The sequence below is a fragment of the Limanda limanda genome, chromosome 1 (genome assembly GCF_963576545.1).
Source record: "Limanda limanda chromosome 1, fLimLim1.1, whole genome shotgun sequence".
Lineage (NCBI taxonomy): Eukaryota > Metazoa > Chordata > Actinopteri > Pleuronectiformes > Pleuronectidae > Limanda > Limanda limanda.
Window position 1 is genome coordinate 34,444,179 of NC_083636.1, and position 144,179 is coordinate 34,588,357.

At 42.0% G+C, this 144,179-nt stretch overlaps 5 protein-coding genes across 5 annotated transcripts in view; 1 reads left to right on the top strand and 4 right to left on the bottom strand.

Moving 5' to 3' along the window:
- Positions 1–6,736: 6,736 nt before the first annotated feature.
- Positions 6,737–45,427, bottom strand: pdlim5b (PDZ and LIM domain 5b). The gene is made up of 13 exons (XM_061068780.1): positions 45,281–45,427; positions 40,213–40,318; positions 30,310–30,461; positions 21,050–21,083; positions 20,288–20,781; positions 16,302–16,456; positions 15,186–15,213; positions 11,201–11,364; positions 8,787–8,967; positions 8,508–8,688; positions 8,281–8,401; positions 8,077–8,192; positions 6,737–7,974 (listed from the first exon to the last, which is right to left on the bottom strand). Exons 2-13 carry the CDS (start codon positions 40,309–40,311, stop codon positions 7,885–7,887), a joined length of 1,815 nt encoding a protein of 604 aa, XP_060924763.1. The 5' UTR covers positions 40,312–40,318; positions 45,281–45,427; the 3' UTR covers positions 6,737–7,884.
- A 4,717-nt stretch (positions 45,428–50,144) lies between these two features.
- On the bottom strand, positions 50,145–60,855 carry opn4xa (opsin 4xa). Its single transcript, XM_061078213.1, has 10 exons — positions 60,703–60,855; positions 57,147–57,282; positions 53,356–53,489; positions 52,823–53,026; positions 52,581–52,752; positions 52,287–52,448; positions 51,841–51,948; positions 51,579–51,753; positions 51,014–51,157; positions 50,145–50,885 (listed from the first exon to the last, which is right to left on the bottom strand). Exons 2-10 carry the CDS (start codon positions 57,278–57,280, stop codon positions 50,868–50,870), a joined length of 1,251 nt encoding a protein of 416 aa, XP_060934196.1. The 5' UTR covers positions 57,281–57,282; positions 60,703–60,855; the 3' UTR covers positions 50,145–50,867.
- A 19,193-nt stretch (positions 60,856–80,048) lies between these two features.
- gdnfa (glial cell derived neurotrophic factor a) lies at positions 80,049–87,352 on the top strand. The gene is made up of 3 exons (XM_061075356.1): positions 80,049–80,692; positions 81,636–81,866; positions 84,553–87,352. Exons 2-3 carry the CDS (start codon positions 81,662–81,664, stop codon positions 85,110–85,112), a joined length of 765 nt encoding a protein of 254 aa, XP_060931339.1. The 5' UTR covers positions 80,049–80,692; positions 81,636–81,661; the 3' UTR covers positions 85,113–87,352.
- Positions 87,353–89,639: 2,287 nt separating this feature from the next.
- Positions 89,640–125,789, bottom strand: LOC133010606 (WD repeat-containing protein 70). Its single transcript, XM_061078202.1, has 18 exons — positions 125,740–125,789; positions 124,883–124,942; positions 124,683–124,766; positions 124,512–124,599; positions 124,204–124,390; positions 122,705–122,764; positions 122,120–122,253; positions 120,704–120,857; positions 117,731–117,807; positions 110,373–110,547; positions 103,120–103,219; positions 102,686–102,770; positions 102,452–102,590; positions 95,643–95,743; positions 94,507–94,586; positions 92,782–92,898; positions 90,853–91,015; positions 89,640–90,249 (listed from the first exon to the last, which is right to left on the bottom strand). The coding sequence occupies exons 1-18, from the start codon at positions 125,762–125,764 to the stop codon at positions 90,162–90,164; spliced, it is 1,917 nt and encodes a 638-aa protein (XP_060934185.1). The 5' UTR covers positions 125,765–125,789; the 3' UTR covers positions 89,640–90,161.
- A 1,640-nt stretch (positions 125,790–127,429) lies between these two features.
- cplane1 (ciliogenesis and planar polarity effector 1) overlaps positions 127,430–144,179 on the bottom strand; it is an 18,058-nt gene continuing 1,308 nt past the window's right edge. The window contains exons 6-49 of the mRNA XM_061075074.1: positions 143,971–144,127; positions 143,363–143,466; positions 143,002–143,184; positions 142,497–142,746; positions 142,176–142,376; positions 141,275–142,065; positions 140,955–141,145; positions 140,592–140,672; positions 140,338–140,502; positions 139,967–140,134; positions 139,660–139,891; positions 139,403–139,539; positions 139,099–139,316; positions 138,846–139,010; positions 138,553–138,700; positions 138,356–138,465; positions 138,112–138,261; positions 137,904–138,015; positions 136,462–136,765; positions 135,263–136,369; positions 134,802–134,950; positions 134,638–134,711; positions 134,488–134,549; positions 133,909–134,164; positions 133,590–133,817; positions 132,847–133,491; positions 132,620–132,759; positions 132,420–132,510; positions 132,251–132,314; positions 131,852–131,986; positions 131,641–131,703; positions 131,463–131,533; positions 130,817–131,063; positions 130,458–130,708; positions 130,227–130,326; positions 129,897–130,061; positions 129,465–129,507; positions 129,239–129,370; positions 128,973–129,153; positions 128,823–128,878; positions 128,573–128,740; positions 128,238–128,380; positions 127,879–128,117; positions 127,430–127,741 (exon numbers count right to left, since the gene is read on the bottom strand). Of these exons, the coding sequence (XP_060931057.1) occupies positions 127,592–127,741; positions 127,879–128,117; positions 128,238–128,380; positions 128,573–128,740; positions 128,823–128,878; positions 128,973–129,153; positions 129,239–129,370; positions 129,465–129,507; positions 129,897–130,061; positions 130,227–130,326; positions 130,458–130,708; positions 130,817–131,063; positions 131,463–131,533; positions 131,641–131,703; positions 131,852–131,986; positions 132,251–132,314; positions 132,420–132,510; positions 132,620–132,759; positions 132,847–133,491; positions 133,590–133,817; positions 133,909–134,164; positions 134,488–134,549; positions 134,638–134,711; positions 134,802–134,950; positions 135,263–136,369; positions 136,462–136,765; positions 137,904–138,015; positions 138,112–138,261; positions 138,356–138,465; positions 138,553–138,700; positions 138,846–139,010; positions 139,099–139,316; positions 139,403–139,539; positions 139,660–139,891; positions 139,967–140,134; positions 140,338–140,502; positions 140,592–140,672; positions 140,955–141,145; positions 141,275–142,065; positions 142,176–142,376; positions 142,497–142,746; positions 143,002–143,184; positions 143,363–143,466; positions 143,971–144,127 (8,827 nt within the window). The 3' untranslated portion in view covers positions 127,430–127,591. The remainder of the gene's footprint in view (positions 127,742–127,878; positions 128,118–128,237; positions 128,381–128,572; positions 128,741–128,822; positions 128,879–128,972; positions 129,154–129,238; positions 129,371–129,464; positions 129,508–129,896; positions 130,062–130,226; positions 130,327–130,457; positions 130,709–130,816; positions 131,064–131,462; positions 131,534–131,640; positions 131,704–131,851; positions 131,987–132,250; positions 132,315–132,419; positions 132,511–132,619; positions 132,760–132,846; positions 133,492–133,589; positions 133,818–133,908; positions 134,165–134,487; positions 134,550–134,637; positions 134,712–134,801; positions 134,951–135,262; positions 136,370–136,461; positions 136,766–137,903; positions 138,016–138,111; positions 138,262–138,355; positions 138,466–138,552; positions 138,701–138,845; positions 139,011–139,098; positions 139,317–139,402; positions 139,540–139,659; positions 139,892–139,966; positions 140,135–140,337; positions 140,503–140,591; positions 140,673–140,954; positions 141,146–141,274; positions 142,066–142,175; positions 142,377–142,496; positions 142,747–143,001; positions 143,185–143,362; positions 143,467–143,970; positions 144,128–144,179) is intronic.

Below are 144,179 nucleotides of genomic sequence, written 5' to 3' on the forward strand. Positions count from 1 at the left end.
TGTGGAAGGAATGCTAATGAAACGACGCAGCACGCTCACGGTTGAAATCAAGAGGCAAAAATCCACTTGAGAGATTCTTTGAGCTGCAATATTTCATGACTTCTACGTTTTTGACTGAAACAATTACCTAAAATCATAAAAACATAAGTCTGTCGAAAATGGTGGTATGAATTACATCATAAAAACGACGCTGAGAGATGAAAATCTTTTATCGTCAGACTTCCTCGAGCTCTGCTGAATCAGTCAGGTGAAATTAAGGCTTTGGAGAGTTTCTAAATTTTGCTAAGCTCTGCTCAGCTCTGCAGACGGAGGCTGCGTCTCGCCTGACGCTCCTGTCGAGAAAACGGGATTCTATTATCGTCAGTGTGGTTTATTTTACATAGCCCGTCCATGTGCTCAGCAGAAAGTCAATTAGCTTGGCACTTTGCAGGCCAATTGCTGCCGAGAGGGCATTACAATCTGGAAACGCACAAACAATCACACACACATACACACACGCGTAGGATGAGCTGTACTACTCCTGCTGCAGGATCAATCAACACTCAGTCCATCCTGATCAATACAGCTTTTAGCTTTGGATTTCACTCCCTTCACTATATTATCGGTTTCAAGCATCACGTGACACCTGCTGGAAATTACATTTTCAGAGTTTGCATTTATCAAAATATCTCAGTTCTATATTAAATAAAGTGCAAATAAATGTGTTTTGCGTCAATTAATTTTGTAAAAAGCATGTCCAAAGTTGAAAAGGGGAAAATATTCCGTCAAACAGACGCAGAGTGCTCGAGGGTTTGACTCACCATCAAGACACATGAGATCAGAAAACATCCTGTCTCCGCTCCCAGCCTCAGCTCCTGCACTTTTCTCTCTCTGGAAGGAAAAGAGGTTGAGTTATTAGGAGCTCATGTGTCTTCCATCTATAACTGAAAGGTCTGAGACTAAATTTCAAGCTCAGGTTATTCCCCCCCCTCCACAATTTGACTTTCACATGATCATGCAAAGTATAGCCCCTGTTCTTCGATCTTCGATCGTCCTGTACCTCCTTCTGCCTCTTGGTTTTCTGTAACTTCTTTTTCTCTGACAACAGGATGTTGGTTTTCTATCACATGGTTTCTGACCTTCCAGGAGAAGAACAGAGAAGTTTTCGGCGTTAAGTGATTCCCCTTCCCTGCATCTCTCCCTGATCGACGACTATTGATGAAGCAGTGGGCGTGGCTTCTATCATTTTCTCCAGGTGCTGAATGAATCGTCAAAAAACCAAGAGGAGCAAGAAGACAAGTAATGTTCCCACACCAGTTGAGACTCCCACCATTTCCTGTCTTCTGGTTTTCATCACTTCTCGTGTGGATGCGTGAGGGTGTCATATACTCTCTGAAAGAAATAGAACTGGATCAGAACCAGTAACTAATGGTAGTCGGAGGAGGAGGAGGAGGAGGAGGAGGAGGAGGAGGAGGAGGAGGAGGAGGAGGAGGAGGAGGAGGAGGAGGAGGAGGAGGAGGAGGAGGAGGAGGAGGAGGAGGAGGAGGAGGAGGAGGAGGAGGAGGCAAAGCACAGAACTTCTATTTTATCTCAAACTTTGTTAAAGTGAGGAACTCTGGGGTGAGAGCTACAAGATGATCATCTCCATCTTATCCAGAGAAGGATGAGTCTGTCTGGAACAGGAAGCATCTGTGTTGATAGTGTTGTTGTTGTTACAAAGTAAATAACTCTGTTTGGCTCCGTGTCTTCCCTTTGGCATCGGCTGGTGTGTGGGAGGACCGGCAGCCGCTGTCAGCACAACCGCTGGGACTGGCAGATGGAAAAGCCATACCTGTGGAAAGCCTTGACATGAGATGCACCTCCAGCACTGTGTGAGTGTGTGTGTGTGTGTATGTGTGTGTGTGTGTGTGTGTGGAAGAAAAATAACTAAAAGGACACCATGAAAACATAGAAGGTCCTGGCAGCTGGAAAAGACATCAAGCGATATCCGTCTGTGGCTGAATCTCTGACAGTTTGTCTCTTGATTCACTTCAGTTCCACCGTTTTCTCTGTCTGGGCGTCACCGTGTCACGTTACACTATTAAACTTTTTGAAGCACGAGAGCGAGGTGAAAAAACTTCAAGTGTTACTTCTCCTCCATCTTCAAACAGAAGCCTCCTGCAGCCACTACTGCAAACAGCACTCTTAATATGCGGCCACATATCTCCGCTCTGATTGGCTGAACTGGCTTCCTGCAATTATGAGGGAGGAAACTGAGGTGAGGGGGTCACAGCTTGCAAAGTTTCGCCCTGTGGACGAACACAGACTCAGACTAGCATCTTTGAGGGTTTGCAGGATTTGTCTGCAGCCGTTAAACCCACATATTTCCATATCCATTCACCAGGTCATGAATAAATGCACAGACCTAAACTTTAAACGACCAATATGGATGTTTGGGGTTGATGCAGATACCGATAAACAGATATATAGCCTAATAATTATTCAGATTATAATATCATACTATTAATCTTACAGTTAAACCAAACACTTACTTTATAAAAATCAATACAAATAAAATATAAAGTACATTAAGTACAAATACAACCAAATTTAACGAGCTAGAATTAAATACTTTTTTTCTGCATAGGTTTTCATTCCAACACATATCGGCAAACACCGATACCTATGTTCGGAAAGGCTTGTATTGGCTAATTTTATTGGCCAATCCATAAATTGGTCAGGCTCTACATTATGCTACAACCAGATCTCTGTGAGAACTCCTGCTCAGAGTCCTGCCATCAGACTGGGCCGTGCAAAACGATCACTGGTAGACTTTACATAAGTGCCATCAGTGCCAGAGAGTCCTTCAAGCGGAAACACTTGAAGCTTGAGTCTGCGGTAGACCACAAAGCACCACAGTGCCATGTCGTCCTCATCGCGTGAGCCGAGCGACGGGCCTTCCTCCTCCTGCCAGGAGCCCGGCCAAGGCAAGGACTGGGCGGTGGGCGGCGTGTTTAATACGACTGAGAAAATGCTCCCTCAGCTCTGCCTCAATGAGCCTCTCTGTGCTGCGCAGAGTTATAGACGGGTTGTGTTGGCTCCTTCAAAGATAACACCACAGACCTACGTGAGGTGTGCGGTGCACGGCGAGCGCGGCCGCTGGGATGCTGATGCAAACATCGGGACGCCGGTGATGTCACGGACGTCAGCTCCAGTTCACAGGTTCACACCCGCTGATCAGCTGCAGAGCACAGAGAGGTTCTGTGTCGGGCACTCAACAGTCAAATATTACCATTGACTCAACGCCACTGTACACTGACAGGCGGTGGTGTCACTGCCAGACATTAACACACACGTTTAAAAGGGTAGAAAAATGATACGCCCCATTACATTTTGCTCCTGAGCTGTTTATAACTCACTCTACACTTACTGACGAGTGAGCACAGCAGCCATATAAAGCATCTGGGGGTTTAAAGTTCAATCATGACCTGCGGAACATAATAAACACTACAGGCTCCATTTAGTAGCTTTTACACATACGACAACTTCTTCATTAACCAGTGGCGGATATAGGATTTTGTCTAAATCAGGGGCCATAAAGGGGCCACACTTTACACAGATGCACAATTCCTGGTTCCATAAGGTGGAAATAAGCCTTTTACTGTTAGCGCTAAAACTTTGAGCACACATCATTGAGTAGATTATGAAAAATCTCCAAATCTATACAGTAAAAATGTTTGATATTCAGTATGTGGGTAGTCAGAGAGGTCCTGAACACAGGCATATCAGTCTCTTTCTGACCTTATTGAGTAAAGTGTTTTTACAGTACTTTGAAGTATCCTGAAATGATCTATTTTCTACAGTGAAAATCCTGAAATGATGTATTCCACAGTGAAAAAGTTAGACTTCAATTTGAAAAAATAAACACTACAGGCTCCATTTAGTTGCTTTTACACATACGACAACTTCTTCATTTACCAGTGGAGGATATAGGATTTTGTCTAAATCAGGGGCCATAAAGGGGCCACACTTTACACAGATGCACAATTCCTGGTTCCATAAGGTGGAAATAAGCCTTTTACTGTCAGCGCTAAAACTTTGAGCACACATCATTGAGTAGATTATGAAATTGTTCCTTGTTCAACCACATTGTGTACAAAAAATAATAAAGTAAAATAAAATAAAAACTTGTCATATTTAGGGCCAGGTCACTTATTCGTGAAAGTATCGAGGAGAACCTGTGCTTCCTGTGGTGTAGCCAATCGCATCGTGGCTTAACATGGAGTAAAACCTTAGTGAAGTTTGACCTGCCAAATTTAAATTAATTTCATGTGTGGACAAGATCTTATTGTTAGTATTAGTATAAGCATGTTAAAGGGAAAGGGGCACTTCAGGGGCCAATCAGGTTTCAGCAGGGGCCTACCCCCCCCTCTGGCCCTCCACCTGGAACTGCCCCTGGAGTTATGGTTTCTCATGGAGTAGACGATTTAATTTTAAAGTTAACATAAATAAGAAGAAGTGAAAATTGAAAGATCAACAACTCAATCAAAACTGGATTAAATGCGTCTTATTAAGATTATGTCATCTATTCGAATGATCCGAATAAATAGCAAATAAGGGGCGTTTGTGACTGTTTCATCACCCCAATCAAAATGGTTTATCCTCAAAAATAGCATAAATATAATAAATAATAAATAAACCATCCCTGAATCAGCAGCACATGTTGAATTCCCCTGCACAGACCTTCAGTACTTTAACTGCTGCTCATCTGTCCACAGCTCAATAAAGTCTTTCAAATAAAACGTCTATAAACTCAACTGTATCCATCTGAGCTGTAGATCAGACATAAGGATGCACAGAGGCGAGCATGGCACCAGATACTGATCATCTTCATCATCTTCATCCTCTTCATCATCATCACCATCATCATCATCACAGACTCCTGCAGTAACTTAACAGCCAGCTCCTCGGAGTCTGAATCCCGTCGATCAGTCGCACGGACATCACACAGATCACCACAACGCGCACGGAGCCTAGTCTCTGTCCCGGTGAAACTAAAGTCAACTCACCGTCTCCTCCTCGCGTTAAACCCTCATGGTCCCGGTTCGTCTCCGCTGCAGCGCATCACCTGAGCTCCTCCGTTTCCATGTGTCTCTCTCTCTCTCTGTCGTGTGACTTTTCCAACTGAACCACGGGGATTGTGTTTCTGTCCCCCCCCCCCACGGCTGGTTAAACCTGCGCACAGCTCCCACCTGCGACGTCTTGGAGAAGTGCACATCAACGTGGAGGATACGTGTGGTCATAATTTATTATTAATAATAATAATAATAATAATAATAATAATAATAATAATAATAATATTAAAGACCAGATAGACAATTAGAAGAGCTCAAATCTAAAAAAAAATTGTTTTGATCAAAATTTATATTCAAATTTATATTATAATGAGGCCATGATTGAACTTAAAATATAAAAAATGAAATTGAATAAGCAAATCAATAAGCAAAAAGAAAATGAAAATGAAGAATCTCCAAATCTATACAGTAAAAATGTTTGATATTCAGTATGTAGGTAGTCAGAGAGGTCCTGAACACAGGAGTATAAGTCTCTCTCTGAACTTATTGAGCAAAGTGTTTTTACAGTACTTTGAAGTATCCTGAAATTATCTATTTTCTACAGTGACAAAACTGAGATTATCTATTCCACAGTGAAAATGTTGGACTTTATTTTGAAAAATCTCCAAATCTATACAGTAAAAATTTTGATATTCAGTATGTAGGTAGTCAGAGAGATCCTGAACACAGGCATATCAGTCTCTCTCTGAACTTATTGAGCAAAGTGTTTTTACAGTACTTTGAAGTATCCTGAAATTATCTATTTTCTACAGTGAAAATCCTGAAATGATATATTCCACAGTGAAAATGTTGGACTTCTCCAAATCAATACAGTAAAAATGTTTGACATTCAGTATGTAGGTAGTCAGAGACATTCTGAACACAGGCATATCAGTCTCAGTCGCCATATTGCGACGCCCATTGAAAATTCCTCCAGAATACGTAAATTTTCACCACTTTCTAATTTTCTTCAAATTTTGGTAAGAATTTGAACATGTTAAAGTTCTTAAAAAAACAATTAATTTGCCTCAATAATAATAATAATCCTTACAATTTCAATAGGGCCTCACCTGTCAGTGCCTGTCAGTGCTCGGGCCCTAATAAAGCCACGATGAAAACTCTGACCTTTTAAATGGAAAAGTTGAAAATGTATAAACATATATATATATATATATATATATATATTGCTTTGCATTTATAATTTAACATTTGAAAGTAGTATGAATCATCAATACTACTACAATTACACCCACATAATAATCTCCTAACATTCCTGTTATTTCTGAATTATGTGAGTGTATATATAACCGGAGTTTAGATTGTTATCAGACCAGGATGAAGTGTGTGCCTGCCTGATGGGTGTGTGTATGTGTTTGTGTGTGTTTGTCTGTGTTTTTGTGTGTTTTCTCTCGTGTCCCTATGGAGACGTTTCCCTATTCCTGCAGGTGATGTGTGTGAGGCATCTCCTGCTGGTGCTTGTCTACCTGCCTGTAACACACCTCTGGATAAATTATTTTCACAGCTGCATGTTTATAATGAACATAGATGCCGAGCTGTGTCACATCTTTTTATGCATTGATAGACATGCACACGAGCAAGAAGAGTTCCTCTGTTTCAGAACGGGATGGAATAATGTTGAAGATCAGCGACACATAGTCAAGAGCTTTGTTGGTGATGTCCACTTTGGACCACTTTTATTTAAAGCAAAATTAAGAAGAGAAGTGCTTATTTATGCACAGTGTCCAGAGAGAAAATATCCATTACAAAAACAAACAGTTTTTTTTTAACTACACATAGAAACTGTGTAAGACAAAATGAAAGCTGACAGCAGCTATATATTAAAATAGTTTTGTGTTAATTGACTGAATTCTAACACGAAAAACATAATCAGTGAGAGTGAATACAACATGACAAGGTCCTGATGAGTAAAATGTGGTGAACACGCGGCCAAAGTGGAGGGTTCATGTCCTCAAAGTAAAAAAACAACAACATTCAATAAGACATTAGCTCAGATCAATACTGAATTTAAATTAATTGCAATGTAATGTGAGGAGGAACATTTTCATGTGGCTATTCACTACAAGCCAATTCACTAACCTTGTTGATCCTGACTTAGAAAATTTACATAAACAACTTGATTGGTCTTTTAATTACATAATACTAATTTGTGTTTCCATTTACTGGGAATTATTAAAATATATATTCATTTAAAACAGTAAAAAAATAATTGTAGCCCAATAGAATTTACCATTTTTCATTCCAATGGCTTCTTTTCTCTTTTTGTTGCCACAACACATTGACAATAAATATATGTTTTCCCTTAAATAATCCTAATTTCTAAATCTTGCATGTGGAAAGACACGTCAAATGCTTTTCAAATATGTGACCCCTGAGGGGCTCAGTAGATCATTGCAGAAAAATACATGTATTCTATTCTGTGTTATTACAAAAAAAGAAAATGACATCAAGAGCTTAAAAACGCACCACCCATACAAATAAAAAAAGTCCAGCTCAAACACATGTGATAAGAATCTACTTGATAAAGAGCTGGTGTTCGGGGCAAACAGTGTTTTCAAATATACACCTGCAATATCATCCCATAAAGTTGGATGAAATGAAGAAAACGATATCAATACCAGAGCAAAAAAAAACACCTTACACTGGGATCTTGGACCCAGTGAAATTCTTACAGAATAAAAACAGATGAATCAGTTTTATTTCTGAAAATATTTAAGATCTGGCTGGAATATAAATTGCTGTATAAACTGGGGCCACTGGCCTGTCCTGTCCCGCTCAGGTCCACAGAGGCAGGTCAGAGGTTGACAGTGTGGGCGTGCTTCTTGCACAGGGGCTTGTCCTTTTTGGAGAAGAACGCCTGACCTTCCAGATTAGCGGAGCACACCTGTGGAAAGAGCAAAAAAGATATGAAGAGCAATACTACAGAAAATACTCTTCCAAATGTACTTCTTCCTTTCTCCTTTCTGGAGTCAGCTCCTCGGCCTACCGTGCACACAAAGCAGGTGTCGTGCCAGGTGAATCCGACAGCTTCCAGGAACTTGTCTCCTGCCTCGATGGGAAAATCGCAGCCGTGGCAGTTGGTCCCAAACAGGTTATAGAAGTCTGAGTAAATATTGCATTGACAACCCGTTAGTCATGATGCACGCGGTTTGTTTTTCACACAGATCTTGCACGGACTCTCCTGCTGTACCTCTTTCGCAGTAGGGCTGTCCGTCCTCCATGTGAAACGTGTTGCCCCTGATCGGCTGCTGGCAGGCAGTGCAGACGAAACAGGACACGTGCCAGGTCTGTTTCAGGGCATTCATGACCTCCTGCAGAGAGAACATCAAACAAACAATAAGGAAACAGTTTGTTAAGGTTAATACGCCCTATTCCAAATGTGATCAACGTTTCTTAATATATATATATATGCCTAACCCCCAAAATCTTCTGGGTGCAGTGAGAGCAGGTGGGGGCGAAGAACTGCTCATAGCAGTGCACGCAGTACACGTGGTCCTTCTCCTCCACGAAGCCTCGGTCCACCAGCGAGGAGTGGCAGTGAGCACAGTTGAATTCCTCGGGGTGCCACGACATGCCCATGGCCACGAGGAACGGGCCCCTGGGGAGAATGATGAAGGGGATTCCAGGGGAAATTATTCAAAGAACAACTGGAATAGATGATGAATTCCAGAGTTTTCACCGTTTCATCCTCGTTACCTGATGACTTTGTTGCACTTGTTGCACATGGGGGTGCGTGTGCCGGCCGGGATGTGCTCGGCCCGCTGCACCAGAGGGTTGAGGTCCTCCGGATGCGGCTGTGGGGTGGGGCGGTCCGGACCCTTGGGAGCCTGAGCGGTCACTTTGCCAAACGATGGAGCGGCTCCACCCTTTGGAAAACCTGAACCAGCAGGGAAAGATAAAGGGTCAATATTCAAATGGGAAAAAATACGTGGCCCAGCAATGAGGCATATAACCAAATCATCTTTCCTGAATCTGAATAAGAGTAAATTATCAAGAAAACCAAAAGTAAACTTCTCAAATAATAGTTTTGTTGGCTTAACTGTTTGACATTTTAGTTACACTGTAGGTGTAGGTACCTTATTAGCTGTGATGCTAGGTTATTCAGGACGGTGTAGTTAAGGCGTCAACGGTACAGACTGTTGCTGTAGACCCAAGGAGTGTACATTTAATAAGCTGTTTATATATATTGTGTATTTGTTTGTACTCTTTTTATTCTCCCAAGATAAGTGAGTATACATAAAGGATATTGTCAGTAGAGCGTATAGATATTTCCGCCAATCCCCAAATGTGTTGTTTCATCAAGATCAAGGAAATATTCCAAATGGAAATTGGTGAAAATGTCAGGAAAATCCTGGATCTGTCCCTTTGTCCAGAACAAAGACAAACTTAAAGGGTTCTTTAATTCTTTAATTCTGCATGAAACAAACAAACCAGTTTACAGAGGTGATACTTCTTCACACACTAGTTTTCTTCTGCAGGGAATATATTGTAGGTCCATGTTTGAGGTGTGTTTGTGCGAATGGGAATAATTTGATGATCTCTAACCTTCATTCCTGAAGCATGACACATGGACAGAGCCACCCCACCCCTGCACAGAAACAGGGGCTGATTTCTCCCACTGGGGGGGGGGGACAACATATTCCCATTGACAGAGACACCCACAAAAACAAAAAAGAATCCCCCTCCTCTCATCTCATAACATGTGGAGAAGAGGCACAGTATTTCCTTCTCTCTCTTTCTCTCAGTGTGAAGAAACCTCCTGGATGGAGGTCAGTGCTGGTCCCTCACAGAGGGACTATGGGGGATCGGGGGACAGACACACTATTGAAGGAAAGCCCCATTATTAAAGACTTGGGAGGTCAAAGGACAAGTGCTCCCAAAATGTCCTTGTAGCAGCGAGCAAACAGACGGAATAAACAGAGAGGGGCCGGGGACGGGTTTACTGAGAAGACGAAAGAGGCTGGGCTGTGGAGAGATGTGGCCTCCAGATGGAGAGAAAGAAAAAAGGAGATTCTCTGATATATTTTAGTGGCTGGATGATTATTGGCTAAAAGAATATTTCTATTTTGTTTTAATATTTAAGAAAAAAAGAGCTGCTCTTGATATAAATAACCTTTACAGCCACAAACTGACCTCATCAATGATCATCCTTAAAAATCTACCTCATATAAATGAACACCTTTGTATCAGGATTTTGTATCCAACCTTCTAATCACTTAATAAGACTTACTTGGACGTAATATTGATGCAGAGAATTTGAATAAATCTAAGTCAGAAAACAGGAGTGTGAGTCTCAATGTCTCAATCTCCGTTCTGTCGCTCTATATATTCAGAAACAGTGATGGACAGTAATTCAAAGAAGTCACTGTGATCACTACACACATATACAGTATATAGACACATGTACTGTTATTGTATCATCTTTAAAATATCCACATCCCTTCCTGTATCTGTGAGTAGAGGTCATGTAGCACACAGCAGGTACAGCTGTGCTCCACATGGTGACTGTGAGACACGCGCTTGTTTACCTGAACCTCAAGTGTGTGTTAATCTAATACACAACAAGGCCCACAGAGAAACCCACTGTGGCTTCTCCTGCTCTCGCCCCTGTTCCACTTTAAAAAAAACAGTCGCTCTTTAAAAAGGGCCTCTGGGGAAACCTGTTAGGGGAACAAAGTGTATCTGTTCATGTATAAGTGAATAGCTGTTTCCCAGGAGCTGCTAATAATGACCCCCCCCCCCCCCCCCCCCCTGCCTGATGTCTTTCAGCAAATATTTATCCCGACCACCTCGGAGTCTCATGGCAAGGATTGAAGCAGAAGCCTTCACACCAAATGAATGAATAATACTCAATTTCACAATTTATTTAGCGAGGGCAATCTGGGGAAAAGCTAATAACTTGAGCTCATTAACGGAATACCTCGGGTTTTAATGGAGCTCATAATCTGGAATGGCTGAGTTTCAAACCTGTAATTAATATAAGAGCCGAGCAGCAGGGGCTTTAGAAGACGGAGGCTGCCTCCTATAGGCTCGAAGCAGCAACTACACCATCATTTTGCATACCGACATTGAATGTGTCAGTAAAGTAGAGTGTGTATATGTGACTCTACCTGGTGGAGCTCCAGACTGGTGCAGGGGCTTGTTCATGGCGGGGGGGCTCTTGAATGTGGACGCAGGTCCAACGTTGCCGTTCCTGGGAGCTGCTGCAGATTTGGAAAATGTTTTTGTTGCCGGCGACGTGTGCACAGCGGGAGAGGCTTGGTCGAAGAACTCACTGAGAAACAGACATACACACTTTTGTATAAATCACAGCAACACACACACAAACTCATTGATGCATATGACTTTCACTCTGGTTTTGGAGGAAGCGTCATGGTCAAAGCTTCCTCCTCCCATCCTCCATTTTAAGATTAAGATTAATACCATCTTAGTACCATCAGAGCCTGGAGATCCATTCGCTCTATAGAAGGCCGGGCTCAGTTATCGTCTCCTCTCACTCCCATTCTTGACAACCCGGACTTCCTGCCAGGCTGTAGGGATCAGGGCTTTAAAGTGTGGAGCACCCAAGGGCTGAAGAAAATAGGTGATCTATTTAAAGGCCAGATTTTACTATCCTTCCAGCAGTTGCAACAACAATTTGGTTTATTCAACCGGGGTGACTTCTACAGATATTTACAAATAAGAGATTTCATAGTTAAAGACACCACCTTAACGACTAATAACACCACTTTGTGTGTGGAGAAGGCCCTGTCTCTGCAGATTAGTAAGAAATGTATCACTGTTTTTTACAGAGCTCTGAACTTCAATTCTCCTCTTACCTCACAGACCACCAAGCAAGCGTGGGAGAAAGATTTAGGCGTTGCTATAGATGATGCTGACTGGCAGGAAGTTTGGTCTCAGGCCATGAACATTTCTGGATGTAACCGTACCAAATCCATACAGTTCAGAATTGTACATCGCACGCATATAACACCTGTTGTCAAGAACAAAATGGATGCTAATATCTCACCGCTCTGCTGGAAATGCAACTCTGAGACTGGTAATTATGTCCACTGCTTCTGGTCATGTGGGAAATTACAAAGCTACTGGTCTAGTATAGTGAAACTAACGTTTGCTGCTAGAAAGAACATTTTACTCTTTTGGAACAAGAATTTTGTTCCCACAAAAAAGTCATGGCACAATATTGTTATGGACTTCATTCCTAGTGAATACATCACGTGCATGCTTCACTCCAAAACAGATGCCTTCTATAAGGTCTGGGACCCTTACTTGCAGCATATCGGGTCCACACTGTCATCTTCCTTGCTTCGTGGATTTCCCAGCTCAGCCTAGCCTGTCCTCGTAACTAACTTTGTCTTAAGGGGTAACGTTTATTTTGTGGCCTCACTATGTCGGTATGCTCTGTATTGACTCCTATCTGACTCTGCCTTGTCTTGATGGAAATTGTGCCCATTGTCATTAATTCTTATTTTCTTAATTAATATCTCAATTATTTTCTATTTTACTGTATCCACATGCCCACATTCTGTTGTTTCCCTTTATTTATTTATTTATTTTTGTCGTGCCTGAGCAGTTCTGTTTGTTTTGTGTTGTCTAAAAAATGTGTAATAAAAATATATTAAAAAAAAAAAAAAAAAGATTAAGATTAAGATTAATATACATTTATTTGTCCCAAACACATGCACAGACATGCACAAGCACACTCATGCAAGGAGGGAAATTTAACCTCTGCTTTTAACCCATCTGGTGCAGGACACACAGAGCAGTGAGCAGCCATGTACGGCGCCCGGGGAGCAGATGTTGGGGGAGTAAGGTGCCTTTCTCAGGGGCACTAGACAGGGTAGGGAGAATCCTCTTGGATTTTTGGACAGATCAATCCAGGTTCGTCTTTTTGTTGTTTCTCCGTGGAGTCGAACCAGAGACGAACCAGAGACCTTTTCTGCCCATAGTCCAAGTTTCTGCCACTAGTCTTTGGGAAGAATTGCATCAAATTGAGTCTCGAGGAAACTGCAGCTCAGTGTGACCTGCTCATTACAGTGGTCTGAACTCTCAGTGACACATGCAAACAATCAAGACAACTATGGAGGCACTTTACAATCTGGCTCTGCAATGCTGCCCACTGTCCAGAGGGACTTTCATCTACCCGCACAAGGGAACGATTACAGTCGCTGCCTCCTGAGTATCCTCTGTACATCCCGCCAACCCTTCATTTGATCGTTTAGCAGCAGGAGATAACAAGGATCATCTCAGTAAGGGGTTTATTTTTCTTTCATTCTCCTGAAACAGCAGAGGCTGGGACACTCTGAGGCAGCACTGCCATCTTTTTTCCCATGGCAGTATAAAAGTTTAAGAGGCACAGTATATTTTAAGGGGAGAATGAGAGGAGCTAGTGTTTCTGTTCACCACTCCTTATAAAACTTAAGTGCTTCACTTCAAGCTGAACGACCTCCTGTGGGCAGCAAGTGTCCGGACGGCAGGGGGCGGAAAGCTGGTGTATTGTCGTTTCATTATTTGATCGTCAATTGGGAATTAATTTTCCAGTTGTTTCCTAAAATAAAACTTTATGTCTGTAAAACATCACAGTGGAGCACAAAGTTGCCTTTTTTTGTCCAGTCAACAAATTGCAACCCAACACTATTCGTATTACTCTGACTGTATGATTACAATGATACTGTTTGAACTGTTTAACTGTTTATCTCCTTCTATTCTTACAGAACTGATTCATTCACATCATTGGCCTCCGTCTACTGGAGATAAGCAGGTTGATTTGTAAAAGCCGGGAAAGAGGAAAAGAATGAATGAAAGAGGAAAACAGCAGCAGTAACGAAATAAGATTTATTGAAGAAAAGTCATCAAAGGTTAATAAATTAAGCTACTTCTCTTGGCATAGAAAACAGATACAGACATGCACTGAGAAACAAAGCATAAGATGACAGACGGAAGAAAGAGGAAAGTGGATGCTCAGAAATAAACATTATGCAAACTAAAACATAACAATATGATGTAATGTTGCAATCTAAACACACATGTATAAACACATGAATGCTTTTAACGTATATCATGAAATATCATTACATATATACTATAAGAGAATATGTACCTCAAAAAACATTTTTCAACAGGTTTGTTTGCTAGTTGTTCACTTTTTTCAGATTTTGCTCAAACTTTAATGAACAATGTGTTGGCGCAATATGCAAAATGCACGTTTAATAACGGTCAAAGTGAAATTAATAAAACACTAAACAAAACAAAGCACACTTTCTTCTTCTAAATATTTAGCGCTCGTGCTGAAATGTCATGATGCCGATCTCTCAGCTTGTTGTACTGGCGTCCTACAACTTCTGGGTCCAACTTGTTTACTCTGATTTCACATAAGACAAGATAAGAAGAGAAGAGAAGAAGGAAAGAAAGAAGCAAAAAAGAAAGCACTGGAATAAAAGAAGGAAAATAGCAAGTTGCAGAAAACACACAGTTGGAAATAAATAAAGAAAAGAGACATTGCTTTTGCAGATGGTTGTTGAATTACGAACCGAGGGAGATATATTATATCTACTCTCTCTCTTTAAGGACAGCTCCCTGAATAAAACCCCACTAACAGAATGAAAACAGGAATCTCCTTCTGGCAGCGCAGCTTTTACCCACAACCCCACTTAATTACCCACAGTTTCCAGAGAGTGACACACTGATTGGTTGGAGATCTTGTATTGGAGGACAGGCCGTGTTTACCGCAGAGAAAATCAACTTGAAGACTGAGAGGAGCGGAAGTCATTACAGCGTCTGATGAGTCTACGGTCAGACGCTCTTACTCAGTGTGGTCGCTTCACATTTAGCCTCAAATGAAGTGTGATGTGTGGGATCATGAGATGAGGAAATCGGGGTTAAGTCTGAATTGCAGACTAATAGACGTGCTTACACGGGGACTCTGAAGGCCAAATCTGAATTTGAAACCCCCCCATAACCTGAAAATGATTTTAATTGCAACAACGCCAGATAGCTGAAGCAGATACATTAAATAGAGAAAAGTACTCACAGACAGACAGAGAGGGAACGAACATTCAGAAACACACAATGAATTTAAGAAGACAAACCACTTACTTCTTTCCATTGTTCTCCGGAACTTCCTCTGCAACAATAAAGCAAAAAGAAAGAACAATTCAAATAAATGCAAAATGTGTTAAAAAATGGTGAGTAGGAAAACAAGCAGAGAATCTGGTTTGCAGTTTTTTCTCGGCTCCAATTTAACTAACGTCATTTGTTCACACCATGTGAGTTAAAATCCATGTCCAGTCTGTCTCCTCTGACAGTGTGACCTCACTTCCCTGCTCTATATGTAAATAATCATGTACCGCATTTCTGTTTGCAAAGTCCAAATTGTGTTGTTTCTACCTGGTCTGAGTTCTCAAATCAGATGTTTGTTTAAATGGTAAATATTTATATAGCATAGTCTTGATGACCACTCAAAGTACTTTACAGTACAGTTTAGCATTCACACACACACACACACACACACACACATTCATACAGCATGTGCACTCAAAAAAATGATGTCAATGTATGTAGTGAAATTCCTAAAAAAAACTAAACTCTGACCGGACGTTGTGTGGTCGTATCTCCAACTACTCACAGCTGCAGAAACACCAGCCCCACTGAATATACTGTGCATCAAAAGCATCATGCATATTCAACAAGGGTCTGGCACCGTGATGAAGAAGAGGAGAGGTTCAAATCTCTCGTCTTACTTCATTCTAATAAGCGAGTTTCTGTAAATGTCACTTTGCATCAGCGGCACGGCCCCACACCCCCACACATGCACAGAATGGACGGCAGCCCGAGGCCACAGTTGTCTCGTGTAACCGTCAAGGTCACTTACAGTCTAAAGCGTAAGAAATTCATAAAATCAAATGGTGATGAAAGATTTATTGTGTTATTTAAAGGAAGTATAAAATCACTGAGATCTACACAGCGTTTTCATTATAAAACACTAGGATTATAAAACAGGGAAGTAGTCAAAGTCAGTTATGAACAAAGAAAATTACAGATTACGCTAAGACATTAAATAAATATGTTAAGTGCTCCAGACAAAAGTGATTTAAAAGACCTACAATGATCTGAGAGCTGCACCAACATGAGCCTAATGATACTCAACACTTGAACATATACAGTATATTTGTATTATTTATATGTATGTGGCGCCTGGAGTTGGGTACACACCGTTTTCCGTGCCGGTGAGCTGGGCCAGCATACGGAAGGAGCGGGACTGGGAGGTGCCCGATCGGGGGTGCCAGTCCTCCGTGTCCTCAATCAGACGCTTCTTGCTGGAATCGCTCGCCGGGGACACGGGAATCTCAGCCACTACAACAGGTTTCCTGCAGGAACAGATCAACCGAGACGTCATTATGTTGCAGACACAGAAAGCACATGTGTTTCAAAGTATACAAAAGAGATAGTAGGTAAATTAACAGTTAAAACAATGATCAACTCTACCAAAAAGGTTATGTTTATGTCTGCGACTAATTTCCATGAAGTTTTGTGAAGGGGTGGGACACAAGTTTAAATTTTACGTATCAGGACCCAGTTTTTTACTTTTTTTAAACTTTTTTTAGCATTACGAGATTCCTTCAATTTTTTAACATTTTCTCTAAATTTCACTGAGAAAAATTCAAGGATCCCAATTTTGTTGAACTCTGAAATATTTATGGGACTGATATTCAAGAGTGTTTTTAATTTGGTACAAATCCAACTAAAAAATACGGATCTATTGAATTTAAATGTGGTTTAATAGGGGGACTGAGTGCGTTTCTAGTTACATTATTTAATATTAAATATTAATAACAGAAAATCCATACCACAGGATAACAAAGGTCATGTTTATACACACAAAAACCTTAAATTCACAGCAACCAAACCACGCAGCACACATACTACACATATACTATAAACTAAGTCGTGCAGCTTGTAGATACACGTTTGACTCTGCGACCTGACATCTGTTTTGTCTCACAATTACCTCCTCGGTGCAGGTGGAGGCGGAGTTCTACAGGTGAGAAGGCAGAGAGCAGAAACGTGCAAAGGCAGAAAGAAACGTAAAGTCACATTAGTGGAAGTAAAATCTGCTACGCACTGTCTATGCAGGAAACACTTCTGACCTATACTTACTTAAGGCTTCTCTGAGGCTCGCTATTAGAGAGGAAACCACAGAGAGAAAGTCAGCGAGGTGGTAAAACGAGTGGATATTTGTTAACGAGATTAGATTATTGATAGTGATGCGGTGAAATCTCATCCCCTGCACAGTGATACCAGCCAGTGCTGGAGACCACAGCCAGACAGTGACCCCCTCTCGCCACAAGGTGGAGTGAGTGTGCTTTGAAAGTGGGAGAAGTTCCCCCTCTCCTCCAAGTAAGTCTCTCCACGGTTCTCGAGAATTCAATAATATTTATGTCGGGTGTTTATGTGCACGGTTTAGTTCAAGTGCTGCTGAATCAATTACACGTCAAAAAGCTTAAGTATTTCAGTTCTTTTTTTCCCAGTGTGTGTTAACCTGTGTGCACGGGTGAGGTGAGAGATGATGGAACACAGCACAAGTCCAGTTTATTCTTAGCCGAAGCTGAATGTACTTGGCAGTGATTTAAATGCCTCGGGGAAACAGACAGACGCCGGCAGCAGATAGAGGCGCACAGAGCCGGGGGGACTTCAGCCGAGGGCGCTGAAAGGTCCGACGGCCCCGGGTCTGACTACATTAGCAAACGCACAAGCTCGATGCCGCCAAGACAAATGAATGGACAACAAGAGCTGACCCCCCCACCCCCCATGTGTTTGGATCTTGAGATAAGCACGTGCTGTGAGCGTATGGGGAGCGTGCATGTGAGGTTGGCGAGGAGGTTACAGGTCAAAGGGGAGCGAGCACGCCTCCTCGGTGTAATCATAAAGCAAGAGCGACGCTCAAGGCTGTAATCACATTCCACACGGTTACAGAGCCGGTATATTATCAGCCGCAGCACTAACTTGATGTCTGTGTCGTCTTCCTCCTGTTGGCAGAGGAGAGGTCAACGGAAAAGAGAGGAAGCAGAGAGAGAGCGTGAAAACAACAGATGGAGAGAAAAGAAAGAGGAGAAGAGCACAGTGGCAGCACATGAAAGGCCCTTCTGAGAGAATGAGCAGGTAGGGGAAAATAAGAAACACAAGAAAGTGAACAAAGAAAGCATGCAGGTCAGGACACAAACACACAAACACACACACACACACACACACACACACACACACACACATGCAGGGACAAGCACACTCCATCCCTAAAAATGACAGTGTGAGGTTTCGTGTGACAGAAAGATGACATGAAACAATCCAAATTAAATGGTCTGTATTCATATAGCACTTTTCCAGTCTTGATGACCACTTAATATTTTACAGTATAGTTTTGTCATTGACCCACACAATCAAACTGTGCATCTCTATCACACGTCATTAACACACTGTCGGCACATGCAGAAATTGGGAGACTGGGATCGAACTGCCGACCTTCAGGTTAGTGGACGACCCGCTCCCACCTCCTGAGCCACAGCCACCCACAAATTAAAGAGCTGATATTCTTTTATTACAGTAAATTGTTTTTGCTCTGTTACTCACTTTTTGGGGGTTAAGGTTAGGTACATTTTCTGGCCAAACAGAGAATAAAATATAAATAATTCATGAATGAACAACCGTTCCCTTTGAAGGTCGGTTTCACAGATGAATTGAAGTGTGAAGAAACACGTTCCGCTCACTTAGAGCCAAAGAAAACACGTATCTGACCTATTTTTTCAGGTGAGACAGATTAAAAAAAAAAAGTTAAACCTATATCCAGTCTTGTGTGACCGACTCAGTGAGGCAGAAAAATCCTGCTGACGGAACTCAGCGGCTCAGAGCTGAGAGGAATCTAATTAGAAACAAGTGTCACAGCAGCGCGGCCTGTTGGGCAGACGGCGAGCTGCAAACCGGCCCCACTGTCAGTTAATGATCGGCAGTAGCACCGGTTCGCATGTTGTCTCGACTCTGGTCCTCTTCCAGTTGCCCTGCTGGAAAATCTAAACAAGATGTGCGGCGCGCTTTGGATTTTCTCCCGCGTGCAGCTGTGCGAAGACTTAAGGTGACGGACGGTTTCGGTCGGAGCTCTCGGAATGAGACGCATATTTTGAGGTAAAACAGGACACGGCGTAATATAAGAGAAGCAGAATGGAGTATTTCATTTTCTGTAATACATGTACATTCCATCAGATAGCAAAACTGTCAACTAATCCGTGGCCTCGGTGGATCCTGATTCCTTCGGGACCTGCTCACTAAAGCACACTGTGTGGTTCTAAATCACTCCTTTCATTTTTGCACCGTCACCAACACAAATAGAGAGAATCCTGTACATATGCTGTAGAGGCCTCAGAAAGTATTCAGACCCCTTCACTCTTGGACGTGCTTGGGTTGGAGATTGAATATAAAAAGGATAAAACTGCATTTTTTGTCCGTAAATCTAAACTCAATACCCCACAATGACAAAGTCGAACCGTTTTGAACCTTCCCTGAGGCCTGGTGGCTGCAGTGTTGCTTCTTAGAAGCAATGACATACAGACAGGAATTAAGGGAAAGATGAATTCAGAGGCCCCTTAAAGACATTGTGCTCCAGAGTTCACGTAATCTGAGACTGGGAGAACTGTTGACCTGTCAGCACAACTATGACCCGAAGCGCACAGCCACGTAAATGCTGGAGCCGCATCAGGACAAGTCTCTGATTGTCCTCGAGTCTCCCGGCCAAAGCTCCGACTTAAAACCCATAAAACATCTGTGGACGGACCTGATGGCAGCTCGGAGACGTTTCCCATCCAGGAGGATTTGCCAGGAGGAATGGGATGAAATCGCCAAACCCATCTGCACAAAGCTCACTGACGCTTAACCGAGAAGATTTGAGGATAAAACTGCTGTAAAAGGGGCTTCGACAAAGTGCTGAATTCACACGGGTCTGTATGTGTTTGTAAATCCGAGATTTCAGTTTTTGAACGTTTAATACATCTGGAAAAAGTTATTTCCTTTGCCATTGTGGGTTCTTGAATGTTAGAATTAAGGTGAAGTGGTCTAAATGTTTTGTTTATTTAAGGCTTCAGTTTACCCTCCATGTTAAGAGGGGGAGAAAATGAAGGAAAAACATAGAACTGCATCTGATGGCTGGTACCTACCCGTTGAAGTGCTCTGACAGACCCTGGCTCTCCAAAAGACCTCGTCTCTGGCCCATAGCCACCTCACAGGCGTTGGCGTTAGAGTAGAGGCTGATCGGCGTGTTATAGACGGAGGGCTGCGGCACAGTGGGATTGGAGGAGGGGGCTGTCACTCTGGCAGGGGATGAGGAGTTAGACGAGGAGGAGGAAGAGGCGCTCGGGGAGGTGAGGGTGGAGCGAACCCCTGGAGCTGAGGTCGGAGCAGGGTGGCTGGACTTGAGTGGAAAGGGAGGCTGCGGTGGCTGCGGTGGCTGGGAAGGGGCGGCAGGCGTGAAAGCGGACGACTCGGAGGGAATGGTGGCTACTTTGGAGGCGACCGGGGAAGAGGTGCCCCCCCCGAAGGGCCGAGCCGTCTTGTTGTAGGCGGGGCTTGCCTGAAACGATGGCTTGGTGTACGTGGAACTCGGAGCAGGGTGAGTGATCGGGACAGGCTTAATGATTTCCTGAGGTTCATCCTGGATAGAGGGTGAAAACACACAACATGCACACACGGCAAATCCACAATGAACTCATGCATATAAACACACGCATTCCCAAAGTGCACTGCACAGCATGGACATCAACAGTGTCATGCCTGTGCCAAACAAGAGGTGCTATGCGATGTGTTTCAACCAATTTGTGCCCTGACATCATCTCAGAGGGGCAAAGTAATATGGAATATAATAACAGAATTCAGATACATTTTAGTAAATATAAAAGTTTGTAGTGAATGTTTGACTGTACCTTAGGCGCGCCATTTTTCGGGACACTGGAGGCTCTGTGAAGACAAAAAGATGATAATAAAATCACTGTGCTCAAAAACGATTAATCAATAAAGTTTAATTTCTGCAAAACACATGACTGAACAGCTCTTTGGATCCAACTCCAGATTTGGGTTAGTACATGGACTCAAATAGGGTCAAACAGATGTTGAACTAAATATTGTAATTTTATTTTTAGCTCTTGTTTTGAAAGTTTGCAGTTGCATGTGAACCTTTGAGAATTTGTGTGAGACATTCAAGTTCATGCAAGTGTGGAAAGAATCTAAAGTTGGAGAAAACATTAGTCCTGAACTTTGAAATGTGTTTTGGTCTTTCAAAAGCTCCAAAAAGTGAGGTACAATAATATAACTTTGATTTTAAAATAAAAGTGAAAAATAATACTACAACTAAATGTTATCAGTGATGTTATGTCTCTCTTAAGCAAGGTTCAGTATCTGCAAATGAACCTTTATCGTATAATGAAATGAAATAAAACAAATGACAGGATGGAAAGTAGGAAATATGTGCTCTGGAAAAAATGGATGAAGATAATTATCTGTAATTTAGAGCAAAGGTGCTCTAACATGCAAAACAACCATTATGTGTGAACCCAGTGTACTCCAGGGTGTGTCTACATGCAGACTGGTGTTGAAGTGTGGCGTCCATCTGATTTACATTTGCTGTGGAGGGAGCTCCCACAGTTTTATCACCGATGGGAGAAGAGGGTGGTCTGTTTGTCTCCTCTCCTGAGATCTTTCTCACAGACACCACCAAATACCCAATAAACTATCATCTCCTTTTTGTTTTCACTCTCCATATTCTCTTTTTCTTTTCTCTTAAACCTCCACCCTTAAAAAATCTATTCTTTCCCCATGTGTTACGTATTAATGTGTGTCATATGTGCAGTACACCATGTCTTTCATGTCCAACGAGACATTTGTTAGTCCCTGTCTCAGAACGTCTCTGTTAGTGAGGCCTTGAAACTCAAACGCAGACAGATGCCTTTTTACAACAATGTGTCCTATATTTGGTCCTGACATGCAGACACCACGTCCCCTATTTCTCATAAAAAAAACACAAAAACAGACAGTGAGTCAGCAAGGTTGGTTCCGCACCATGAGCTACGGCATTTCCGCTTTTCTTGCCTCTGCCATATTAGGAGAACGGTCAACAAACTCTCACGCATTTCCTCTCTGACTGAGCAGAGACGCAGCAGCCGGGCCTGGCACCGGGTTACGACACAGCCCCACCCTCCGGCCAGATGTGGATGTCATCTGTGCCCAGACTGGAATGCACATTTCCACTTAGCTGTTATTATAAAGTATGTTTGTTTTCCAATGTACATTATTAGTGGATTTGCTTATGGAACAAAATCCATGCCGTGCCAAGGACGATAGGAAAAAGGTCTAAAGGTCAGAGAGGCAGGACCCAGCCCATAATGAAGCTGTGTGGATCAGACTGGGACAGCTGGGTGGATTCGCTATCTGTCTAATTCCCAGTGCAAACTGAAAAAACACGGGCTGAGGTGGTCCCGCACACATCTGCTCTGCCCGGCCCCTCTCTGCTGTCCTGCTCCCGGCCGGGCTGGATCTACTTTGTTCTGCCGTTACCAAGAGACTAACCCAGTGGGAGTGTGTGGGCACACGTGTGGATCAGACCACGGCTCACATGCTCGCTGTCTTCTTGGTGGTGTGGGACCGCAATTTAAGATTTAATGCTGCGAAACACTCCCTGTTTAAATACTCAAACTAAAACAACTGTGAAATCAGTTATAGTTGGTTATTTTTCAAGCTGCTCCATGAGACAAGCAATGATACTATATAGTCACACTTGTGAATAGAACTTGTGATGTCTTTAAGGAAAAGTTACCTGGACATACCGAAAGAACATAAGAGTGGTTGTGGCTCAGAAGGTGCAGCGGGTCGTCCACTAACCAGAAGGTTGGTGGTTTGATCCCCAGTAATGTGTGATGGAAAAATCTCACTGTGCTGTATGAATATGGGCATGAATGCGTCAAATGAGGTGCTTTGGTGGTTGGTATGTTTAGGATTGCGATGTATTAATACAGTTTATATATATGTATAAAGTATAAATAATGCATTTATCTATATATTTGTAATATTTGTGTTACTACAGTATTTATATGTTCACCAGTGCTTTTCAGAGATGTCATAATTTCTCCAAAAGAACATGATATAAATAAGATATTATAAATGTAACTGTGTTAAACTCTGTAAAGCTGTGGGAATGTATTAATGTGATAGATTATGGTTTAGTCTTAAAAAAAAACATACTAAACCTGACCATAAATACAACTATCTGAATCAGAGGCAATGTTGGCCCCTGTTATGTATCAGACTGATTTTCATGGGTCATACCACCACAGTGTGTGTTGTTTGTGTATTATTAAATATGGCTCCTGCTAAAGACCTGGGTCATGGCTTTGCTCAGCCTCATGCTTCAGTTGGTTCCTCCTAATCTGATCAGGAAGCCTTGTTTCATTAGATCACCGCTGCAGATATCTTCAAGGATCACTTTGGGCTAAATTTAGACTTTATAACAAAATAAAAGCTCTTAAATATATATGAGCTACAAAAACAGTTTAGTTTAATTGGAAAAGAAAAAAAAGTTCTCGCTCTCTCTCCCACAAAAACACACACATACACACACATATATACCCACACACACACAGTTCCAGAACATGAGAATGAGGAGGTTAACCAGAGAAATAAGTGTGAGGGCACAGCGGACTGAAGCATTTCCATCCTGCCCTGTGTCTCTTTGAGGGCCAAGAGAAACAATCTGGCATTTGACTGAGTGATGGAGCAGCTAATAGATGCAGCTTTCTCACCACACACACACACACACACACACACACATTTAAATAATTTATTTGAATCCACCAATCATATGCGTACAAAAAGGATTCAAACATTTCTCAGAGGTTGAATACAGCTCAGTGACTCATGGGTACAAGAAACATCTCCTACGCCAAACAGCAAGACTACCTATAACAGCTGATACAGAGCAGAACTTTGCTAGTTGTTTAGATTGTCTCTTACTAAGTCCTGCCAGTCGTAGCCCACTGACCGAAAGTTTATGGACATGCCCCAGACTTCCAAATATCAATACTACCAGTTTACATGTATAGCCTAGGTCTCTCATTTTAGCAACAATGGGCTGGTATTTGGTCAGCTTGTCAAGGAAGGCTAAGTCCATGTAGAGGTCATAGACACAGGCTACCTCAAGGACTACTACCTCCCTTTTAACCTTGTCCAAGAGAACAACATCAGGGGTGTTAGGGATGTTACAGAACACATCATCAGAACTGTTAAACCAATCTGGCATCATACGAGAGTGTTTGTATATTGACACATTTGGAGGGAATACTCCCTTAACAGTACTAGAAATGAGGTTGACAATGCGATCATGGCGTGCAGTATAGAGTCCTTTGTAGTTATTACAGCCATTAACAATATGAGCAATGGATTCTAAATGTTGGTTGGGATTAGAATGCATTATACAGTGTGGGTGATGATTATTAGGGTACCACAATGCAAGATTGTATTTAGTTGGCAACACCTGTAGTCTGGCTTTAACAGTAAAGCAGAGGATGTCCTCTCCTACAGAGGCATTCCTGTACATTGTATGAGAGACAGAGTGATCAGCAAAGTCAAGGCATGCCAGCTTTCCCTGCATTCTCAGTCCAGTCCAGTATAGTTTTGTCTCTGCCTGATTAATGTTCAGGAGGGACTTTCTTGCTGTTGTGTTGTGGAGTGTTTGTTGTGTCCCATTGTGATAGACAGTGGCCTCCACATTGACCGCTGGGTCTGTCACAACTGCATCAGATGCGTCTGGTGCAGTGGGTGAATTACCTTTCGCACACACACACACACACACACACACACACAACCCTTACCACTTTACATTAACAGAGCGGGCGCATTTGAATAAGTGTAGCCTTTCGTTTTCCCTGCACTGTTCTCACTTCAGTTTCACAAGAAGAAAACTCCAAGCATCAGACTTTTCCTCTATTCCTGGTTCAGTTTTGTTTACTCTGATCTCAAAGCAGGACTGGGAATCATAACTGGGTACAGATATAACATGACATGATATATGAGGGAGTATAGGGCACGGTATAGAATATAATTCATACAACCTATTGTTGTCAGGCTCAAGTCAAGCTACTCCAAAACATCTGCCCTCCTAAATTTAACTTGTGTGATGAATGTTAAAACTCTGCGTGAGACCTGGCGAGCACTGTTTGTTCAGCCCGACCACATGCATCAAAACCTGAAGAAAAACCATGAAGAAGAAAGAAAACAAAGAGGGGGAAAAAGCAAAAGGAAAGCAAAACAGAAACGCCAGCGGAGGGAGTTGGTACGAGCGAGTGCGGGAAAATAATCTTGTTTTTTCTCTGTGTTTCTGTTTTTCTATGCAGCCAGGCTTTTCCGTTCAGTGGCAAAACTCACAGCTTGTGTCTGGCCTCTGTGATCCGTCCACAACCCTCCTCTTCACACGGCTCACTCCCATCACCCAGGAACGAGCATCGAGGAGGAGGGATTTCTTTTTAGGCATTTTATCGGGAAGAGTCAGAGCGACAGAAATGTGAGCGCTAACGCGAGTTAAAGCCAAGAGACGCGTAACGGGACAGTTGCTGCTGTCGGCTGCACGAACACTTCACCATCATGGTTAATCCTCATGTCTGCATGTGTGGTGCGTCTGTGTCGAGTGAGAACCCTGTGCACTTTCCCACATCACCAGCCACTTACATTGAAGAGAAGGTGTACGTTCATACCCTCATCTCCATGTGCTACTAACCCCTGCTCAAGTAAATCATAGAATACAATGTGCCCTGCAAGACCAGACAAAAGATATGCAGATTTTCCTTTAATTTTACCAAAATATGGGCATTTTATCAAGACAAGTTTAATGAATATAGTAAGTAGCGGAATGAGGGAGTTCTTCTTGAGGTCAGATTTCTGGACAGTGCATCTACGACAGAATAAACTGCAATTATATTTCTTATTTATTTATTTTTTGTATGAAACTGGTCCCCCATGCCTTCTTATGTCTCTTCCGACCACCGCACCGCAACTGGCTGAGGCAGCCAAGAGTCAGTGAGGGGGCTCGGCACCACGTCGGCCCGTCCTCTGCTTCACCCTGGTGTAATCATAGCATAAGATTTGATGGGTTGGCCATGTATGATTTGGCGCATGCAGATTTAACCCACTGCTCCCCAGCCAAAAAATTGGTTTCTGAGGTCACAGTGACTTTTGACCATTGACCAACCAATTCTAATCAATTCACTCATGAGTCCAAATCAATATTTGTACCAAATTTTCAGAAATTGAGATATTGTGTTAACAAAAATGGGACGGACAGACAACCTGAAAACAAAACGCCTCTGGCCAATGAGTGTTGCAGGTGCAGATACACAAACTCTGTAATATGTGGATGTACAAGTGTGTAACTTCTTGCTTTCTTGTTCCTCCTAGAACTGCACGTGTTTCAGGCACTCACACACAGACACACACACACACACACACAAAGAAAAACACAACAAAAACACATACACGAGTGGAAAATAATGGCAGCACAGAGGAAATGCTTGCTGTGTTGATCTGCGATATGTTTGAGGTTTTGGAACCAGGTGCAGCCAGCCACAGCCTCTGGGGAGCAGTGTTTCATTGGGCTGTGCTGCATATTTCAATGACAATAAATAAACATCAATTATCATACTTTCCTCCGGCTACTTCCCACAGCTCCCTGGTGACTGTTAGCTGCTCTGCAACTACACATGATGGCAGCACAGAAAGTGCAGACCCATAAAATCCACTGATAACTGCTGACAATGCAACCTCAAGAGTTGATAGCTTGGCCTTGTCAAAATAAAAGTCTGGATCCTCGGCACAAACAACTACACTAACATGAATAGTAAATATGTTTAACTCTGGCACTGATATTTCCCTCAACAGGCAAACAGACTCTGTTTTGACATCTTGTCCCAAAGCCGCAGTCTTGGAAACAAACACTTTTTTTTTCTCCCAGTCACAAAAACACATAACAACTCTTTGCTCATTTGGACGCATGTAGTCCGATTTGTTTTGATTTACTGTTTAATGGAACAACAGGCCGAGGAGGGAGCTCATTACCTCTGTCATGAAAACATTCTCCTCCTCTCCTAGCAACAGGGACATAACCTAAACATATTGGCACCAATAGTCGTGTGTTGGCAGGACGATGCACTGAAATGATGCACGGTATGAAACCTAAACGGTTTTCATTGGATGTTTATCTCATATTTCTTAACTTGACGAAATTGCGTGTGACGGCATGTGACTTACTTTATAACCATTTCCATTTTATTCCCACTTGTGCAACTGAACTGTAGATGGACTGCAGTGTTTACATGGCGTGTTACTGTGTGATTCCAGTTTGAATAAACAATGGACAGACTCCCAGAGGTGGAGAAAGTGCTCAAACGTTTTACATCACTTTGAGTACAAATAAACAGAGAAACGTGACCTCAAGTAAAAGTACCGCATCAACTTTTCTCTTTGAGTTTGAAGAAAGTAATAATTGCTTTAAATACACTTACAGTATAAAAGTACTTGCAGGGTGTAGCCTTTTCCCTATGGTCAACTACATCATCAACTGTCGCTGTGTATTATGTCTTAAACAAGAATAACAACGTCTATGTTGTATTACTAAAGAATGTAGCAGATACTGAAAACACGCACATTGCCAGATTAATTAATGGCTGAATCCATTTCATGTGTTTCTTCCTCAGCAGTGATGCTGCTGCAGGAATTCCCCCTCGTTATTAATTACTTTTAAGGGTATAAAAAGAATAAGTATATATAACACAACACATTGTACAAATGTAGGGAAGTCGAATATGCTGACATATGCACTGAAGTAAAAGCGAGAAGTATAGAAACTAAATCTACTTGAGTAAAGTACAGATACATGAACATTTTTCTTAAGAACATTAACAAGCTAAATATGCTTTCTAACATCCCACCACAGTGTACGTCACAGTTATAAAGTTTAAACTGTTATTTATGTGTTGCTGGATGCATTTTAACAGCAGCTGGCTTTGAAGTATAACAGTAGACGTGATGTAAACTACAATCATATATCATTCTAGTTGTTCAGTGGGCAATTTCTGCTGTAGTTTACATGTACGATGAGACCAGATTGTTTGATGTTTCTTGGTGCATCCATTAATCTCAGTAGATTACATACAGCTGTCGGACACAGGGGCTATTTTGGGCCGATATTCCCACGATTAAAAGCACAGAGGCGCTCTCCGGCTTTGATGTGGCGACAGAATGACAGGACACGCAAACCAGGCCCCGAGTTTTTCTGTCAACATGTTTTACGGCTCGGAAAGTGTGCGTGCCTCGCCTCTTGTTTGTGACACTAAAGCTGCTCTTCTTCACACTTGGCTGCAGAAGCTGGTCTGTGTTTGGTAAATAGTCGGCTCAAATTCATGTGAAGGGATCGTTCTTTGTAACTTTGTTTTTTGGATGCATGGTCTTTAAAGTGAAATAAAACGGATGATCCACGCAACAACTGCAGAGCTGGTAAACTGATCTCAAACTGTTTGCATTGCCTATGCAAACATTTGAGCCATTCGTCAGCTTGTGCTCAGTTTGATGGAGCCATATTGAAGAAGAAAAAATCCAAGATTTTGAGGACATTGTGGTAATACTTTGAGAATAAAGTCATAATTCAACAGGGAAAAAGCCATAATATCATAAAATGCATTCTTATATTATGAGGATAAAGGGAAAAAAAGCTACTTTTTTAGGAAATAAATAGTTCCTGTGCTCGAAGGAGTTATACTCCCTCTGGTTCGAAAGTCTTGATTTCCAATCTCATGACCGCTACCAAACATTTCCTCTTACGCAAACGAGGCAATTTCCTGCAAGTCTGTGTGGGTCTTTCTTCAGAAAAGACACAATTTCTTTCTCAATCTTTTCAAAGTCCTGATACTAAAGATAATGTAAATGTTTCTTAATCTGTGAAACACACACGAAAGCTGATCTTATGATATTTCCCTTCTAACATGACACTCAAATTATAACTTTTTTATCATAATATCATGACTTTATTCCAGTTAATTTATGACAACTTTTTTTTTTGTAATATTACGACTTTATTCACTAATTCCTAAACTTGTTTCCTTCAAGTTGCCCTAATATTCCAGCATAGTTTAGCAGAGTGTCATTTTTAATGAAACTTCTTGAACTAGAAATGTTGTTTGGTGCATCTGCTTACTGAAACCTCCTCTCTCTCTCTGGACAGATATAATGACAGGCTCTGCTGGATCCCGGCTCTCCTTTCTTTAAAGCATATATTAAGGGGGAAAGGGAGGATTAAGAGCTTTCATTTTGAAGCTCTCATATGGCCTTAATACACTAAAGGGCCCCAGAATACCAGGTATTCTCCTTGTTAATGACAACAGCAGAGGAGCAGCTAAAAAACCAAGGCCGAAGCCGGATCTGATGACTTCTGCAGACACTGTGCCGTACACCACACAGACAGGAGGAACTTGTGAAGATTGTTAAGAGCCTCAAAGTAATAACACAGAATTCAGGTGGTTCCTAATTTCTTCTGTGCGGGCTGTGCAGCATTAATATGTAAAACGGTACTCGTACCTTTCTAATGAGGTATTTTAGTTAATATTTTAGAAGAGGATTTCCAACCCTGGGCCCTCAGTTTATGTCACGTGACCTAATCTCCCTTAAATGTGTTGAATTAAGTCTAAATCTTGATGCCTCAGTGCAGTTTTGTCTTTAAATTAACTTTCAGGCCTGCTATGAATCCAATACCATGGTTGTCAACTCTAATTACGACTCGGATGAACTGATTCGCTGCATAAACCAACACAAAACTTAATCTGGTCTAATGTTTGCAAACTGGCTTCAGGACCTGCAGAGGCAGAGCTGTTTCAAATTAGCACAACGGGAGCTTGTCTGTTTCAAATGATGAAAGGGCAAATTGAATGCAGAACGAATTAAGCAAATATAACGATCAAGCTTCCTGTTGCTGCATAAACATGTTTGTCAGAATGTAAAGAAAACGCTTTAAAAGCACATTGCAAAAGTTCCACTCGTAGGCTGGGATACACACAGGTGGGATGGGCAAAAGGACAGAGTGTGCATTTCATTGTTGAACTATAAAGTGCATAGATTATATATCAGAAGGTGAGATCATGTGTGCATGAGTTACCTCTGGAGAGAGAGGCTGAGATTGCCTGTGCAGGCCTTGATCTTGTTCTGGGCCTCCAGGTGATTCATGCGGTCTGTGGTGATGCCGTTGATGGAGAGAATGATGTCTCCGACGCTCATGTTGGCTCGGATCGCCTTGCCGCCATCGGTCAGCTGCAATATAAAGATGCAAACAAGAAAACACGCTTAACAATGCACATATTACAGAAGAGTTACACCAACTCTGCCTCTTATGGAAGAGAGAGATTCATTCTGTCAGAAGTGAAATGTTCATTTACACCAGTTACTTGCTTTTTTTTTCTGTGTGTACATTTGAAACTTTAGGGTTTTTACATCACGTATTCTCAGAAAGAAAAATAAAGATAACATTCTGTGTAAGAACTTTAGTGTTGATTTGTTGGTTGGAATCACAGAGCAATGTGCTCTCCTTCCTGTTTCCCGTCTTATGAAACTTTAGTCAGATAAGAGAAGCTCATTATTCTCCTGACAACACGGGACAGGATTCTACATGCACCTAAAAAAAAACTGATCTGCCCATAAAAAAAATCCAGAGCATTCCCACTGGGATGACTCACCAACCAAATAACCACTGACCACAAATCCAAACCACACGATTTCCCCATGTTTAAATTATAGTCACAAGTGTGTGATGTGTCTTTCAATTACAAATATATTATTGATGCTGGTAAGTAAATATAAAAAAATGATAAACGCTGTACTTTGCAAATACAGGGGTTTATATTTGGCGTTTGTATCAGGTTCGTTTAAAACTTGGGAACGTTGACTCAGGCTGAATACCCTAAAGCTCTTCAACCATCTGTCTATCAGTGAGCAGTATAACGAAGAGTGAAGGTTAGTCAGCTCTTCTGTTGCTTTCATGCTGAGACGTGCATTTAACAAACAGGAATCAACGTAATAAAACCATGACGACGGGATGACTCTCTACCAGGTGGAGCGGTGATCGACCGGTGATTGCACAAGGCTCAGCACACCTTATCACTCACTCGCTGCCCACTTGTGTTTGCATGTACTCTGAGTTCTCTGGAGGGAAAATTGGCACTCAGAGTAAATGTCAAATAACACCTTCACCGCTGCTGTCTAAAAATCCAAATCAAATTTCTGCATGCCAAAAAAAACAACTCATCACTTTCCAATCCTCTTTGTTATTTATGTTAACCCGCCCTGATTAGACAGATAAAGGCAGAACAAGATATTCCCATTACCCACTCATGAAGAATGTGCTCAGGTTCGATAACCGCAGAGAACCTTTTCCCGGTTTTAAGCTGAGACATAAACAATGTCCCATTGTGTCGACCCTCATACTGACAAACTGGGGAAAGGAGTGGGAGGGAGGACGAGGAAAAGAATGAGGAAGTGACAAAGCGGTGGCGGCAGGGACCCACACATTTCTCCGGAGCCGTGCTTCTTTCCCTGCCTCCTTATCGAGGGGATCAGAAGAATGTAGAATGTGTGGCTGGGACGGATGTATGCATGCCAGCCTGGAGGAGCCCTGTGGTGCAGCAGCATGCTCAGTGTGACTCACAAAGAGAAAGGGGCGCTCGCCGTACGGGCACGTTAAGATTCAGCTGACTCACCCGCTCTCTGGACGTCTGACACAGACTCGCACCTGTCAGCGTTTACTGCGTCTGACCTGACTCAGTCACTGTCAGTAAAACAACTCATTAGTGTTCAGTGTGGAGGCCAATAAAGAGAGTGTGAGCACAGATCACTGGAATCCACTGGCCCCGTCTTACTCTACAGAGCCCAACCCATGTGCAGACAATATTAATGATATTTGCAAGTTAGACGTTTTTCGTACTAAAGAGTTTGCCAACGTTGAATAAAATTATGACAATGTTGTTGTCAGCCCCTAATATTTACCTCCACCACGGAAGTTATGTTTTCATCTGTGTTTGGTAGTTAGTTAGCAGGATTATGCAAAAAACCACAGGGATGATTGAAAGTTGGTGAGATGGGACATTGGCCTTGGTAGAGGTAGGCGCCTTCTGAGTTTAAGAATAAAACACAATTATAATCAAATTTATAGAAAATCAAATAAGAAAAAAAGAGAATGCAGTTTTCATCCAAACGTTATCTACAAAAGAAAAATATATCGTCACATGTGGGCAAACAAATGCAGACACTGATCTGTTTATGAAAGACACATTTTGCCGATATTTTCGACACTACAGCTCCAGAGGTCAACAAAAGGGGGAAGTGTGTGTGAGAGGGGGGGGAGGGGGGATTGTTGAATGAACATGTCCCTGGGACATGCCTCTCCATCCCTCAATGTCTCCCTCTCTGACGTCTGTGTGTGTGTGTGTGTGTGTGCGTGTGTGTGTGTGTGTGTGTGTGTGTGTGTGTGTGTGTGTGTGTGTGTGTATGTGTGTGTGTGTGTGTGTGTGTGTGTGTGTGTGTGTGTTAGAGAGAAAGAGAGAGAGTGGAAAGGACAAGCTCTCTCCTTGTAGGGATGTGAGAGAGAGGACTGTACATAGCTCTATGGCAATTCCTCAAACATGTCCTATTTCTAGAGGTGAAGAGAGAAGCGGACTCTTGTAACATTCCCAGAAAGATTTGTTTTAATGTTTGACGCTTTCGTCTGCAGCAGACAGAGATCACTTTATAAACCCCGATGTCCTTCACTCACAAGCTGCCTCACTCACAAGGAGAAAAAAACAAATAGATGTTACAGTAGGAATCCCTGGAATCCACCATCTATAAATATAAATCAAGGTCTGACGCACTCAAGATAGAGAACAGATAAGTAATGAACAGGAACCTTGGCTGTGCTACTCCAGCTCCAGCAAGAGACCAGGATGTTTTTGCAATGTGCTTTTAACGAATACTCTCAACCGCTCTCTATTATGTAATGTGTGCACTCGATCAAAGAACAAGTTCCTATTTCAAACTTTTCTAGGTTAAATTAAAAAAAGGAGGCGAAGGTTTACAACTTCGTCTAAAGAGTGAAAAAAAGGTCCCGGGAGTCATTGAATCTTTGTTAGGCAGATGAGAAAGACGTTTTCAAATGTCTTTCCAACTGCATTTACATGAATGGGATTCCAGCTTCACAATGGTGCTGCTGCTACGCTGCTGTGGTCCTCTCCACACGGCTGATTTTACTGCTGTGCAGTTACTGGTGGGTCCACGCTGCTCCTGTAAGTGTCTCTAAGATTTACCTTGAAAGCAACATATTGCACAATACTTAGTGTCCTACACTGGAGGGTATGATTACTCCTCACTGAAAAGCTCCGTGATTTATCTCTGCAGCAAATGTTTTTTATGGAAGAACTCCATTTTTGTCCGACTGTAAAAAGATGAGCACACTTATCTGGAGAAAACCTGGGAGAAGAGAGTTTATCTTTATTGAGTTAACATGATATGCAATAGTTCTGATATTCAATACTTCATTTTCATGTTTCTCTTTTTTTCACATGTTCTGTATATTTAATACAGAAAGAAGATGTAAATAAGGGTGTCTTGTAATTCCTTTTAGTTTATGTACACTGTATGAATATGTATATGTAAAAAGAGGGTGTACAGACTATAAAACCATTCAGTTCAACAGAAACTTTGAAAATGAACACTCCTATTCTTCCCTGTTTGTTTAATCAATCGTTTATTTAGATACAATCAAACAAAGTCTTTAAAGCAAATTTGATCTGGTTCATTCTCAAAACTGTTCAAATGTTTTTCTTTAAAACTTTGATTTGTTATTGATGGGAACAGGAGTTAAATATTGTGTTTAAAGAGAAAAAAGCTTTGTTAAGAAGTTGATACGGTGCAAATAAAGTCTCTGCTGTGTGGAGTGAAGCTGCGGCCAAATCTCCAAATACCATTCAAACCACTGATTTGCACCCCAGTGACGACGCCAAACATTTTAAATTTCACACAACACTCAGTATGGGCAAAACATTTACAGAACATGCTTTAAAAACCAGATACACTTGGGGAAAGGTAATATGTTTAAGATCACACATACCTTATTATTAGGATACTAATCACGTTCCCTCCTGGTAGGTTTGTAATTTCCTGTCTTTAATGTCGAAATTATGGTGAAAGGAAAAGGGCTGTGGTCATTTTTACGTTTCAGAAGTCATGTTACAGGAAGCGTCTTGTGGTGGGAGCTGCAGGCCTGTGAGACGCATGTCATGTCTGTGTAGGGAAGACGTAAGACAGAGGACCTTATATGGAAAGGGCTCGGCACTAACGCTATGTCCTCCAGGCTGCCGCGGATTGACTCACTCCAACTGTCTAATTAAAATAAGTAACCCTCCACTAAGCGCTGTACGGTTACACACCTGCTACACTTGGCACAAACTGTTTCAACAGTGAGAAGAGTGCATGTTAATGGAGAAGACAGCAGTCGGGGAGGGGGACAAAATGGCTAAGTCCCCTTTTCCTCCAAGCCAAACATCCCAATTAAGCGCACTCGAGCAGCGGTACGGTGCTGGTTGTCATGGTTTGACCCCCGTCTCTCACTACATCAATCAGGCGGCTGGAAAACACGAGATGCCAGGCGGACCTACACGGGTGCTCTCAGTCAAATCGCCATGACAACACAAACAAAACAGCACAAAGCGGCACCAAGCCCTCGATGAATAGTGAATGCGCTTCAGTCAGGTCAGAAACAAGCCCGGCTGACAAGCGCTGCTCAAGCACATCGTGGCAGAGCAACGTTTTTTACCTTAAAATAGCAACTTCAACTTCAGCCTGATTTGGAATAGAGAGAATGGTTAATTTCCACTTCTCACACTGAACACACGTTCGTGCACGATCTCCTGAGAGAAGTGTGGAACTGCCAGAATCAAACCAAACTTTAGATCACTTAAAAATAATTAGAAGTCGTTAAAAACCTGCGTTTATCTCCAACATTCAGAGCCCAAAATTAAAATATCAAGAATTCTACAGAAAGTTTGGTAAATTTGTTGCAGCAGCAGCTCTTCTGGTTAATAAGTCTAGGATAATGAGAAATATCCAGTGTACAGCTTTGTGTCAATTCAGCAAGTCAAGTCAACTCATTGATGGACTTTGTTTTTCACGCTTGGACACTGAGCCAACAGAATTAGAGACTGTGTGTGGCTGCAGAGGGCGCTGTTGCTACGTAAAATTCACCCAGTGTTGCTTTAAACGGGTATTTGGACACGATGGAGCCTAATTCATGCACCAGATTGACTTTGTAACTCAATTCCAACTCATTCCAACTCTTTTGGCTTTCTACCAACCAAAATGCCCAAGATAATTGTTAAGTTTCACCTACTCTCTGGATGGCAGCGTGTTCCGGCTGCATATGGGTATGGAAATACTTAATCACAGGTTAAATCTTAAGAATATACGTTTTTTGCGCTTTCCAGCAGCTAAGACGTTAAAAAAACCGGGGTTCATTCAAAGGTACAACAACATAACTCAAGAAGGCACTTGAACACTAATGGATACTTGGAATGGGAAATGAGTTTCACTTTCAGCGACTGTGGTAAACGTATAAATTGCCTTGCAACTTGAGAGCCGTGCAAAGCGCTTGACAGGGCTTTATATCGGGGGATGTCTGTTATCAAGAGCGAGTCACTATCACTGTTATCACTGTCCCTCTGCAGTAATTGTGGGTTGTAGTTCAAGCTGCAAACCACAAAGTCTGCACGTCTTTTTGCACGTCTTTGAATTTATACCACATGGGCTCATTCTCCTCTAAGCAGCAAACCGTCTCAAGCGGAGACAAAGAGGATTCCATCAAAAAATAATAGAGTGAGCGATCTAAATCAAAATCAAGTTATTCTTTATAACTCTGCCATATTGCATTGGGGAGATTGAAAGCAGATGCCTCGACGCAGCTCGAGACAGACACCAGAGAGCTCAGCCGGGGATCAAACACATACTGCAGATGATATTTTTCTACTAAAACACACATGTAACCTGAACACGTCTTTAGGAGCCTGCGTAAAATCACAGTTTATTAGATTATTGTCCGTGAAGATGATAAAAAAGCCAAAAGATTCAAAACGGTCTCTATTAAATGTCACTTTCCATGTTCAAATGTTTGAGAGATTTAATAGAAGAGACAGAAACAAACGTTTTGGCAGCTCCGCGGCGCAGACCACACGCTTTCGGCCTCACAGATTTCAGCCAGTCTTTCTCCACCTGATTAGATTTCTTCTGGATCTGAGCCGAACTCTCACATAGAGCTTTACAATATGCGTTATATGTTTTCTAGGTGATCCTTTAAATATTAAACCATGAAAAGGGCGTATTCTGACATTTTAAGAATGAAAGTTCTTAATCCATAGGCCATTAAATATGACTGATGGTTATGTTTGCGACAAATTTAAATTGATTATGTTGAAGTAGCTTCATCATATGAAAACATAAAAGTAGTTGCATCAAACGCATCCGGAGGGACAGAGATCTTATGCAAACAAAGAGCTAAAATTTGCTTGTAAAAATGTTCCCTCCAAGTATCACATGCCACTAAAACAGCAAACAAAAGGATACGAAGGGCAAGTAGGGGAAGTGAGGGGTCGATGGAAAAAGAAGGGAACAATTTCACTGCGCTGCCCTCGTCCCGACCCAGGGGAACCAGACAATGATGAACACAGGCATGCATAATCGGGTGAAGCTTTTCTACAGATTGTAAAACCATATAAGTAATCATAAGTAGTGCTATAATAGCGCGTCCACTCAAATCAATAGAATTTGCCAGTGGAAGTCTTTCCATGTGGAGGCTTGTCAAGAAATTCCTGAATAAAGGAGCTGGAATAACCACAGACAACAAGGATGGAAAGAGTCTGGAGGATCAGGCATCCGCACACAAAATGTACAGAACTAAGTCCTTCCTCCAGTGCACGTCCATACAACACTGGGTGGTCTCGCTTCTGACGGTTAGTTGCTTTGTTAAAAAGTTGAGTCAATAACACAGAATTAACATCACAGACACAACTTGTATATACATTCGTACAAAATACTAGTTTTTTTGATGAAAGGGTTGATGATAACCTTTCGAACACAAAACCATTTCAGAGCTCAAAGTCTCCAATTCAACGTCAGTGGACTAAATTATTCACGGAGGGAATTTCTCCATATGTACAAAATGGACTTGTGCGCAAGTGCCTGGCGCTTGCATTCGCTCGAATGACCAGCAGAGGGCGACTCCACTGGTTGCTTCAAGAAGTCTTTGTATAGGCGTCAATTAGAAATGTATCAAATTAAACATTTACCTATATAGGAGTTTATGTTCTCAATCATTAGTTTCAAGTCTTCTTCAGTACAGCATGATATTAATTTTGTAAACTATCGCCCCATTTAGAGTAAAATAGAAGTTAAAGCTTGGTATGTATTTGGATCATGGATACAGTGTGATTGACAGTTAGTATCGTCCAATGGGTGCAGGTCACAGGTAACGAGGTGCGTACATCATTCTCCCCCAAATATAGTTGCGTTTTTTGAAAATTTTTAGTCAGTATTTCAATGACACCCAACTGAATATTACACAATGAATATTTATGGCACAGGATATACACTGTCCTCCGACTCACATCTTTATTTAGTGCTTTTACAAGGGCCAAATACTCCTTAAAAGGAACAAGGAAAACAGGCTGCGGTCGTCTGGTCGTGAGGAACCGGCCTTAAATTATGTACATAATCCGAGGATCAGTTACATATGGGACCCATATGTCGAGTCATTACATCATTATTCCAGTTATCGTATCCATCTAAGCAAAACAATACGAGATCTAATGTGATACCAACAGATGGTTATTCTTTACAGAAAAGTCTATTTAACATTGTCGCTGTCTAATGAACCTGAAAATAGGCCTGTGGTCTGCTCCATTTTCTACTAATTCATCTAATGGCTGAGCTGAAGTAATGGTTAAACTGTTGACAGATGTTTCCATACATATACGTACCTTCGGCTGACTTACTCGTAATTACAGTTAGTTGATACAGATACGGTAGATGGATAAAACTGACATCTACAATATTTATATATTTATATAAAAAGTATGTGAATAAATGTATATATAACCTTTTAGCTATACCGCTACCGTCTGCATCATGTTGGCCTGATGTGACAATAGGATTCTAGTATTAATAGACAAATGGAAAAATGATCACTGGCACAATAACAGGATATCTAAGCCGTTCACTCTGAAAATTGAATAAAGGGCGAGTGGCTCTGCAGCTCCTGACCGCTGATGACTCAGCACAGGGCGGCTGGTGGACGACCTTTTATGGTCCAGAGCTAAACCGCAACCATGGGCCACAAAAAATGACTCGTCAGACCGACCACTTCACATGCACTCCAGATTTGAATAGATGCAAAGTTCCTGTCGGGTCACCTGTCTCTGTTTTGAATAATCTTTATACTATGAAAACATGACACAGCAAATACCAGATATAATTATATCGATACCATTTTTGATATTATACCAAAAATCTATATGAAAGCAGGATATATGTCCTCTTGACCCTCAAGAATTGAAGTGAAAATGCACTAAGTTGTTGGACATTTTCAATATATTCATTTTCATCTTCACCTCTGGCAGGATTTAGATTTTTTTCTATATTTATACATTTTAACTCTTGAATGTACTCCAATATCTAATCAGGTGACGAGTGTGGAGCTCCTGGGTCACGTATTGTTTTTGAGATATGATGACAGGATGTGTGCCGACAGCTACGTGCACGTTAACAACACGTGCCAGGTACATTTATTATCACAGTAGCAAGGCATAAAAATAGTCTGAGCAGCTATGCTGGCCTTTGTGTACCCTTTGGAGTAATTATGTCCTGACACAAAGTCACTTCACTTCTCGGCACATAACTTTCAAAATGTTGTAACCGATCCCGCCAGCAAATAAACACTGTAACTGACCTTGGACCCGACACTGAGATCGCAATTACATAACAGGAAGCAGTTAGAGGTGAATAACACAGCTCAGTCTGCAGCAGACAGTTATTTTCACAGCACTGGTCACACTGGTAGAAGCAAGCTGACTACTTCTAATCCTGTTTGACAAGAGGCATGTTATTATAATTGAGACACTTCAGACAGCTCCGGGTTCGAATCCACCAAAGACCAACATTAAACTCTGCTGCACTTCTTAAAATGATTGCAACAATATGAAGATAAACGCTGTAACTATAACTATGTTTATGCAGAGGACGGACCTGTCAGATAAACAGGCCTGATTGTAAACGGCTCTTCCAGGAGAACCTCCCCCCGGGCTCAGGCCTCGACAGAACCTCGTCAGCCCACTCGGAATTTATGTGGCACACAGATAGTTATTCCAGAACCTCTGTGGCTTTCTAGAGTTTCATTCTAATGGGCTGTTTAAGGACAGGTCCTGATGCTTCCAGTGCAGAACCCAGCACACCCTGTCTCCCCTGTGTCTCTCATCAGAACTAATGCCAGGGAGCAAGGCCAGGGCACTTCGCACTATCCCGCCTCCGAATGACAGCAGGCGTTAACAGCCACCGGCTTAATCCTCCAAATATATCCGGAAAGGCCGTCGGAGGAAATTCAAGGGAGGGTGGGCTCGTTCTCCTTTTTTTCTACTTAAATTGACGGATGTTGGGGTCACGGCTAAGTTATGTAACATTATTATGACAATAGTCACAGGGGGGGGGTGCGGAATAACAGGGGCCACGAACTGTTGGAGAGGGTTTCTAAATCCAGCAATGAGTGTCACACAGGAGATGAATGGGACCTGAACTTTATCACTGACCAGGCAAAGGGCAAAGTGAGCGTGAGTAGCATTCCTCAGAGGTGTCGTGAAGTAAAGGCTACGCAAGTGGTGTTTATGTGTGTGTGTGTGTGTGTGTGTGTGTGTGTGTGTGTGTGTGTGTGTGTGTGTGTGTGTGTGTGTGTGTGTGTGTGTGTGTGTGTGTGTGTGTGTGTGTGTGTGTCACTCACCCGTGAGATGGTGAGGGGCAGACAGAAGTCTTTCCCCCCTTGCAGTCTGAAGCCCCAGGGGGCGGGGCCAGCCAGGGAGACGCTGTAGCTGCTGCTCATGATTCACCTGGAGACAGAACAACACACTGTTATACTCCCTGTGCGCAAATCCATATTAAAAGAGATATGATATAACAAGAGGACGATTCTCCACAGAGAAAGAACAAATATTCAGATACGACAGAGAATACAAATGGAAGATAATAACAGGAATAAAGAAAGTGTGTATTCATGCATTAGGTTGTATACGTGCGCTGTGCAGCCCACACTGACATTTGGTAAAGATTACTGTTATCAATGTAGAGCACTGTAATCTGCTCATTCTGCTAAAACCCAAACAGCAGCATTCCACTGATGAATAGAAATTAAAGGTTGTGTATGCTGCTGCTGGTTTTTCCATCCTTTTCCTAGCGATAATAACTATCTTACATCTTAAAAAATAAGGAATGTTTTCCCTCTTTCCTTAATATATAATTTCACAATATGTCATCACAAATGTTTTGCAGATATGATGTACAGTCAATGTCTTTAGACTTTTCTTGACTTTTATCATACAGCATTCCACAAACAAGCAGTTTAAATTCAAGTGCAACTTTCTAATATGAGTTCTCTATTTAAGATGCCAGCTCTGCAGCTTTGGAGCATGTCTGTGTAAAGGAGCGAGCCTGTAACATATCGTTTACAGTGAATCCTCTCGAGAGCAGGACAGAGGGTTTAACGAGGAACTGGAAGTCAAAGAACCACCATGAAAGAGCTTCAAATCTTCACCATGAAGCAGGGTTCAACTTTTTTCATATTGGACTGTCAAAAAACCCTTTAGAGTGCGAAATGGCGTTCTTCTCCTTCTTCTTTTTCCAGCGCATTGGAAGTGATGTTTGCAAAAAAGAACGAGGGAACAGTCGGAAATATGTGACACATAAACACAGATAATCGTTTGTTTAGCTTCAATGAAACTCAGATCAGACATTCTATCATCTCAGTGTCCTCTCACTGAACCGGCTGCTGAATAACCCTCGAACAAAACAAAACCAATCTGAGATCATCAATATTTCTATAATATGAATATAAGAATATGGAGCTACTGAATGCATGACTATTGTTAATAATTAGCACAGATTTACAGATATGTAAATGAAACTATAATCACACTGTCGTTTGGACAAATAGGGGTTTAAGAAAAAATACCAGTGGTGAGGTAACTATTTTCAATTAGGCATTGGAAGGCATCGTATCTTCTTTATTCCAAAAGATTTTTCGTGTGTTCTGTGCCAGAATAATCAATCACACTCATTCCTGGGTTTTAGAAATGAATAAAACATTAATTATATCACCAGCATGCAGTAAGATCTTGCTAAAAAACCTGTTAAATTCTATGTGACAGAGTGAGGACTGATCTTTCCTAAGACAATTGTCGTTCTGCTCGGCCTGAACACTGACAAATTATTGACGAAGGCAACACCCTGGATGTCTGGAGACTTGCTGGAGCTCAGCTTCACTTCTGCCGGCTCAGAGATTCATTGTTGCCACAAATGGCATTTACAGCATACATTACGTACATCACCTCATGGGTGGATCATATCCTGATTATGGTAACGTGCATGCAAATTAAATAGACAGTTCCAGAAAATGAGACACTGAAAAGAGGATTTGAGGCCATAAAATAGTTCATGCACAGTTGATTTTCACTGGTTGAAGCCCTGCCTGTCATGCATTCCTTTTCCCCTGAAAAACTGAAGCTGCAAGCTATTTATTGGAAGCGAGACCCAAGTTAAGTGCAGTCACATGTGGAGATTTAGAGCATTATCTAATTCATTAGGTTGATGACTGGGGATATTGGTTATCCCATATTTGCAGAATACACTTTACTGTCCAATAAGAAAGAGAGGAAGAAAGAGTGTGGTGTGGTCTGCTGCTGCTTCTGTGCACAGTTTCAGCAAAACCCCCGGATCACGTGGAAATACATGATGTCCCCTTTGAGCTGCCCAATGCAAAGAGGAGGATGTTGACATGAAAACAGGACATCAAAAGACTCGCCCATGAGCATTACACGTCATGTACCGTACACTGCAATTACAAGGAAGAGGGGGAAGTACAGAGGTAAAGCTGCATGAGTCTGTCTTTGAACAGATGGAAGCATTGATAATAGTTATCAGAATTTACTCGTAAAAGCAACCGAGACCCAGAGGAGGCCAAGACTTTATGTTAGAAAAGGTGATGAAGGAAACGGGAGGTGGATAGATAAATAGCTTCTATCCCTTTGTAATGAAATTATAGGGTTTAAAGTTAATGTTTAATTTAAACGTTTTTGGCTTTGGAGAACTTTGCGAAATACATATTCTAATTGTAACTGGCAACCTGCCCAGGGTGAACTCTGCCTCTCACCCAATGTAAACTGGGATTGGATCTGGCCCCCCCACAACCCTTAAAGGACAGCGATGGATTGATGGAAAACTTCTTAAAACTAAGAAACTACACATTTCAACCCCTGCCTTGAAAATAACCATCAAAAGAGATACACTGCATATATTCATGTGTGCTGGGCAGTGCAGACTAAACATACTTTCCCAGTGAGTATTTCATGTATAATAACACCTTGTAATCTCAGAGGCATGTCATTTCGACATTGCAAGTCATGCTTCCGTCACAAATCCCCTCAGGGCCGCAGCACCACCTGCTGCAGCCCGTCCCCTGGTCAGACGTACCAGACACAAATCAAATCGGAGGCTCATGCCTGCACGCTGTCTCATCGCCGGCACGCCTGGAGGGGAACAGGCCTCTTTAAAGCCGAGCAGACATAAAAGTGTGCCGGGAGGTGGAGGAGAAGAAGTAAAAATCGCATGTGAAAGTGACAGGGAGGAGCCGAACACCTGGAAGGCAGCAGGGCATGAAGAGCTCTAGTATTCATGCTATGCACTTTCACAATCAAGCGGATATTCTCAAACACACATATGCAGAATATGCAGGTCTATAATGAGACAGAAAGCAATTGAAGAAGGCAGTCTTCCTCTTCAAGGTGACTTGGAGTTGAGCTGGGAAAGAAAAGGCCTAAACAATAAGATTTTCCATCCATTGTCCATCTAATGATTCTACTTATCCTGTGAGGGTCATGGTTGGGCCAATCCCAGCTGACGTTGGGCGAGAGGCGGGACACACTGTGGACTGTTGTTCCATGCATTGTCACTATGAAATGTAATCCCTGCATGCACTTGCATTGTCTGAGTAACATCACTGTATACAAAACTGCTATAGAAGTCTCCAGAACATATGAATACGCTCTTATATTTATTAATATTAAAGTTTTTTGAGATTTACAACAGCACAAGGCAGCTGAACTCTAACGTCACGGAAGCTGCTGATGCCACAACCACAACTTTCACACTGTTCCAGGCGACAATGGCAATTTACTCAAGTGACACAAAACACAATGGACATCAACACTGATTTTATTCAACACCCTTTGATCCAAAAGTCCCAGCTAGAGGACACTCTGCCATTGTTAAATCACCAAACCCTCAAGGAATGCACAGCGTCGAATTGCTGTGTCACAAGTACATGAGATTCCTTCCGTATTGGATTTCCCAGCTGACGTCTCAATAAAAAGGTACATGACATGTTTGGGAGAAGGCAAATAGCTGAAATTTTGGCTGACGCTGACTCAAAGTTATGCTGGACCCGCATATCAAACGCATATCTCTTCCTAATATGGAGAAAACAAACATAAGGCCCGTCTCATCTCGTGTCACTGCCTGTTTTCCAGTCCCTTATGATATCATGCAGAGACATGAGCGGACACACCTTCTCAGTGTTCCCAAACAAAGGCAAACAGTCGGGCTCTGCACGGAACATTTTATCAGCAGCACCCACATTAACCTCTTTTTCTATCTGGGCTATTTAGAGCTTAATTCTGGTCATTTGTCACTCGGGGCCTTATCTTTCCAGTTCCTGTCATAACGGCGCTTTATTCTGTCAAATGTTTCAACACTTCACACCAGAAGCCAGATTACAACACAATCCTTTCAGCACAGGACACAGGAGAACTGCTGACCAACTTATCTAGTGGCTCAGACATGCACATGTTGCTGTCGTAGATGTTATTTTAACTCGCTTAGTACGTGCAATATCTAAATAGTCTGATGCTGAATTCAAATGCAACAAGTTTACAGTGAATGTGAACTGCCAAGTGGAAATAAGCAGGATTTAATGTGACGTTGGGGTTAAAGGTTTACACAATTACTGTATAATAATAATAATCATTGTAAAAAAGCTTTCATAATTGGTAATCACTACTACGTGTTCGTCATGCTCATGTCTCAATGCTTCAGGACACAATGTGGCTGGTGACATCATCATCATCGACAGGACGTGTTGACTCACAGAGGGAGGTTGATTCTCACAGTGTGAGGTCATTAACTGCACCAATAACTAACTGTCTATGGAAATAAGATGACGACAGATATGCCAACTTAAAATCAGGTGGACTTGTTCCAGCCTGACTTTATGGGACAAGTCTGTCCCTGCTGGTTAAATGTTTGCTTTAAAGCAAGTGTCTTTATAAAAAAAACTAAACCTTTAGTAGAGTATGATGAAATTTCAACTTTCACATGTCTTACCTTTAATAATATGAATGAAATACAACGGTAACTTATTCTCATAATAATAACAGTTGAAGTCATGGGGCAGATCAATCATTCATTTTCCTGTTTGCAGAACCTGTCCCTCCCTGCACTGTTCATTCTTCTCACGGAAGCTGAGCATTGACTTGTCTTTACTCTGTGTTCCAGTGGGTGTGACATTAAACCACATGTCTGACTTTATTCTAACCCCACTCTCAGTCTGGTTGTTACTGGTTAATAGTCAAGTTAAAGTGTGGACAACTGTGGTGGTGCTGGTGCTATAATAAAGAGTTTATTAGAGGAAAGGTACACAATGAAGTTTTTATGATGAGTTCGAAGTAGAAAGTCTGTGACAGGGTCGTAAACGTGAAGCAGTGAAAGTGAGTTTCAGTCAGTGTCCAGGTGTCGGGACTCACCTCGCTCGTGTAGCCGGGTCCGGTGCTCGGGCTCTGGGTGAGGAGCGAGACTTCGGTCCGTCGCTTGTCAGTTTCCAAGAGGAGTGGAGAGAGCGGAACTGAGGCTTCCGCATATAAGCCAGCCCCACGAGGGTGTGTGTGTGTGTGTGTGTGCGTGTGTCTGTATGTGTGTGTGTGTGTGTGAGAGAGAGAGAGAGAGAGAGAGAGAGAGAGAGAGAGAGAGAGAGAGAGAGAGAGACAGACAGAGAGAGAGAGAGAGAGAGAGAGAGAGACCGAGAGAGAGAGAGAGAGTGTGTGTGCGTGTGATGGAGCGAGAGAGCGTGAACGTGAGAGAGTGGGTGTGCGCGTGTGTGATGGAGAGACAGTGTGTGTGCGTGTGTGTGTGTGTGCGCGTGTGTGTGTGCGTGTGGGACGCTTCGCGCCTTTGACTGGAGGCGACACTGCAGCAGTTGCAGGTGCAGACTTGATAAACTTGAGACAGTTCAGGTGAGTTACAGTAAAAACTGTTTTTAAAAGTACAAAGTGGAGCTGAGCTCTCCCCAAGGAGACTGATGGTAAAACCTCCTCATGACAAGTAAAACCAGAAATGACAAACCCAGTAAGACCTCCCATCTCCTCAGTGACTATGGTGTCTGGTGCTATATTGGCTCATCGTTTGTAGGTTTATTCTTCTGTTCTGTCTGTCTGTCTGTCTGTCTGTCTGTCTGTCTGTCTGTCTGTCTGTCTGTCTGTCTGTCTGTCTGTCTGTCTGTCTGTCTGTCTGTCTGTCTGTCTGTCTGTCTGTCTGTCTGTCTGTCTGTCTGTCTGTCTGTCTGTCTGTCTGTCTGTCTGTCTGTCTGTCTGTCTGTCTGTCTGTCTGTCTGGTTGTTTAGTTGTTTGGTTGTTTGGTCGGTTGTTTGGTCTGATGGTTGTTTAGATGGTTGGCTGGTCAGTCGGTTGGTTTTTTGGTTGGTTGGTTTGTTGTGTAGTCGGTTGTCTGGTCAGTCGCTTGGTTGGTGTATTGGTTGGTTGGTTGGTTGGTTGGTTGTTTGGTCGGTTGGTTGGTCGGTTGGTTGGTTGGTTGGTTGCTTGGTTGGTTGGTCTGTTGGTTGCTGGTCAGTTGGTTGGTTGGTTGGTTGGTCTGTTGGTTGCTGATCAGTTGGTTGGTTGGTTGGTTGGTTGGTTGGTTGGTTGGTTGGTTGGTTGGTTGGTTGGTTGGTTGGTTGGTTGGTTGGTTGGTTGGTTGGTCAGTTGGTTGGTTGGTCAGTTGGTTGGTTGGTTGGTTGGTTGGTTGGTTGGTTGGTTGGTCCGTTGGTTGCTGGTCAGTGGCTTAGTCTGTTTGTTGCTTGGTTGAATAACACAAAAACTACTGAATGGATTTACACGAAACTTAGAGGAAGGATGGAGCATGAGCCAATAAATAACTCATTCAATTTGGCATAGATCCAGAAATTTGAATCAAATATTTTGTTAAGTAGGGCATTTTGCTCTGTGAAAAATATCAGCGTCTTTTGGATTTGATTGTGTTTTCATAGTAGCAGAAGCTTTTTTCAGCCACTGTCTAGTAACAAATCGAAACCTGTAACTAGCACCATCTGGATAAGCTCCTAACTTTGCTAAATCCTCTCTCGTTGGTATGATTGGGTCACATAAAGTGATGTAAAACAAGAAATGGAGCGATTAGCCTGTGGTGGTGAACAGCTCTATATTAAGGACATATTTGCATGATGTTAGCAAAGAAATATTTGAACATGTGACAGGGCAGCAGCTTGCCCTGTTGCATCAATGGACCATTCTTTCCACTGCATGCATTCTAAACGCCATAGGCTGCAAGTCAGATATGTTAAATGTACCAGTCTCTTACCCTCCAGCACAGCAATTAAATAACAATGAACAAATGTGGGTAGAATGTGAAGTACAAGACACATTATTTACTCCAATGTGGTTATTTCTGCTTTGACATTGACATATATCTTAAAAGTGTTTAATTACACACAGTTTGACACATTCACAATGGTTTTCTTATTTATTATAAAGCATAGTTTTGTTTGACATTATCACTTTTGTATCATTCATTATTTCAGCTAGTATTCATTTGACGGTTACTGAGACAAGGCAGTGCCAGAGCAGCAGGTTTCAGGGTTTACTCTGATTCCTAGTGTTATGGGGTTGGTACGCTCTCTAGTGGTCAGCAAAGAAAGTGCATGCTCATCACTCTGGAGGCCTCTATAGAATGAATGGCCTCGGGGAGTTATTGTTAATCCTGTCTTCCTCTGCACGTGGGCAGATCCACAGCTCAACATGTGTCACTCATCTCGTCTTGTGTACAGAGCATCTAGCCTGAGGGCGAGGTTTTCCTGCAGCAACTCAAGGCAATAAGAATAGAGAGCAATATAAAAGTATGAGTTGCATAAACATATAGACAACAGTGCTGATAGTAAGTGAAAGTCACAGTATTTATCACATATACCTGTGCACTGCATATTTATTTGGCCAGAAAAGGCCAGAAATGTAATACATTTTAAATTTACATTTAAAATATGACTGTAATCCAGTTTCAAACAGGAATGAGAGTCAACATTGTATTTTGAGTTTAAGAAAGTGTTTTATCACAGCAAGTGAATGTGTCCTGCTACTAATATCTTATTTAATAATGACTTATAATTATCAGGCCCGAGCACTGAGAGGCACTGACAGACAGTCAGGCTTTTTGAGGGCTTTAACAAGCTCACTTTATAATTTTTTATTTAATTTTTTATTTTTTTAATGTATTTACCTCCTGCACAGAAGTGAACCGCGCAGGTTTAATTTAATTTAATTTAATTTAATCTTTTAAATTTTTAAAATTTTCTAGTGTTTTCTCAGTTTTTTCTGTTTAGCCTTTTTGTAATCTTTTCTAGTTTACTGTATTTTGCACGTTTGTTTTGTTTTGTAGGAACCTTAGCCTTAATTTAAGGACTCGTTTGTTTTGCTACTGAACTTTGTTTTGCTTCCGTAACTTGTATTATCAATTGAATAACATGTACTTTTACTAAATGGAGTTGTGGTGATGTTCTGTGCTCAGGTCCTGTTATTTTGAAGCTTTATATGATCTTAAATGAATTTGGTTAGGTGGTGACCTGATAGCTGAATGGTTAGGATGCACATACTATGGTCATATATGAGCTCTGGTTATTATTATTATTATTAGTAGTAGTAGTAGTAGTAGTAGTAGTAGTAGTAGTAGTAGTAGTAGTAGTATTAGTATTATCATTATTATCATTATTATTATTATTATTATTATTATTATTATTATTATTATTATTATTATTATTATTATTATTATTACAGTCTAAAGCTGCTTTCAGACATGCACTGAAGTCTGTAAATTTGTCAGAACGCAAATGTCTGAGTCAGGTGCTTTGGTTATTTTACTGGACTTCCAAAGCAAAATTTCTGAATATAGCAGGACCATTTCTGGAAAATTCACAGCGAGCGACTGGGTGTGTTGATAAAAAACACCACGGACACAAGACTGGAAGAATACAATTATCTCAGGATAAGAAGAAGAGGCAAACGACAATGTCAACTTGGAAAAACAACTAGGACTCGAGAGCTTGTTGCTGGTGGCGATGCAGTTGTGAAAAAGAACATTGTGCTTTTTGCAGCATAATTTATCTGGGTGTTCTGCCTCCTGCATGTTCTCCCCAGGCGACGCCCTCTCACCTAAATGTTCTTGACATTTTCCTGTAAAAGCGTCTGACCCGGACAACCTCCTCCTGCACTCTTCATTTGAGAAACTCCAGACCAGATTTTATAAACATATTCTTGAGTTCCTGTCTAAGTAAATGATGTTACTGTCTATTTCAGCTCTCATATGTGTAGTGCATCCTCTTTTCCCACTGTGTTATTCTAAATAAACACGCATTGATCTACTGCATGGAACATACGAAAAGGCCTGTCCCACTCTACAGATTACCATTAACTGTTCTGCAGCCAGATGCTATCAGATGTTCGTCCTGTGCCTCAGCGGTCAGCCGGGCTTTCGTTCAGCTACATGTGTGTCATGTCAATATATGGTTGCAAACGGAAGGGAAGCCCAGCAGCTAAATCCCCCAGTGCTGCTCCATTGAACCACTGAAGTGTGTTAGCCCTTTACGTAAGGTATGTGCCTTTAGATCCTCTTTACATAACTGGATGAGCAAAGCGCTCAGGAAATCCTGGAGTTAATGTTCAAAGACAGCTCAAAAAGGTCCTTTCTGGGTGTTTGAATCTGAATGAAGAACACGTTTAAAGGTTCTCCAGATTAACGCCCTGAACACCTGAGGCAACTGCACCATGTGATGAGCATATAGTAAAAGGGGAAGAAAATGTACATTGTAATGCAGTGAACCGCTGCTCATGGAGTTCATCACATGCATATTATTATGGGCGTTGATTATAATGGTGGCTTAGATGGACACATGCATTAAAGTGTCCCGGTTATTAATCTAATGCAGGACATCGACTGGATCCCATCCGCTCCTCATCCTCATCTGTCTTCATCTCCTTTTTCTCTGCTGTTCCAATGTGTGCAAAAAGGCTGACAACCAATTAGTAAATAAAAGGGATTTGGGTGATGAAAGCAGAATTATAGGAAAATAAATCCCCCTCTATCTGCTTCTTGACAGCACCGATTTGCAAATAGTCTCAGCAACATATTGTTTTCATTTTGCATGTTCTTGCTGAAACACAAACAGGATATACAAAAAAAAAAATTGTAAAACCAGTAAACTCTGATTACTGTAGCCTCGCTGTGTCAATTACCTTCTCTGGTGTCTACGTGACTAACTCAGATTGCTAAAATGTTCACACACATTGCTTTGCAAAATTCTTTATAAAAGAAATGTATAACAAGGTTCCCAAAGTAGATGCAGTGATGGAAAATCTTAGATTGTGTTATGCATAATTTCTGAATTGTCCTACGTCATGAGACAACATATCATTTACAATTTACACAACATGATAAATACTGTTATACTGCGTCATAAATACAATATATTGAGTTCTGTAGTCACAGGTGCACAAACAAAACATAGAACAAATGTATTTGGTTGAATTGCATGGTCAAACAGTTGCTTAAAAACATAACCACATAACGTTCTTAGACAACAAACTATCTGATTACTTTCCTGTGTTATAGTAGCCCAAAGCCACGTAGATAAATAAACTATTCAACATTTATCTTCCTGGTGTCGGGGAGAGAAACTTCGATAGATAAGCTCAACAGTCCAGAGGTTGTTAGTCTCCGTGGCACGGTGTGGTTTGAGGTTTTTCTTTTTCCTCACAACAGCGCTGAAGGGTCTTTTCTCTGAATCAGGTCTGATGATGGCCTGGGAGAGATGTACAGTAGATTAACGTCCAGAGAGTCTGACTGGAGTGGGACACGCAACTCCTTTTCATCTTCCTCCATCTGTACTTGTGTGCGTGTGTGTCTCTGTTCAAGTTATCTCTCTCTCGCTCATTGTCCTGTTCCCTCCCTTTAATCCAGCTCTCAGGGCTCTCCTCCCTTTTTCCTCCCCCGGGCCGAGAACTTGACCACGTTGAGGGACTCAGGCGATAGGTTGTGGTCAAATCCGTTCAGTGGGCCTCACTGTGGGAGTGAATGCTGGAACGGAATTCAAATAAAAGGCACATTTAGAAAAGCTTGACCGTGTTAACATCTTTAAAAACTATGATTTCAAGATGGTTGGTTTATAAAAAATCAACCGATACAATAATGAGCGCCCATCTGACCTGTTCCTGGCTTTGGGTTCCGTTTTCATTGGTCAGTTCAGCCAATGATTTGTACTCTTTGTCCTTCAGAGCTCCGATGGAATAGCTCGACTTCAAACAATGGCTCTTGTCCATAGAGTCCATCTCCACGTCACTCCAAACCTGCTACATGGGATACACATGAATATCAAGGTGAGCATATATTGTACTTTTAAAGACTGTATAGTAGCTTGTATTGCTGTTTAGTTGTGGTACTAAGACACACTAACACAATGGTCAGTTATGTGGAGTTTAGTTATTCCAAATGTAAATCTCACATTATAACTATTAAACTGCAGCCTCTGTGAAGACTTTTTGAAAATTACATTTGGCCTCTCATGTTAGTGAGAAATACTGCAACAAAGGTTAAGTTGTGCATTTATAGAGTTATAGATTTATAGAATTCCTATAACGCTAGACTTTATAAGCCAAAAGATATGAGCTCTGCCATTATGGGTTCAAAACAAACAAAGTTTCTTTAAGCCCATCGCTGATTCTGCTGCTCGGCCTGTGTTTGACTCTCCTCTTTAAAGCCCATGAAACTCACTGTGTCTGTCGTGGACACGGAGGAGACCCTGTGGAACTTGGTCTTGGACACTGAGGACTGTCTGCTGAGCATGGAGTCCCTGAAGGAGCACTCGCTCTGTGACACCGATATGCAGTCCCTCCTGGAGGCCCGGTGTAAGAAGTGTAGACAGGGAACCTTTTCTGCAAGTGTGTCTCTGTTGGGGGAAAAATTAAAATCTGAATACATTTCTATATCATTTTCACGTTCAGGTTATCAAAGAGTTGGATCACTGCTCCCCCACCTGTATTTGGCGTGGATGATGGCGTAGATAAACGGGTTGTAGATGGCTGAGGCCTTGGCTATAACAGCAGGGACAGCTTTGGAGTACGGATTGAGGACATTTCCATATCTGAAAGTTGTAAAGAGTAGAACCATTCACATCATCAATGATGATACTGGGATTGTATTGAGTAGGGGTCACCGATTTCTGGTTTGGTCGATCGATCTGCACTAAAAGGAATGTCATTACCAGCTTAGCTTAGCTCTATTAGTGATGCTATGAGGCTACATCATGCTGTATATATTCTTACAAGACTATGGAACATGAGTCACGATTAATGGCAGAAATGAATTGCAGTGTGCGTGCGAGCATCCTTTATGTTCTACGCTTGATGCCGAGCTACAGCTGATGCTTATGAAAAACATCAAGGGACCAGACAGGGCCCCTGTGGTACTGCATATATTTACCCAGCCCAGGCGGTGAGGGTGACGCATGCATAGGGCGACCAGGAAAGCACAAACACTATGATGACCACAAAGGCAATCTTGGCCAGCTTCCATTCAGTCTTGATGGACTGCTGCTGGATCAGGGTGGTCTTCCTCACCTGGGACCCCAACTTCTCCACATCTCTGTCAGGACACAGAGATGCAACAAAGGGATGTAAGTCAATATCTACATGAGCCACCAAAATAAATACCACTAAAGTAAACCAAACTTGTTTTTAATGCATACTGTATCTTCACCTAAGCTAATTCACTCACCTGCTTGCACGGCGGATGGCCAGGAACATGCACAGATAACAGTAGGATATGATTCCCAGAGGGATGAAGAATACAAAGCAGCATAACATCAAAGTGTAACTTTTATTGGCTGGAGTCGACGTCACATAGTCCCACGTGCATGAGGTCATCAGGCCCTCGGGAATGTACGAACCTTGAGAGAAATATGCGACAGTCAAATGAGTAAAAGCATAACAAGAGTGTAAGAAAGATAAGTTACTTACTCCAACCCAGAAGTGGCGCAAGGCTCCAAGCTAATGAATAGAGCCACACCAGGGTGATAAAGATGCAGGTGCGTCTCTTGGAGGTCCATCGCAGGGCCTGCAGAGGCTTGGTGATGACGATGTAGCGCTCTATGGAGATTGCCAGGAGGTTTATCATGGAGGTGATTCCAAATAAAGCTCCACAGAAGGCATACATTTTACACCCTGTGGAGGAAAATAAAGAAAGACATATTTTTATTTGAAAGGAATATTCTATTAGCATCTCAAGTCAAAATCCTAATTGAAATAATGTCTTATTCAGAATAAGGTCAGACGATTGCAGTCCATGAAGAAGTCGTCATTGTTGGCAATTTTATTTAATATGAATACACTGAATATTATATTGATATTTCCTGCATCATGAATTTTATTATTTTTATATAGCATGGTAAAAACAGATGTTCTCATATTGAATATAATAAAGATATAAAGGTAAAACAATAAAATAAAGTGAATGCCTTATTGCAGTATTATCAAAGATAAGACAAAAATACCTGTTTCACCAAAAATCCAGCCTTTGTACAGGGAGTTAATGAAGAAGATTGGCGACTGTGTGATCGCCATGAGGAAGTCACTGACGGCCAGATTCATGATGAAGAAGTTGGGCGTCGTCCGCAGATTCTTGTTGCTGAAACACATGATAATTGAGACGTCACAGATCAATTGTGCTCGCGATCTCACAGAGCAATTAGTTGTTGTTGACATTCACATTCTTACACACAGAAAGTTTGCAGAATTGATTCAATGAAGATAACAAACGACTGTTTGTGCTGCAGAGCTTCAGCCGTTCGACTTAGGATTTAGTTGCTACGGTTTCGAGTGTTTGTGTGTAATACACCAACTGCCTAATGAAAACCTACAACTTAATATATTCTTTACTTTTGCCGACATCACTGGATGTTGCCAGATGTATGTTCATTACTTGTAGCAGCTTGATTCTATAATTTGTAACAGCACATGGGAACCATATGGGCCTATACAAAAAATGTAAGTGTACTGTTTTTAATTGCTAACAGCAACCTGTAAAAATTCCTTCAGCTGATTAATACCTCATTATCCACGGTATGTTCAGTTAATAACTGTAAAGATTGTGTTTAAATGGTTTTGTGTGTCAATTAAAATCCAAAGGGAGGTTTCATAGAATTATCGTCCTGAAATTTAATTTGTAAAGTTTTTTTTTCAGAGTGTTCCCCATGCAGTCAATTCAAAATCCAATCAATAACTCTCAAATCTATTCTAATTCTGAGTACAAGTCAACTTCCTGTTTCATGAAAATCAATAGTAATGGAACTCCTTAACAGTAGCTTTCATTCATACTCTTGTTATTCCAACACTGTCTCTCTGTTAAAGTGGTTTGGATCAAACAAGAATCGCAAGATTATAAATAAACACACGTGCTGTCCTCTTCACATTAAAATAAAGGAATGCAATTACAACACAAATGGATTGATTGAAAAAAACCTTTCGGTAGCTCCACACACAGTCAGTGAAGCTGAAGCTGATAGCGGCTATATTGAAGAAAAGTCCGTCAAGCAGAAAACTTCATCACCAAATGTCAAGAATCCAATTATAAATGCCCTTTACATTGAGATGCATTATTAGGGGGACAACAGGAGATCAACATCAGGGAGGATTTCCAATTATCGAGTCGGGAGTATATTCACTTATTGACTCTGAGAGGGTGAATAGATTTGGGGAGAAAGAATTTCATTGTCCCAAATCAATTGCTGAGAAAGCAAATAAGATCCATTCTGCCCTGTAAAATCTGCTTCAGCTAAAAGCTAACAAGTAGCTAACTGTGTGGGACAACCTGAACATGTTGCTATTTACATGTTCTCACATAATCAACACAACACATACGTAACAATAATGAGTCTGGAACTACAGTGGCCCATGTTGGGCTGCAGGTGGGCACAGATGGTTGTGTTGTAACGTCCGGTGTCGGTGAGCACTTGATAACCTTTCCCGAACATGACACAGCTCAGTGCACATACAAATCATATCTAAAGCCAGTGAATCAAGTCTCTGTGGACTTTGCACAGACCTACCAGTGCGCGTGATTGTCTCCGTTTCCTAAAATGAAATCCGAGGAGGGCCTACATTCAGCTGTAGCTTGTCTAAACGCAGGCGTCGGACTTTATCGCAACCTTTCATGTCTCTCATCTGTGAAGTGTCGGCGTGATCTGTGTCAGTGAGCATTTTACCCTCTCATTTATTATCTAATACTTACTCACTGCAGCTCTAAAAGTACACCGAATATATAGGGACACAGATGTCAGACGAAAAAGTGGTCAAACTGAATTGAATAGGATTATATAATCCACTTGATTGTCGACTATTTACATGAATATTTACTTTAATCCTTACATCAGCTCCATTTTATCCCTGACAGCTGTCGGGCATCGTCTTTGCCGTTTTGTCCACCGACAGTCAAAAGGGGCAAAAAGAGTAAACACTGCACAGACAGATTAGTTGAGTGTATAGTGTGTTGACATGCAGGCGAGATGATGGTGTGACTGGAGGAGAGATCGATTTGAGATCCGTAGCTCTGTGTCACTGGAGGTGACCTTAATGCAGAAATCATGTCCGAGCCAGGATTGTATCTAACACTTGGTTCTCTGCTGCATTTAGGGGCATAGTATATACCCAGGAGTGGCCATAGTGTTTTTACTGTGTGCTGCACACACACAGGTGTGTGTGTGTTCGTGTGTGTGTGTGTGTGGGTGGGTGTGTGTGTGGGTGTGTGTTGGCTTCTGAGTCTGTCATTTCAATTATATGGTTTTCATATTATTTCAAATTTAAAAAGTATGAAGAAAGATTGTTGTTTGTCTGTTTGCAGGATTGCAGGAAACAACGGATTTCCATGAAACTTGGTGGAAGATCATTAGACATGAGCAAAGTCAGAACCCATTACATTTTAACATGCAATTACGTGCAGTTCAAGAGAAAACTCCAGATCTGGTGAAATAAAATTTGGCTTCAGATGGGGACTGTTGTGCCTCGGTGGAGGGTTCTTTGAAATTGATGAAATCTGAACTATTTAGCTGGAAGGAGCACACTCGAAATGAACGAATCAATATGCAAAAAACGAAATGTTTTTTCAGCTGAAACATTGGTATCTTCACCAGACAGGAGACCTAACCGTTGCTCCCGGCAGTGTCAAAACCTGAGTCATCACACAAGCAGCAGGCCGGCATATTAGGTATGAAAGGCTGAGATACAATAGCTAGTAGGATTCATTTTTCCCTCTGATCTACAGTTATAATGCAGTGGAGTCATGTAACGTCAGTACTGTACCCGGTGGGACGAGCGGTATTGGATTGTGGACGCTGAACTGCTTTGCTTTTTTATTTAAGCTCGTCCTCTTCATGTGGTCTTAGATAGTAGCCCAGTGTTGACTCTCTGTAGATAAGCAAGTAGCTGACGGAATAATTGAATCCAGTCATTGATTTATCCAGCACTGTTCGAAAATCGCTAAGCTGCTTGGCGGTATTGAATGGCTGCAGGCTGCTGTGAAGCCCGCTCTGCCTGCGCTTGTGACATCTGTACTTAGTAATGCAAGAGTAAACAGTTTCTCTGTTCAGGGGATGGAATCTGTGCAACCCCCAACCACTGGAGTGTGTACTGTACCGAGCTGAGAGAACAGTATACCGCTGATTTAAGTCTTATTGTTCCACTATTCTCTAAAGATACGCTCTAAGATTTAACTTTTAATCAGTGTTTCGATCTAATAAATCCATATATTCAGTTAGATTGAATTGATTCAATCCCTTCATGCCTATATACATATGAGTATTTGATATTGTAATTTGCTGTTTAATGTGTGTTGTGGAGCGATAAAGGCAAACGGCGTCTGTCTACTCGCACGCTTTGGATTTCCAGCAGAACTTGAACAGTAGAGCACTGTGCTCCCACGCTCTTAACTGTGCCCGCATGTGTGACTTCCCAGAATCTGTTCTTAAACTCAGTTCACATGCAAAAACATGATGGGCAGAGTGGCTTATGGCCCTGTCAAAAACAGGCGCATTCTTTTCTTTGTGATTACTAGATAATCGGAAGCTACAAGTAAGAACGAAAGCAATTTGGGGTTCAGTATCTTGCCCAAGGACACTAACCCCACTGGAGCCACAAATCTGTTCCACTTGTTCTTGGGGGTTAACAAACTTTTTTGTCTAAACCAGAAAAATAGGAAGGGCGAGTATTTTACCGCTGAATATTGCAGCTCTAAACTTGACAAATACAGACGTTCTTCACCATCAGCCCATCAATTAGAAAAATCACTTACCAGAAGAAGGCGTACATGACCAAGGCATTCCCGGTGACCCCTACTGTCCCGATCACCAAGACAAAGAAGGCCACGATGTAGTGAGCGTGATCCTGGACATCCACCTGCCGATAGAATCCACGATCCACATCCATTTCTGTGAAAATAGACAGACGATAGAAACCTTTATGGATCCAGAGGGAGATTTGTCAGCATCAGAGGGTGGATCTAATCTCAGGTCTGCACCCTTCAGTCACCAGTACTTCATATCTTGTGAATTCCTTTGCATCAGTTGTGATTTCCTTGTGGAGAGTTAACCTCACACTCTGTTATAGTTTTTACATTACATTAGATTTTTACATTTTCTATCAGTTTCTTTTTTAATAAATCCATTTGTTGATGCTTTTGATTGTTTCCATGCTTTGGAAATGTACCCGCTCATTGCTTGGCATTTTGAACACCCTACATATTTCCCTTTTGGAAATCTGAGGAAATCCACCTATTTCCTCTCAGCTCACAGTCACTGTTGTAAGACTCAGAATGTGTGGAGATTCCAAACAGGAAATTTTGGGGTTTTGGGGGCGGCTGTTTGGAACCGTAACAAATCGGTGGAAGCGAATATGTAGGCTTTGAGGTAAAGTCAGTGTTGTTATTTTAACCTACACCGCTGCATGTGTGCCCAGTTGGTTGGACTGGTTTCATCATCTTTTGAGCTCTAGGTGTGTATAGAAACGACTGAAAAGCTAATAACTGTACACTTCAGCACTTTCCGCTATTGAATGATACCCATTGTCATTTCTGCACAAACGGCTATGGTTTTTTTAGAGGATGAATCTTATGACTCTGATGCTCCTCTGACTTTTCAACCAGCCCCACCATGAGTTCCACAGATGTGGTTTTCAGTGAAATAGATCGACAGCTGTGGAATGACGTTTTTTTTCTCCTCTGGATCAATTTTTATAAAGTAGACGACCCATTTTCTTTTCCAGTATCGACAAAACAATGATAGTACCTGAAAAATTAATGATGACATTTTCATAAATGTAATTTGTACTTTAATTAGTTCATATGAGCAAATGTTATCATGCTGAGACTTTCAACTATATGATTGTAGATATAATAAACCACGACCAGGATATAGCCTATATACACATAGATAAATACACACAGAGGTCTGCAGTCAACAATGGGCTTTTTAAAACACAAATAAAGAATGCAGGTATAATAATTATCATTCTTTGCTTCAATGATGTCACTATTTTCTTGTTGTTATATGTTTTATCCTTAATTTCAGTTTTTTAAATATGTTTCACTCTGAGTGCATTCGACGAAATGATTTAATATCCTGTTTAAAGTACTGTCTACTAATGATTTCTTAGCTAATGAATTAGTGACGGCCACGGCTGGTTTTTCGGACTCGACCTCGTGATGCAGTCGAGTCTGTACATCTGGAGGTTCTTTTTCATTAAGTGGTCGAAAGAATGGGAGAGGAATTGATTCGAGTCTCGCTCTGTAAACAGGGTAAACGAGAATCGTGACATATTTCAGCCGTGATTGAACTGAACAAAAAAAACTGCACATGCATGTTTCTGTGTCTGTGTGATCACAACCTGTGTTGTTCTCATCGGCATTTTGCTTTTTCTTTAGTCGCATGACACTTTGAGGCGTTTTAGCCTGTTTGAGCTTTTTCGGTTCTTCAAGTCTTCTACTTTTGCACCCATGAGAACAGAGTCTATTATGTAAGGTAAGGATTTGGATTATATGGATTTATCCGAGACAAGTATTTGCTTTCCCAAAGTCTTACAACTGGAAACATCTTATTCTTTTTCCAGGAACTTTCTCAACACTGCTCCCGAGAGTCTTCCTCTTGCACACCGACATTATGGATTAAGAGCGATTTTACATTTCCGTGCGGTTTTAATGGATGACATGTGTTCCACCTCGACAGAATCCGAGGGATTATGACACTCAGCCCTTTAATACCAATCATTAACCCTTGCAAGTGGTGAAATCTTTTGACCACAGCATTAATCACAATAAGAGAGAAGAGCCTCACTCTGTATTATTGAGCCGGAGAGCTTTGAGAGTTTTTACGAGGTCATTCTTAGGAGAACCGGGGAAAAAATGACACAACAACATCGAAAAAAGGTAAACTGGAGGACAGGTATAAGATGGCTTAAGGTGCAGCGGGAAGTTTTCAATCTGCCACTGATGTTCAATGATTGCCGAGCTGTAAAGGAGTGAGGGAATACTTATGTAATAAAGAGGTTATTAAGTCCATTCATTTTTGATTATGAAAATTGCTGTATGGACTTTGCTGGTGCACGCGGCCTCTTCTCGGCAGGGGAGGTGATCGGGATTGATTGAAGAGGTTTTTCTAGTTTTGTTAATGTGATGGAATCAGGAAGGCGCATTAAGTCACAAATTATTAAACGTGTTTATCTTTTGTAAACCCGCTTCCTGTCGGCCTCTGCAGAGCGGAGTTGCAGGCGACACAATGCCGTGTCACATCAATTTCACAAGACGCCCGGAAAAAACATCTGTCGTGTATCGCATTAATAATTTGTTTGTACGAGAACAAAAAACATGTCATGAATCATGACTCTGAATACCCTGGTCTAAAATTAGGCGGAGTGATTAAACCCTGCATAATCCAGTAGAGCAGTAGTGGATCCGACTTGTAATACGTGCACGTGCAGGAGCATGTGTGGAGTCTTTTCTTCATGTCGTTTATTTGCATCATTGATAGCGCCCCATTTGTTGGCGATGGTGCAGTGTGCCAGGTCCACACTGGGAGCTCTTGCTGTGCTCAGTGAAGCCTTGTGCGTCAGAGGAACTCTCAATCACCTCCTGCTCCCCCCTCATTGGGCGTCAGAGCACTGTCTCATAAAGTCAAACAGATCAAACGCATGTCTGATGCATGGAGTTGACATGCACCCTGCACTGTCTTTTCATGAACATCTCACAACAGTGGCGTGCAGGTGTTTACGCAACGTGTTCTTGGAAAACAAGAGGATCGAAGAGGATGAGTAAGCTTTGATGGAGGAGAGCCCTGTCTGCTGTATGGGAATTATGTTAATTCATAATGTTGCAATTCAAATATTTCAGATTCAAGAAGCTGCAGATCTTTTGGACGATATTTTAACTTGATTATTATTAACTTGACAAATGCACTGGGATGCATCACACAAAGAATGGTTTGAATCAACAAGTGCGTTGTGGTTTGTGCCTGGGATTTTCTTCCTTTTTAAAGGGAAACATTGTCTTGTTTTAAATCTGGGAAGGAAAGTCCCCTGATTAAGATACAAATATGAAACTGGTACGACAAACAAGAAACTTAACTGAAACCTCATGTTTCTCCAGATTCTTAGTGTAAATCCAACAAAATACAATTACGAGAGGAAACACATTCTTGGAAACTCTGATAGTTTGCACCACACTCTCATTTTTAAAGAGATTTATGCTAAAACATGTTATTGTTTATGAATGTACAATAGCCAAAATACAGAAAGATGTTCCCATCAAGTCAAACTGACCTCTATTGTGTTGCTGTTCTATTAATAAAGTGTTACTGTACCTTATCCAGAGAGTGAAGCCCCCCTGTTCCTCTCCAGGGCTCGTCTGTGTTTGTAAAGTCTTAAGTGGTGAAGAGGCTCAGAGACACTGAGGCAGCGCAGCTTGTGAAACTGGTGAAAAATCCAACACGCCCACGGTTTCCAACAGATTGACGCTTGATTCTCTAATCCACCAAGTCGGGAGGAGACTCTCACGCACGGCCGCAGCGGTAAGCTCCTGCTATCAGTGCTGGGGAGAGTATGAGAAATCACATAAAGACAGATAGAAAGGCAAACAGCAGCAGCACATCCCACATTGACCCATCCCCCTGCTGGCCACCCATCACACACAGCTCTCATATGGCACAACGCATCGATCAAACCAGTGTGTGGTGTGTGTGTGTGCATGAGGCTGTGGTACTGCTGGATTGTATGCAGGGGAAGCTGGTTTGAATACAATAAAGATGTGTTTTAGGTAATCACTTGTAAAATGCCTTGCTTCGGAGAAACAAATTGCAGGCGGCTTCCCTTATTGAATCAAATCCTGCAAAGTAATTTTCATCCAGCATTGATTTCTGTGTATCTCATACCCATTGCCAGAGGCACAACTGCAGCCGACCAGATGGCGTTTGCAGGTTTCGCGCGAGGTGAGAGAGCGACACCCTGGTTTCTGCGTTCCACCGGGAAGTCTTGTGGTTTTTTCAAAATGCACCAAAAGCTTTTTTACATAGTATCAGACTTGTCCCTGCTCATCCGTGTGTGAGGAGAGTGTTGAGAAAAAGCACTCAGGTAAAAGCATCGCAATGTTTATCATCTCATGCACAACTGAGCAGGCAGCAGCACCTCATCTACAGGGATTAGTATTTCCCTTTATGCCCCAAACTGGACTTCTTTGTTTGGCTCATATCACCTGGCCGGGTTGTGCGGATTCAACACAGGTCAGAAAGATGCAGATGCTTATGAAACAAGGCTAGCATCCTTGCCAGATAAGCCTTTGCACTTATGGGTCACTGTACTTCCAAAGGAAACAGGCCCATCCACACACATTTGTTTCCAACCAGCTGTACTCGCTGTAATACATCTGACATATGGGATGTCAGTCGTTTGCTGCTTTTTTTTCTGCTCTAGGTCGTGCATAGTTTTTTTTTATCTTCTTCTGTTGTCTACTGGGTCATACAACAACATTGTGATTAGCACTTGATTCAGTGGACGAGCGTTCAGCATCATGGGTACAAGGCTGATCTGTGGTCTGTAGGCAGCTCAGACAAAGAGAGCTTTCACAGAGTCTGTACGTTTCATCATAAAAGAAAAACCTTGGGAAGCCTTCAAGGGAGGAATCTACAGTCGATGAACTCAATCTGATTAACGCATTATTAATTGCAACAGGGCTCATAGATCTTTGTGATCTCAGACAGGTGTCAACTTGATTCCTTGGACATGCATTGTACCCTAAAATGGTCCTGAGAGTGCATGCCTCCACCATAAAGAAAAAGTTTGCCCAAAAATCTAAATTTTTACTCGCCACTAGGCCGATGGAGGTGGTGGGTGAAGTGTTTGAGTCCACAAAACACTTCTGGAGTTTCAGGGGTAAACAGCGCCCCAGACAAATTTAATACAATTGAAGTAAATAGGGACCACTTCTTTAAACGTAAAAACAACAACAGAAGAAAAACATAAAATGCCTCCATACTGCTCCTGTGGTGTCATCCAAGTGTTTGTAAGCCCCGACATTCAAATTTGATTCGAAAAGACGTAATTTACTCTAATGATGCTGTTAGAGTCAAATGTCTGGGATTATGGACCCTTGGATGAAATCCAATGACGTTGCAGTAAATGTCACACGCTCACCGACAGCAGTCTCCATGATCCAAGAATTATTCCCTGGGAAAATTATGAAAATGATAGACAGCATTGAAAGCATTACCTCCTTGGCAGAGAAAATAAAAGGAAGTTCTGTGTTGTCTAAACATGCTGTGGTCATCGGACAGATCTGTTTGGGCATCAACCCCCCCCCCCACACACACACACACACACACACACCCACCCCCTCCCCACCACAACAATCACACACCCCCTCCCCACCACAACAATCAACTGTCCAATTACTGTCAAAAAGGTCTGTCACCTCTGCAACTCCTTGTGTGGTGTGAAGAGGACAAAATCCATTTTGCAAAACCCTCTGGAGAGTCAGTCTGGTGTTCCAGAGACGAGCCTGGTCCAGAGAGAACCACATCTTCAGAGCAGCTGTGGATCGCATCGTGCAGGAGAATCTGAAAAGCCAACAAAAAATATCATAGATCCAAATGGAAAAGAAGGAAATAAACGTGAATTTTACTTCATCCTAAACAATTTTTTTGACTTAACATGACAAAAGAAAATGTGTCATCTGAAGTGAGTAGTGAATACACACATTCCCTTCCCTCCACAACTGTCAATTGTAATAATTGTCAATATTAAATCCCAGCAATGAGAGAGGTGTCAAGGTTTAAATTAGCATCAATCCATGTACAATTTTAATTTGAAAAATATTTTTAATTTGACAAAATGTCCCATTAGAAAACATGACCAGACATTAGGCTGATGATACATAAAACTGGACCCTGGCCAAAAATGTCATGTTCATGTCAGTTGATATCAATTATCGTAATAAATCTAATTTTATTCTAAATTCAAAGGCAGATTTTTTTGATTATGAGTGAAGGTTGAGGGTTTCAACTCAGAAATGATAAAGATCAGCAAATGTATCTCCTCACTCCTCATCCCAATGCATAAGTATTATATCGATTTATATCAGCCTTTTGTTATATTGCCATTGATATTTTTAATGTATGTATAATGTATTATAATAATTGATATTGTTTTATTGCCCAGTCCCATGTTACTGCATAAAGAAGAAGACATTATGAGTAATTTTGTGGTAAATTGCTTTGTTTATCACAATAGGTGACATTGAGAAATATATCCAGATTGCATAAAATCTAAAATATATCAAATACATGTAAAGTTGCTTATCAAGCTTGCGCAATAAATTGTTTATCTCAACCAGATCCATACACAGATGGTTTGAACGTTTTTACACTAATGTAAATATCTGGCTGGTAAATGTCGTTAATTTGAAAGGCAGTGATATCTCCTGTTAAACATGACTCTTCTGAAATTGACATTCAAAACCCTTCTGTCAATGACCACAGTATTTCAAGAGTCTTACTCGATTCTAGTGCTGTGACTCAAACAGTTGGTCTTATAATTGATATTATAATATATCCCCTTTTGGGCTGATGAAGGTTGATGTATTTACAAAGAAAGAATTTCTCTTATTTTCCCGCCGGTGAAGACCTCTTTACCTCAGCTGACCCTCTCAGCCGCCTCCCAGCAGCACCGGCGTCACATTGAGATGGATTCACTCTCCTAGTGTCTCGACCGAGTGACAAACGGTAAACAAATGACTAGTCACCTTCACAGTGTGCTTCTCTTCATTTTTTAATATTCTCTATATTGATTGTTTTTTTCCCCACGTTACATAAGCGTCTCAGCAGCGGATGGTCAGAGGTTCTGTCGGATAACACAAGAGGATCACCTACTCACTTATATTAAATGCTCCTGCAGACCTGTGTGTGTGTGGATTACTCCAGAGTAAGTTACAGATAGTGGCACTCACAGGAATGAGAAATGATCAGTAAAGCTTATCTGAGTGACACATGCTGTGTCAGAGCTTATGTTAAATAAAACATTTACTTTTATACTGAAGATCATACGGCTCAAATTGCCTCACATATGTTTTAACAGTGCAGCTTCTGCTGTTTCAATCTGGCATGAGACTCATAATCATAATGTGGTAAAACCAGCTCGTTTTAACCGTTAACACGAACCAGATCTTCAATCCGACTCAATATGGTGAAGACTTGTGGTCGTCGTGGCCGGAGGACGTGTGTGGCGAGGCCGAGGTGATGACGGCTCATCAGAGGCGGCTCCAGTAATGAGTCCTGACGACTGAACGCTAAGCTCCCTCCACCTCACACGTGCACAGTACACACATTGTTCCTCATTAGTTTAAAAGTGTTTTGACACTTGCTGATGCATTTGCTCCACGTCCTCTTCCTCTTCCTGTTCTCTATCGCCAGGGTATTGTTTCGTGCACACTTGTTTATGCCAAGAATTCCACAACCCTGCTGTACTGTAATCTATACTACTACTAATAATGATATGAACTCTTTTGTATGGGCACTTGTATGAACCTCCAACCAGACTGGATCCTCCCGTTGTTCATGTTGACCATGCTGAGACTTTATTTATATTGTCAAACTGAAATACACTTTATCCTTCATAGTTTGTGTGTGTGGTCTAGGTATTGCTCATGTTGTGGGGACATAAAGCTGCGACAATTTGGGGACTTTTGAATTTGAAAGTACGTCCAAATAGCATAAGTCATTATATTTTAGAGAGAGAGAGAGAGAGAGAGAGAGAGAGAGAGAGAGAGAGAGAGAGAGAGAGAGAGAGAGAGAGAGAGAGAGAGAGAGAGAGACTATAGCATTCAGCAGACTTATTGGTTGCAAGCACTTGTCTCTGACATATGTAACCACCAGAGGGCGACATGTTAAATTCTCATCCTCTACACATACACACCCAGCAACAGAGGAACACTTCCATTTCTGATGCGTTTGCAAAAATCCCTCTGGTCCCAAATTGATAATAACAATTTAATAATCCACACATGGAACTGCTTTTCAAAAAATTTTCTACTTTCTTGTATTTTCAGTTTTGGAGTTGCAGCTGGACAGATGTTTTTGAACCTCAATACTACTTCATATAAAGTATCTAACTGATTCATATTTAAGGATGAATGGAGAACAGACGAATTACGAAAATACTTTTTGTAATCTGTCTCACCCACTGTTCATCTTTTTAATTACACCCCCACTATAATGCAGTTTTAATAATTGTTATCTACACATTGAAAACGATTATTTACAAATGGCCGCTTCACAGGATTTAATTGATGTTCATCAGTCCAGTGAATGGCTGTGTTAATTGTCAGCTTAACCTCTGTCACTTTGATTTGTAATAATAATATATGAATGGTAAACATTAATTTAATTCATAATGTGAGTGTTGGCTTGTGGCTGTGACTTCCCGACATGGAAGTTGTGGTGCAGAGTGTAATTGTGTCTGATCACTGGACACAGATCAGAGCTCACAGATATTCAGGATGTCAGGCAGATATTCGTGGCCCTGCACTGACAGATTATGCTCTCGTGTTGCAATATAGAGTTTTGTTCTATTTTAAATATTTGAATAATAAATTTAGTTAGTCTGCCTCATTGCCGGGGACAACCGGCGTTGCATTCCAATACCGTTACCCGGTGCTCTGACTCTGACCCGAACTTCCCTGCAACCTTGAACAAAGGTTATGGACCCGTTTCAAATTAAGGACATAGTTATGCACTCGCATGCCCAATAATGCGTTTTGGTTAGTGTATCCAACCACACTTATGGTTTCATTTCAGCAGCAAATAAATGTGCGTGTGAGTCCTCTGGTCCCTTCATGCTTCTCTGATTGTATATTAGAGGTTCAGGGTTCAGACATATAACAGATAAACTATCACTTCACTGATGATAAGAGTCGTTCACGTCCGGATGTCATGATCAGGAGATATGGAGTAAACAACATGGAGCTTTATCACCACCTAGTGGACTCTGAGGCGCGGCACCTCCTGCAGAGGTACTGTACTGTACTGGAGGAGCAGCTGTAGGTGGTCTGAGGTGGGCCTCTCCAGTTGTAAATAGTGTTCTGACACGTGTGTGACCACTCTGGTGTCTGCGACCCCTGACCCCTGAAAGCCTAGCTTTACCACCTGGGGGTGGACTGTTCTTGATCTCGCAGCACCTCCAGCCACCCAGCGCTCTCCCTCACTCTCCCCGTAAAGAACCTCAAGGTCCACTTTATCAGGCGCACACACACGCACGCACACACACACACACACACACACACACACACACACACACACACACACACACACGCACACGCACACGCACACGCACACGCACACACACACACACACACAAATGTATTTCCGTGTGTGTGTACGTGGTCAATTTTAGAAAAACAGCTCCATTACAAAGGTATTTGAGGTGGAGGTCTCTGGGACTGTGTGTTACACAAAGTGTCTCATCAATGCAAGTGTTACTTTTATGTACCTCTATGTTACAGAGGTTGTTTACATTATAAATACCTCAGTCAGAACGTCATGGTCATATTCCAAGTTGACAAAAATGCAGCTAGATTATATGAGAGTGTTTTATATGCTGATGTTGGTACTTTTTGATATGTTTCAGCTGTTGTGCTTTTATATTGCATTTCTTATAATGATATAATAGTAATATATTTATTCATGTAGCACTTCTCATGTTACAATGTGCTTCGCAAATAAAAACATACACGAAAACTAATAAAAAACACAGTCAGGAAAGAAGGAAAATACAAAATTTGGGACAGAAAAACTAAGCATGACCACCCATTACAATATAAAGACTACAATTAGGTAAAATAAGGGAATGAAATTTGATAAAAGTATGTTTTAAGACTTAATTTAAAGGAAGCTACTGACTCCCCTTTAGTCTTAAAGGGATGGTTGACCCAAAAATGAAAATTCCCTCATAATCTACTCACCACTAGGTCGATGGAGGAGTGAGTGAAGTGTTTGAATCCACAAAACACTTGAGTTTCAGGGGAATTTTCATTTTTGGGTGAACTATCCCTTTGAGCCAAGAATCTGGAAGAGTTAAAAAAGTGATAAGACTAATTCGAATCAATATTCCATTGAAATTGTAATAAACCACCATGGTTAGATTAACTAAACATTCCATAAAGTGTATCTGCTCAGTTATTCTGTGTTTCCTCCGTACTGCTTTATCCATTTCATTCTGAGATTTCTGCTCAGTGTAGGTGAATCCTCGTCTTCACATCAGTGTCAAAAGGACTCGTCACCGTCAAAGAGTCCGGAGCTGTTGCTCATTTTGCACATATGGGGAGTGTTATGACTAAGACACTGTTACATCACAGATCCCGACACTCTCTCATTCTCCCTTTCTCTCTCTCTCTTTCTCCCTTTCTCTCTCTTTCTTTCTCCTTCTCTCTCTCTTTCTCCCGTGTGAAAGTGCAACAAAAGTTGTCATGGGAGCTCTGAGACGTCCCGATGTCCCGCACACAAGTGGGAGATTTACTGTGCAGCTCCTCTGAATGAGACGCATGTTGACAGACACTGGGAGGTATTAGAAACCCAGGTGTGGCCTTCAGTCCTCAGGTGCGTCCTTTTCAAGATCTGCGTGTAGTTTGATATCTTTGTGGACCAGCTGCTTCGTCCTCGGCCGCCATTTGTTCCTCCTACATGGCACCGCAGACTCACCCCCCCCCCCCACTCCACCCCACCCATCCTATTCACTCTCACTGCCCCAGCGACTAATGACCCTCAACACCCACCTCAGCGATCACATGCAAACCCCCCTTTGATCAGCTTCATCCCTCACTTTAGTTAGTGTTTAAAAAAAGAGAAAATGAAAGAAAGCTACAGTGCCGACAATGGGCCCAACCCTGGCTCACTCCCACTGCCTAACTCCTTCTCTTCCTTCGCTATCCATCCTCTTTTATCCCCTTGTCCGCGTCGCAGTGCAGAACAATGCGGCGCAGGCGGAGGAGGGTGGAGGCCCATGACAGGACCGGTAACACGATGACACACCAAAGGGCCAGGTGAGCAAAATCCCCCTCCGCACTGGGACATGTGTCACAGTGCAGCCGCGTCGCAGAACCTTTATTGTGGTCTCGCGTCGCTCTCCTGTGGCCCGCTCTCCCCCCGCACCCACCCCCCCCCGCGGCTGTAACGATGAAGCTCCCATCTGCTGGTGGGTCCCCGGTCTGTGTCCCTCTGAACCTTTGTCAGACTCGCCGATCGCGTTTCACTCCTGACACCTCTGTGTTTTACATTTGCGACAGGTACCAAAGTTCCTCTGTTCTCCAGAAGAAACGCGTTGGAAATACGATCGCGACCCCTGAGCCCTCGTCCCCCCGGTGAAAACAGTATTTTGTTTTAGAGAGGAGAAAAAAGACTGTTCCAAAGGAATGCATGAGTGTGTTGATCCTCACTAAGAGTCAGATAATTGACCCCTCAGCTGACCTTTAATCTACCATAAAGGGGTTTGACGCTGAACCTTTTTGAAACTGAGCCTTTTTTGTTGCACATTTACAGATAGATTTCAAGATCAAGATTTCAAGATTTTTTTATTGTCAAATGCACAGAGATAAGATGAAGCAGTCGCTGGCAATGAAATACTTGAGTCACAGGCTCTCTTTAAGCAATGCTCAAGTAATTACAACCAAAAAAATAGAATACAAATATATATATATATAGTATAAAATAGAATATCAAAAATTTAAAATAGAAAATAAATAGATATATCTAAATATATATCTTTACAGATGAAGAGAAAAATAAAACAACAATATTGCAATTTGTGCAGTAGTGCAAATATTCAAATATGCCAGGGTGCTGGTTTGGTGGAGTTATTGCAGTTCAGAGGAGTTTAAAAGTCTTATGGCCTGGGGGATGAAACTGTCTCTGAGCCTGGTGGTGCGGTACCGTCGGCAGCAGGCAAAAATGTTTATTGCTGGGGTGAAGGGGGTCTTTAATAATCTGGTTGCTCTTCCTATAATCCGGTTGCTCTTCCTACTCGTACAGTCTGAAATATTCAACCATTATCTTTATATTCACTTGTCAGCATCTGGCTCTCCATCCATCACCTGTCTGCCCACACACACACATCCATCTCCATCTATCTGTCACATCCTGCCATTCAGCCGCAGTGTTCTCAGCTGCCGGGGCGCGTCAACGCTGCTGCCGGTGATTCCGCACACAGACTCGCCGATGCCAATTGTTGGTAACCTGAACCGACTCAGCATCCTAACCTGCAGCCGGCTCGCCTGTCACAGGTCAAAAAGACAGCTGGAGTGCTTTCAGACTCTGGGCTCAAACTGATAAAGTGTCTTGGAATGGGAGCGATGCGCGATACCAGGCCTGATTATCTTGTCCCAGTCCTGGTAAAGTTCATCTGTTGTCACGTGAGACGACTGATCGCTCGTCACCTTCCTTCCTTCCTTTAGGTTTGCCGACTAAATTTCTACACGCATCTTTAAAAATTTGTCAGTTTGCATTCTGTGCAAACGAAACTGCTTTTTTTATTTTTCGCTTTGACGCCAGACAAAAGTTTCGCCCCCGCGACAATTCAACATCTGACACCTGACCCTTGATCTGTGAACCCGCATGTGTGTCTCCAGATACTTCAGCTATCAGTCAGACTCGAAAACAGCTCGTGAAGAAGAATCTCCCTGGCCCCGGATGACTCACTTTCCTGTTTCTTGGCCTTGGAGGTAAACGCCTCGGTGATTATTGAATGAACCTGACCTCCATTCGCTGATAAAGACGATAACAAACATGATTATCCCAGCATCTCTTTTCCTAATCGTCTGCTCTTTAATCAGCAGTTCACACTCGACAGTGTAGTCGCTAATCCCTGTTAAATCACACACACACACACACACACACACACACACACACACACACACACACACACACACACACACACACACACACACACACAGACACAACACACACACAACACGTGCACACACAGGTTTACTGCTGTTTACTCTCTTTTTTAATATCCACCAGGATTAAACTGTGCTGTTACATTAGTTCACATCTGATTTAACTCTGCATCCGAGGATCCACCTATTGTGTCCAACCAGGAGCTGCTACTAATTTCTTTGACCTTGGAAGTAAATTGACTCTGCACTTCTACTTTCCCATAACCTCTACTCCCGAAGTTAACTGATTAGATTATCCTGGCATTACAGCCAATTGTCTCCATGCGAGCTCCGGGGCCTGTTTGTTATTATAAGCCACTTGTTATGTGCTCGGCATGAAACAAAGTTCAAGGTTGCCGCCGCGTTCCCTTCACCTCTCTTTTCATTACGGGAGCGAGTGTTTGTCTGCGGTGTGACGGCAACAATAAGTGCTAATGCTCCGCTGGTCTTTAGCGTGTCGAAGTGGTAATGTAATTTAATCAAACATAGGGGGGTGGGGGGGAAACGCCACATCCCGTTCAGCATAATCATGAGTCATATTTCTCAGGGCTGGAAAAGTTTGCCTCCCTTTTTTTTGATCCACATCTGTCCTTAATGGACTCAGGCCGCCGAGGCAGCACCGGGAGTTGATACATTGTATCACGGGTGGCCCCAGTTAAAACCTGAACTTCCAACCCTGGCTGGTGTGAGGCCTGCGTTCTGCTCACGGAGGTGTGTGGTAATCTGGAGTCGGCTCACGGGCGCTGGAGCGTGACTGTGACTAACTCTGTGTGTTTGTAAACTTTAAGGTACGTTACAGAATTATAACACGGTCATCCAATACTAACTGTTGTGTTAAAGCAGGCCCGAGTCAACTAGAGCCACATTGCAATGATTTCTCGAGCAGGATTCATAACCTGTGTTTAGCTTTAACTGAGTATTGTTTAACTATATCACTTCTAACCTGGATATGTGAAAGTCACATTAAATTATTTTGAGGGAATATGATTTAAAGATGTAAGAACTGTATCCACTGTTGTAATTATATCATCTTATAATATAAGTTCATCACTAGAACCCGACAGATGTGGATGTTTGGGGACAATAGTAAAAAATTCCCGATTACTGATAAATCGGTACATAAATATAAATATATTAAATTAGGCAATGATTCCTAAGATGTCATTATTAAGTAAATATGGCGATTATTATTTTATAGTTTAACCAAAAACTGTATGATAAATAACTAGAAGTATAAAAAAACACAAATGCAACCAAATACATAGAAATTGAATTCAAATATTCACTGTATTCCATGATATAAATGTTTTTTCATCGTTGCACATCCGCAAATGTAAACAGAGACACAATATATCGTTGAAAATTATATTATAAATCAGTTCTATTCCAGTAATAAGTGCTCTTTAAACCAGTTGGCTATACCTTAACCTTGTTCTATTAATGTGTAGAATCCTAAATGAGATCTCGTCCTGTGGATGAATCGGGTTTGAGTCTGTTATTCAACCGACTCCTGTCTCATATTTACAATTAGAGCCGTTTTCAAGGTGACTGCTCGATGTGATTTACATCAAAGGGACCACGTGCTCATTCTCCTGTGATCAACTGTCCAGTCTTCTGAGAGAGAGATATCATATCCTGTGGGTATTACTGACAGGGAGCATGATATGTGTGGGTGGGTGTGTGTGTGTGTGTGTTACTGTACACTTGTGTGTGTCACAGTGCCCCTCACTCACAGGTCTAATGTATGAGTGTGAATGTGTGTCAAGGCGTATTTATGCAAGCGGCTAACAGAAATACATCAAGGGGAACACACAGCTGTCTAGTGCCGTGTTCCTCAGGGTGTAAGACCTGAGATAAACCGTGAGACTCTTCCTGTTCAGTCACCTCTCATTCTGATCTATCTTGGGTGAACCTGCAGGTTTCTCCTCTGCTTCTCTCCTCAGTGATCGTGAAGCAGGGTTCTCAGGCCCCAGCGTGAGGCCACCGGATGGCTGCAGTGAAAGGAACCTGCTCTGATCTCCACACATACCAGGCTGGATTAGAACGGGGAACCGGAGCAGAAACAGGATCCGAGCCTCTCTTCTGTCACTCCCTCACCCTGCCGCTCCTTCCCACAGACATCCTCAACACTTCCTCCTCCAATTAGAGTGACCTTGTTTCATCGGAGTCGAGGAAAGCTTTGTGGGAGTCCGGACCCGGCTTCGAGCAGCGCGCTTGCAACCTGGCCGGCGTGCTCGCAGCCTCGAAGGCTAGAGGTTATCATCAAAATAGCTCAGTTCGAAATCTGTAAGCTGATACGGACACATAAAATAAAACAGACAACAAGCGACGTAACCGTGCCCCTTCCCCGGGAGGGGGGCTCTTCATCTTTGCCCAGTGGTCGTGATCAGCACTTATCCAGCCCTGTTTGTTTTGTAACACAGTAGCAGGGGGCCCCTAGCGGACACTCTTTGAATGCTAAAAAGCGTAAAGCCAGCATAGAGTCTGACATTGTGCCACCTTGGGGAGGAGCGCTGGTAACTCACATGTCTCCTCTGCGATAAGCGGCGCCACTGACAGCTGACGAAAGAGGGGCTGAAGGAAGGGATCGAGCAACTCTATCAGTCCCACCGCAGGCGCTCATGCTGCGTCTGCAGCCGCAGGCCTGTGTGTGTGTGTGTGTTTGGACATATGGCCGACCACACAATGTACAATACACACATGCATTTCTGCAGAAATTCCTTGTTTCAATTCGTCTTTTGTGGCGCGGACAGCTGAGCACAGGCTCTCCTGGAGCTTTTCAGGGTCTGGGCAGAGGCCAAGCCGTCCCAAGTGCATCTCAGGGAGTTCATGCATGTTTCCCACCTGTCCGGCCCTTCACACTCAGGGAAAAATATTCCCCCGAATCCTACATCATTATTTTTGAACAGCACCGTTGTAAATGCTCAGCACATCAATAACTTTAACAGCAGCCACGTCCAGTTGAAGGACCTTAAATTTGTCATTTCTATGGTCAGAGATCTGTAGCCTCATTGGATTCTCATTTACTCATGTGGTGATAATTCAACCTTGACTATTAATAAGTTGTCTACAGCATGAAGCTATAGCTATGTATGAACAGGCGTGCATGTAGCCTTTACAGTCTTTTAGAATCATTTTAATTTCATTTCAACGGTTCAAATCCGACCATGAAGTTGAGTTATTATGGTTACATCAGTCCACCATCCACTCTGGAAGAGAGCACTCCATAAAATGGGCATAATGTAATTATATATATTGCCATCATGGGTCTGAAAGGACATGTGGGTTTTAAATGGCTCCTTGTACACTTTTAGTATCTGTGTTTAACCTTCCTCACTTCCTCCCTTCTATTTATAAGAGTGTCATAGTCCTGCTGCACTTTGATAGTACCAAGTGATCTCATTTACACACACACACATTGCACACACTCACCCACAGGCACAGTTACATACACACACGCACACACACACACACACACAGGCTGTTATGACCACATATTCTGCACACATACAATCTATGTGCGAATGATGCCAACAAATACCCATAAAATGTTTGTGCAATGAGTGAAACAGATGGAAATAACCGCACCGGGCGCCACAATAGCCGAGCATTTTGGCAGCGAGCCACGGCTGAATTGTAGCATGTCCTAATGGATCAGCTGAAAGCTATGTGAATCCTTCAGTATCGGCCCCGAGTACCTGCTCTCTGCCTCTGCAGCTCTGTGCCAGGAGTGATCCGGGGCTCAGTGCCCGCTGACAGCCGAGCTCACTCTGGCAAACAACCGGCACTTCTGACTGAGTAAATGTACTTAATTACATCCCCACACTGTCAAATTCTAAAGTCAGGAACAAAATCAACAACAAGAAACACGCGCAAGCTCCTGCTTGGCTGGGATGGATTTTTGTCTGCCACATATACCAGAGAACTGATCTCCACCAAGGCATTTAATGAATCTGTGTAATTATGACAGGGATCATAGATATGTGTCCCCTAAATTTAATTTCATTGAATTATTGGTTAAGGACAACATACATTAATGAGCATTTCTACAAATGTGCCAGAGCTTTACATTTTCAACTGCTTCTGTGGCCAAATGTTTTTTAGAAAAACAAGACAATATAGCAAAATTATGCCAGATTTTTTTTTGTTTTTTATCAAGAACCAAATGTGAAAATTCCTTTTCTTGCAATGTTAAAGAATGTGATAAAAATTCCTTTATCCAGTTCTTTTTCCAGATCAATCCCAGAATCTAATGGTTTCTTTCTTGGCCTGTGTCCCACCCGGCCTCTTAAAGTTTTGTGGAAATCTGACAACAGACAAACAAAAACAAACTAACTAACCAAACTTGAATGGCACTCATTAGAGTGCATACCACCGCCAAAGCCCAGTCCCCTTAAATTCAATCAAGCTGCACCAAATTGCACACAGGCACAGATATCAGTTCCCTAAACATGCCTGATTATTTCCATCCATCAATTATTCTTCGAGAAATCAACAAAAATGTTGAAAAATTGCCCTGTCTCGCAACTTTAATTAGAATAAAATAAAGATCCTATTTCCACCCCTTGATCCAGATTTCTTCCAGACCCATACAACCAAGTTCAGTGGTTATCAGCCTGGTAGTTTTTGAGTAATCCTGAAAACCATCAAACAAACAAAGGTACTTTGCCGAGGTAATAAACAGAACCTGTTCAGTGTAAGTGGTTTGTTTCTTTTTGAGCAAAAGTTCAGCAAAATACTGGAAATGTATAATGTGGATCATGGTCAATATTTGCTGCTGCTTTTCAAACTAAACTGTGTGGAGGGCTAAACACTAATAAGTCACTGTCCTTTTCCCTGAGTTGTTTTGACACGAGGTGTGCTCATGACAACATCCACATTTTGTATGTATCGTGTTTAAAACGATGCCCACTCAAACATACACAGTCAAGCACACGGACACCCCCACCCGACATAGTGCACGCTGTTTTAATCTGAGCCTGTCAGCAGCGTGTCACAACAGAAACATCAGGCTGAGAGGAGACTCCCCAGCATGCTCTGCTGCTGTCAGCCATACATTATTCTATTTCTGCAACTGGACCCTTGTTGTGAAATTAGATTTTCAAAATAAACTGTCAAGCTAATGATGAAATTGTTTTAATCGTACCCCTGATTCAAGTCATGTTTGTGGGTCAGACACAAGTTTAAAAAAAGTAATCATTCAAACCACAACTGGAATGGCACTCAATACGCCGGCCAAGGGCCAAACACTCCTCTCAATGTGCACCATGATTTGTTTTCTGAGAAGTTGGTGTAAATGTATAGAAAATGTTCCATCTCACAATGTTACAGAGAGAGAAAACAAAAAAACCTCTGTCGGGTTACCCTGCCAAAATTGAATGGGTACTTTCTTGGCCCATGTCCGTTAAGTAGTTCTTGCGTAATCCTGCTGACAAACCAACCAACAAGTGGACAGGGGTGAAAACATAACCTCCTTGGCGAAGGTAGTATTGTCATATTTCAGTTGCTGTTTGTTTTCCATCGATTTGCTCACTGAGTGTTGCATCATCTTTGTGGACTTTGTGCGATGCACTCCATTAAAAAACACATTGTTAAGATGGAATGAAACATTTGAAAGCCTGGCTTTTACTGCATTTTACACGGAACAGTGACTCCGACTGAGGAGGCAGAAAACACACGAACGAAACCACGAACAGGTTGCCAACTGTTAACATATCACAGTGATCTTAAATACGATGATTTAAACACAACAAGCCATTATCGAGGGACCTAACACACACAGGGGATGACGGGATTCCCCGAAGACGTCTAGGGAGAAAAAGAGATAAGCCATGCGTGACATTTGTTTTATATTAGTCTTTTACAATTCTCTATTAAAGCAAAAGCAGCTGCAGTGATCTGGATTGTTTGTGCGAAGGTTGTTATATGTTCATATAAACTCTGTGGGGAGTCATTGTTCTTTCCCTCCGAGGGCCTGTCAGCGCTCTGCAGAGTCCTGACATCCAAAATGGAGACTCCGGCCCCGTCAGGCCGCGCAAATAATGAAAGAACGTTCTTCTCGCGCTGGTGACGAGTGTCTTCCTCACTCCCCATGTGGCGGTGATTCACTCGGCTTACTCATGTTACTCCTGCAAACAAATTAATATTTATTATAGTGGCTGAAGTATTCAGGCCCGCGGGGACCTGTGTCACCCTGAGGCCTGAGCAGCGCTCGCACATAAAGGAGCTCTCTGAGATTGTTCTATTTTCAGTGACCATTATCTCTTCACAACTCCGGCTGCATGAGACAGAGGATGGTCACAGAGGAATCCTGTGGTGACTAGATATCAATAAACAATATGGCCTCTGTCTGACATGGCTCTGAGCAGGCTGTGTCCTAGACTAGCCTGACATGTCGTGTCATATGTACTGACATAAAAATATCTCCTATGTGAAACGTCCCACAGTTAACTAGTCATCTAATACATTTTATGGTGCCAAGTAAATTGTCATAGGTAAGAAACCGCTATGGGGAACCAGGAGACGCATCTACTATTACAGAGATGTGGCTGAAAGTAATTGGGGTAATAATTATGGCTGCCTGAAGGTTAAGATTGTTTTAATTATGAAATGTTCTGCCTGATATGTTCACTGATAATTGTTTGGTCTATAAAAAGTGAGATAGTGTAATATTTCCCTGTGCTAGAGGTGATGACACAGCTCAAAGTGTTCAGTCTGTTACCGTAGGAGACGAGTAAAAGCCAATTAATTTCATGCATAATTAAAACTAAAGTTGAAATTTGTATTTTAATTAAAATGTCCCATTAAATTCCACTCACCAATAGATATTAATTCCCTAAAATTGCCTGATTGTTTTCATTAAGATCCATGAATTATTCTCTAAGAAACTGGTAAATATTCCCCCCCCCAAAAAAAACAACAACCTGGAAGTGTTAAAGAAAGTGATGAAGAAATTTCCTAGATCTGTCTTTGTGCAGAACTGCTCCAACATCTGATGGTCTCTTTCTTGTCTTACACCAATTTATTTTGAAATCCTTGCAGTACATTTGCGTAATCCTGCAGAAAAATAAACAAATTGGGGCAAAGACTGAATCTCCTGCAGAGACGATGATAACAATACCATCACTGGGATTTTTCCTTTACAAAAACAAGAGATCAGTCAAATTAACACAGCAAATGCAGCATAATTAGAATCTATCATCCACATCATGCTCTTCCTTTGAGGGTGGCGGGAGGGGGCCAAAGCCAATATTAAAATATATACGTATAAATATTTACATATAGGGTAATTTTCAAACATTTGCCATTTGAATCTGTCAATAATTGTTGTATTATCAACAGCTTTTAACATGTTTGATATGTACTTATTTCTTAATGGTTTGAAATATGAAACACTTAGATATGAAAGCACATGACTTGTACAAAATCAGAATTGTGTTCTTTACCAATTCATTTTGTGTAGGCAGATAATACGTGGGATACCTCATCTCCCAGTGAATTTAGAACAACCTTGAAAAAAAGAACAGTCTTATTAAATATAATCTTCCGTATGTCCGTTCACATTAGACTCATGCTTAGAGCCTGTTTACATAACCAGCGTTTTACTTTCCGCTAATTCTCTTGACCAGTTTATTCCTGCCCGAGCTAATGGGACACTGGAGGCTATCCCAGTATGCGCTCGTGGGGGAAACATCACAGCGAGACAGAATTAATTTTTGTGAGTAAGAGATGAAGGAGGTACAGCGAAAGAGAAAGATCATTCAAGTCATATCTTAATATCAACAGTAGAAGCTGTCGTCAATGATTTCTTCATATTATGTTTAGAGCTTTTCATGTGGAAATTATCACGGGAGGAAGAACAGATAAACATCTAAGGTGGAAACAGACTCTACATGTGAAAATGCAGAATCTGTTGCAGAGGGACAAGATTTTTTTGGGGCTGGACGTCTTCTGGTTGATGTTTCTAGTTTGACCAATCACGTATGAGCAGGCTTCAGTTAGCGAGAGGAAAAGAGGCGGACGACATTAACCAAATTTCATCGGCTGTCGGCTTAAAAACCATTCAAATGCACAAAGCTATAAATAGAGATAGAATAGAAATATAAATAGCCAAAATGTTGTCTGAACCTTAAACACCAACAAAAAGTATCTCTTTTGATTTATGTGGAGAAACGTTGGACCTGTGTGATAAAAGAAATTTGCACTCCAAGAAATTAGAGTGCAAACGGGGAACTGAGGCAGAGTCTTGTCCTGGATATTCGCGGACAACATACCCCAAAATAACAGACATTGCACCCAGAGATACATTTGTCATCAAATCTTAGCCAATGGATTCCAAGATTGTAATCATTAGAACATTTCTGGCTCACACATTGGTTATTTGGTCCAATTATACAGTGAGTATATACTCCTTTAACAGTAGGATAATGGCAGGAGGCAGTTTCAGCTTTACTCAGACGGTACTGCCAAAACACTCAAGGTCAAATGTGTGTCAGCGTGTGGAAGTAATGAAGAGACAGTGTGAGTCATGGCTAAGTTTCCATCAAGTTTCCAACAGACAGGAAACGGATTCAGGTGGTTGCATCACGACAAATGAAACATTGATGATTGTCAGTCGATCTAATGAAAACGCATGTGAGAACATGACAAAGAGGAATCCATACAATAAGGACTTGGCTCAGGACCACGCACATTCTTTGAGAATGGGGCACGGCGTTGTAGAAAATGCATGAAAGAAAAGACGTGTATTGACAAGACGTTTCGGCCCAAAAGAAAACAACGAAGGAGCCTTAATAGCAGAGGATAACAGATAAGTCAGCGTGGATTTAAAGTGTCAGTGCTGGGATTTCCATCCTTTTATCCAAGAGCCATCTAGCAGCATTTTCTCGTGTTAAATTAAAACCAGAGCTCTTTCTTGGAAAAGTTTGTTGGAAGGAGCCCCAGCTCTCTTCTGGCACCGAGGAACAAAAAAATGACTTTAATAGTTAAAGGACTGGGTGACTGGTGGAATTCAGTTGTGCGGAAGATGAAAGGTTTGTGAATCATGAGGGGTGATGGAGAGGCTTTGGCTGCTGTGTGTGTGCTGTGTGTATGAGTTTGTGTATGAGTGTGTGTGTGCAGGTGTCGCCTCAGGCTCACCTTGACAAGAACCTGCGCATTGCACGAGCTCTCGATCCAAGTTGCGCGTGAGCTTTTAATGCGTTTGTGTATTTGTAGTGGAGCGCATTGCAAACGTGGCTATTACAACAAACCCCGGTGTCCTCCGGGAGCCTCCTGGCCTGCAGGCGTCTGCACCCCTTGTGGTAAATAGCAGGTGAAGTGGCACTCTCGTATCTGAGATGTGTGCGCAGCCATCAGACGGAACCTGACACCGGTGTGCGCGGATCAGGTTGGAACCACGCATCGCCACAGAACATCTCCAAATCGCATTCCCGCATTCTGAAATCCAACCCCGAGGACATCAGGATGTGTGACATAATCCCCGAGACATCTGAAAACCTCGCTGCTCCGAAACAGGGGGGGGGCTCCAGGGGTGGTTTGGGACAGACACGCGGCGGACCCTCTTGTTATTCACTGTTTTGCTCTTGCAAAGGGGGGGTGGGGGGGTCTATAAAAGAGGGGCGGACACCAACTGGCCCACGACTATAAATCTCTCCAAACCGCCCCTGTGCGCGGTGCGTCGTCGTGCGCAGACATCTGTCCCACTTCAGTCCAGCATGAGGAGGAGGAGGACGCGTGTGGACACCCTGCGAGCTGCATAGAGACACACTACCTGACCCTGGAGGAGGAAAATGGAGAATAAACACCCGCATCTGTGCTGTGAACCCTGTCCAGACCCTGCAAACTGTCGGAGAATATGAGTTCCTAACGCACTCTTGGAGATATATCCACTGCTTTTCCAATCAGGACGCAGAGAAGAGTTTGTGTCCCTGTGGGAAAGCGGACACCTTTCTGCGCCTCGCTCATGCGCCCGGAGACGCTGATGTCTTCATTGGACTCCTCTCACTGGGAGATGGTGGATCTCTCTCGGATTTCCAACGTGGAAACGTAGCATCCAATTCATCAGCGACTGCAAGCGGAGCCAGCGGCGGCGCAGTGGCACTCGGTCGGTGGGCTGCTCTTCCAACACACAGTACCTTTGGACTCGAACGTGTGGGACGGACGCACGGTTCGGTCGGTGCGCTGCTGGACCGGAGGACGCGCGAACCCACACCTGGCGCACCGTCTCTGCTTTATTTCCCGTTTTTTTGCTATTACACGTTTCGAGGAACTTTTAAGTTTTGGATCAGCTCGGGAGACGCTCAATGAGTCGCGTTTACTGTTTGGATTCTAACGCAAACAGCCGAGCGGGTTCCAGGGCTGCATGGGCCGAATTTAAAGTAAGAGAAGCCTTCATGTTTGCACAATTTTACATTCTGCATATCCTTCGAATATCTGTGCGTAAAGTACCAAAAAAAGGCGCTTCACTTCCAGTGGTTCTCGCTGAAATAACAAACCCACACGGGAAATGCAACTTGTGCTTGTGTGTGTGTCAGTTGTTGGGACTTTTTTTGCGTTGCATGTTAAAGCCCACAGTATTTACCCATGCATGGCTGTTTAGGTTTACTGCAGACTCAACATGCCATTAGACGGAGTCACGTAAGCTTTGGGGAATCGCCATCTGGCCAACGCGCACCATTATTTAGGCTATCGGTGCCAATCTTTTTGGTGCGTGCTTTAACCAACGCATTTCGTGTGTGTGTTTGTGTGTGTGTGTGTGTGTGTGTGAGAGAGAGAGAGGCGCACCCTCCTGATATCACAGCAGCAGGAATGTATCATCTTATAATCCCCCAGTTTAATTTAAATAAATAAATAAACAATCAAGTACATATCGAGCTGCTGATTAATCATAAATCTTTGTAATTTTTCGAAAAAATGCGGCATTTTTATGCACAGTTTTACGCACAGTTTTACGCACAGTTTTAAGCATTCTCTCCATGTTCTGCTTCTACATTCGGAGGATATCTCGACTTTATAAAGCACATTAAAGTTATATTTTATTGATTCATTCTTTATAGTATAGGGTTACTCTGATATGCATGTTGACAGCAACACTACAGAACAAAGTGTGGATCAAAGTCTCTTGACATGATGGCACAGTTATTAATATAGAATGAGTCAGTGGAGCTCTGGCCACATCACTTTGATGACTTCATTACAAACAAAAGTTGGCCTGCACCCAGAGCACGCAAGAAATGTTTCTGTCCTAATGTTGAGTTCATTCTAACCAGTTTTTATCACTTTGGTTCCAATTAAACATCCCCTCTGATTTATTTTCCACAGCTTTCTTCATAGGAACTGAGTCTAAGATGAAGTTATGGGATGTTTTGGCCACGTGTTTGTTGCTCCTGAGCTCTGCTGCCACACGGCCTCTCTACCAAAACACTCAGCCCGCCAAGAGGACTTACTTCCCCAGCAGCTACAGTGAATCCACCTCTCTGTCTGTGGAGGACGAAGAGCCAGCGTTCCAGCGTGAGGACCACAACCTGCAGGAGATCTCCATGGAGAATCAATGTAAGGCTCCCCGGCGTGTTATGACAGCAATCTATTGTGGCGTGAGCTCACTGGGAGAGGCACTTGAATGGCTGGTAATTGGCTTGTGTGGAAAAACATGCACCGAATCATTCAGACGTCAGGGGAGAAGGGAAATCTCACATTTGTTTTGTCTTATTGTCCTTCACAGCCGTGTGTTGATTCTTGACACCAGGTATATTTTAAACCAGGGCAGCTCAGACTGGGACCCAGTTGCCAAGTAATCTGGCCTCTTCCTGGACTAATTACACTTGGGGAACAGTGTGTAAAGTGATATCCACCTGGGCTGAGCCACCAGTGGAGAGTCCTTCATTGATAAGGCTCTCAGGCGGGCCGGCTATCAGCAGGAAGATCTTAATTTGTGTTTTATTGCTGCTGTGGTTTACATAGAGTGGTGTCAAAACAAGCCAGCGACAATGAGTTAAAGTAGGGCCAGCTCCGAGTGTTTTCCCCTTCTCTCTGTGTTTATGCTCACCTCTGCGACTGGAGAGACCCCCCTCCTATGTTTACCCTTCTGTCAGAAAGTCAGGAGTCATGGCGTGTTTGGAAGGGAAGGCAGGTCGCAGGGACTCTCAGGGCAGTGGCTGGACAACACCGGGGGAGTTTAACACATCCAGAGAGAGAGAGAGTCCTGTGTTTATGTTCATTTGGACAGCGACGGTGGGCAGGAATTTATTTTGTTTGGATCAGCGCGACGTTGTATCATCTTCACGCAGATGTAAATGCTGCCAAGATCTAGATAAGGAATGGAACATTTAGACGAATGTTTGTCCCGCCACCTCATCTTCTGTTTGGAGCCGCGGTGACATCACTGATTTGCTGTGTAACCCAAGACCATTAACTATGCACTAATAGTGTAAACAACACCGGGACTCCAAGTGGGGACAAGGTCTTTAGTCTTTTTGCGTTTAAAGTCAGAACCTGGTTACGACTTCACACAAAACAGTTGCACAAATCGCCAAAGAACATATTAGAGATTATTCAAAAACACTAAGTATTAGTTATGCACAAGTTGCATCACCAGTTCCCACTGTCTGCGGCCACCAGTCCGGCCAGTCAGCAGGTGTACACTGTAGCCACCCTGCCTGTCAGCTGACACACAATAGGCCAGAACAGAACAGGTAAGAGAGAAGAGATAGGTGACACTTCAACAAAGGGGCCGGCGTCGACCACAACGCCACCTGCCACACATCACACCCTGCTGACACACATACGGCATGACGACGCACAACCGTACACTCACTCACACACACACACGTGCACGCACAACGCTAATGTAATTAGACTCTGGGTAATTGACTTAATCTCAGAACAATACGTCTTCATGAGCTTCATACATAGTTTATCGCTGCCAGACCTGCGGGCGTCGGAGTCGGAGCGACGTATCTCCTTAATGGAATCAACATGTAACAAAGGAGGGTCCAAGGCTTCCTGTCAGTCCTGCTCGGAGCAGATGGTGCAGAGCTGTGCCGCTGCATGTTTTCAGTTTCAGGCAGGCTCCGATCTGCTCCGTCTAAACGACTCAAAGCACGTGATTCCTTCATTCAGACTTTGAAGTCTCCGCATTCTAAATGTGCATCCATCACGGATTGAAATGACTTGAGGTACGACGTCACACTGCATCTCTCTCGGTGGTTTAATTGGCCTGTGTGTACTTTATCAATGCAAGAAGACGCTGTGTGTGAAACTGCTGAAACTCCTTTAAAAGACCTGATGAACTAGTGATTTCACATGCAGATAATCTGAAAATTGAACTGACAACACCTTCGGACCTTCACCCTCCTAATCATCCTCCCCAGAGTCGTCTCCGAGGACAGAGGAGTTAAATCAGGGCACCTGCACCTTCACCAGAACTACCCTGGACTCTTTGTGCATTCCTACGCTCGAGACTTATCTATAAATCATCGTGAACGGTTGCAGTTCTGCACATTTCGGAGTATTTATAGACATTATCTGTTTATATGTCCGTGCATGTGTTTGGACACTTTACCGACCACATGCTGGCTGACCATGAGTACGTTGAGTCAACAACAATGATCAGTATTCTTTACTGCATCTTTATAGTTCTACATGCAATGCACACATCTGCCTTCGTACTTTTTGGGAAATACTCAAATTCACTTTCTGGCAAAGAATTCTATGCAAAGATCAATAGTTGTGTCTGATGTTTCCATTCAGCATAAGAATTTGCAGCTGTGATTTTTTTCACTTTGGTTTTTGTACAGATTAAACAAATGAGATATAATCAGTTATCTTTAGAGTTGTTGGTAGGTAAAGGGGTTTTAACCTGTACTTTGAGCCAGGCTAGTCATTTACCTTTGATTCCAGTCTTTGTGCTAAGCTAAGCTAATGGGCTGTTGGCACAGATGAATGGTGTAAATCTTCTCAGCCAATTCTCTGCCATGAAGCAAATAATCAAATTTCCTAATAAAAAGCTTTTCCATTAAGATAATACTTTTATTATTTCATATATTTAAACTGATATTTAAAATTTTAATGAATGATTGAATACATGTTTGTGCCAAAAATACAGATCTGATGCCATTCTGCAATAATACAAAAGACAAAACAAAGACACTAGAGAAAAAAAATGTTTTTGTACATTATGTTTATGTCTAGCTTTAGATAAAATGTAATTAAAAAGTATTGTATCTCCTGTATCTTCCAGACGACATCGCGGGTCTCTATCCAGAGAAGTTTGACGACGTGATGGATTTTATCGAGGCCACCATCGGCCGACTCCGGAGATCGTCGGACCCCAGCGGCGGCTCCAGGGGCCGGAGGGAGCAGAGACAGAGGGGAGCGGCGAACACGGGCGGCGCCAGGGGCGAGGGCAGAGGACATGGCGACAGGAGGCGGGGTCGGGGGCGAGGGGGCAGCCGAGGTGGCAAGGGGGGCCGAGGCGAGAGGGGACGGGAGAGGATATCGGTGCAGAGCCGAGGCTGCTTGCTGAAGGAGGTCCATCTCAATGTGACGGACTTGGGGCTGGGCTACCAGACCAAGGAGGAGCTGATCTTCCGGTACTGCAGCGGCCCGTGCGTCGAGGCCGAGACCAACTACGACAAGATCCTCAACAACCTCACGCACAACAAGAAGCTGGACAAGGACACGCCCTCCCGCACCTGCTGTCGGCCGATCGCGTTCGACGACGACTTGTCTTTCCTGGACGACAACGTGGTGTATCACACGCTGAAGAAGCACTCTGCCAGGAAGTGTGCCTGTGTCTGAGGAGGCCTCACGGACAATGACAGACACTTGGCGTCAGTGAACCAAGGATCAGCTTTACAAACAGAGGGATGGAGGAGGAAGGGAATCGTCTCTTCACACTCAAGTCGTCCAGATGCCCTGAGCAGTGTGCGACTGTTCAAACACAAGCAGACATGAATCAGCTGTTCACCAGGAGGACAAAGAAGAATCAGTTCTGTTACACTAAAGACGGGAGAGGGGGAAAAAAACGAATGACTTTGTTTGGCTGGTTTTCCTGAAGAATTCATTTTACAGTGAACGTTTTCCTTCACCTCCTCCAAAGACTTGAGATTTGAGGAGTCAAATATTTGCTGATCAGCTGCAGTCAGATTTACCTCCACTGCAAAGTCTGGCTATCGACATTTACATTCACAGCCAAGTGATAAGAGAAATACCGCGCCGGGGTTCAGCAAAGACTTTTTGGTGCAACGCATTCAGATAAAATCCAGTCATATATATATAAATATATATATATACACGTGTGTGTAAGAGGTATATTTATTAAGATGGAATTAACTTATTGTTATTTATTTCAAAACCATTTTATGAATGAAATGTCATTTTTCCTATTTATTTAAACGCTTTGTTTGTCCTGGACGGTGCCAAAGTGGAGCGATTTCTCATGACAACAATCTTACACCGTAACTTCTAAACACACACATCCTAAAAAATGCTTCTAGGCTTCACTTAGATTCCAGGGTTTCTCAATTCATGAGTCCAGAAAATAGAATTAGTCTAAAATAGGTAAAGTTAAAGGAGTGTAGAAAGAAACGGAGGAGGGGACCAATAGAAGATGTAGATTGAAGTGATCTGTTGTTGTGGAGTGTTCTTAGGGACGGCAGGGTAGATTTTTTTATTTTATTTAGGGACAATTCACCTCATTTTCACCCACACGTGAAGTCGGGGGACTTCAGATGTTGCTCTCTCGTCATCCACATCGTTTTACTGTATGTTTACAAGGAGGCTGCTGTTTATTTGCAAAGTCATCCGAATGAGATAATCCAGAATAGATCTAATGTCACACCAGTCGTCTCTCTGAGGATCTGCAGGTGCCTTTCAGGAACTATCCTTTGAGTCACCGAGGACAGAAGCTGCTAGAATACCTGCCCATCAGCGTCCGTTACCCGAAACCTCCCACTGGCCTCACACCAAGTCTCAGCAAAGGCTTTGCAGCGGCTGCCGTCCCGATCGGCTTTAAAGTTCACCGGGCGGCCTGTGTTTCTGTCTCGGCTCTGACAGACAGGTCTTACTCCCTGAAAAGGGGATTTGAAAGCGATCCTCTCATTTGAGTCTTAACCAAATATCCCCGCCGGCAGAGGCATTTTTGGTGACAGCAGTTTAAGGACGATCTAGCTACTGTAAACTGATGTAAATATCTGAAGAGCAGACGTTTCCACTGGAGAATATGAAGACAATGGGTCGGCTCAGTTTCTTTCTACATAACTCGAGTCGAGTTTATGCCCAAACTCGAGCAGAAACACACATCCAGGAAAACAGGAGGCTCTTTAAAAGTATGTTGCTGTGCCCATCGAGACCCGTGGTTTTAAGTGGAACAAAGAGAGCCCTCGGGTCGGTCTTGATGTGAGCACGGATTAGGGACCAAGGTATCTGTGCCCACCCAGCAGCAAGCAAGCCAGCTTTACTGCGTAATCCCCCTGCAAACAGAACAAATCCACTGCATCAGGCTGAATTTAGGCCAAATACTACATAGAGGGAGAAAAAAAAAAACACTCCAGCTTTTATCGCAGCATACCTCATCAATTGGATCATCTTCCCCTTTAACAACTGATTTGTGCGTAAGCCTTTCCAGATGAGAATGTGCAGTTAGGAGATTTCCCAGAAGCCTCGGAGCACCTTGCCACTCCACGACGTACCGTACGTTAAAGTGTGTAAACTGTGACCAGCCGTCCTCTCATCGTCACCACTTTGTTTCCGCTCAACTGCTCCTGTGCGGTTAGTCCTTTTCGTTTTCACGCAAGGGTTAACAAGCAACAAAAGATGAAGATGCAAAGGAATCCTCAGTGTTAATATAAGAAGAAGGGATTTCCTCTGTGTTCGCTCCTTAATGTGTTTTAACACCTCTGTGGGAAAAGGAAAAGAAAGAAAACCTGTCATGTCGTCTCACTTGTTTTGTGTTACGGAACCAAAGCTCTCGGCAAACTTTATTTTTGTACAATATTCATTTTATAACTTTTTACAGAATTAAACTTGTTTCTATTAAATGACTGTGTCTCCTGGTATCGTGCCATGCACAACACTGGCTCCGGTGCCAGATGGGGCTAATTCTGCCCGGGAAGTGTTTACACGAGCATCGTGCAAAATTGGGGGTGAAGATGTGGGTTAAATGGAGGATGGTTTGAGCGATGGCCTCCACGTTTCGGCCGTCCTCTCCTGTTCTGCATTCCTGAACGCCAGCCCAGGGTCGTACAGTAAACAAAAGCGAGCGGGAAAGCGCCACTGAGCTGTAAATCAAAGCGCTGGCGAATGTTTCCACTGCCCGAGGAAGATATGTAAATGCTGATGAGAAAACGGCAGCAGAGGTGGAGACAGTGAGTCAGTGAGCAGGGACTCTAGGTGTGTATGCGATGTATAGATGAGGCTCGACAAGAGCTATAGGGGAAAGTCCATTTCTATTCTTGTCTCAAAGTACTGACAATTAGAATAATGCAGTACTTCAACATCTCTCAAAGTTTTCTCGCATCTCTCAGTACAAGTTGTTTCAATTATGAAGCCTTCCCAGATATTTTACCAAGTCAAAACAATTTGTTTTCATCCTCATTTTAACAACTTAAAGAAAAGGTGTTAAGTGCTGAAAAGCACGGAGCCCATTTGTTTTAGGAAGTGAGAAAATCCTGTGTAATTCAGTTAAACTGGGAGGTAGAGCTGGAAAACTGTGCACAAGTAAAAATACTGTTACTGAAATGAAATCTTTACTTAAGCGGAAGTAAAATGTATTCTGTACATCTTTAAAGTGGGGGGTTTAAACTTGTTATATGTTGATAATAGTGATATAAGGCTACCAGGTGGATGTACATTACTGTTACAATGCAGATAAGTAGTTCCAGGCAAGAACTGCAGCAAATGCAACCAATAAATTCAAGTCATGCACTTTGCAGCCTGTGCATATCATATATTTAAGTGAGAGTCCATGGACAGCACAGTGTGTCCACATACCTTTATGTATAAGGCAGAACACTACGTCGCTAAGCAACGCACAAGTTAATGACGCTCTCCTCTGTACAGTGAGTTGAGGTCATTAGTTGCTAACACTCGTCTGAACGTCAAGTCTCCACTACTTCCAGCTGAAGGACACAGTGTGAGGGTCTCAGCGTTTTGTCAGTCCCAGCATGCACCTGTGTGTTACGCAACATGGCAGGTGTGTGTGTGGTCGCTGCGCGGTGCATCAAATCAAGAGCGTGTCGCAGTGTTGTGTTCTCCAACGTTTAATCATAACGTCATCGTGTGGTGCTTGTTTTTACTCTAACGAAATATTATTTAAATAAAATTAAGTTTAATATTTAAGTTAGAAATATACTGAAGCGAAATTGTTTTAAAATTCTGCTAAAAGTAAAAGCACACAAAATACAGCTTTGCAACATAATCTGTAACTTGCTTCCCTGCCTTTAATAAGTCTGAGCTGCATCTTTAAAGAGTCAGTGGAGGTCAAGCTCTCCTGATGCCAACTGGGCGATCACATGGTGGAGAGGACCTTCTCCCTCATTAAGACCAGTCTCCCTCTTTCTACTTTCACTACACTCACTCCCATATTTCTTGTCCTGGTATTTCTTTGCCTCATCAAGATTTTATGGCCAGCGGACGTTTGCCAGGAGACTGAGACATCGGGTCGTCTGCTTGTAATTCCGGTCGGCCGGGGGAATGACACGGGATCATTCTTCAGTTTCTCCTATTGTGAGTCGCAACCTCCAAACACCAGCTCAATGACAGAGTGTTGAGACTCCACGTCTTAACATTTAAAAGGTACCATCAGATGTCTCAGGGAGCTTCTGTCTTCACGTCAGGAAATATTCAACCATCACATGAACAATGTGATTCATGCTGTGTTTAAAACACTGGCACGTTGTGGGCAGAGGTTTCATTCCAGAGAGATGTGTAAAGAACTCAAACGTGGGTTTCATTAGGTCTGCACGTTGCGGGCGGTGTCCTCCCTCAGTTAAGACACATATTGACACTGTACAGGTCATTCGAGGCATTTGAACAGAAAGAGAAGTTCCACATCATTATGTTTTTGTAACAATAATGCAACAAACACATAATGTATAGTTGTGGCCACACCTACTTTTAATGTTAAAAACTTAGGCACAAAGCAACTAGACTCCGTTTCAGATTTCACTCTGGATAAAATGTATCACTGTTAAACAAGAGAATAATTGTTTCTTTATATCGAGGTGGAATACAGTGTGTAGAAAAACCCAAACTATCAGATACCTGGATGAACTTCTGTGTATCACCTTCAACAAAACAGTTAACCTTAAAAAAAATACTCCAAAGTAAAACGGGCTGATTTATTTGTATTTCTTTACATTTTGCAAACGTATGTGGCAGACTGTTCTACATAGTTCATGAACAGAACCAGACCACAAAATCTGGAGCTGGTTTAAGAGGCACTAGCCAACTCTGGAGACGTGTGAGGACAATAGAAACAATAGAAAATACAGTCTGTACAATCAAAACAGACACAAAAACCCAATTTCTTCCAAAAGCTAATGAATTTAAATGAAAGGAAAATAAACCTGTTTAAGATTATATGACACTTGCCAAGTTCGGATGCCTGCACATTAATGTGCTGACGCTCAAAACAGAAGCAAACAAACACAGTTAAAATCAAATACCAGGAGGGAGGACAGGAGCTCTACTATTTAGTCATTTAACTGATGCTCATATGCACAGTTTCTGACAGTAACTCATTTTTATAGGATTGATCCTGAAACCTTGTGGCTGAGGTGCAGTAAACCAAACCACAAGCTCACCCTGTTAACTATCCGATATAAAATGAAGTGCAGTCGAAACCTCTCAGATCTTGCGTTTCTTCCACTCTGGCTCCTTCTCAGCTTCCTCATCCTCCTCCGATTCCTCTGCAAACAAAGGCTCGGGCTGGGTCCTGAAGGGATTCACAAACACAAGGGCAAAGCAGTGAAGTGAAGATTAAAGAAAACATTGATTTATTCTCTTCAGGCCAACTGAGGCTGAAGAAAGTTTGGGCTTGAGATGTGACATGAAGCAGTGGACTGGACAGTAACTCAGAGCCAGTAGAGACCTGCTTTTCACTGTGCTGCTCCTCGGAAGAATCAACTTGAGACTATTCACCTAAATGCCTGTGAAAGAACAAGTTTCTAGTGGTGTACGTCCCCTGATGTCTGCATTACTAGTATTTACCAAAAGACCGTTTCCCTGCAGCACTGTACGTGAATCTGTTTGACTTGGCTCGCAGCTTTGTTCCACACTTTCATACTGTCGCTGTCTGAGTGCGATAGGGATCTGAAGCTGCCCATTACTGAAGAGTGAAGCTGTAAAACTGTCCAGCTCTTTAAACATTCATGTGTCACACCAGTAGGAAGAAACCCAAGAACTATCACAATGCCCCGAGAAGAACTCAGAGTATTCAGCTTACACAGACTGCTAATGAGGAAACAAGAGAAGACGAGTGACTGAGACACAATGAGGTTGATGTTTGGGGTGTGAAGGTTTACAAAGTTGTTCTCACTGTGTGTACGCCGGAGCGACCCAGTACGGGTTCTCTGAAGCTTCCTTGGCGTGACGTAGGATGGCAGCTCGGGGGTCACTGTCGTCCGTTTTGTCTAGAGCGATGTTCTTCACGATGAACGACGACAGCGTTCCACCGTGAGCTGCGACTCTGCCTCCGCGACCTGTCACCACACAGGATCACCGAGTTAGACACGTATATGGAAAAGGAACACAACTTGTGAAGGTTGGATAACAGAATTTGTTGGTTTGCTCAATAATTTTTTATTTTGAAAAACTAAATTTAAAATTTCCAACTTTGGCGCCCCCTATAGTTACGACCACATTGGCAGACAGAAATTGAGGTAATGATGTAATAAAGTAAAAATTGAATTCACCCAAAGACCTGACATTTACTATAGAAGTGAGGACTGACATGGCAGCCTGCTATTGGCCGGTCGTTGCTACCAGATGACGTCATCACGTGTTAATCTACCATAATCTCTATGATTTAGCATCGGATTCATTCAACTGTGTAATCACATGGACAGATAACAATAAATGCATTAATAGTGTTTGTAAATACAGATCTGAAGCCTGCTGGTGTATTTTATTTCAGGTCATTACACACCGGTTTATATTTTTCATATAAAAGACACAAATACTTCACACCAGAATAAGATGTGCACGAAAGGTTATAAACAGTTTTGTAATTATGAGCGGTTTATCACATTTTGAGCTTTTTATGACTTTGGGTTGATTTTCTGCATTTGTTCCATTCTTGTTTCACAAAGAGCTGCAGTGAGCTCTGCTGAAGCTGGAGTGCGTCTCTGCTGCTGGCTGAACTTTACTACAGCTAATGGAGCCTCAGGGGGTAAAAAATGTCGTGCTTTCCAGAGAGGACATTATTATGGTCGTCTTAAAAAGGTCAAGGCTGGGACAGGGACACGCACACATGCACATATCAATACTGTACATTCACATACTCTAACACGCAGGGATTTCCGGCTGTACTGGGGCCGTGGGGTTGTGTGGGGATCAAGAGGCACCTCTCTCCAGTGCTTGTAAGCATTCTGCCAACCACCGAGCATTACCTTGCACTTATGCGAGTTAATTCACACCGAGGATAAACAATATAAATACAGCCTGTCATCTAAAGACCATTGGCATGCCATCAAGCGGTCAAACCCATTTTCATGACAGGGACCTGCTGAACATTTTATTTGCCCAAGGAGACAGTTTAAACAGCGTTGTTCAATCGGAGAAACAAAAACGTGCACTTTATTGCACTGTGGAACCCTGGGACTGTTGTAAGAACATAGTACTGAGGGACTAAGTGGGAAAAGAAACAGCGAAAGTGAAAAGATATGAGCCAGCTGGAAAACAATAAATCAAGGAACGCTGTCTGGCACTTTTGCCTATTGGAATGAGGCTTGATTTGAAACATGAATATGCATGGGGATGGTATTTGTGGACTTGTGTATTGGGGTAAAAATACAAACACACTGAGAACGGGTTCCAGAGAAAGTTGACAATGCATCATTATGTCCCAGCAGTTAAGAAATATGAGGCAACAGCAGGCCACAATGAATCTTAGAGGGGCCAAGTGGGAGCAGAGCTGTGAACGCTCTCCACTTCAGCTGGGTTGCATCATGCTGAACACATCAACAAGTGTGGATTTGTACATTTGCCTCCAACAGAATCATGCCTACATCTGCCAATGAACACGACTTAGAATATGTTTTAAAGAACAGTTACAGAAGCAAAGCCATACCCTTTTACTTTATTCATGTTTAAATGACAGTATTTTGTTTTCGCACATTACATGCCTTGTCGACTAGGGACATAGATACGATATCCTTTATATTTTCCTTTCCATTATATTGTTTTAAATGTTCTGCGCCAATAAAAGCAAAGTAAAAACAAACAAAAATATAACAAAATAAGTTACCTGGTCCCGACACTGGAGGCTCGGGCTTGTTGGACTTCTTGGGGTCAAGTCTGTCCTTCTCCAGCTGTTTCCGTGTACTCCGCTGTCGGGCCTCTCTGAACATGGGTAACGCATGAGCTAGAGAAGCACAAAGTAAACACGGATAATCAAGTTGCTTAGGTTACTAAACTGCAAGATCAAATAACACAGCCGCGCAAATAAGCGGGCAGGGCGTCCGAAAATATGTTCAGTGATTGCAGCCCACGTAAGCAAACCCCCGGACGATGACAGAAATGCAAAGCTGCGTGTGTTTTCAGACGGCGCCGAGACTCACCGGCCCAAACTCACCTACTACTACACCTCACGAAAGATGTGCTTGGGTTTGCACCGAAATACACACACACACACACACACCTGCTGATCTCTGGCAGTGTCTCTCCATTTGTGTACTCTTTCTGCCATAGTGCACACCAACATGTTCATTATGTCCCGCATGTTTAGATTCAGACAATTACTCTTCACACGTTTGTGGACACTATCGCAATAAAGGCCCACAGCACTTAAACCCACGAGTGTGCGAGTGAACGCGTGCATGAGTAAGTGTGAATGACTGCCCTCAAAAAGGTGTGTGAGAGTGAGTGTGTGTGCTCGGCCGTTCGCGTTTGTGTAAAGCGAGTGTGCGCTCAGCTCTTATCCTCGGGGGTTACAAAGAGACACTTTTTTTTTTTTTAAAGGTCTAGATAAAGTGATTTTCCATTCAGGAGCCCTGTCGCTGTTCAGTGTTAATTCTTCTCCTCCACGCTACATTAAGCAAAAAGGTTACTGTTAACAGATTCCCTCGCTTTTCTCAATGGGCCATCACTTTTTTCCTGTCCCCTCTAATTTTCCAGTGCCAGGGCATCAAGTGCGTCACTCACTGCTTGTGTCAGTCAAAATGTCTGCCTTCTTCACACCCTGTCGGCATGGCGATGAAATCACATGATGTGTTTGTCTGAATTGGGTCTGAGCAGCCAATCAGGGACGACGTGTTGGCAGTTGTCCGGTTCCTGTAGGTTCATGACTTCAGTGTGGGGACAAAGCACTATGAGGCACGCACAGAGGAGGTGATGGCCTCGTGTGTTGGTAATATGACAGGATGACGGATTGGGATGTAGTGTGTGTGTACGTGTGTGTGGACTAGCAGGAGATCACGCAGCAGAGGTGGGAGAGGTGGCTGCCCGTAGCGTGATCTGCCGTGTGTGCAGACCACATGGACCTCATGGCCGTTGCGTGGCACAGTCGATCCGCTCATCCACACTCCACTCCATCAGCTAATGTGCCTGTGAAAGCCCTGAACACTCTCCTCACAAAGCCCCCAGTGTGAGGTAGTGTGTTTGCATGTTTGTGTGTGAAAAAGAGAGTGAAGACACAAAGAGGTAGCGTGTTTCTCCAAACTTTAGAATATGCTCTGCTGGTCGTGTCATGGACTTGCAAGACGGCTGGCATGTGGAGAGCACTGTGGGGTAGTGGCATAAAGTGAACCTAGTTGCTGCAGGGCTTTGAGAAAGACACTTCACATTGTTTACTGATTAAAGGGCGATGTGTAAAATGCCATGCCATGCACGAAAAGACAAGACAGCAGAGAATTAGGATCAAAGTTCATTAAGTGGCAGACTGGTATTCTTGGAAGGTATTGTACGTATAAAAGTGTGTGTGTGTGTGTGTGTGTGTGTGTGTGTGTACAAGTGCAGACAACCAAGAACTTACGTGTGATGATGTAATCTTGTGTTAGGACCTCGGTGTGCTTCTCTTTCCGCTGGCTCTTCACCACACAAAGCTTCGCCCCTCTAGAAAAGAGCCAGTTGGTTACAAAAGATGCTGTTTGAAGGTGTCACATATAATACAAGACATTAGGGGTAAGCCAACTAAGCCAACTAAACAACTAAACAACTAAACTACAACTAAATATGTTCTTCAACAACCTTTTTTCCATGACAAAGACGAGACAGAAACGATACAGGATCGACATCATTACAAACTAAATATTCATAAACATGAGATCTATAAAGACATGATAAAATATTACATAAAATATAAAAAATTGTGAGGACTTGGAGTAATTTAATAGAAGTTAACACTGATAATATCAGTGCTTTAGAGGAAGAAAGAAGAAAAAAGAAAAGAGGCATTAAATTACTGGTAAGAATACAACTAACCTTGACTGGATAAATAGATTTTCAATGTAACCTGAATTCTTCCCAGAATTTGAAATTAATTCTATTAAGTATACTATTGTATACATTCAAAAGGATTAACTTCACTAAATATTATACAAACTAACAAGGATGTGTGACACAGGACTAAAACAATTTTTTTTTATAAATAATTATACTAATTTAAATTCATTAGAGGTGTAGGCATACTCAGCCTAATATTATTTGTACAATCAAGGCGCATTAACTCAATTGTTTTCAAAAAGCATGAAAAACAAGTAATAGAGTGATGCATAGTGATGCACTGAGTGACATGTAAGTGATTGGGAAGAGCAGTGAAGGATCCAGTCCTGGTATTTAGTTTGACAAACAGAAGCAGATGTTGAACTTGAGAAATATCTTGAAACATTTGGGTCAAATATTTTTTTCTCTGCCAACTTCACAACAGCATTTTGAATGCGAGTAAGTGGGGCAGTTGGGCAGATGTCCGGTCTCTGCAACACTTCCTGTGTAGATAATTCCTCTATAGAGTTCTATAGCACAGCTAAGGCTACAGAGACGTCATGCTCAGTAGAATACATTCATTGTTTGGGTGGTAAGAAGAGATTCCAAGAGACAGTTGGTGGTTTTGGTGATCAGTATAAAGAACATTACACTAAACATTCCCCTGAAGGTCTAAATAGCACATACCTGTGGCTTTTGAAAGGATCGTAGTAGACCTTGGCCAGTCCATTCGCAGTTCCCACCATTATCTGGTTCAGTTTTGGATGCCACAGGCAGCGGACGGCACTCTGGAACACACACAGAGAAAGACAGAAACGTCAAAATACAGTTACTGCACAATAACTGAAGAACGTCATGCTTTGGAATAGCAGCTCACATCAGGTAGAGAGCAACTTTCTCTACTGTGGGTCGGACTAACGAGGGTATTTCTGCTTCTCGCCAACAAAAAGGTAGCCAGCGTGTTTTATTGTCCTGTAAGTATTGTGAGTGTGTGACCTGGGTTGGCTGTGGTACAGCCGGGATCAGTCTGAGCGTACTCTGCTGCTCTAGTTGACTATATTTGGTTGTTGGGATGAGGGCTGGATCCCTCAGTCTGTGTGTGACAGATGGCCCAGTGCCAGCAGGCAAATGTGACCACATTTATCCAGAGGTGTGTGTGTGTGTGAGAGAGAGAGAGAGAGAGAGAGAGAGAGAGAGAGAGAGAGAGAGAGAGAGAGAGAGAGAGAGAGAGAGAGAGAGAGAGAGAGAGAGAGAGAGAGAGAGAGAGAGAGAGAGAGAGAGAGAGAGAGAGAGAGAGAGAGAGAGAGAGAGAGGGGCAGAGAGAGAAATACAACCACAGTTGTTGGACAGAGATAAAGTCTCTGCTCAGTCTGTGATTTAGAAGTTTATAGTAAAGAGCTTGTCCGCCTGCTGTCGCCCCGTCTTTCTTTGCACACATTACTGAAGTATCACAACCTTCTGTCACTACTCATCTTCAACAGTGTCATCATTAACACACATCTATATTCAGTCGGCTCAAAAGTCTGAGACCCTTTTTCTTCTCTCTTTCATGAGAATGAGAACATGGTCTTACTTTGGACCCCCACTGAATATGTGGTGTGTGTATATGTTGGAGAGAATTTTTTGAGGAGTGGTTGAGTGTTTTCTGCGTCTTTATGCGGAACAGAGAGAAATGTCCGGGGGGCGGGGGTCTAGGACAGGAGCGCAGGGTCGAGGGTGGGGGTAGGACGATGACTGGGACATCCAGATTCTGTGATGGTGAAAGCTGCTTATCGCCCAGCTGTTCAGCTTCCCACCATGATACCAGAGGAAGGAGTCTCAATTTCACACACACACACACACACGCACACGGATATGCATGTAGACAGACAAGTACTCATACATATACGTAAGAGAAAATCAAAGTATGGCTAGTTTGTGTTTTACAACTATGAGTGATCATATAAAGTATAAGATCCAAGAAAAGCATTACATAAATAAAATTACTTTACATAATTTTGCTCTGTATTTTCACGCCAGGATGCAGATCAATTAAATAACTTTGTCTGTGAATTACTTGAATTCAATATCAGCACAATTGGCTCCAGTAACATTACGAGTGTATTTCATCACTATAAGGCCAGCAGCAGCTCAGTAGTAGTGTGTGGCTCGTGGGACAGAACAGGGTTAATCTGCTCAGCCAGATCATGAGCCAGCTGTAATTGATAGAAAGAGCTAGAAGTGCTTAACATCCGCCTCATATGTGGAATTTATTTATAAGCAGATAGAAGATAACATATAAATGATTCAAATAAAGTACTTAATAACCACAAATTTAAATAAATTTGCACTGTGGATGTTGCACTGTATCATTGCAGCATGACCTCCAGTTGATTAAAGGAGAATGATGATGCTCTTTCTTGTGCATTTTTTTCAAAGTTCTGCAGAGTTAAAAGCCTTAGGTAAAGGGAGCTCCTCTCCTCCACAGAAAACATTCCTCCAGAAACATTTTGTCAGTTGTTTGGTGCATATTTCAGAGGAATCTGGATTTCACATGACATCATGATGCCTTACATAATGCGTGTCAAGTGGTTTGTCTGATAAGGCCCTTCACAAAGTCAGGTGAAGCAAGAGCATAGGCTGGAAGTGGTTGACCAATCAGAACAGAGCTAGCTAGCTGGTCAATTAGAGCAGATTGGAATTAGATCTTAAAGAGACAGGAGCTAAAACCAAACGTTTCAAACAGAGACTGAAAGAGGAGCTGCAGCAATTTACAGTATGAGCAAAGTGTTGTGTTTTCTGAACATTACAGAATTTAAATTTAACCTCTTAATATAATAACAAAAAATGAATAGGTATGAACCTGAATATGAGCATAATTTGTCGCCTTTAACAAATTAGTCTGAACTTTGAAACCTGCAGTTTTTCTGTCCCACAGGAAGCTCCAAAAAATGCATTAACATGTTTGTATCATGACCAATTGCAGTTTTGGGCTTGTGGATGTGCTTCAGGGTAAATGTGTAATGGGTTATGAATATGCCTGTCATGGTTGCTTTAGCAACCCGGACAGCCCCACATGCAAGTGAAGCAGAGACGACAGTAAGGAATTCTGTTACACTCTGCAGGTGCTGTCATAGCTGGAGGAATTCATCCGGTGCTCAGCAACACGGCACAGAACGGCCCCAAATCAGGCAGCAAAACCAAAATAAAAGTGACAACACAGCCAGGCAACTGCAGTCCAGTTAAGTTGAGAAAACTGCCTGTTCAGACCAAACAAATCATTCTGTCAACGGTGGAACAAGCAAACCAGCAAGAGCAGAGCAGCCTCAAACAGGCCATTTAAGTGGGGCCCACCCCCAGCTGGATCCACTGAGATATTCACATCCAAGTACAGCCCAGTCCAGTCCAATAGTAAGACTGCTTTCCAGATATTCAGAGCAGCATGTTTATACTCTGGGAAACCCTGTTTATGCTTCACGTCCACAAAATTACATCACATCGTGAAGAAGGAAACTTTAATCAGTCAGTTCTTCAGTAGCAGCCTCCTATACGCCATCGGATAAAAATACCAGAGGCTGATTGGGGATAAATAAGACAACAGCCACTCACCCAGTATGTATGCTGATTATGAAATAAAGTTATGCAGCACTAATGGGACACAACAGCTGGGTGCCTTGTTTAGTCTCTGGTGAGTGGATCCAAATGTACACTGCTTCTGACAGACTGGCACAGTTACACAGGCCAAGTGAAAGCAGTAGGGTAGGAAAATGCCACTGTTAGCACTTCAGCGACACACTGAGTGGGAACATGTCCAGGAAGTCTGTAATTACTATGAATACCTTAGTGGAACAACTGGTGTTTACCTTTTCAGAGATTCACTTGGTAAGATGTACAAGAAAAATAGTTGATCAAGCGTGATAGCAGGTGTAGAATGGGCAAATAGCAGCTATGAAGGTTGCAAAGTAGCTTTTCACCAACACAAATCACCATAACATCATATTTGATTTTAAAAATGTTTTAGTACAAAAAGTCATTCAGTTTTTGGTGTATTTAAAAATACCTTTTAATTGCATAGATTTTTTGGACTCGTGAGTAAAACAGAATAACAATACCAATCACATCAGTGATGCTGTGGGGTCTCCATTTGAAATCCAGCCGAAAAGTCAGTGCTCTGATAGTCAGCAGGGTCTCACCTGGTTCATGCCCTTTTTGATGGACTAAGATAAGGTTGAGAGTGTCTGAAGTATTTACTGAATGGGCCTAAAACAGCCTGCGCTCCCATGCACAGCCCAGCATCCAGGTCCGGGGTTATGTAGACTGTTTAGTTAGAAAATGATTGGTGGCCCTTCCTCTCACTCTACTGCCTGGTACGACACTTTATAAAGACTGCACTTAAATTCTTGGGCCATCTGAGAGGCAGGTGGTTGATGTAAACACAGTAAATAGCACATTCATCAGGTTCACTGAGTGCACGTCAACCATATCAACTCATCTGCGGCAAAAACACAAATTCTCTATCAAAATTAGTTTTGAAAATGGAGAAAGTGTATCGATAAACTCTGACATGGGTCATTTAACTCAGATTGTTAGAATAATAAAAAGTAGGATCAAAGACGGAATATCTAGGATACATTGTATGGAAAAGTAAACATCCAAAATCTTTAAAGGCATCAATCCAAAAGTCTAGGAAATGAAAATAGTCCAGTCTGCAGGATGTGGTACCACCCTTTTTTTTTTTCCATGCTTCCCTAAAACACTTTGATTTTCTATGTTCCATTAATTTTAAAATACAGAAAAATAAACAAATATTTCTATGCAATTTTATGATATTGCAGTCATTTATTACAGCTTTCAACAACTTATGAAAACTGCGACTTAGAAGATCTAGCACAGATAGTATTAAGCTCCAACATAACATAGATCTATTCCCCTTCTCTGTTCATGTGGCCACTCAACACGAAAATGTTGACGCTATAGCTTTAATGGCTATAAGGAATTTATATAAAAGTTGTTATATTCTTGCAAAAAACTGCATGGACCAAATGGCTTTAAGGGTAATTTTCATAAACTGAATTGGTTGAAGTTTAAAAGAGCAAAAGCGTAACTTAAGTACTTTAAATCATTACCATATAAATTTTAATAGGCAAGTACAATTAACACAAATAGGCTGTTGCCAAGACGACTGGCAGCTTTCACTAGTTTCTAGAATGCACTGAATTTTGTTACACTGGCTTGGAATTTGTGGAAAATCGGCTGGATTTCTCTTAAGCACAACGGCTGAGCAGACAGGAGGAGGTTTTTCCTCCTTCCAGCTACACCGAGCTGAAGCTTTCTCACAATTTATCACAATGGCAGATGGTGGAACGAGTGAAAGGCCAATGGAAAAATCCCTCCCAAATGTTTACCCTCTTCATTAAAGTGAAAGAGAAGACAAACGTCCACGGATTGATGCATGAGAGGAGGTTGGTTGTTAAGTTCTAAATAGACTCTCTGACCCAAAGTGTCTGGGGTCTCTCTTTGATGGTCCCTATAGCAATTTCCTCACCACAGTAAAAGTGAGAGCAAACGTTAACTCACTGTCGTTGAGTGACACAAGTTGAACTGAACACTTTAAATTCAAGTGTGCTTTATCTGGAAAACACAGTTTAGCTCTGGCATGTTTTTATGTGGTTTAACTTGCACAAACAAAAGATTAAGACCTTAGTGCGACACAGGGGTTGCTGTCTCAGCAAAGCACACTAAACTATTTTCAAACATTTGGCAGTGATAGATGGCAGTGATGTCGAAAATGCTACTTTCAGTCTGAGTAACAACAGAAATAGAGATATCAGTCAATTCAGTTTCAGCGTAGTGTCATTTTTCCTCAAGTGTCAGCACTGACAAGGGAATGAAGCTCCCCTAGTTAAAAATTGTGGACAAAATTAAAAGTTCACACTCGCTTGAATCTAACAGTAATCCTTTTATTAAATTTTAAACACACTAATATATGAAAGTTAGTGTAATCCAGTTGCTAATGTTTTAATCCAAGATCTCTGAAGGGGAATTCAGGTCATATTTGGATTAAAAAAAGTGACAATAACTAAAAGCAAATTTGTGTTATTTTTTAATTACATTTTCACTCGAATAAATTGGGTCGACCAAAACACAGCCCACCCTCCCCTCCTCTCGGCTAGTGCAACTGTGCAGTGGTGTGTGAACTTTGTGTGGATGCTGTGCCAAGGTTTGCAAGCTAACAGCAGCTGGCTGGCATAGCAGGAGGATACATACACACCCACACAATCCCTGCATTTGTCTCTTTCCCCTCTCTCAAACATGTTCACTCAAACGGCCCACGTGAAAGTGTCCTGCCTGAGTCAGAGAGACCAAGTAAGAAGACATTAGTCTGTCGGACCTCACTGTTATGACTACAGATACACAGAGGCTAAATCCGATGAAACCAACTTGAATACGGAGTGAGAGGAGGAGCAGGGAGCTCCTCCTCTGTCTGAGGAGAGCACCTCTGCACTTCTTTTCAGCACCTATGGCTGGTTGCCCTTACCAAATGGATTTCTGGGAAAGCAGGGATAGTTTAAATAACATATTATGCTAAAGTGGGTGGCAGCGCTGTCTGTACATGTGAAGTGAATGGAACATGCTTATTGTGCGAGTAGATAATTTAATTTCAAATATAAGTAAAAGGCCAAACACGTAAAAGCGGCAAACACCGTCCTGCCAAAGCCTCGTGGGACTTACTTTCTGTAAGGAAAGGTCACTTTATTCCACTTTCTTCAAATATGCGTGAAACCATTTAGTAAGTTTCCTTGTATACCTTCACTTCCCGTCAATAACTCTGTCACAGTCTTCTGCATTTTCCCCCAAATCGTGCCGCTGTTAATTTATCATCCTGGAATAATATTGAGAAAATTCAGATTTTTCTGTGTTGCCAGAAGTTGCCTCTTGGACATATTGATTGAAAGGAATATAAGTATAGTATGCGCCAGAGTAAAGTTTGATATTGATTTCAATTGTAGAGACAAGAAAAACTAACTTAACTTTCTGACTGACCTGATATCAATTTTATAGACATTATTATATAAATATAAATGACAAAGGCTGCTGACTGCACAGTTCTGGATATGTCTCTCCTTCTACCTCTGGTGTACACAACTCTACTTATTTACTGTATATATTTACTTCCACATGTTTAAATATCAGGTGAAGTAAATAATCCAGTGTATAGGTCTGTATTGGATCAAATAGAAGGTTTAATCAGAATAGTCGGCTGTCAAAATAAGACGTTAGACAACTGTTGTATTGTAAAGATATAATCATATAACATATCTCAAGGCGTTTGTGTTTGAGCCTAAACTAGATGCATTGAGAATAAATAACTTGCACATGTGGATTCATTATGTGTCTTTTCCATTGTGTATGACCTTTTGGTTGTTTTGCTGTATAAACAACATATCACATTAACCATCTGAAAAAGTTCTAGTAATGAGGGTATTTGTGGTTGTGGTGATCGAGGAAAGACTTACTGCGTTGGTGACTTCTATTTCATAGACTTTCTGGAAGGAGGTTCGGTCAAAGAAGACCAGCTTCCCGCTGCCCTGGTCCTTCTTCACCGACGTCCCGGTTAGAATAAGCTTGTCATCTGGGCTGAAACAGCAGTCGGTCCTAATAGACATTAACCCACACGCAACATCAGTTCATAATCCACACCCTTATAACAATAAACAGGTAGATTGTGAATAAAATGACATGAGTCTTACATTGTAAAGTTGTTGGGTAATCCAGTAGCTACATTCAGTGGCTTCCTGAAGTTGCGTATGTCCCACGTCTTCAGAGTGTCATCACCTAGAAAATATATAAACAACAGATGAATTGCGATCAGCGAGATTTTGCTTAATGAGTTTGTAACTTTATTAAAGATTAATTTCTTTAAAATCTGTGTGCCTACTTTTCCTTACTACACAGAACTGAGTTATTTCTGTTTATCTTTGTGTTAGAAACCTCTTGCCTAGATTATGCAAGAAATTCAGTTATGCATGTCTTCAGAAATGATCTGATGGCATTTGTCCTTGTTTATTTGCACAATCAGGAAGGAGATGAGCTCATTCTCTGCTTAAAATTCATCACTTTGGTGATCAGCCATTAGATAAACCATTAGACCTGAGCAGAAAGCTGCTGTGAGGCATCGTCTTACCCCCACGTGAAGCCAGAACCATGCCATCATAGGAAAAGGCGAGGCAGGAGGGGTCTGATCCTGGAGTGTGTGCTTGCTTACAGTGGAACTTTGTATGGACCTAGGGGGGAAAAAAGAGAAAATAATGGATTGAACACTGTGATTTGTAGTGATATTTGTACATCAGGGTCTGGTGTAGGTTGGTGGTTGATGGTTCAGGACTTATGTGTAACACAACTGCAGCCTCAGATCCAGGTCCTGCCTAATGTGCATGGAAGTGAAAGTCTAGTACAGGGGTCACTCCTGTTTATGTCTAATTATAGAGTTGTGCAAGTGCCAAAAATAGACATGCTTGAGCAAATACAGTTTCAAGTTTATTTATATGCTGTTGATATTCATAACAAGCAACTCTGAAGAGCATTACGGAGACATAAAAAAAATAACCTGATGAAATTGATCATTAATAACACATGAAAGTGATTAACTAGTGCAGTCCTGGCTTCTACTGCAGTTTCCATAAACACGCTGCTGTTCTTACTACACATAATTAATATTAAAAAATAGTTTACAATCTCCTGATTAATTATACTATGAAACTGCCAATGTTTTGCTTCAGTAGCAGACATTTCAGTCTGTCACTGCAGTAACTAAATGACCTTTTCGTTCCGTCTTCAAAACAACACAGTTTCCCTTCGCTTTATCTACAAGATTCTATATTTTTAAAGAGAATGTCTCTTAGTTGCATTTCTTCACCCAACAGTCCACTTATGAGAATACATTTAAATTCACTAGACCCAGATTTTTATTTAATCTGTGACAAATGTACCCTAAACATGTCTGACAATGAAAATTACAGTGCTAAATTCCTAAGTTTCTATGGTATAAAAGTTTACTGCAGTCAGGTATCCTCTGCAGAAACCAGCATTTCCATTCCTCATCCAAACAGCTGTTTTTGATACACACTGCCATAAATGTAAGAGGAGTCCTCCTGTGGCACCGATATGCGAGAGCCAAGTCTGCAGGTAATAATCCAGCTCCTGATCATCAATCATTTTCTTACACATACACAAAGAAATTGCAAAAAAAGAAGCTGTGTAAAAGTACAAGCAATTTGTGAACAATAAACAGCGGTGAAGGAGACGACAAATAAGTAAAGTGATGTTTAAGTTCATGTTACTCCAGCTAACCACAGGTTTATATAAGAATCATCATACAAGTCAAAAGCAATGATACAATTTTATATTAGTTTTTTACTCTGGATTTCAGGGATATCAGAAAATACATTCTCCAATTAATCAATGAATCTGTTAGTTGATAAAATGCCTCACATCTTTCCAGAGCCAATGAGCCTTTTAATTCTTTGATTCATCCAAATCAGTCCAAACTGGAAATCAAGTTTCTGAACAATGGCCCCTTTTACATATTGTCGTCTTTACATTTTTGCCCAATGAATTAACTTAATGATTAATCAACCGTCAAAAATGTCAGCCAATTGTTTCAGCACAATTTGAATGGCTTGTTGTCAATGTCTTCCCTTCCACATTTCCACCCCAGTGCCTCATGCAGTTTTACCTGAGCAGAGTAGAGCCAGAGATCGATCATTACTAGACGCTGGTGAAGCAAGAGTCTGAAAAGTAGGCTGGCTAACACTCAAACAAACATAACCTTGGCTTATACAGCTACACTTTCATTAATCCTCAACGGAATGCAAATAAATCACTGAAAAGGGGAATTGCAGCAACACTTGACCAAGAAAGGAGGATAAGGTATCTTAAGTGAGCACATGAGTGCAGAGAACAGATAAGATAGAGCAAAATAGAGAAACGCTGGCATAAAAAAGAGCAGGGGAGAGTGGCGTGTAAGGTGAATGAGTGATGTGTCGTCATGATACAAGAAGGAAACGAGGCCATACTTCACTTCCAAAGTAAAAGTAAATGCAAGGGAGTTAATAACTTGGACGAGACAGATAACACCGTTACCTTGATAATGTGGATTCGAGGTTTTCAGGCCTTAGCCACTAAGCCTTTACAGTCTCAGCGGGGATAATTTTCTGCTTCGTTTCATCAGCATTTTAATCGTATACTACCTTTGACTCAATTCCATTTTCCTCATTTGTTATCTCTGATTATCTACCTGTTCTTTTATTTGCTGCGCTAAAATTGAGTTGGTTAAGAAAGTCAAAAAGTCAATTTAAAGTAAAAAGGTACATTATCTCATTTTTTCAAACATTGCTAATCTTGTGGAATAGTTTGGCCGTATAGGCTATCTCAGGCCAAATGAGTAGCTGCTAAAGTATAATGTAAAAGGCTGAGCTTAGAGAACAGTCTGGCTTTCTATGATGGTGCTAAAACAAAGACACCAATCATGCAGTCGAAGTGACTACAGCCACTGCTGTTTAATTATAGCTTATACAAACATAATCAATATATGGTGGGCAAAAGTAGGTTGGGTTGGATCAACGAACTATGACCAAAAGGTTAAAGTAATGAACAATTATCTTGTAATTATCTTTTCTTTTGTGCTTTGCATGGAGCTCAGAAGCAAATCAAAAAGTCGGTCTAGCGGAGAGGACAGTCCAATTTCTAGTTTGTAAGAAAATGCAAATCCCTGTAGGGCGAGTGCCTTTGTTTCTCTAAAACAACTTCTTTATAATCATAGTCACAGGTTTCCTCAGGTCATCTAGTAAGAAAAGTTATGAGCTCTACTTTGTCTCCTGATGAATCATTCTACTTAATTGTTTCTCTTTTCATCTGATGTCTTTATTTGTTAGATTGAGACCATGTGCTTATAACACATACCACGTTTTAACCCCTGTTTTATTGTTATGCTGCGCTACACTGTGTTCAATCTGGCTCTTTTGTACTGAAGGTGAATGTAGTTTTACAGACACATATTTAAGAACATATCCTGCTCACAGACAAACGCAGTGAAGAGTAGACATTACCCTGGCCCAGAGGAAATGATTGAAAAGAAAAAAACTGATGAGAACATACAATTATAATAGAAATACCAAATAAATGGGAGGGCCGATACACATCGAAAGTAGTGCTTTTACTAGATAGCTTGTGGTAATTCTAGCTGTGTATTGCAAACATACACCCACTTCAGCTATTTCTAGATCATATACTGCAGTTGGGAAAGCATGAGTGTTTACTTACTATCCTGATGTTGGCTGGCACTGGCAGATGCCATGGTGTTTGCTTCCTGTGATAATCTACACAGCCGGTTTGTGAAACCAGACTCTCGTACACTGTTTGAAACTTCTCTCACGCCTCGTGACATCCTCTGTGAGCTGTGCCCTTCACTCCGGCCAAAGAGTCTCTGGATAAATTGTCATAATTGTGTCAGAATGTTTTAAACAGGTGTGCGTGTATAGCACTTTATATAAAATTGTATATACACACATACATGCATTTGCAAACCGACACACACTTGCACCTGATCCACATCTACACACACTCAGCAGCAAGAGTTGATAAATAGCTGAAAGAACACAGCATTGGGTTTCATCCTCAGCAGACTATGACAGCAATCTACCGCAGGGCCAACTGTTCCTGACCACACAGAGTATCGCAATATAAATACTGCACGGCACTGCATGTCTCCGACTTCTATAGTTTTACAGCCGCACACCTGAAAGACTTTGTGATGCCCACAGTAAAGTCAGTCGTAACATCTCACTCTGACCTTTGTTTCGTTCTGAGAATCAAGTGGCCAGACCGCAGTCCACAGCAGCTGCTCTGATCTTTCATGGAAATCAACAAGTGGCGATGGGATGTAAAGCCTTGTGTTAGAGGATCACATTGGATTAAGTGTCCGGATAATTCAATAGTGGGCTATATTAAAGGAACTGTATATCTCTATGTCTAAGCTACACACTGTGTAGGAGATTTGATTATCTAGTGTTGTGGTTTCCGGGTCTTTGTTCAGGAAAGGAATGAGTACGATGCTAAAAGCTGAAGAATACCTTGATGAAAAGCATCTTTTCCTCGTCCTTTAGTGACTCCACATGTGGAAAGGAATGATGGGAGGAATAATCTTCTGCTGGACTGAGGTCTGTTGTAAATGTTTATGATCAAGCTGCCTTCAGATAGCATGGGGGACCAGTTTAATTGCTCTTTGAATGCTTCCACAAAGACAGATTCATGGTGTGTAGGTACTCTAGCTGGTTATCAAATCCTAAACATTTTCATTGGACTTTTCTTCTGTGTGTGTTTTAATCTCCCACAGCCCCATCTTTTATGACCCGCAGAGTTAACGGTGATACTGAGCAGAGTCGCATTAAAAGATCCTTTTAGGCCGTTGACTAACTGATGTGCTGGTGATCAGTTTATGCAGGCGATAATAATTTATGTTTGACTGGAACAAGAAGCAGTGCTAGAGTGGAGAAAAAAGTATTCTGAATTATTAATGAATTCATAAAAAATGGACTCAAAGGAAGAATCATAGAATATCAAAAAAGATAAAAATAAAGTTTTCAGAAAACACATAAAACTTCATGGGGATCTGTGTTTCTGCTCATGACTAAGTATCGATTACAGAGCATATAGAGAAAACAAGAAAAAGATTGACATGTCCTCTCGTCCTAACACTCCCCCACTGTGTAGTTTATCAAAAACCACTGCTTCTGGGTTCCCACTTTGAAGTCTGGAAACATCTAAGTCCACCAGTGACATCATAGCATTCCTCAGATCTCTGTGGTAATGTTTTGGAACGGAGACCTGCACCATCAATGCACAATGCGGAGTGCACATTACCTGGCAACCATTTAAATGCAGTCTTGTAATTCTGGCACCGACCCCTCTGGTCAGAGAAGGAGCATGCAATCACTCTCTGTGGCAGTCCACTAAAAGAGCCGTACTTGACTCCCATCGCAGGATCAATCAACCGGTGTCAGGGTTCAAGAGCACGATGTGTCATCCTCAATAGCATCTCTTCAGGCTGAGCTCGAGATCAAGGTCATGTACGTGATTGATCGTGATTGATCCGCCTGCATATTCTGTCCGTGAGTAATAGCGGCAATACAACAGGAGATAGGCTTCGTTTGAATCGGGGAGGGAGCTTGCGGTAAAACCACAGAGAGGTCAACTCCTTTTTAGGGTTGTGGCTGAATTTGAGTCAGCGGCACAGGTTGCTGATTAGTGCAGAGGGCACTGACTAAATTCTTGAGCCATTCAGACAAGACAGGCTCCAGTGGTCAGGCAAGAGACATGACTATTGTAAGCTGCTATGGGACGCAGGGTAAATATTTAGCTTGGAGAAGGAGGGGTAATATATTTTGAGAGCTTCAACCCAATCACTTGGAGTCTGCCTCTACGATCAGCCATGGGGTAGAAAGATGGGTAAGTGGAGAAGGGAGTCTATTCAAGCGTATAGACAGTTGCAGCGGAAAAAACAACCACCCCCGAATCTAACTGCATTTCGAGTTCTGTGATTTGAAAGTTGACTGTTGGGAGTAATTATCGTGTAGCCTACTTCTCATTTGACTAATCTGGATAAGCCCCTCTTTCTGTCTGTTCCAACTCACTAACGGCAGCTTTATTGTCACTGTCTCTAGTCTAATCTGAAATAACAGAAGCATTCAACCTTATCCACATATGGTGCTGGACAGAGGAAAAGATATGAAGTGGAACAAATGAATGAGGGTAGAAATGTGCCAAAGCACTGAGGCCAGATGAACTTCATTAAGCTACACTCACACCAAATTGTCAATATATTCCAGATTGTCTCAGACAGTAATATGTGATACGTGTTTGTAATTTTAGTTTTCATCTTAAAATGTTGGTCCATGGTGTGTTAAGACTCCCAGGTGAGTAAGTTTTAAACGATATTTACAAAAGAGCGAGCCATAATGTAAGACAATACCTCACTGGAATGACACCTGCAATATATCTTTTTTGAGTGCTGCAAGTCCCCAAAACACGCTCTGTAACAGAAACACATTCATCCAGCTGTTTGTCCTCCTCTTTCCATCTGTTGCAGAGGTGCGTCTTGTGAGTTAAAAAACAGGTGAGCAATAAACTATCAAACCTCATCTGTAAAAGATGATCATCAAGAAACAAATGCAAGTGATATCCCTCTACTGCCATTACCCTGTCACTGTGACAGCGGTCGAGAAGACAGACTCATGGGTAGACAGGCAAGCGTTGGTTAAAGTCTAACTATCAGTGATGTAACGTTAAGTTCTTAGAAAATCTTCATGACAAAATGCGTTCTCCTGAGGGCAATGGAAGTCATTTATTTCCACAAAGAAGATTTGTCAAATAACTCAAGTGAAAACAGCCAAATGAGAGAGAAAAATGCTTCCAATGAGCCAAGATCAACTATTACCTCAACAATGTGAACCTTGAAAAATGGAATAAACACTTTGATCACTCAAATGCCTCATTTACTAATGGTGGAAAATCTGCAGAGGGAAAATGTGATCGGCCTCCCACCAACTTTTGTGCAACTGAACTCAATCATCACACGTCAGATAATTCAGTTACATAATCGGCTGTGTCATGCTAGTGATGTAGCTCTAGGGACAGTGATTCAGTGGGTTTGTCCACCATTTCAGTGATTTTAAGTAAGACGTCTCAGTAAATACTGACTGATTTCCATTAAATTTGCAACATGCATTTTTTCTCTGATCTTCTTCTCTAGTGTCATCATCAGATAAAAATCCTTTGTCTGGTAGTTAAGATCTATACCAAGTTAGTGAATGCTATCACAAGTTACTTAGATTGTGAAAACACTAAATATTACTGTAAACAGAGCCTCTGACATGGTTGTATTCTGTTTTTTTAAGAGTTACAAAACAACAAGAGAGACTCTGAACAAAGCTCAGTGCCATGTACCTGGATAGTGTGGTAACAGGGACAATATAAGCCAGGTATTTGAATTCTGGTCAGTGTTAGTGACTTGTTGACCCCTGACCTCTCTGGCTTGTGACCAGATGACCTGCATCCCATGACTCTGTAACCAAGGCCACAGCAACATCCTACGTTTACAACCAGGCTGTTTACACATTGTGATGGTTGGTGTGTGTGTGTGTGTGTGTGTGTGTGTGTGTGTGTGTGTGTGTGTGTGTGTGTGTGTGTGTGTGTGTGTGTGTGTGTGTGTGTGTGTGTGTGTGTGTGTGTGTGTGTGTGTGTGTGTGTGTGTGTGTGTGTGTGTGTGTGTGTGTGTGTGTGTGTGTGTGTGTGTGTGTGTGTGTGTGTGTGTGTGTGTGTGTGTGTGTGTGTGTGTGTGTGTGTGTGTGTGTGTGTGTGTGTGTGTGTTTTCAGACTCACGCTGAGGTTTCTGTCCCAGATCTGGATGCTGCCATCTTGGCAGCCTGCTGCTATCAGCTTCCCATCACGGCTGTAGGTGCAACATGTGGGTGTGACCTTCTTTCCCTGGAAGGTGCGCGGTTTGAACACGGCCTTGTGCTTCTTCTCAGAGTTCACGTCCCATGTGCGCACGGTGCTGTGGACAGGCAGAGAATTTATCCTTGACCAACTGCCATGAATCAGTCATGAAATATCAGTCCCTCAAAACATATTTGGTCATTAACACTATCAGTCACTGTAATAAATCAGAATCATATAGAGATACAGTGAGACCCAGTCATGTTCACCTCATCTGAACATGAGGTTAGGCAGCTATGTGTTGCAGGGTGAGGGGTTAGCAAACAGCAGAACAGTAGATCAGTCTGACAGGCTTGTCTGAAGCTTCCATGAAATTCTGATTTTCTCTCATACATCTGTTAAACACATCACACAAGCTGGGCGACTGAGCGCAAGGACTTTAAGTGTAGACTTTTCATATATGTGCTAATAAAACATTTAAAACTGTCAGCAAATGTACCCACAACAATAATCCCTGGAGGCTACAGATTTTTATTTCAAAAACTGAGAATTTGTGTTTAAACAATAATTGTGCAATTTGACTCAAGCAGGTTATGAAATTAGATTTATACTTGCACAAATAGGGCAGGTAGTATGGCCAAGTCTTCTATCATACGCAGAATAAAACACAACAAAATACAGACATTTTTGTTTGAACTGTTAAAATAAGGAGGTGAAGGACAGAAAAAGCATTGGAAGAAGAAGATGATTCAGACTATTACAAGCAGCTGTCATTTTAAACCTTTGTGAAATCATCAGAATTCAAAAAAATGGGATTCAGTGGTAATCAAAAATAAAAACAAATGTAAAAACTAATTTAGGTGCACAGTGGTACCAGACATCCCTTTTAAAATATGTAAAGCTCCACATTAATTTATTGAAATAGCATGACTAGACACAAAAATGTTTAGCCAACCTCTCACATACCTACAACCAACACTCATGCCAGACAGAGTGTGTCCAAATGAGTCTGTGACCTGCTGCTTGCTTTCGTGGTCATCATGACCTTCAGGTCACGAGGTCAGCAGAGGAGTATAAACACACAGGCAGGGCTGCTACTAACAGCCAGGCAAAGATTCCTACACGGCTGCATACAAAGTCACAGACACACACTCAACTGTGTTTGGATAAGTCTAACAATGTGATACAAATGCCAGCTGAAGACATATGGTTTGAGTGAGAACTGGCAAGGGTCAAATAAAACTCTGTTTGATTCCTAGTTGTGTATAAATCCACACAAACCAAAGCTGTTCATAAATCAAAAAACGTCTCTCTGGGAAACACTGCGAAAGCCACGTATATATAGAAAGTCCCCCAGTACAACATGAGGGCCTCTACGTTGTACAGTTAAATGTTTAAATAAACAGATATGTGAGTGTGAATAACACTCTGTGGTAGCCACAGACTGGATGACAAACTGGTCCACCTGCTGCCTCACACAGACATCTTTGTTTTGTTTACTGAAGACTGTGGGCACCTGTCAAGACAATGAAGACAACATAACCTTTCAACCAAACGTGGAATGCTATTTATCGTAAGGGCTCTTTCCAAAACATGGCATCGCAGGCTGTCAGTGGAATAAAGCCGAAAGGACGAAGCCCACCGGGATGAAGGCTGCACACTCTCAACCTGTCAGAACAGGGGGAGGAGGGTAGGGAGGGAGAAACTGTCAGCACCAATATGTGATCCTCTAATTTGGTTGTGTAAAAAACGTTACATCACCCATTAGAGTAACAAAACTCAATAATAAAAAAATTAAGTGCAGCTTCACCCAATAAAGGGTTGACCTTTTCTGTTTCAGGGAAACATCTGGGGCAGTCTCACAACCTACTCTCTCACGGGAGGTGGGTGTTTTGGGAAGGTAATTATGAGAAAGCATGAGATGTCAAAATATTCATATGCAGCATAAAGAAACCATCCAAAGCATTCAAGGGCAACACCTTCCTCCTTTCTTCCTTGCAACCCTGTTTTCCCTTCAATCAGCAGCCCCCCTTCCCCCTGCACATACACTTCAGACTGTGGGGTGAATGTAATAAAAATGAGACCCATACAGCCTCAGTCATGCATGTGCACTTTACGAGGTAGCACTGTCGTTCACACATCAACTGAGGAGTGACAACTTCCCAGGCCCCAGATTTTATCTGTCTCTCAGGTTATAGGCCTAGTGGGGGTGATGGCTGCTATAGGCTCATTTTCCCAGATGACGAGGTAAGGAAGAAAGAGGGAAAAGAAAGGGGTACAAGTTTTGAATAAGGTTGTTTATTGGTCAAATTCCAGCAATGGACCTATAGTTTGTGTTGCCCGATGGCCGGTTGACTGACTAACTGGGGCTCTGTTATGGGAAAAGCGGATTAGGAGAAAAGATGCTCCATCTTGCATCGCAGCTGAAGAGGACAAAGTGGGGGAATAACAGGGGGATTTGGAAGGAGGCTGAACAGTGCCATTCAAGCAAGAAACACTGGGGTCATGCACTGTGGATACACAGAGATGCTGATTCACAACATTATTAGTGTGGCTCCAAGTAGCAGCACAGGTGAGACCACACAGTACAGTACAGGTTAAAGAAAATGCTTGACAAGAAGTCAAGACAGCTCTTCAGATTTAATCAAGCAATGGCTCCACAAGGAAGTGGCTTGATTTTCAGTCCAATTAGATAAGAAACCCGCACACACACCTAAGAGCCAGACGTTAGTGTCAGTCAAAAATTCAGTCATGACTGTAAGTTGAAGAAGAGTAAATGCACTCCTTAAAAGGTAGGCTATGTGCATTCTTGGGCAGGATATGCAACGGTTGCATTGTAAGGCCGGCAACAGAGATGCGCTGGACTGTGGATGAACCTGATGTTTCAAAATAATGGGAATCGCCCCGACATGCTCGCACACAGTTTGTAGTGTCTGTCCTCACTCTTCATCCTTGCTCTGTCAGGCGCAGCTCAGGGCGCCCAAAAGATGTAACTAAAGAAACAGATAATCGACTATCTTGATAACATCAGTATGTCAGAAATAGCTTATTAGGACACACAGGATACATAAGATGAGAACTGTATAAAATTCTGATATATATAAAGTTTAACAACACTTAAAACACAGATGCAAATGACCCCTGTGCAAAAGAGAACCATTGCATACTGAGATTTATTCACACTCTTCTGTTTGTCTTTTCATAATGCTGTGGATACTCTCCAAAGATAATTCCTGAATGTACCACCTGTGTCACACCATGACAAAGCACATGACAAAGAAAAACAGTTTTTTTCCTCATCAGTAAAGAGGACCTGCCATGTTGTTCTCTGGGTATCCTGGCATTCAGCTACACATCCAAATCCAGCTGCAGCGCTGACAGCAGGCCAACATGGAGGGAAACCCTGGCATTCAAACCTCCTGGATACATTCTTCAAATTGTGTGTTTTTGTGTGTGCACATGCGCAAGTGTGTCCCAAGCCTCAACAGAAGTAACATGTGTGCCCAATTAGAAAGTCGCTGTTTGTCCGCTCCTTTGCTGCACTGGCAGAAATTTCAGCCACAAAAAGAACAGAACAGAACGTGAATTTTTGGATGTTCTCCTGAGGTATCGTGACAATCCAAGGATCAGCAATGTCATGTCCTTAAAGTCAGTACGGCAAAGTTTTCCTCAAAGATAGTTACAGTTTGTAATTACATTGCACTGTGTGTGTTTTTAATCAAATTTTCAGGGATTTTTGAGAGCCTGGTGTTTAAGATTCCGTTCATTAGAAAAGGCAGCAGGTCCCAAAATACACCATTGACACAAAGTCTCAGTCATATTTCAGTTTGCTTCAAGTTTAATCCTGCCAAATAAATAGTTCCACAGGGACTAGACCTGGCACAGAATGCCTTCACTTTCTGAGAAATAAAGCTGCGCTTTTCAAACAGGTGTCCGGTCTTTCAGCAAAGACTCGGTTATAGTTGCTCTATGCTTATTACACATTTGGCAGCCCTGGATGAATATTGTTGGAAAACACTGTGCTGTTTTACAATCGCACAAACTCTTAGAACAGAATGACAGAAGACTGTGAAATGTTGACACATTCCCACCACCCTGAGCAGTAAATGCTTTTCACTGACTCAAGTCCAATACTGCTCCAGCCCCTTTCAACCCTTCAGTGTGCACGGACAATCACCACCACCCTGCTGCTGCATTTTCAAACTGCTTCATCAGTACTTCCCGCTCATCCAAGTCCTCTCAGAGAAAAATGTCAGGGTTAATGAAATCATTCAACAAGCTGGGAGGCAGTTCTTCTGAATGAGATTCCACACAACTGGGGGGATCTTTAATTAAGGAGCTGGGCGGTCCAGTGATCATGCTTAATAACACATTCACATAAACACAACAAAGAATCTCTAACTAGGCTGACACAGAAGAAAGGCAGAGGTGTTGGTCTGATGTTTAAGCTGACGCAGCCAGTAGCAGGCACCCACTGGTGCTATTGGCCGACTGCTGGTCTGTTCTCAAGAGGCCTCAGCAGACAACATACCTATTCAAACGATGGCACCGAAGTGGACCAGCATACATAAAGTGGTGACAAGGCCATTTTGTTCCCAATTGACAGTAGTTCCTGGATGTAGATTAACTTTTTACATTAGCTGTACAAGCTGCTGCACCATATTTTTTCAGCTGCACCAACACAATTTAAATTCACTAAAAAGTTGTGCCTCACAAAAATTATGCTATTCATGACTTTCTAAATAGAGTATTTGGACTTGGATTCCACTGGCTGACATTCTAGCTAGTTACTGAAGCAAGAAGCCACATTTCTGTGGGAAAACAAGGGGGAAGCGGTTATTGTTGAGGAGGAGTGAGCAACTATCACTTCTGAATGTGAGAGACTGACAACACAGCCCCACTTAGCTCAAACTGAAATGAGAAATAGGACCGTATAATTATTTTAATTGAAGATCGTTTTTAAATCATTCCAGGTCCTGGACCCTGTTTCAAGACGCAGAATATATTCTGCTGAGTACAATCCAGAAACCCCACATATCTTGGATGGAATCGGCCATCAGCCTATTGCATTTTGTTTAGATTCACATAGAGACGCAGGGTCTGTCCTTGATGCAACTAAACAAAAACCTATGCATGCCAAAACTCTGAACATTGAAATCAACATTGCTGTGGCCAGGCCCTCACCACATGACAGAAACAAGGATTTTAGTAACATGATCTGTATGTTTGGCACCTGTTCAAACCCCGGAAGCTACATTTTGTTGGCATTGGGGGAATAAGGGGGACTGACGACGTGAGAAGTTTGAAGGGCAGTGGGACCACCAACAAAGCAAAGTAAATCACTTTATTGGGATAGCCCCTTTACTCAAGTGCACATTATTATGCAATAATCAGTACATGTGCAATTTGGTAGATTAAATAATGGTTAGATAAAGGACAAACCTCTTCCACCTGTTAATCACTACAGGCGTTCCCTCTCTTCATCACTCCCTCGTTCTATCGCTGAGGTTCCTGCTGACCTGCTCGGCTGCCGTGAACCTTTCTCACATGCAGCTGCTCTGCCTGTGAATGACTCCCTGTGCGCTCCCCTCCTGTGAGCTGGCCAGGGGCAACACCCAGAGCTAATGTGCCAGGGGAGGATTTCCAGAGCCTCAGTAAGAGCTAAATAAACCGGCCTACACATCTGGGAGAGCAGGAACACTGGTAAACACTGGGCTGAGTCCTGCCCGCAAAGTTGGGCCCTTGTTTCCACTTAATGATGATAGCCCTGGATTTCTGCACTGCTGCCTGTCACACTCACTTACACTCATCACCGCGCTCTCACTCACAAATATTCGCACACACCTGTACACACAGCAAAGGGTTATAGCTTCCGCAGCCAAACTGGTTGAGTGCTGTATTTAGTGAGACAGAAAACTTTGCTAAGGGGAACAGAAAAGAGCGAGTGTGTGTGAGCGATGTTGCAGCGCTGCTCCGGACTAAACTGAATGGCTGTACTTGGACGATGTCCGTAGTAAAAATGTGAAGTAATGTAACACATAATGCTAATTAATATGGGGTATTGCAACTAAATCAATTATTTACAGAAACAGATAAACACGTGTAGATAGGACGGGGCAGCATATAATTTTTTTCTGATAGTAGCTTGTAAACACAGCATCTCCTGTTTCATGAGGTAGATACTGTTACCGTACCTTACAGATTTCCTAAATAATTATTATTGGTCGTCAACACATTTTAATGGTTGACGACCAGCAAACACGCAGATGTGCCTGTGACTCTCGAGGCCGTTGTCATGACTGTTTCCCCTTCAGAAGGTTTAGAGCAGTGGTTCTTAACCTTATTGGAGATACTGAACCCTGCAAGCTTCATCAGTGCATTCACCGAACCCTTCGTCATTGGACAAATAAAATATTATTTCTTCAAAACATAGGTATATATTTTGTTAGTGCACAAAATTAACCATGCATCAAGTGCACACAAAATCACTGTGTTCAAAGAACAAAACCAACAAACAGGAATTTCACACAAAAACATAACTAATATAATAAATAATATTTATTGCAAATCAATGTGACTTTTGCTGTTGCCTTTCAGATACAGCTTCAGAAATGCGCGGCTTCACTTTGGCAAGTGCGACTCTCATATCATTTTCACAACAAAGTCTGTTCCTTTTCTTAATTTTCATGTCTTCCATCCTCGAAAAGTATTGCACGCAAAAATAAGTTGTAACAAACGGTGTGAGTATCTCAAGGGTCACCAAAACGTTGAGAGCGTTGTTGTTCTGAAGAGTTGCTGTTGAAGCTGGCTCTGCTGAATGACGTACAATCACAACAGCCACAAGTCGACTACTGAGCGCATCAAGTTCCCTGCAGCACAGATATCAAAGCTAAGCAATGTGGCGTGATCAGCTGCAGCCAATGACGGCCAAGCGGAGTGGGACTTCAAGAATAATACCAGTGGGCTGAATTTCTTTTGTGTAACTAATTTTTACTAAGCAACAAAATATTTGTAATCTGACACGGCGAAGAAAAATTGTGTGTTGCCAAATTGTCTGCAGCCAATTTTTTGACGGCCGACAAAAACGGCCAGATATTGCCAGTGTGAACCTGGCTATACTGTGTGTGTCTTGACCCCTGCCGAACCCCCGAGAGTGACTCACCGAACCCCTGGGGTTCGATCGAACCCAGGTTAAGAATCACTGGTTTAGAGGATTAAACCATGATTAACTAAGTTAGTATTTAGTAGGAAGACAGAGGTAAATTGTTCCAGTCTGCTGGTTACACTTATATCAAACTCACCCATCATTGGAGCAGGTCATGAACTCCTCTTTCATCTTTGGATGCCAGCAGCCACAGTTCAGCATAGCTGTATGGCCCTGAAAAGAGCAGAAGGGACTTGAGAAATCTGCTCACATTCAGAGATACCATTTACCCTAAAATGTTTTTCGAACTCTAGCAGTGGCAGTTACATCCTCTAAGAATTGGCCTCAAGGAGGAACCAATGAAGGTGAATTAATAAAGGTTAAATGGCATAGAAGGAAACAGTTCTTCATTGTAACATTTTGAACCAAGACTGATGCATTCAAACATTTGTGACAATACATTTAAATTATTCTGTTGTGTGGACTACAAGGCAACTTTGAGGCCTGTATTCAGAGTCAGATTAAATAGTTCCCAGGGAGAAACAATTATTTATTTTCATTTGAATTGACCTTAAAGGAATCTTTCTTCAGGAAATTACATTTAATTTGATCATTTTGTAACCTTGACTTTTGGCTTTCATTGACAAAGGTCACCTTTCAACTGAGCGACTGAACCCTGGAGCAGTGCTGCGTCGCAGCTTCAAAAAGAAAACGAGTGACTTTTAGACATTTCCCCTTCTAGAGAAGTCCTGTGGAGAATTACTCATAACAAATGACTTCAGAGTGGAACAACCCAGAGAGAGGCCTCCCCCACTGACTGCCAGGTCAGAGAGGAAGAGCCTTCAGACATGACATACTGCTATTTGACAGGATGCTTAAGAAAGCCCAGCCTTGCCTGAGCAGAAGTCAAACCAAATGCCATTGGTATGTGTGCATCGGGAAGAGTGGCCTGCCTGTTCACTGTCAAATACTTTAAAGTTTAAACACACCACTTCAATGATCAATAAATAGGAACTACATAAGTTGCCTTTTAATGACTAAATTGGATTCATAATAAATTGCTAGTCGTTACATTTTATGGTAAAACATACTATCTCTATGGGCTGAGAATGACTCTGCTGTGTCTCTGCTCTTAACAGGAACATCAGTTTAAAAACAGGAGCACCATGATTAAGTTAAAAGGAGCTGCAGCATTCCTGAACGAATCCGATTCCTTTTCCTCAACAGTTTAGGGCAACAAATTGCCAATGACTAAAGAGAAGCAGACTGACACTCATGCCAACAGTAAACACATAAGGAGCATATTAATGACAAACAGAGCCAAGAATAGAGTCCTTCCTGATAACAAAAACAGACTAAGTGAGGCTAATACTGGCATGCTCTGTTTGTGTTCATGGAAACTGCATTGAGTATAAGGCTACAAAGGTTTCTGTAATTGTCAAGTTTTAGTTCAGGAGCACTGAAAGGATCAGCTGATCAAATACAATTTGGAGCTGCACAGTCAATGAATCAAATGAGTCATCAAGGAATGAATACCAACTTGAAAGAGGAGATCACTTGGTGCTCTCATTCTTCTTCAGTTAACTGAAATCATAATATTTCCCACAGTGCAGAGAGAAACCAATCAAATCCCAAAACGGCTTCTGTTCATCAAGAAAACTTAGTTTTTTGCAATAACACATGTTGGAAACTTCTTAAGACTCTTGTGGAGATATAGAAGAGTGAGAATATAACAGGGAAATGTACTGAAAATATAAGAAATCACATTGCAAATAGGATCACTTCTATATAGTGTTCATTTAGTGTGTAGCAGGTGTTGATTATTGAGTAATCCTATAATTTAGTGCCAGCGATAACAACTTAATCCCTTCATAGTCAGACCCTGTCAACAGAACACTGGGTGGTATCTTTCTGTTGCTTCGTGGTGAAAAGTTCTGAGTTGAGATCCTCGTCTCAATTTGGCCGAGTGAAACTAGTTGCCTTGGAATTTGTTTATGCTTTTGCTGCTTTTCAAGGTTTTTCCCTCTGTCTTGATTTTGGACTGTTTACCAAAAAATACCTCACTGCATTGCATATGTGTGGCAAATCGCTCCGCACAGTGTGATGAGTGGGAGGCAAGTAATTGTCTGTCAACAGAGGCTGAGTTAGGGCACGGACTTAATTATCACATGCAACACAAATGATCGCCTGGGACGCTGTCAGCCTGCCAAAACACATTTTCATTGAACCAAACTCTGCACCAGCTGGAACTGAGCAGGACAAGCATTTAGGACAACCAGGGAAACACTACTTGCAATCAATGGGCCTTCACTTTCAGTGATTCATATGGGTGGTATAAACCATGTCTAAACGCGCTGCAGCTGACACAGATGGTTAGTGACCACCAATATAGCTTTCTTAAACTCTGCAAAAACCCAAACATGGACACTTAATTAAGATTCTCCTTTGTAGATGCAGGTACAAGCAAGAGATGAACTGCAACAGGCCTGAAAGCATGTGGTGGTCCTCTCCCCCTGAAGCCGCCTCTGGCTGGTCACATAGCACAGACCATTATCATCACATACAACAGAGCAGCTCACAGCTACACCTTGCTACCATTATTTGTTGGCAGGTTTAACCCACAGAGCAGGAGAGCAGAGATCCTGCCAGCATTTAGATTTAGCAGTTGCTCTTGGGCAGGTTGCTGTTGCAATAAATATGATATACATCTCACATCTTTAAGATTACTTCCAGGTTTTTTCAAACCTTGGCCATATTTTGTATAGTTGAGGACATCATTTCGATAGGTAACACCCCTGAAGTCTGGGTAAACACCGACATCCAGCGATAGTCGGAAAATTTAAGAAATATCAAACAAGTTTTAAACTAAACAAACCCAGAATGAGAAACAGTGAAATTATTACCCAATCTGTCTGTTGTAAACATTCATCTCAGTTTAAAGACTTACATCTTGATTTTACTCATGTTTATTGGCCTTGTGGGGCTCACTGTGGTTGTAGTGATGACGCTGTGGCTTGTAATCAATGCAAACAATTGACAAAACTATGAAATCAGACCCAAGGTATAATGAACCCCAATTATATGCGAGCACTTCTGACAAACATATTATATTAAACGTGTTTTGGCATACCTTGGTGTTAGCCATATCCACGATGTACTGGTCTCCCTTCACACACTCCATCACATTAAAGCCGTCACGGTCCAACACCTTGGCCTGCGCGTTACCAGATATCACCAGGATGACATCACCGGTCACACTGTACTGCACATGATTGATCTGATGGCTGAGAGGACACACGGACAGGATACATATGAAGAGGATATCGAAGACTAGAAAATATGTTTAGATTGGTTTTCTGTGGTGCTGATAAAGTGTTTGGGGTTTTGTATGCTTGCCATCTGTGAGCTGTAATTGTACAAGACTACTGCATGAGAAACAAGACGTTGTTATACAAGAGTCAAGGACAAACACGAGATACAAGTAGCTATAGGAACAAAACAGCACAACATCTGATGTTAATCTGATGATTGGTCTTTTTGATCTACGACAAGCAATACATAAACACACTAACGCAGAACGGAGCATCCAGGCAGTTTAGACTAAGAAACGGAACGAATAACAACAACACACACTACGAAACAAGTCACATTTACAAAATATAAACAAAGTAAAAATCTTTTACAGATATGTATCACGCTAAAAAACATATGGCATCCACATTTAAGAAAGGTGTATTTCGTGCTTTTCATAATGAATGCGACTTTAATGTTTTCAATTTATACACTGAATAACACTCTTGTCATTCTACATTGCACAGCAGTGCATGCAAGTGAAGAGACAGATAACTATCAGGACCACTTAACCAGAGTGAGATTAGCAATTCAGGTCAATATCAAATAGCATTAACACAGCAGGGGGTAGATGAGGCACCAGATTTCCGTGCAGAGAGCAAAAAGTTCCATCGCTGATATGAAAGTAAGGCTATGCTGTTTTTAACCGTGAGATAATGGCTTCTTTAGATACTCATCACATAGCCCAATCTCTCTGATTCTTTATTATTTTAGTAAACTGAGTTCAATCGTTGCCTTTTTGAGTCGGGAAAAGGAAGAGTGACCTCAACAGCGCAGGTTTCTATACGAATCCCAGCTTGTTAGTAAACCAAACAGGCTACTGGATCTCATTGTAATCACATTTAATTTAGCGTGTATTTTTGTTAATAAGGGGAAGCCTGCTCCAGCTCAGCCCTCCAGTTCCCAAAATCAAATAAGGATCTAATCTTTGATGATGGCTTCAGTGAAACACAGAATAAACACAGAGAATCACACAAACACCCACATATCTCAACCATCTGCTTCTGAAAGGCTCATTTTGAATGAAGAGAGAGGATGTCACAGAGTTAACATGAGGCTCAATGAAGCTCAACAAATGTGTGTATGTGTGTACACTTTGGCACGCTGAGTGTACTGGATGTTTGCATGAAAGTAATTAGCCACATGTTAAGCAACTGTGTTGTTGTGCATGTTGCGTTCTCAGAAACTGACTCACCACTCACAGGGCTGCAGGGACCTGAAGGCCTGCAGAGACTGGTCCATCCCAGCAAAATCCCAGAAACGAACATCATAATCATATCCGCCCGTCACCAAACGAGCTCCAGAAGGGTCCAAGCCAAGAGCCGATACCTGAGGAGTCAGTTGGGTTATTTACAACTTAAAGACAACTAATAAACCTGCTAATTTCATTTTTAAATTATCATTCGAAAGAACTACACCAGCTGCAGAGGGTTGGTTAAGCTGCCACACGTTTTTTAACAGTGCAATAATAACAATTCCTCGAAAGGCATCAGAATAGATATTGCATTAAATAAAAGCAGATATTGAAAGTTGTTTTTTGTAATGAGTGATTAAGGTAAATATCTAAACTCCATTCAGCACTGGACCTGGGAACCACCTCGTCTCTTTACGGAGGACAAAGAGAACTCGCTGACACAAGGAAGAAAAACAGACTGGCTGCTAATCTTGTTACTGAAATCCTGTGCAAAGTTCGGTCACCTTGGGTAAAAATCCAGTAAGTGATGCAGATCAGCAAGACACAATTATAAAGACTTGAGTGCTGGAAGAAAGAGGTTCTTACTGTCCTGGTGCCGTGCTGCAGAGTGATCTCATGAGTGTCTGGAATTTTCTTCACTGGATTCTGTGGCACAAAGTACAGATGAGATGTGTAGTTACAGTTCACTTAACAATTCAAGTAGACACAAAATTATCACTTTAGTTGGTTATGTGACAAAAAAAGTTGTTTGCTGCAAATTACTGACTAGAAAGATTCGCGGTCGCAGCCTCAACATATACCAACGAATTCCCACACTTTTGAGTAATGCTTTTTCTTAAATATGAAGACAGATATTAGCTGGTAGGGAAATATTTACATTTGAAATAAATTACCAAATACACAATATAACAAGACATAAAGTTTCCTTTGATCTAGGAAGACTGAAATCAAAGGATTCATGGTTCATGTATGTCCGCGTTACAGAACATCGTGTTTTAATGGCGTGTAATCAAACTTTGACACCACGCCACGGTCACACCGTGTGATTAAAAAAAAATCTGTCAGTCAGTTTTTATCTCCATCTTGTCGTGATGACACTCATCTCAATTTGAAGTTGATCCGATGAAAACCCTGGTACAAGTGTATCAAAGAAAAAATGTGGAATATGGCCAAAATGGCCACTAAATGCAAAATAGCAGGCTTCCTGTTGTGTTTTTCCAATTGCACCAAGAGACTTTTTTGTTTGTCTGGTCATGATACACCTGTATATCGATTTTTGTGAAGAGAGGTCAATGGGAACACCTTCCGGGGGTCTCGGGCTGTCTCGGGGGGCACCGTTGAGCCATTTTGCGACGCCCATTGAAAATTCCTTCAGAATATGTAAATTTTCACCACTTTCTAACTTTCTGCAAATTTTGGTAAGAAGTTGAGCATGTTAAAGCCCTCAAAAAGCCAATTCATTTGCCTGAATAATAATAATAATAATAATAATAATAATAATAATAATAATAATAATAATAATAATAATCCTTACAATTTCAATAGGGTCTCACCAGACACCTTTGATGTCTGTGCTCGGGCCCTAATTACTGTTAAGAAGCATATGGTAGTTTAGTCTTCATTTATAGAGAAACTTTTTATATGCAGTCTTTGAGTATTGCACTTGTATTTACTTGTGCTGCCATCTAGTGGTGGAAACCTAAAATCACAGCACAATACACTAAAAAGTGTTGCAAATTTATTCTACAAGAGACATTTGTAAATGTCACAGAAGGAAAATCACAAGTGTAATTAGGAAAATCAATCATTGCTGAATTCTGTTAAGAAGTTTTTTTTTCAGGATTCAGGCGTTGTACGTGCTGGCTCACTGTCACAATGTACTGGACACTTCAATGGAATAGAGCATTATTAATGCTGTTTGTAACACCTGCGCTTTACAAAGTGAAAGGTCTGCGTGAAGGAGCAGGAGGACAGATGGAAGGTTTTAGTCTTAACATTTTAAATCTCAAGGATATTCAAGCTGAGGACTCAACGTTTGGGTTTTTTCATGAAATGCCTTGTCAAATGGGTCATTTCCGACTTACGTCTTCATCAGCATCATCTGCCTCCTCATCATCATCATCATCATCATCATCACTGTGAGCCGTGCTGCCTGTGTAACCTGGAGGAAGAGGCGGTCCTACGAGCTCATCAGGCACTGGCGGCCCAATAACGTCAGAGTCTGAGTCAGAGTCTGAACCACTGTCACTGCTGCTGTCACTCTCCGGTTTTCTGAAAAAGAAAAAGTAATCGGTCAAACAGAGCAAAAACCTGTCTTACACTTGAATGCAGTGGCAGCCTGACTAAACTGTAATTCAGTGTTTATTCAAACAGCTTAGAAATAACCAGTTACCTGGCAGCAGTAGCTGCAGTTTTGACTGTTGGCTTGACCGACTTGGAGCTCTGCCCTTCCTCCTCCATGTCCTCCTTCTCTCTCTCCTCTAAGGGATGCATCAAAGCACGATTACACACTCACTGATATTACTACACAGCTTGTCATTATCATTCCTGTGGATAAACCCACCTAACACACGCTGACTCCTTTCAACGGCAGTTCGTCGGGTCGTCTCAAAAATGGCATCCAGGTCAAATGTGCGGGCTTTCTTACCTGGAAGGGATCAATGACTGTGATGATGACTCATATCTTGTATGTTAATTTATACAAACACAAGTAATAAAATAAGCACAGGAAATATTTGACTATATGTGATCAGCTGCACATACCAAACCCAGAGAATCCCATGACAGATGCCATCTCATCATCATTGCTCATCTTGTCGGATGCTGCAAAAAGAAATCCCAGCACAGTAGTTATCACAACCTGGTTGATATCTTTATGTTTTACTATAACCAAGAAGGTTAAGTGCCACCTGCTTGTTTGTTTGTAAACAAGATGAATGCTCACAACACAGAATGCAGTTTGATTGTGTTGTTTGTCATTCATTGGCTTCCTGAGTCATGTGAACTCTACAGTTTGTAAAAGTACTGAGTATGAAGAGGATTAAAACTCATAAATGACATTTTAAACAACGACAGCCATGTATATCAATATAACAACAGGGTACAAAATGGATATCAGCCCCATACAGTAAGGTGTCCTACAGTCAAAAGTACAGAGAGAAAACAGTGTTTTGAATACAGATAACTTCATAACACAATGCAACGACACAAATGTTATAGGTTATAAAACAACACATCCCCCAAAATGCTTCACATCCGTCAAAGTAGCTTTAAAACTATAAGCATGTCATAAAAAGAGAGAATAATAAGCTGTACCTGTCCGCTAGCAACACTGATATCAATTCTATGTGAACGGAACAAGCAAAAAAACACCTTTAAGACGATTAAAGGTAAAGTTAAATACAGTTAAAGAGTCTCTGTTGGTAACAAATGTTGGCTAACACAGGAGCTAGCACTAAGAGCTAGCTTCTGTCTGTTTTATATCATTTACCAGCTAACGCTTTACAGCTAGTTCATGTTACGCTGACAGGAAATGCCGCACATTACACCGACTCACGCATTTGACTTGTTTAAAGTTAAAACACTAAACTTATAGACGTGTGAGAGCAAACAGCAGCTACCTTCTTCCACTCTGCTGGGATCCATGTTTTCAAACTGCGACGCTTACCTCTGACCCCCGGAAGTAATTCTTCTTCTTCTGGTGTTCAGAGCGCTGCAGCCGGCCGCAGCTGCTCGGGACAGGAGTTAATTTTTTGAAATATATATTGTATTTATTAATAAATGGATTAATAACAAACATTACGATTCTTTTTTTAAGATAAAATTATTTATTAGGGCCCGAGCACTGACAGGCACTGAAAAAATATCTTACGCTATTTAAATTTTTAAAATAAAATAAATATAAATACTTAAAAAGAAAATATAAAATATATATATATATATAAAAACAAATGAAAAAAAAAATCCGTCAGTCAGTTTTTATCTCCATCTTGTTGTGATGACACTCATCTCAATTTGAAGTTGATCCGATGAAAACCCTGGTACAAGTACATCAAAGTAAAAATGTGGAATATGGCCAAAATGGCCACTAAATGCAAAATAGCAGGCTTCCTGTTGTGTTTTTCCAATTGCACCTAAAGACTTTTTTGTTTGTCTGGTCATGATTCACCTGTATATTGATTTTTGTGAAGACCGGTCAATGTGAACACGTTCCAGGGGTCTCGGGGGTCTCGGGGGGCACCGTTGAGCCATTTTGCGATGCCCATTGAAAATTCCTTCAGAATATGTAAATTTTCACCACTTTCTAACTTTCTGCAAATTTTGGTAAGAAGTTGAGCATGGTAAAGCCCTCAAAAAGCCAATTCATTTGCCTGAATAATAATAATAATAATAATCCTTACAATTTCAATAGGGTCTCACCTGACACCTTTGATGTCAGTGCTCGGGCCCTAATGATATGCTGCTATCTATGCTGCTTTTGATACACATTTCAGAGAAAAAAAATTGTATTTTCTACTTTACTACATATATTTGACAGCCTTACTTAAAAGTTACTTTTATATTTTTGTATTTTAAATACTGGATGATTTAACATGCTTTAAAAACCTATTGTTACAGAATAAAACAGTAGTTTTCAACCTTGGCTTCTGACGCCTTACAAGAGTCAATGAGGGACACATTTAATTTTATTTATTGTTTGTTACACGTGGCATTTTCCTCATATTTCCTGTCATAGTCACACAGCTTCATTTGATTTTGTTTGGAAGTAGTCCTCAATTTGAGCTTATTTTAATGACTGATGTTCAACACTGAAGAATAACTAGTATTAGAATTGTAGGTCGTAGTGAATGACATTCTCTTTATTAGAATGGAATAGGAGAAGATAGAGAATTTGTGTGTATAGTTAGGCTCCTATTCACAGTAATAACTCACTGCTGCATGATCATATTTTCAGGAGAGAAACACTGTGCCTCTGTGGGTTTAACAACCTTTGCCGTTAAGCAGAACAGTATGCATGTTTCCTGCGAACACTAATTATTGTCAGAAAATGTCAGTCTGAGCTGAAACAAAAATCTAACATTAAATGTTTAGATGCTTTTGTCAAGAAACAAGAAAATTAGAGCAAACAGCGTTTAAACTTCAGATATTTATTAGCAGGGGAGTCAACTCTGTACAAAAATGAAAATATATATCCAGAAGACTCAAATGGTACAAACCTCAATCAGTCAATGAGACACTTTATCTGTAACAAATTATTTATGAAAGTGATTACATTGCATCACATTACACATGATTTTTTTGTAGGCCTGCTTTCCAAATAAAATACAAAACCTGTTTCATAGTGATATAATATATTTTTTATCATTTATGATTATATCTCTTTTTATTAAATAAAATCTAAATAACATACATTATCACCGTTTACAAAAGGATTTAAAAAGGCACGTTTTCCATTCCTTGAGACACTTGAGCTCAGTCTTCGTCTGCAGCCACCATCCTCTCGATAGCAGCCCAGTCGATTTTGCTGAGGCAGCTGCCGGCGCCGTCAGACAGGTTGTCCAGCCAGTCCATGTCTGACGCACCAGCTCTATCATCCTGCTCATCCGACAGCCTGGTCAAACCCTGAAAAAAATATACAGAGACGTATGAAACTAGATGTGTACTCTATCAACAAAGAAGTACCTGAAACGCAAGTAACAATTATTATTATGACACAAAAAGATAAAGGGGAAATAAGTTGTAAAATATGGGATTCTTACCGTGTTAGACTCCTCACGCCTCTTCATTTCTTCGTCTTCTGTCTTCGTCTGCTCCCTCCGGTTTCCTCTTCCAACAGACGTCCCTCCTGGGGGCCTTTTGTTCAACTGCATCGTTCTCTCATATCCAACTTGATGATCCTCAATCGGGTTGGCAGTTTGTATTGTCGTGTGGCTCCTTGAGTCGGAGAGCATGCCACGTCTGGTCACCTGAGATAGACGGTCCCTTGGCAAAGAGGTAACTAATACCAAAAGAAATCACACAGCATAAAAATGTTTTGTCTAATTTAATATCATCCTTCATGACACTAATCATGGTACTTCATTTTCACAGGCAACTTAGTTGAATATCATTATAATACCTGGTCTATGTAGACCCAGTCTCCGGCTGTGATCCCCCGTAGGTCGTCCCAGCCGCTCAGCAGTCCATGGACGGACGAGGGGCTGAGCATGTTCTGACGGGGATTTAAGATTTCTTTGGTCATTGGAGGATGTCCTGTAAACCCTGAAAAAAATAAATTACCTCCATTACCAAAGCTAGACGATTCCAGGTGTTTCAAATGAACATTATAAAAGACTTGGGTCTTCCCAGATTCTGATCACTGTGGAATAGTTACTGATTAGTTTGAATGGGAGAAGAGTAAAATTAGTATTTAATGGGACGAGAGCCTGGTCAGATTACAGTGGCAGACAATACCTGTGAGTGCTTCCAAAAAGAGGAGCGGATGTGGACCGTGTGGTGGTGGGCAGCGGAGGACCTTCAGGCTGGGAAGAACTGCGTAGGACCGGATGGGAGGCGGGGAGGCCAATGGCCAAAGAACAAGCTTCAAGGGTTCTCTGGTTGTATTGCTCCATCAGCATGAACCTATTAAACCAAATTTAAAATAAGAGTTACGTTCCTGCACATTAACATCTCCTTTACACGCACAAAGCAAGAAGGTACATACTTTTCTTTTTCCTCTCTATTTTTCCGAAGCGTCACTTGATTTCTGTATGTCGATTTCTGTGGAAGGAAGGGGTATAGCACCTGTTTTTTTATAAATTTTATAAAGGACAAAATTTATAAAGATTCTAATAAAAAGGCAAACAGATCTCACCACTTTTGGAGTGACAGGAAAAGGGTCTTTCTCCCTCTCCCTCAGACTTTCTCTGTGTTTTTGATAAACAGCATTCCTTTCCCTCTGTTTCCTTTTCATCCAGATCCTCAGCTCACTCCTCTCGTCATCTTGGAAGACGCTACTCTGCGACACCCAGCTGTTGTCAAGCCGTTCCGGCCTGCTGTCGGTCACATTATTTCTCAGCTCAGGAAAACTCATATTTGTAAAAGGAGCCATTTGTTTTGCAGTCGTTTCTGGTGCATTACCTGCTGTGGTGTGCAGGCTGTGTGGTGGACGAATCCAGTTCAGCTCGGGATAAATACCCTTCCCTAACCAGCTCCTCTAAGATTTCCGCTGTATCCGATAGCCCAGACTGACCCAGATTCTCATCTTCCCATCTAGAGGTTGACAGGTAGAGGGCAGATTGGTGTGAAATAGGAGATCGATCATTGAAAATGCAGATTAAACTCTTCAGATTAAACTTAATCTTACGCATGGGATGTTTCAGATGCTTCAGGAGAGGGATCTTTTATTTCTGTGGAAGAAACACAAACATTGAACAGATGAAAAAGTAACTTAAACATTTTTGACTGCACTGTGAACATTTAAATCCACTTAAGCAGTCCAACTTTCGATGTAATGGCCCACATTTTTTTTGTCATTTGACTTTCTAATATTATTAAAAAACCAAATACAAAAGGTACTTTAATACCATTTGCATCATTATGTGACAATAACAAATGTTTATCTTTCTTTTAGTTTGTCATTTAGGAGTATTACTGTAACATACCTGGAGGGTGTGTAAAGCCGACATTGCAGTTAAATTTTAGATACATTTTTAAAGATCACGCTATTAACTATTAATTAAGTGAGTTGTTTCCAGTAGTTTTTTTCAGAATATGTTTGAATAAATTGCATCCTTACGTCGAGGGGTGTGAACATAGGAAGGACCGGCTCTTTGACTGTGAGAAGGCATGAAATGACGGAAGGAGTCACTGTGATGCCCATAGTTGTCGTCCTGATGCTCCTCTTCCACTTCCTCTTCCCAGGCGTTTGGTTCAGTTAAAACCTCTAATCGGGGCGTCCATGCTGCCACAGAAGGAGAATACAAACCTGACATTAACAGAGGCTTATGGGGGTTTTATGTCACTATGTTATAAGTTACTTTGTTAAGCCTACAACTTTTGCTTATTTGTTTCAAAAACTTCCAAGTTGACTTAAATTCAAAGCATTTTAAGTGTTTGGGGGACGCACCTTCTTTCGGGACGGACAGTCTGACGTTTTTCTTCACTGCCCCGGGACTCTTCATATTAGGAGCAAAGCCCGGGCTGAGATTTTCAATGGTGTTCACAAGCTACACAAAGACAATGTAGGACAAGCAAGGAAATATTTAAATCAAAAACATAAATGTGTGAGGCTTAGAAGCCGATTTTTAAATCTAAGGGTCATACAAAAAACATCATACTTATGTAATAGAAATATTACCATCCTGGAGTTGGAAAAGTCCATCTCCAGATTGTCTGCAATTCTCTGCAGTGAAGCCACCTGGGCATCCAGCTCTGTCAGGCGAGAGGAGAACACGACTGTAGGACTTGAGAAGGAAGCTCTGTGAGGTCCAACTCTCGTGTTCTTAATGGCCTGACAGATCTGAGAGTCAAAGGGATCTGCCATGTCTTCTAGAGTCACTCCCTCTGGATTGGACTCGTGACTGTGTAAGTGAGAATCCTCAGGGGTATCTGGAATACACAGTTCAACAGATATTTAAAGCATTTTGAATACTTCACCTCAGGCCTAATCATTTTAAATGAAAAGACATAAATGTATTAGAACATTAAAATAAAGACCTGGATGAGTGGTGGGTTTGAGCAGATTGTATGGGATTGTGAAAGATGGTTGAGGATCATCATCAGCAGCAGCAGCATGACTCCTGATAACAGAAGTTGCAAGAACATGAAGCTGAGCAGAAGTTGGTGATGAAGGGCGTATGGGAGGAAGATCCTGTGTTCCTGGGCTGAGACACCATGGCAAATCATGGTGCAGGGCATTGTCTTCCAGATCCAAGACACTTATAAACTGGTGGCGGTGCACGTCCTGAGAAAAAGACACAGAGAAGTGTATCATATATATATTCTATCTTATAGTATAATAAACATTACTTAAAATTACCTCTTGCATCATATTTGATATACAAAGGAATGAATGTGCATATATGTGTGAAAATGTGAAGTATACAATCTAGACCAGGGTCAGTTCATACAAAAAAAACAGTACACAAGTCTTAATCTTGTTGGGGTGTTTTCTAGAAATTGGAGAGCAGACAGGACATTGCATCCTACATAAGGAATAATGGGAACTAGTGTTTTGTATTGTGGTCATCACATAATGGAATGATCCATTTAGACAAAATTCAGAACCATTCTCAGGCCCTAAAAGTTGTACTGCTCCGTTTACTGTACAGTGCTGAGTCAACCTGCACATCTGGTCTCTCACCCGTATCCTCTCTGGTTTCTTTTGGTTCTCCTCTATGTTTTGAATAAGATTAAGATTCCGTGAACCTTGTGCTGCATTGAGAAAACACACATACACAATAATGTTGACTCGCCATTGTATCCAGAAAAAATAAATATCAGGGTGACGTCCTTGTGGGTACTAATTCAGATCAACTTACATTCAGTGCTACTAGTGGTGACAGAGGCAGACACAGCTTTATCCACAAGCGTGGGAGGACAAGCTGAAAGAAGACATGTAAACATGTTACTAAAATAAAAAAGACAAAAGCTATTAACACAATATTTTCATTCAAATTCAAATACACCAACTGGGTGATAATATAAAAACTGTGCAATATCACAATGTTAACATTATATATCCTCACTCACCTGGCTCTGTGTTGGTGAACGCATCATGACACTCTGGAGGTTTTTTACATGTGGAGGCAAAAGCGTGTAGCTCAGCTGAAGTAGACTCAGCCTTGTCCAACAATTTCTGACCAGTCAGCAGAGAGTCAAAGGAACCTGGGAGTTGAAGTTAATTAAACAGATCAACAGAATTGTAAACACAGCATCATAATGTACTCACATATCTGATTAACCCTTGGACACACAACATGGGTCAAAAGGGACCCTGCTCAGTTTTTACTTTCTATATCTTTGCATTGAATGAATCAGTCAGTTTTTCATGTATTTCCTAATTAACATGTTTTTGATAATCACAAATCCTTATTATAATTGTTCCTTTGTTACTTTTTCTATCAATCAGGAAATGCATCTGAGACTTACCGAGAGGAAATGCAAAGTTGTGTCCAGGAGCGGTCTCTGATACTGCAGGCTCTTCATTTACAGGCTTTACAGTCTCATCTGCTGGCTGTAGACATATAGGAACTAATTATAGTGGAATAACAATTTAACATTGTTAGTAATAGAAAGTACTTCTTATATAAATAAATACCGTCTGCATAGGGATGATGGACTCATTTGGTTTAAATGTGACCGCCGTTTTTGTTTCCTCGCATGTCCTCTCCTCTCTCCTCCTCTGCCTATAAACAACACAGAACAAGCACAGTGAATTAAATAGTCAGCATAATGCAAATTATAATCAGTAACAGCACTAATGAAGCTCATGATTGCCTTTTGCGGGAGTTTGAGCTGGGAGAAGTCGGGGCTGTTCTGCTGCTCTCATTAGGTGGATCTACTCTGAGCAACCGCTGTTGAGCTTCTTCCATGTTCTGCATCCTGACCACTGAACTGGTCATTTGTGGGAAAGGAACTGCCCTGAGCGAAATCTGTGACTGAGACAAATATCCGTACATAAATAACACCTCAAGGTTTCATGATGTCCAACTTAAACATCTGGAAGTAATAGAAGTATCGCTTGCCATTTTTGGTCCATGTAAAAGCTTGGTCTCAGGTATTGGAGCTGACATGACAGTAGGCAAGGGTAGTTTAGGGAGCACGATGTCGCTGGATGCACTAGGCGGACACTGCAGCAGGCGAAGGTACTGCATTGGAGCAGGTGTCTGAGCTGGAAAAGCAGGAAGAAGTAATGGGAACTCCTGCCCCCTGGAACTCTCTGACATCTGAATCCGGGGTTGAGAGCTGCTGGGAGGTGGATCCTGTGAATGATTAAAACTGAGTTGTCTTCGTAGAACTGAAGATCCAGTTCTTTTTTTTTCTGTCCGCTTTGAGGCGGCTTTGTAGCTGTGTTTGTGCTGGGGCTGTTGAGATTCGAGAAATGCAGGGTTTTCAGTTTGTCGCGTCTGGGACTCTTGGGCTGGAGGATAGTGTGGGGCTCTCTCCTGATGCAATGGTGGATATCGAGCCTGAAGTAACTTGCAGCCCAAGAGCTGAGGAGCAGGGTCGTTGTGTCTGCTAACATTAGAAGGCAGTGCCACAGAAGTACTGGGAACCGCCTGTCTAATGTCAGTAGTGACCAGAAGCCCCTTGGAGGACGGGATCAAACTCCTACTCTGTTTAAACTGGAGGTCTGGTGACCCCACAAGGACAGAGAGCGGATGCATTTCCTGAAGAAAGGAGAAACTGTATTTAGCTTGATTTCACTGTGGTGTAGATATAGTTAGTAGACAATATTTCAAATCTTTACAATACATTTGACCAATACCTGCTCATTTACACCTGCTCCACTTGCCTGTGTCTGGGGTTCCACAGACACTGAGGTTTGAACAGGTAAGACATTTCGTTGAGGGATGAAGTTGGTTACATAGGATGCTGGCGCATTAGGGTGTGATAAGTTCATGTTAGACTGAGCCAAAGAAGAGTTCTGCTGGGCAAGTTCCAGGCTGGAAAAGGAAGCTCCCAAAACCTCCATCATGCTCATGTAGTTGATATTCTGCAACAAAGGCCAACAATTCTTTAGGTAAGAGTCAATTATAAAGAGAAAACAGAATGCAAACAGTTCCTTTCAGGCAATTGTTTCTTACCTGAACTAATCTAAATAAGTCTTCACCCAGTTGCTGTCTCATCTGTGGGGGCTGATTGGATAATGGCTGATCGGGTGCTGCAGAAACAGGAGTGGGTGCACCAGCCATGGAGCTTTGTGGCTGAAGGTGTGGAGGATCTACAGGTGAATTGTGGAACAGCCCACCAACTGTATCCGTGACATCTGTGTGAACCGAGGCCTTTGGCTGCACCGGAGGAAGAGCTTGGGGCTCTGGGTGCAGGGGAGCTTGTAAACTTCTAGGATGGCAAAAAACAAATAGCAGTTTGAGACACTAAAGAGACAATGTCAGCCTTTAAATTTAGGTTCTATCACCAAATAATACAATAATACAACAACAACCCAACAATAACACTCTGTCATTATACATTTATAGTAGTAGATGCAATGTTGATGAATTACTGTCAAAATAACTAAAGAAAACATAACATTAGAGACTTAAAAGTATAAATCTCATATAATCGTGGCACCAACTTATAACAGTAATGCTTATAAATCTTTTCACACATTCAGTTTTTTTTTCAAACTAAATTATTTAAAATTAAAATAATTAAAAACTCACGCAGAGGTGGAAGTGAACGTATCATGAGTGTTTTCTGGGTCCAAGTCTGCAAGCTTCAAACTCTGGAAGTGACAATAACCTTAATTATATCTGTTTTGAGAACACTGATGAAACATATGAGGAACAGGAATCCTGAATGGTAATATTCACCGTTTCAAGTGTGCCGATGTTTTCACAGATTTCAAGGGAAGACATCTCCGACCGCTCACTGCCACTACATAAACCTACAAATATTAAACACATTTATACTCTCAGTTTTAAAGGTGTATATTAGCAAAAAAAATAGTTTGATCCAATATAAATTACCACCATACCTTCTTTTTCAGGTGCAAAATATAAGTCATCGAGATATGGTTGTGAACTGGACTGTGCCCGCTGAGCATGAAAAGTCAGTTGGTCCTGGTCATCAGAAAGAGGCTGCCTGTGACGTGTCAGCTCCTCTGGTCCATCTGTGCAAGAGCTGCTGCAGGGAAGCAAATAGTTTATCAAAAACAATATAGTATTCATATAAACAGTAAAAATAAAAGAATAATACATGTAAAACACTAAATCAACATTTGTGTACATTTTTATTTTAGTTTGTTGTTTTTGAACAAAGATTTGAATCTTTATTATATCTCAAATCCTCCAATAAACATCACACAAACTGACCCAATTCCCAAACTACTGGTCAACTACACTTTGAAGTTTATGGAAACTGGCTTTAAACGCAACAGAGCGTAGGTCCAGCTTGCCCAGTAACAAGAATGTGTAAATAAAAACATCGGGCACTCACATGGAAAGTTCTCCTTGCTGTAGATTGGGATCCGGACCGGTGATGGGAGTGTTGGCAGATCCAGGGTAGCCTGTATCAATACTGCTCTCTCTCTCCAGGTTCCCGTCCACCACAGGTTGCACCACAGGGGCCACAGTCCACTGGGTTTCTGGAACTTGCATGTGGGTGCTGTAGCGCTCCTTCCCAAATAGAGCCGTGTACCTCCACTCTAGTAAACTGAGGGAGGTGAGGACAGCAGGCGCTGAGGCTTTGACACGGATCACTACTCCTTCGTCAGCTGTTCCTCCGACCCCTCTTCCCCTCTCTTTCTTCTTTCTTCTATGATGAAGAAGCACCCTCCTATCAGCCCAGCGCACCATCCACTCCAGCAGCCGGCCCAGCTCTGGAAACTGAGCCTCTAATTTAGGAACCAGGCCCTGCTGCAGCTCAGTGACAGCTTCCATAGAAGTTGGGGAGGCAAACATCAAGCTCTCTGATGGCTGCCCAATGGGAAAGGTACTTTGAATAGGGCTAGATTCTGAACCACAGTGACCCCTATTCTTCCTTTGGGCTAAATGCACACTGCTTTGCTTTCGGAGGCCAAACAAACCTTTCATCTTGCCAGTTCTCGGCCCAGGAAGAGAACTGACTGAAAGACTGGCTCTTGATATGGAGCCTTCATTCCAGGGTGCGGACGATTGAGGTTCAGGTGTCGTGCCTTGCTTAATGGGCTTGTAGCAGCAACCCGCTCTGTACACTGGAGGTTCGCTCCGAAGTTTCCTCCCTGGATGGTGCCCGTCTTTTTGACGCCGATGTATCGTTGTGAGCACATCAAAAGTGAGCGAGTGCAACTCTTTCTCCCTCAGCTTGGAGGAGAAGCTCTTCAGCAAAGGAAGTTCACTGCCCGGGTCCCCTCCATCAGCAACATCCTTCTCTAGCTCGTAGCTGATGAAGAGCTCCAGGAAGTTCAAATACTCTTCGTCTTCCAACTCAAACTCCCAGGTGCCAACCACTGGTAATGTGGACTTCTCATTCCCCTTGGTACCGTCTGCTTGAGTCTCCTCCTGAATGGCACTTTCAATCTTAACAGCCTTTTCTCTGTCTCTTACTTTATGTACTTTTTTGTCCCTGAAAAGAAAAGAATCACCACAAAAATAAGCCACAACATAGATGATAATTCAGAGAAATAGCAGTGCTCCTGTTTCACCGGCTACCTGGACATGGCTCGGCAATGCTGTTCAGGGGAGATGGCCTCAGATGTGTTCTCTGCTGTGTCTCCATCACTGCACACTGGGGGAAACCCGCAGTCGGTTAAAGTGCTGGTGCTCAGACCGCTACCCAGTGAGAGTTGCCTCATCATGCTATGTTTGTTTCCTCTGTCCTCCTCTTCCTCCTCCTTCTCCCACAGGTGGAGCTCAGGGGGAGCCAGGTGCCTCAGCAAACGCCCAAGATGTTTTCTCCTCTGCCTGTGTTTGTCCTGAATCAGAACCATCATCAACTCATTTGCCTCATCCCGTTCGCCTTCTAAAGACAAGGAAGAGACAGAATAAAGTGGAGGAAGGTTTAAAAAAAACCTGACATAATTGAGATAAGACGTGATGGATAATGAACACAAGAAATTTGTTTTAAAAACAATAAAAAAAAGATGCAGGTTAGATCGTAAAAGGGGCAAAATATAAAACGTATAAATATTAAAATTATCAAAAGGCTAACCTAGAGAGATAATAGCCCTTTTGTCTCACAGCAAGAAGGTTCTGGGATTGACCACACAGAACGGCTGGGGCAATTCTGTGAGGAATGTCTATGTTCTGTCTGTTCCTGCTTGGGTTTCCTCAGGGAACATGGACTTCCTCCCACAATACAAAGGTTAATTGGAGATGCTAAATTGTCCCCAATGTAAGACTCTGAGCTGGTTGTTTGTCTCTAAATGTCAGTCCTGCTACGGACTAGCGATCTGTTCAGGGTGTACCCATTCATGTCATACATTCTGTATATATTCTAATAGTAAACGAAAAAAAAGAATCAAGAATAAAATGTAGGTCGAACATAAAAGACAAAAAACTGCTAGCTATACTGTTGGCAGCTAGTAAGAAATGTGTCACGAGGAAATGGTTAAAAGTGGACCCTCCCACCATTGATGAATGGATTGAAATTGTGTATGAGATTTATGTTATGGAAAAGATATCTTTTTCCCTCAAGGTCGTGAAAGACATTTTTTATAAGACCTGGACCAAATGGACTGAGTATGTAAAACCAGTTAGATCTGATTTTATTTGAATATACTTGTGTTTTGTGTGATCCTCCTTTTTTTTTATGTGAGGTGCGCTCCCCGGTTGTGTTCTCTTTACCTCTGTTATTGTTCCTACATGGAGTAGTTTAGGTCCATAAAACAAAACTCCAGAAAGGCAGTATGAACAAAATCACCCAAACTTACTACATCCATCCTTCTTATGTCCTTGACAGACTAAAGCTGTATTTAATGTATGTGATGGAAATGTGCCATTTCTTATTAAAAAGAGTATTTCAAAAAAAAAAATCTAGGTCATCAGGTAAGTTAAACAAAATATATTTAAATGTAAAGTTAAATATTAATATATAAACCATTTCAGTGTTTTTCAGCATTTCAAAGGAACTTGTTAATGAAACAGAAAGGGGTTCATACCAAGGACATTGCATTGCCTCAGTCTATGTAGCAGGGAGTTATACTTTTCTCTCAGTGGGACTCTGACAGACTCTTCCTCCCCCGGGAAGGCTTGTACCAGCGTGTCTGCAACCTAAGAAGGATCAGGCAAGGATGAGACATTTACTCACTATGTTCTACTTTAACAAACCCTGCTTATGTAATAAAAGGCAAGAAAACGCAATTTCACCAAAGAGACAGGAGGCAGTTCAGACACGAGGCTGAGCAGTATGTCCTGGAGAATTTCTTCAGCGTTGAGGAAGCGAGAGAAAGGCAGAAAGCGCCGGGCCCACCGGAGAGCTTCAGCGCAGCTAGATCTCACATCTGAATCACAAGGGATCTATGGGACAACAACACAAAGGCATTCTCATGGGGCCTAAATAGCTGAGAATATTTACAGAAATATGTCATCCTCTCAAACACAAATATAATACCTGTTTATCTCTGCAATGCTGCCTGGCAGCCTGATACTTCCTGCAGGAAATGGAGAGTTGGTCCCTGACATGCAACATCCAGCATAAACCACACAGCTCCCTGAAACAGACTGGTAGCAGAAATACGATCGGTAAGTTCCATCTGAAAACTGATTATTGATTATGACATCCACATTGCAGATTGAGTGGCATCTTACTAATAGTTTGGATCGTGTCGGAGTCCAAATGACCATCTTTGTTAGGCCCCCGTGTGAAGAATCTCCTGCGCGTGACAAACTTCATCAGCCCTTCTTGGAAAGCTTCCTCTTCTTCATTAGCTGCTGGATATGAGTATTTCTTCTTGATCTGAAAGCAACATCAGATAGAAGACAACATTACCTTTAAAGACCTATGTTTTTCTTTCATTAAGACTTAAAACATCTTAAAACATAGAGACATTTGATCCTCTTATTAAACCAGACAAAAATCCTCCGGCCCTTGTGTTAAGTACCTTGTGTAGTAGGTGTCTGGCACGGCGCAGATGGGTGATGTACCACTGGGCAGCAGGTTGGCAACAACGGGCAGATCTCAGAAGCAAAAGTAGTCTCTGGAGAACCGCAGACACCTTGTGACGTGATGCAACCTCCGCAAACTGCCCTGCTGTTCCTATCGGGTCCTAAGAACCAGACACACAGAACAACAACCTTTAATTACATGTATGTGTGAACACTGTTTTCACAAGTTGATCTTCTCTTCTGATGTACCTGTGTGTTCGGGGAAGGCTGAGGGCAATAAAGAGGTGGGGAGGGGAGATACAATCCACTGGGCACCAACAGAGGTAAACAGGAACACAAGTCTTTGGCTGTGTCCAGCAAGGAAGACAAGGGTGAGGACATAACATTCACTCCAGCCATGACTGATGCTCTCAGAATCTCTTGCATGGAAACTAGTAATAAATCCCAGTCCTCTCCTTCCAAAGGGTCTAGTAAAATGAGGTGAGACAAGGCATGGATTAAAAGGGGTTTTATGTTTGTCCCGATTATTTTACAGTTGTCAGGTCTCACATACCTGTCAAGCTCTTGTCATTTTCCTTGTCTCTGTGCCCCTGGGAGTCCGGCTTATTCCCAAGAAGACTCTCCAACTCCGCCTGAAAAATGCTTTCTGCTTCCAAATCTGCTGGGAGGTGGAGCTCTCTCCTTCTCAGCCTGTCATGAAAGATGTAATTGGCATGATCATAAATCCGATATACTGTATGATCATATGAAATGGCAACAGTAACAGAGAACTTCTCCCACATTATACTGTGCACTTTCTTTTACACTGACCGAGCAAAGTCGCAGTGGTCAGTGCAGTAGCTTGTGTAAGCCAGACTCAGAGAGACCGCTGTCTTCCAGTCCCCGAGGTGGGAAGCCAACCACACAGCCTCAGGCAGCAGACCCCCGAGAAGGAGCAGGTCCTGGGCATATTCCACTGTCCACACCTCTGAGAGATGCTGTCGTCGAACTGCTGTCGCCACCTCCTCTTGGCATAGAGGCACCAGGCGCCCAACACTTGGGCCTGAGAAAAGACATAACGATCAATATTATTAAGAAATGACCAAGTTGAACTGATGACAAATTTTTGGAAACGCACCATGAGGTAAATGTATAGGAGGCAAGACGGCCACATTGTGAGGGGGCAGGATGTGGAGGGGTTGGTTGGCAAAGTAAGAGGCCATGACTCTCCCCAGACTCTGAACCACTGCAAAGGCTGCATTGCTGTGAAGATCGACTGGGAGCGACGTGCAAGGAAAAGAATCTGCTGCAAGAAACAAAAGGCAAGGCTGACAACTAACACTTCTTACTTTCAGAATCTGATTTCTTCTGAAGCTCTATAGCTTGACCTTTTGGACAGGGTGTCATATCTTAATGATGCATTTAAATGAATCATACTGAAAGACTGGGATGTTGGCTATATACAATTTGATGACATAAACTGACTTACATATGAAAACTCTTTCTGACCTGTTTTGGAATTTCTGTTGTCCTTCTGATGTCCAGCCCTGTGCAGGATGAGACGTGCCATGTGGTCGCCCAGCTCTTGGGCTTCCCTTAGACGGTACTGGGACAGAAGACTGTACAGGAGTGCCAGACAGAGCCGTTCCTCCTGGAAGACCCCGCGATCGCAAACTAATACAAAATATATGGAATTACCATTTCAGACTGACCGTGATTATGTGCTATACTTATTTTTGAAAAACTGAAGCAATGAGGCTTACTTTTGTTACTCTCGTCACATATTTGTGAAAGCCAGGCATCAGCGCTTTTTGGATACAAGCCACACAGGAAAAGATGTTCACCTGGGGGGAGACGAGTCGAATGCTAAACAACCACAGTAATTATTCACAAATAACTATTATTCTGATTGATCTGAGCCACAGATAAATAACTTAATTGTTTAAGATGAACTAGTGGCTCAATATGATGCAAGATTGTTGTAATAAGGGAGGGGTTGAAATGCAAAGTTAATTTTGTCCATTTAAACACAACTGAACTATGCAGAAAATCAACATTGTCTCTACTTCCTGTAGTTGGTACAATAACCATAGATATAAATAATAAATCTCAGATGTATTTCAGACCTGGGTAACCCATCAGTGCAGGGCCCTGCTCGAGCTTTGCTCCTGTGGCCTGCAGAGCTGTTTGAATCTGGGACATGAGGAAAGTCAACTGCTGCTGTTCCTCCTCCCAGCCGTCGCAGGCTTCATAGTTTTTCAGTTCTTCCAGATACTTCCGGGTGACCTTGTACAGCCACTGCCACACTCCAAACAACCTGGGGGGGGAAAAGAACATCTCCAGTGTCTTTTGACTTTGAAATCCTTTCAACTGTCAGGTAGAGCATGATGTGCAATTACTAATACTGGCATCCACACCAACAAAATCCACAAGAGACTATCTCTACCTGCTAGATGGTCGGTGGGGAACAGGACATCCCTGATGCGGCGGGGTGAGTTTCCTTTTTTTCTCCTCCTGTAGCAGAGGTACATTGTAAACATCTGAAGGCCAGAGCTGTTGTGACTGGGCAACAGATTCCTTCTTTGCAGAGGACCACACAGTTTTGTGCTGCAGGCTGTATGTGTGGTCAAGAGAATCCGAGACCAGCTGCAAAATGTGCAGCACGGAGGACAGACGCTGAGAGGATAGCTGACAGTGACCGGTCTGGTAGGACTCAGGGTGAGGAGTCAGCAGGAGGCGTATCAGTCGTTTACTGAGCTCTACCACCAGGCCCTGGCAGCGTGGCCCATTTGAGTGAGTGCCATCCCAGGGAAGAAAAGATAACAGGGTTTTGATAAGATGAAGGAGCCTGGTAGAGACTGAGCTATTCCTTTCTCCTGTGTGGTCCGTGGAGCTGGAGATCAAATGGACCAAAGCAGCAAATCGCACCACACAAAGGAGGGTATGCTTCAGCAGACACGCTCTATGTTCCACCTCATTTCCTAGAGACAGACCAAACGCCCAGGCTGTTAGCAGCTTAGTCCGAATTCGCCCCAGTTCACGATAAAGAAGAGGAGTCTTCCTCTCTGGTTCAGCAAAGTCCCTTTCGTAATCTGGACCAGTAGTAAGTAGAGTGTCTGTTTGTGTGTCCAGGGCATGTAGAGTGTCAAACATTGTGGCAAACTCCAAACGGCCGACATTCTCCATGTGAGAACCAGCAGGAGGTCCGTCTAGATCAGAGTCGTCATCAAAGAAAGTCTAGAAAAACACAGTCAAACAGCAAGTCAAAGACAGCTCAGTGAATCAAGAAATGTATATTACAGTCATGCCACATTCTAACACAGTGCGATTACATGCATGTGACTGACCTGCACTTTTTCAAAAAGCCCCTTGGTTCCACCCAATGTCCCTTGGTCCTGAAGGAAAAGTGGCAAAGTAGATCCACCTGTGGGTCCCGAGAAGACCGAGTCTGCAGCGTTGGGACCACGTAAAGCAGTGGGACTGAGTGCCTCAAGGCTGCTGTCAAGACGTAGGCAAGATACTGAATCCAACCATGCCCTCACGTGAATCTGAGAATAATGAGTGTAGGGTAAGGCATATTGTCAGGAATAGCAATGCATAAAGTATAAGCAACAGCTAAGACTACGTAGGATCACTTTTCCCACTTGTAGAAGTCCCGTGGTTTATACCTTTGATTGTTCCAGCTTCAGACTGGTCTTTTCCAGATCCCTGCTGGTGTCTTTTAAAAGTGATTTCAGCAACATGGCAGGAGAAGGCCTGTCGAGTACCCTCATAACGGTGGCCATGTAGCCATCAGACACAATGAGATACATAAGCCGAGGATGCCAGGTCACGGAATATCGCTGCCTTAGAACGTCCCGCACAGACAGGCTAGAACTGGACAGATTGGCCTCCACTGACCCTGCAGACACTGGTGGCCTGCAGAGAGAAAGTAGTTTGGGTCAAAACTATTATAACATATAATAAAACAAATAAGACAAACATTATATATGATAAATCATCCCATTTGACAAAAAATGTCTACTTCATTAATACTGAAGATAAAAGAATAAGAGAGAGTCATTGGCAAGGCTCTTGATAAAAAGTGAAGAAACAGGTGACCAGATTTGAGAGAGATGAAACAATAATCAAGATTAGCTCAAAACAAATCAATAACTTGAAACAAATGTATACCGGTAAGTGACGAGTGGATGCAGTGGAAGGAAGTGCGCCGGCCCAAAGTCCACATTACAACCGCAGCTTGTTAGACTGAGAAGACCCCCGAGCCGGGCCAACACAAGAAGGGAGCCCCTCTTGAGGACACATGCCAGGAAAAGGCTGCCGGGGGACCAGCTCACACTGCCCACCCAGTAGGACCTAAAAGAGAAGATATGTTCACTTTATTTCTAAATAAATACACACTGTTCATCACAGACTTTAAAGTAGACATTTTGTTGATAAAGCTGGGAAGTGGTCACTCCCTTTCTTGTACATTTTATATCAATACGTTATGGAAATGATGCTGAACTCGTGCACGTATGTATGCGTGCTGTACCTTATGTATTTGGAGGGAATCGCTAACGTCTTCATTCCACATCCTCCGAGGCTGCTTGATACTGAGACAAAATTCTGTGTGCTCACATAAAGGACCTGTGTAGCCTGGTTTGAAAAAAAGGAAGTACAAAATTTGATTCACATTTCAAGATTCAAGATTCAAGATTCATTTATTGTCAAATGAACAGAGATAACATGAAGTAGTCACTGTCAATGAAATGCTTGGGTCACACACTCTCTTTAAGCAATGCTCAGTAATTTCAACCCAAAAAAAAATAAAATAAAAATAGAAATAGTATAAAATAGAATACAAAAGAATAAAATAGAATAACAATGAAATAGAATATCAAAAATTTAAAATAGAAAATTTTACAGATGAATGTTCAATTTGTGCAGTAGTGCAAATATTCAAAAATGCTTATTATGGTGCTGGTGCAAATATGCAAATATTCCAGGGTGCTGGTTTGCTGGTTTGGTGGAGTTATTGCAGTTCAGAGGAGTTTAAAAGTCTTATGGCCTGGGGGATGAAACTGTGACTTCTACAGATGAACTTGGGAAAGAAACACACAGAGATGTGAAGACTAGAGATAGGAGGGGCCAGATGCTCACCTTTGGATGTTTCTGGTTCAGGACGATGGCTAGTAGTTGGCCATCTGGGGAGAAGGCTGGCACAATGGCCCCTCTAGACTTGACTGGTTGGCAAGCTGGGGTGAGATGAGACATGGGGTATGTCTTGGTGGCCCACTGTATGTTATATCCCACAGAACTGCAAAGAAAACTGTGATTTTGTTTTGCTATTGCAATATCCAGTGAAAGTC

Excerpts from the sequence above, each read along its gene's own strand:
- pdlim5b (XM_061068780.1), bottom strand. The coding sequence starts at position 40,311 with ATGAGCAGCAGCTACAGCGTCTCCCTGGCTGGCCCCGCCCCCTGGGGC. Across the intron at positions 8,689-8,786 it reads AAGTGCAACAAAGTCATCAG|GGGCCCGTTCCTCGTGGCCA; the intron begins GTAACGAGGATG and ends CATTCTCCCCAG. Across the intron at positions 7,975-8,076 it reads ACACCTGCTTTGTGTGCACG|GTGTGCTCCGCTAATCTGGA; the intron begins GTAGGCCGAGGA and ends CTCTTTCCACAG.
- LOC133010606 (XM_061078202.1), bottom strand. The coding sequence starts at position 125,764 with ATGGATCCCAGCAGAGTGGAAGAAG. Across the intron at positions 124,600-124,682 it reads AAGGAGTCAGCGTGTGTTAG|AGGAGAGAGAGAAGGAGGAC; the intron begins GTGGGTTTATCC and ends TGCATCCCTTAG. Across the intron at positions 122,254-122,704 it reads TGCAGCACGGCACCAGGACA|GTATCGGCTCTTGGCTTGGA; the intron begins GTAAGAACCTCT and ends CTGACTCCTCAG.
- opn4xa (XM_061078213.1), bottom strand. The coding sequence starts at position 57,280 with ATGGATGTGGATCGTGGATTCTATCGGCAGGTGGATGTCCAGGATCAC. Across the intron at positions 53,027-53,355 it reads CTGGATTTTTGGTGAAACAG|GGTGTAAAATGTATGCCTTC; the intron begins GTATTTTTGTCT and ends TTTCCTCCACAG. Across the intron at positions 52,753-52,822 it reads TGCGCCACTTCTGGGTTGGA|GTTCGTACATTCCCGAGGGC; the intron begins GTAAGTAACTTA and ends ATTTCTCTCAAG.
- gdnfa (XM_061075356.1), top strand. The coding sequence starts at position 81,662 with ATGAAGTTATGGGATGTTTTGGCCACGTGTTTGTTGCTCCTGAGCTCT. Across the intron at positions 81,867-84,552 it reads GATCTCCATGGAGAATCAAT|ACGACATCGCGGGTCTCTAT; the intron begins GTAAGGCTCCCC and ends TGTATCTTCCAG.